At 46.2% G+C, this 123184-nt stretch overlaps 4 protein-coding genes across 6 annotated transcripts in view; 3 read left to right on the top strand and 1 right to left on the bottom strand.

Annotated features, from left to right (window-relative positions):
• Positions 1-16655: 16655 nt before the first annotated feature.
• TIMM17B (translocase of inner mitochondrial membrane 17B) lies at positions 16656-63258 on the bottom strand. The gene is made up of 6 exons (XM_029611271.1): positions 63123-63258; positions 61729-61828; positions 49252-49315; positions 28878-29006; positions 20226-20336; positions 16656-19269 (listed from the first exon to the last, which is right to left on the bottom strand). Exons 1-6 carry the CDS (start codon positions 63146-63148, stop codon positions 19184-19186), a joined length of 516 nt encoding a protein of 171 aa, XP_029467131.1. The 5' UTR covers positions 63149-63258; the 3' UTR covers positions 16656-19183.
• A 119-nt stretch (positions 63259-63377) lies between these two features.
• PQBP1 (polyglutamine binding protein 1) lies at positions 63378-89772 on the top strand. Of its 3 annotated transcripts, XM_029611249.1 has the most exons (8): positions 63461-63531; positions 72922-72999; positions 81738-81816; positions 82201-82312; positions 82648-82748; positions 87467-87892; positions 88037-88097; positions 89491-89772. In XM_029611249.1, the coding sequence occupies exons 3-8, from the start codon at positions 81750-81752 to the stop codon at positions 89645-89647; spliced, it is 924 nt and encodes a 307-aa protein (XP_029467109.1). In that variant the 5' UTR covers positions 63461-63531; positions 72922-72999; positions 81738-81749; the 3' UTR covers positions 89648-89772. The 3 variants fall into 3 exon arrangements, with proteins under 3 accessions (XP_029467100.1, XP_029467109.1, XP_029467118.1); XM_029611240.1 differs by lacking the exon at positions 72922-72999 and having other exon boundaries at positions 63378-63531; XM_029611258.1 differs by lacking the exons at positions 63461-63531; positions 72922-72999 and adding an exon at positions 63761-63810.
• A 1646-nt stretch (positions 89773-91418) lies between these two features.
• Positions 91419-113813, top strand: LOC115096511 (PRA1 family protein 2-like). Its single transcript, XM_029611227.1, has 3 exons — positions 91419-92177; positions 111892-112109; positions 112544-113813. Exons 1-3 carry the CDS (start codon positions 91999-92001, stop codon positions 112675-112677), a joined length of 531 nt encoding a protein of 176 aa, XP_029467087.1. The 5' UTR covers positions 91419-91998; the 3' UTR covers positions 112678-113813.
• A 9345-nt stretch (positions 113814-123158) lies between these two features.
• Positions 123159-123184, top strand: part of LOC115096507 (NADH dehydrogenase [ubiquinone] 1 beta subcomplex subunit 11, mitochondrial-like) — a 33769-nt gene continuing 33743 nt past the window's right edge. The window contains exon 1 of the mRNA XM_029611214.1: positions 123159-123184. This exon is cut by the window's right edge and continues 251 nt beyond it. The gene's annotated coding sequence lies outside the window, so the exon portion shown is untranslated.

Genomic DNA, 123184 nt, shown 5'->3' with positions numbered 1-123184 from the left:
CCACCTGGCTCCTTAATCTGGAGTTTATAACATAATAAATTTTTGAAATACTTTTATCATCTATTGTCGAAATTGACAAAACTTCTATTAGGTATTTTTTCAAAACTTACATAAATTTGTTTTAATATTTACCAAGCGCCAATAAAATATTTCAAAACAGCTGATGAATAAAACATTCAATAATTTAAAAATGTTCTATTTTCCCTCCAAAAATAAAAGATTTCAAAACAGAAAAATCAAATTATATCCAATAATTAAAACTAATAAGGATTAAAAAATCTCCTGCTCTCCATATCTGGGATCTTTTAATTTTCATTCACCCTGAGATGGGAAAGGTAAGGCCACACAAAGTATCTCCTCTCTCTCTCATAATAACACATTCATTTTCTCACACACTCCCTCTCTCACATACCTGCCAATGCTGTCACACACACTCCCTCTCTCCCTCACATACAATTTAGCAGGCCGATCCAATATTTGTGCGTAGAAAGCGGGCGCTCAATGTTGAGTGCCCGTTTTCCTAATGCACGCCCAGCTACCTCTCCTGGGCACACAATGCAATATTTAAATGAGGGGCTCGCACTAAAAAAAGGAGACTCTAGAGAAAATTGTGTGTCCCAAGCGCCTCCTCGGCATCGGGTGCAGAGGAGAGTGCACAGTACGAGCTTCCATTTTCTTCCGCTACAAGATGCACAGCCTGGATATTGGGCCCCCAGACCTTTTTTTTTTTTTTTTACACCTGAATCTGCTTTCATTGTTTCCTTCCTCTTAGTATCACGACAATACTAATAAGAGGAATCACAGAAAGCAGGATTTCTTGTTTTTAATCAATGAGCCCTTGAGTGCAATACACCTCTATACCAGCCCTGGGCTGGCATAAAATTTGCTGCATTGCAATGGGTGCATTGGCCATGCTGGAAATTTTTTAAATCGCGGGTATTAGCTAATAGCCTCATCTACATGGAATTTGCATGAGATGAGTGCTATTTGCTACACGGTGTTTTGGACACGTTAATCCTGTATTGCATCGGGGGGTTATGGATGCCTGACAAAAACACACAGCCAATCGTGTTAAGCTGTGTGCTAGCCTCAGTGCACGGTATTGCATCGGCCTGTGTGTGTGTGTACAAATAGCACACTTCTGTCATACATGCACATCAGAGTCAGACCCTTACCTAAGGGGCTGTCCATAAAGGACATCACACTATTTTGGCATGAAATCAACTCCCACCCCCTTCTTGTCACAAATCTCCATACCCTTTTTTTTTTTTTTAATTAAAACATCATAAAATTAGAACTCCCCCTTATATTACGCTGCAAACAATATTCAGTCTGTTGTTTACTCAAGCAAAATAGCATTCGTACTATACACAGTTTAGACATTCGTCATACACTGCAGTCAGTTTGCATTATAATTAAAGCTGTTTAATGTTGCAAAATCAAATAACTAAGATGCTGAGCTGTTTTGTTGCAAGAACTATTCATACTGCCACAGCGATGAAAAGCGATCTGCCATTGTGCAAATAGGGACATTGCTGCCAGAAACATGAGTTTCTGGAACACAGTCCACCTCCATCTAGTCTTCATCTTGCCACTCCAATGCAATGATCAGCATCAGCTCACGTGGTTGATGGGCAGCCACTCTCAGTGGTTTGAGTTTTAGTTGGAACTGCCTGCTGTTTGTGCATTGCTGTGTGGCTTCGCGGCATCACCAGAAAAGCAAAATATTGATGACATCTTGCAAATCCTATCACTAATGCCGACTAGACTGACACCCAGTAGACGTTATATGGGATACAATGGAATGACAGTTGGGGGCCCTGTAAAATTGGTGGCAGGGAGAAAGGGAGGTGTACAACTGTATTGGCCCTGGGCACCGGATACCCTCGCTACGCCACTGCTGTCGTGATAGCAAAATAATCTTACAACTTTGTGACATCAGTATTTTCAATTCCCCCATCCCCAGTCACAAAAGTGGTAAACCTCTCTCTCCCCATCACAGCATGACATTTATGGAGGGCCCCTAACACAGAGTAAGGGCCTACAAATTAGAAACAGAAACATACAGGCAAAGCTGGAATGGAAATCTAGAGAAACCAGACTCTGTGAACTCTGGAAAACTGAAGAAAAAGCAAAATACAAATATATAAGAAATGCACGTTCCCATAGATGGCATATTCCAATTGCTGAAAGGTAAAATATATATATATTTTTTTATTACTTTTATCATCAGATCTTATTTTTCTAATCAGTTGGGCCCAGTCTCTTTTTTCCCCTTGTCTGTCTTTTCCTTATTCCTTTTTCAGGGTCTTTTATTATTTCTTCTTCCCTTCCTCCATCATACATGTACGCAGGCTCTCTCACACCCAAGTTTTATCTCCTATAGGAGCCCACTCTTGCATGCTCTCTCACATACACTTAGGCTCCCACTATCATGCTGGCTCACACATGCAGATTCCCACTCCTATATAAGTACTCGCACAGGCTGCCACTCTCACATGCAGGTTGCTGTTGCGGTCTCTACCACTTCCCCCCGCTTAGGGCTCAACCCTGCCTACCTCCGCTTCAGGAATCGCCGTGTTCCGCCCGCTCTGGACCCCAAGGGCTTCTCTCACTCCACGTGGCGGCCGCCATTACGTGCCTGCTTCTCCTCCGTCTCGCGCGTGAGGACGCCTGTCTTGAGCGCTCAACTCCCGAAAGCCTGGCCCCGCCCGTGCTGCTGACGTCATGCCCAAGTCTCGATATAACCGGTGCTCAAACTCGCTCTCATTGCCTTGCAACGAGGTTCACAACTGCATAGTTGTTCTTAGTTGCGTTCCTGGTGATCTCCACGTTTCCTGCTTCTGACTCCGGTTTGCTTTCGACTCCGCTTCAGCCTGCTGCCTGCCTCTGACCCCGGTTTGCTTCCGACTCCGCTTCAGCCTGCTGCCTGCCTCCGACTCCGCTTCAGCCTGCAGCCAGCCCCTGACCACGGCCTGCTTCCGCTTCAGCTTACAGCCTGCTTCAGCTCCGGTTTGCTACAGACTCCGCTTCAGCCTACAGCCTAGCCTGCTTCAGCTCCGGTTTGCTACAGATTCCGCTGCCGCCCGCTGCCCTGTCTTCAGCTGGCCCTCGGCCCTGTACAGCCGGTTCCCTGCTTCCCGGGCACCTTGGACTTCCTATCCTTCCTGTTTACTCTGGTCTCGGCCTAAGCCCATCTCTGCCTCTGGACTCTCTGCCTCTACTCCAAGTCCCGAGGTCCCAGTGCCCTACGGGCTCCTCCCGGGGGGTTCCTGGTTCCCAGGTGAACACCTCCTGCCTGTGGCTCCGCCTCCCGGCCTACCCCATCACCCTAGGTAGGCCGGCCCAAGGGTCCACTACCTCACCAGCAGTGTCCGACTGCAACAGGCTGCCACTTTCTCACACACACAGGCTCTCACTTGCAAGCTCCCATTTTCCCCCACAGACACACACAGGCTCAACCTTTTACATGCCATTTCCCAGCTTCATATTCCCACACCCACAGACTCTCACATGCAGTCTCTCACTCCCATACATACAGCAACTCATTCTCTCATGCAGGCTGCCACTATCACACAAATACACACCCCCACCCAGGCAGGCCCCCATTCACACATCCCAGGTAGGATATCATTATTTCTCTCTCAAACATAGCCACACAAGGACAAAGACACAGGCAGGCTCCCCATCGGTAAGCAGAAAGAGGAGCCTATGCTGCTGCTCCTCACAAGATAAACAGAGCACCTACTGCCCTCATATAGTTTGAATGCTATAGGGCAGGCACACTTAGAAGAGCAGGATAACGGGCTCTTTCCTCTTCTTGGCAGATGGCGCTTCACTGGCAACTTTGCAGGCCTCTTCTTCTTTGTCACCACTCACCTGAGGTGCATGCTGTGGCCCTGAGACCGAGCTTCTTCTCTTAGGGTGCCAAGCAGTTGGTGATGCACGGCCCATCCCATTTTAAAGTTGGTGGTGCCTGTGCACAATGGAGACTATGCCCATTATATAAACTGATATTTGGAAACCACTATCAAAGTATTATTAAGTAGTGAAAAATGTTATTTCCTGAACATACCCAGATCAGTCCAGATAAGCGGGTTTTATTCATCCCTACCAGCAGATGGAGGTAGAGAACAAAACTTTGGGCACTGCCACATATACGAGTACCACCTGCAGTCCCTCAGTATTTCTCTACCTCCAGCAGATGGTAGAGGTGCTAACCCTGCAGTACTGACTGACTGGATATTTTAAGGAAAATTGCTCCCCGAGGTGACAGACTGCTGCAGAAGGGTCATCGCTCGAGTTGAGCCAGGCGAACGGGGAGTTGGATGGCCCTGGCCAGCTTCAGTCCGCAACCCTGGGACCCTTGGCAGCCAGTGGTCTGGTTCCCTCAGTGAGCCCAAAGCCCCTCCGCCTGCCCAGGACAGGGAAGTACCCTTACTTTTATTTTTGTGCTTTCCTGTGTGTCTGGGCGTTTAAATCTTTTTGTTGTAAAAAAAAAAAAAGTCACCAGCAGCTGTCTGCTTTTGCAACAGCAGAAGCATGAGGCAGGCTGTGCGGCCTAGCAGGCTGAAATCCTCGGTGAGATAGTCAGGTACAAACCAGGCAGTAAGTGGGGGGGGGGGGATTGGGGGATCATTCGGAGGAGGGTGGTCCCGGATGGGGCAGATTCACTCCAGTGGGGGCTGGCTGTACTCCCAAACGAGCCGCATGGTTTTCATTCGTGGCAACGGCCTGTTCACCATGCCGGCGGGAAATTCTTAGGGCAGTGCGCCCTCTTCAGGGTTTGACAGCTGCCGTGGGGTGTGCCCCTCCCCCTTGTAAGCTGGGCCACGGAAAAGTGCAGCAAGCATAGGATTGCCTGTTTGGATTTTTATTTTGCCTTGCTTTATTTCTTGGTGCTTGTTATGGCAGACAAGCAGCTCAGAGAGACCTGCAGGGCCTGTGGTAGCCCGGTCAGCCTGAATGTCCTCCTCCTCTGCACAGAGTGTGCTGGAGAGGGGGTCTGAAAGGCAAGCAAAGCCGCGGACCGCGGCGGTGGTGCTGGGATCACAGGAGGAAGGCTGCAGAAGCGGGGCTGGATAGGAGGGGACCCGATTGAGGGTCCCCCTCTGGATCCAGGGGACTCTAAAACTGAACAAGGGACCTTGGAGGGTCCGGAGGCTGAAGGCAATGATCCGCAGGTGATCTGGCTTTTCAAGAGAGGAGCTTCGCCTGCTTATAACTCAGGTGTTGGAGGAGCTGGGGATTGAGCTCACCCTGGAGGATTCAGATGCTGAAGCGCTTTCCCAATTCCGAAGAAAATGCAGAAATTGATCAACAGAGAGTGGGATTCCCCAGACTCGGATCTGCGAGTTGGGAGAGCGATGTCCAAGCTTTATCCGCTTCTGCAAGACCATCTGGATGTTCTCAAGGTCCCGAAGATGGATGCAGCAGTTTCAGCAGTCACTAAGAAGACACTATTCTGGTGGCTGGAGCTTCCATCCTGAAGGATGTTCAGGATCGGAAGTTGGAAGTGCATCTTAAGCGAGCTTTTGAGGCCCTGGGGCTCAGCCTGCGGACGGCGAGTCTGATGCAGCAGGCCTATTTATGTTGGATCCAGAAACCGCAGGAACAGTCTGCCTCCAGGACTCTTTCCCCAGTCCAGGCGGCCCACCTGGAGACAAGGTTGCCTATGGCAGGGATGCCTTATATGACCTGGTGAGAAGCACGGCCTGTGCTATGGTGTCTGTGGTGGCATCCAGATGACACTTGTGGCTACGCAACTGGTCAGTGGATCTGTCATCAAAATCGCAGCTCTGTAATCTGCCCTTTCAGGGGAAACTGCTGTTTGGTGAGGACCTCTATTGTCTGATGAAGTCGCTGGGAGAGACAAAGGGCAATAGGCTGCCAGAGTATCGAAAGTCTGGCTGGAAACCTCTCTCTTCTCGGCCTCACTTTCGGGAGTCCAGACATTTTCGTTAGATGAGGTCGTCAGCAGCCTCGGCCCCAAGACAGTCCTCGTATAGGCAACAGTCCTTTCGAGGGGCTGGAAGGTCATCTACAGGTGGATCCACCCAGGGTCTGGGTGACAATAAGTCACCACAATGAGATCTGGCAGGTCCACTCCTCGCCTTTGGTAATCGGGGGCAGGCTGGCCCGCTTTTACGGGGAGTGGACCAAGATCACTTCCGACCAGTGGGTGTTTGAGCGTGGTGAGAAACGGCTACGCCTTAGAATTTTCTCGCCCACTGCGGTCGGTCTTTCTGGAATCACATTGTCTTTCCCGAAGCAAGTGGGCAGCGGTCCAGGAAACGCTTCAGCGGTTGTTAAGTCTGGAGGCAGTTGAATTGGTGCCAGTGTCTGAACAGGGACAAGGCAGATATTCTATCTATTTCGTGGTGCCCAAGAAGGAAGGCACATTCCGACCTATCCTAGACCTGAAGAAAGTAAACCAGAGTTTGAAGGTACCACGTTTTCGGATGGAGACGTGCACCGTAATTGCGACAGTACGGGAAGGAGAGTTTTTGGTGTCTCTGGATCTCACCGAGGCTTATCTGCATATCCCCATCCATCAGGAGCACCAGACGTTTCTCAGAGTCATGGTTCTGGGACAGCACTATCAGTTTCAAGTGCTGCCTTTTGGGCTGGCTACCACCCCGTGGACCTTTACAAAGGTGATGGTCGTAGTGGTGGCGCTGCGACAGGAGGTATTGCTGGTGCACCCGTACTTGGGCAATTGGCTGATATGGGCGAAGTCACTAGAGGAATGTGTGCGGTCTGTGGACAGAGTTCAGCCGCTCCTGGAATCTCTAGGCTGGGTTATCAATGTGCAGAAGAGGCATCTGATCCCCTTCCATTCCCTCGAATACTTGGGAGCCCATTTTGACACCCAGTGGAGCAGACTGTTTCTTACAGATGACAGGGTGAATAAAATTCAGAGGCAGATCGCACATCTGCTTCGTCTACAGGTGCCGAAGGTCTGGGATTACTTACAGGTTCTGGGCTCGATGGCCACATTGGAACTGGTGCCCTGGGCATTTGCCCAATTGATGCCTCTGCAGAGAGTCTTGTTGTCCCGTTGGAATCCTCTGTCCCAAAAATATTTCCTGCTCTGATGGAGTCGGCCAGTCTGGCCTGGTGGATGACGCGGAACAATCTGGAAATGGGGATGCCTTTCAAGGTCCCAGAGTGGGTGGTGGTCACCACAGATGCAAGTCTTTGGGGCTGGGGGACAGTTTGTCTGGGTAGGTCTGCTCAGGGTCTTTGGTCGATGTCGGAATAGATATGGTCCATCAATTGCCTGTAGACTAGAGTGGTGCACGTAGCTCTGGAGCAGTTTCTACCCTTGGTCCGCGATCGGATGGTGCGAGTTTTCTCAGACAATTTGACCACGGTGACTTACATCAAGCACCAGGGGGGAACCAAGTGTCTCACGGTAGCACAGGTGGGTTTATCCAAAGGACTAGTCCATAGTTCCCTTCGGGTGCAGGTTTCCGCTTTGGGGTGTCTCAGAGGGAGAGTCCAGGGGAAGGCCTTGGCATCCCATCCGGATGTGATGCGTTTTCTACGAGGAGTCACATCTCCGTCCACCTCTGCATCGCATTTGTCCGGAATGGAATCTTAATCTCGTGCTACGGGTCCTTTGCGAGGAGCCCTTCGAGCCTCTGAATAGAGTATCTTTGAAGATCCTGACTCTGAAGACAGTCTTTTTGGTAGCTATCTGTTTGGCTAGAAGGATTTCAGAATTGCAGGCACTTTCGTGCCATGATCTGTTGCTCCGGATATCACCGATATGGTGTCCTTGCGAACAGTACCTTCGTTTCTTTCTAAGGTGGTATCTGTTTTTCATGTAAACCAATCAGTGGAGATGCCTGGGTTTCTGGATTGGGCTCGGGATCTCTCGATGGGATGAGAACGTCACCTTTGGATGTGAGACGGATGGTATTACACTACTTGAAAGTCACTAACACTTTTTGTCGTTCTGATCATTTGTTCATCCTGTTCGGGGGAGCAAAAAAAAAAGGGGGGGGGGGAAGGCATCTAAGGCTTCTTTGTCTCGTTAGTTCAAAGAGACTATCTCTGCAGCTTAATGTATCAAAAGGAAGAGCGGTTCCAGGGGTCTTCGAGCACATTCGACTCAAGCTCAGGCGCCATCCTGGGCTGAGTGTCAAGCTGGTGTCTCCCCAAGAGATCTGTAGAGCTGCGGTGTGGTCTTCATTGCACACTTTTATCAAGCATTACCATTTGGATGTGCGGGCCCCGGAGGGAGCCCCCTTTTGGAGAGAGTATTCGAGAGGGTCTTTCGGGTTCCCACCCAGTGTAAGAGGGCTTTGGTACATCCCACTTATCTGGACTGATCTGGGTATGTTCAGGAAAAGAAAATTGGTTCTTACCTGTTAATTTTCGTTCATGTAATACCACAGATCAATCCAGAGACCTGCCCTGAGAATCTCTGCCAAAAGACTGTTTGGTCTACTGCGTATTTATTTGCAAAGCAGATTTGACATTTTTTGGCATCAATTTCTAGGTTTAGTGTTTTCTGCATGGTTATAGGAAAATTAGTTCTTACCTGATAATTTTTGTTCCTGTAGTACCAAGGATCAGTCCAGACTGCTAGGTTATGCCTCCCTTCCAGCAGATGGAGTCAGAGAGAAACTGAAAAGGCACCTCCTATATACCCTGGTGCACCACCTGCGATCCCTCAGTATAATCAATATCAAAGCAGAATGATAAAAACTTAGGGTAACAACCCATGACTAGATCAAGTCAAACCTGAACTTTGGAAAACGAGGAAACCAGGCAAAAAATGCCATCGGACATAACTATAAGCCACTTATCCAAGTGTTCTCGAAAACTGGAATAAAAAAGAAACAGAAATACCAGAATACTTGCGGGACTCATATTGCTATGGGTGGGCGTCTGGACTGATCCTTGGTACTACAGGAATGAAAATTAAATTTTCCTTTCCCTGTACGTACCAGGATCAGTCCAGACTGCTGGGAAGTACCCAAGCTGCCCTAACTGCGGTGGGACCTGGAGAGTCCCGCTCGAAGCACACTGCTGCCAAACGTATCCACAGCCGGATCTCGAACATCCAATCGGTAATGTCTGGCAAATGTGTGTAAAGATTTCCAAGTAGCCGCCCGGCAAATTTCTTGAAGTGAGACAAAACTACTCTCTGCCCAAGAAGCCGCTTGAGATCGAAGAGACTGTGCCTTAAGTCCCTCCGGAATAGCACGTCCCTGACAAATGTAAGTCGAAGCAATCGCATCCTTTAACCATCGGGCTATAGTAGTCTTCGAAGCCTTAGTCCCCTTCTTAGGACCACTCCACAAAACAAAGAGATGGTCGGATAACCGAAAAGGATTGGTAATTTCCAAGTACTGTAAGAGCGTCCTTCGAACATCCAACCGCCAAAGCTCCTTGTCCCGAGGAGTGTTAGTGTCGCCCACGGAGAAGGCTGGCAATTCAACCGTCTGAATGACATGAAAAGCCGAAACTACCTTCGGTAAGAAGGAAGGAACGGTGCGAAGAGAGACTCCCGAATCAGAAATATGGAGAAAAGGTTCCCTACAGGACAACGCTTGAAGCTCTGAAATTCGTCTAGCTGAACAAATAGCCACGAGAAAAACCGTTTTACGAGTTAAATCCTTGAGGGTAGCTCTCCGTAGCGGCTCAAAAGGAGAAGTACAGAGATCATGAAGAACCAAATTCAGACTCCAAGAGGGACAGATAGCTCTTACCAGCGGACGCAAATGTTTGACTCCCTTCAAAAATCTGGCTACGTCAGGATGCATGGCATTGGAAATACCATCAATCTTGCTGCGATAACAGCCTAAAGCTGCTATCTGCCCTCAGAGAGAATTATAGGATAACCCTTTCTTCAGGCCCTCCTGCAAGAAAGTCAAAATATGAGCCACCGTAGCCTGCCATGGAGACATGCTCACCCCACGGCACCAAGAATCAAACACTTTCCATACTCGCACATAGGTAATTGAAGTGGAGGGTTTCCGAGCGTGAAGAAGAGTAGTAATGACAGAGTCTGAATACCCCTTGTTCCTCAATTGCTGCCTCTCATAAGCCAAGCCGCTAGACAAAAGCGATTGGCCTGGTCAAAAAACACTGGGCCCTGCCGCAGAAGGCGAGGCAGGTGACCGAGATGCAAGGGGCCCTTCCACCGCTAGGTTGACCAGGTCAGCGAACCACGGCCTCCTTGGCCACTCTGGAGCCACGAGAATCACCTGTCCCCTGTGGGACTCGATCCAATGCAATATCTTCCCTACCAGCGGCCACAGGGGAAACACATAAAGAAGAACATGTGTGGGCCATGGAAGAACCAACGTGTCCACACCTTCCAACCCGTGTTCTCTTCTGCGACTGAAGAAGCGCGCTGCCTTTGCATTCAAATGAGTCGCCATGAGGTCTAATCGAGGAGTCCCCCACCTTTGAATGATGGGCTTTAGTGCCTCCTGCGACAGCTCCCATTCCCCCGGATCTAGCTGCTGGCGGCTGAGATAGTCCGCCTGAATGTTGTCGACTCCGGCTATGTGTGTCGCTGCTATGCGAAGCAGATGCTTCTCCGCCCAATCCATCAATCTGCTTGCTTCGGTAGCTACCAGCTGACTCCTGGTACCCCCTTGGCGATTTATATAAGCCACCATAGTCGCATTGTCGGACAAAATCCGAACTGCTCGATGCTGTACCAAGGGGAGAAAACGCTGTAACGCCAGGCGAACCGCCCTGGTTTCCAGATGATTGATGGACCACTTGGTCTGTGGGAGCGTCCAAAGCCCCTGGGCGGACTGAGACTGACAGACTGCTCCCCAATCCGTCATGACGATGATTCACTGAGGGGGCTCCAAATCCATGCCTTGGAGCAAGTGAGCCGGCACCAACCACCAATGTAGACTGGACCTGGCCAGGTCTAGAAGCGGTAAAGGCAACCGGAACTCTTCCGATTTGGGATCCCACCGTGAAAGGAGTGCTCTCTGTAAAGGTCGCATATGCGCAAAAGCCCAAGGAACCAACTCCAGAGTGGACGCCATATACCCAAGAACCTGCAAATAATCCCATGCCACCGGCAAGGGAAGAGCTAATAGACGACGAACCTGTGGCATCAGATGCTCCATCCTCGCCTGTGGCAGGAAAACCTTGCCCAAACTGGTGTCGAAAAGGGCTTCCAGAAACTCCAAACTCTGGGAAGGAATCAGCTTGCTCTTGGACTGGTTGACCACCCAGCCGAGGGAACTCAGACGGTGCAGGACCGCCCTTACTGCCTCCTCACAGAGGATCCGTGATTTTACCCGAATGAGCCAGTCGTCCAAGCACGGGTGTACCAAGATGCTTTCCCTCCGAAGGCTCACTGCTACCACCACCATCACCTTGGTGAAGACTCTTGGGGCTGTCGCTAGACCGAACGGCAGGGCACAGAATTGGTAGTGGGATCCCATGATCATGAACCGTAGAAACCGCTGATGAAACTCCTGGATCCCTATGTGTAGGTAAGCCTCTGTTAGATCTAAGGAAGCCAAAAATTCACCTTTGTGGACAGCCGCAATGACGGAGCGCAAGGTCTCCATCCGGAACCGCGGTACTTGTAATGCCCCGTTGCTTGCTTTAAATCCAGTATTGGCCGAAAAGTGCCCTCCTTCTTGGGAACGATGAAGTAAATCGAGTAACGACCTGTTCGTTGCTCGGCTATTGGCACTGGAACTAAAGCCCCCAGCGCCTGTAGCCGCGCTAGTGTCTCGAAATCACCTGCTGTTTTGCCGGAGACCCACTGGGAGAAATGAGGAACAGATCGCGTAGGAGTCGTGCAAAATCCAAAGCGTAGCTGTGGTTTATAATGTCGAGAACCCACTGATCGGAAGTAATCCTGGCCCATTCCTCCCGAAAGTGAGAGTCGTCCCCCAACTTCTGGAACAGAGGGATGGACCAGCGTCCCCTCATTGTGTTGTCTTACTGTTGTGTTGTGTTGTCTTATTGTTGGTGAAGGCGTGAGACGCTCCAGCGCGTGATGGCCGTCTGCCCCAAAAGGAATGTATCCATGCTTGCTATCGCGTGGGCGGTTGCCTCGGAGCATATGACGATGAGCTCCTCCCGGGGCGAAACTGGCGTTGACCTTGAAAAAACGGCCACGGAAAGCGCCTGTGGAACGAAAGGATTTGGGCTTGTCCTCCGGTAACTTGAACACCTTGTTCTCCCCCAGCGAACGAATAAGTTGCTCCAACTCGTCCCCAAATAAAAGTTTACCTCGAAACAGAAAGGAACCTAACTGCGCCTTGGATGAGGCATCTGCCGCCCAGTGACACAGCCATAGTAGCCGTCGTGCCAATACTGCCGAAGCCATGGAACGGGCCGAGGTGCGTAAGAGGTCATACGAGGCATCTGCAGTATAAGCCACCGCCGACTCCATGCAGTTCGCTTGCTGAGCTTCCTCCGCAGGTAAATCTTGAGCCGTTAATAGCTGTTGTACCCAGCGGAGGGTAGCCCTCTGCACATGCAGCTGCAAGCTGCCGCCCACACTCCCAAAGCTGAAACCTCAAAAATCCGCTTAAGTAACACTTCCAATTTCCTTAAGAGCCATGCCCCCTGTCACTGGGATGGTGGTATGCTTAGCAATGGCCGTGACCGCCAAATCCACCTTAGGCACCTTAAGGAGCTCCAAGGAATCAAGAGGGAGCGGATAACGTTTATCCATAGCCCAGCTGACTCTCAAAGTAGCCTCTGGGGCATCCCATTCCCAGGATACAATCTGAGAAAGCTTATGATGAAAAGGAAATGTATGTGACGGCGCACGGAGCCCGGACAACTCTAAGTCCCCTGGCAAAGAATCCAAGTCTGCCTGAGGTACCGGAATCCCCAGCTCCTGAAGGACATGCGTTATTAAAGGATCCAGATCCTCCTTGCAGAACAACTGGAGTACCTGCGGATCATCCCCCTCTACTGAGTCCGCACCACCCACGTCAACTCCTGTATCCAGAGTGCACAGGTCCTGGGATAAAGGATCCGCAGCTGCGGTGTGAGCAGGTCTAGGAGCTGGGACCGGACCAGAACTCCCCAATTCCAGGCCATCCTGACCTAGAGAATGTTTACCACGCTTATCAGGGACAGGAACCCCCTGCTCCCATTCAGCTTCGGCTTCCATGTAAGCCTTATGTAGCAAGAGCACAAACTGCGATGAAAAGGGATGTGGTCTCTTCAAGGGACCTCCCTTTGTGCCCAATGGAGGTAAATCAATATTCCCTTGCAAATCGCAGGGTCGGTGGGGGCTAAGGTCCGGAGGAGACAGAGGAGGGATATCCCCTCCTTCCCCTATTGAATCGGCATCGCTATCGGGCTGTTCTAAAATGGCTGCAGTCTGCTCAGAAGAGGGCAAGATGGCCACCGCCCCCCCAATATCGGGAGCGAGCCATGCCGCTGCCTACCCGACGCTTTCTGCCGCGGCAGGAGAGTTTTCCTGGCCGGGGCCACTCTCCGCAAAGGCCCCTCGTCCCCGGGGACGCATCGGGAGCAGAGGCCTTCGCGCGAGAGCCATAGCCCCGGTTCCCCACACGTGGTGCAGACAGTCCCTCTAGGCATCCTCTAACGGCACGAAACGGGACTGGGTGGCAGGCCACCCCTTCCGGAGACCCAAGTGAGTGAAGCAGGCACAGGGAAAACAAAATAAAATACCTCTTTTTTTTTTTTTTTGTTTATTTTTTTTCAATCGCTGCCCTTGGCAGCTGGTTGTATCATTTCTTTCTTTCTTTCAATTTATTTATTTATTTTTTTAAAAACTTTATTTGAAAACTTTAGAGCCTGCAGAGGGTTTTAGCCCACTCCCTTGGTTGGGTCGTCAATCATCCCAAGAGCCATCTGATTCCTTCCCAGGTCCTGGACTTCTTGGGTGCACGATTCAATACACGAGTCAGCAAAGTATTCCTCAGGCACGAACGGATAGTCAAGCTAATGTCTCAAGTTCAACATCTGTTTTCACTGCCAGTACCCAGGGTCTGGGATTATTTGCAGGTTCTTGGCTCTATGGCATCCTCTCTGGAGTTGCTCCCCTGGGCCTTTATTCATATGCGGGCTTTGCAGAGAGCCTTGCTTTCCCGCTGGGATCCAATGGCAGAAGAATTCCAGGTTTCTTTACCACTCCCAGAGTCCGTCAGATCAGGCCTTGGTTGGTGGCTGGTCATTGACCACTTGGAGCAAGGGATGGACCTGGAGGTTCCTCAGTCAGTTATTGTAACCACAGATGCCAGCCTCTCCGGTTGGGGAGCCATGTGCCAGTATCAGTCAGCCCAGGGCCAGTAGTTGCGACAGAAAGCACAATGGTCCATCAATTGCCTAGAAACAAGAGCGGTGCGCTTTGCATTGCAGAAGTTCCTTCCTCTCGTCTGCCATCGGGCGGTACGGGTCTTGTCCGACAATGTGACAACGGTGACCTACATCAATCAAGAGGGAACAAAGTTGTCCAGTAGCATTGGAAGCAGACCAGTTGATGGCCTGGGTGGAGCGCCATTTGGCTCTGTTGGCAGCCTCTCACATAGCCAGGGTTGACAATGTACAAGCGGACTTCTTGAGCTGTCAGCGCCTGGACCCCGGAGAGTGGAAGTTATCTGAGAAAGCAATGACCCTCCTCTCTGGACAGTGGGGCACTCCTCATTTGGACTTAGAAAAATGAAAAGGCCCCATGCTGCTTCAGTCGCAGAAGGGAACATGGGGCGGAAGGGTAGATGCCCTAGTCCTTCCTTGGCCTTGCGATGTTCTGCTCTACGTGTTTCCCCCATGGCCTCTCGTAGGCAAGATTCTAAGAAGAATACAAACTCACCCAGGAAGGGTTATCCTCGTGGCTCCGGAGACCATGGTTTACAGATCTCGTCAACCTGGCTGTGGACGGTCCACTGAGCCTGAGTCATCTTCCCATCCTGCTGTGTCAGGGTCTGGTATTTTTAGATCAAGCAGATCGCTTTTCTTTAGCGGCTTGGCTTATAAGCAGAGGCAATTGAGAGAAAGAAAGGGTATCCAGAGGATGTCATATCCACTCTTTTAAGGCAAGAAAGTCCTCTAATTCTCTTACATATGTCCTGGTGTGGAAAGTGTTCGATTCTTGGTGTGGTGAGCAGGGGGTCCTCCCTCATACAGCTTTCATACCACTAATCCTTGCCTTTTTACAGAAGGGTTTCAGTAAGGGATTATCCTTTAGTTCCCTCCAGGTGCAAGTTGCAGCCTTGAGCTGTCTTTGAGGCAAGGTTGAAGGGGCGTCTCTGGCAGCACACCCTAATGTGAACAGTTTCCTGAAAGGTGCGAAGCACTTAACCTGCCGGTACGGTCCACTTGTCCTTCTTGGACTCTTAACTTGGTGCTCTGGGTATTGTGTGAATCTCCTTTTGAGCTCAGGAAAGCTACCTTGAAGGATTTAACCCTCAAGACTGTGTTTTTGGTGGCTATCTGCTCCACTAGGAGGGTTTCTGAGATTCAAGCCTTCTCCTGTCAGGAACCATTCTTACGGTTTTTGGATTCCAGGGTATCGCTAAGAATGACTCTATCCTCTCCCAAAGGTGGTCTCTGCTTTTCATGGTCAGTGGAACTTCCAGTTTTAGAGCGAGATTCCCCTCATGCTAGAGAATTGCAATGTCTGGATGTTAAACTGGTTCTCGTGTTACTTTGAGGTCACTAATGCTTTTCAGGTTTCAGATCATCTTTTTGTTCTGTGGAGTGGTCCTAAGAAGGGACACAAGGCGACTAAAGCTACCAAAGCCCGTTGGTTGAAAGAGGCTATCGCTTTTGCTTACATTTGCCGCAGACGACCGGTTCTGGACGGCCTAAAAGCTCATTCGATACGGTCACAAACTGCTTCCTGTGCGGACACCCCGTTCGTGTTGCCGCAGGAAATCTGTAGGGCGGTGACTTGGAAGTCTCTGCCCACTTTTCCCAGACATCATCATTTGGACATCCAGGTACCAGACGTCGGCGGTTTTGGGAGCAGTGTCATTCGAGAGGGACTCCAGGTCCCACCCCAGTTAAGAAAGCTTAGGTACATCCCAGCTGTCTAGACTGATCCAAGTATGTACAGGGAAAGGAAAATTGGTTCTTACCTGCTAATTTTTGTTCCTGTAGTACCATGGATCAGTCTAGATGCCCACCCATTGTGGGGGGGGGGGGGGGGGGGGGTGTATTCAGGATTGAGAGTCTGCTCGATTTTTTTTTCTATTCAAAGCAAAATTTTCTGTTTAGGTTAAATGTACGATTATGTCAGAAGATAATACTCCAATATTACTCCTTACCTGTACATAGTTTACTATTGTTATTGTCCTTGCTTGATCTAACCTTTGGCTTTGAATCTGTTGTTCTGCTTTGGTAATGTTTATACTGAAGGGACGCAGGTACCACACCACACTAAGAGGGGGGTGCTCTTCAAGTTTTTCTCTGTCTCCATCTGCTGGAAGGGAGGCAAAACCCAGCAGTCTGGACTGATCTGTGGTACTACAGGAATGAAAATTAGCAGGCAAGAATCAATTTTCCTTTGCTTGCTCTATCTACTAGCCACTGCAACTATAATTTTGGCTCAGACTTGGTTAAAAATGGTTACTTGGAATTGGAAACTCCTTAGCATGCTTCAGCTGTGGTTAATAGCAGGAAAGTGTTTCAAACAATGGGGTTGCCGTATCCAAACTACATTCTTACAGGGGCTCACATGTCAAATATAAAGTATATTTTTAAATGCCTGTTTTTTTTTTTTAAGAATGAAAAAGGCATATGGGCCTAGAAATCATGCACTTCAGAGGATGAGCCAAAGCCCTGTCCAAAACCAGGGACTAGCAGATCTCCCTCTGGGAATGGCTAGGAAAATTTTGATAAAATGTGGGCTTTAGTCCCCACTCTTTCATGCACTGCTTTATCTCAAATCTACTGCAGGAAGTAGTAACCACTACGTAACATATAAACACGGTTTGGTGGCCTCTCTGTATTACCCTCATACTGGCAGGACAGCCTGGGTGAGGGAAGCTTGTTCTGCTGCTGCCTGTGGACAAACAGAAGACCAGGAACTCACAAGTGTTATGACTATAGCATATACCTCTTATTGCAACAGACTCTCTAGAAAAGCTAAAATAAATATAAAGCAATAAATACATAGCAAGGGTCATTATGAGCAAGAAAGATCTTAAGTTTCATAGTTGGGGGTGATGAAATTTGAGAGGCCCCCCTCCATAAAAAATCTTTACAGAAGCTGACAGACCGGGACTGTGTTTGGGACAATGAAAGCTTTCTTCAAGGGACCTATTTAAAACATTCAAAGATAGATAAACCTGAACACGTCAAAATGCACAAAAATATCCTAACAGTTTTTTTTAATTGATCATTGGTTTAAAAAACAAAAAAAACCACCCCCTTCTTCAAAATGAATAAAAAGACATGTGTTATTGTAATTATACAACTGTTTAGGATTTGTGTGTTCATCAGCACTTGCATTTAGTTTTGATGACTGTTTTGAATAGTTCCCTAGATAGGATTTTAGAGAGTACAGGGGAGCCGGCTGGAGCAGTCAAAAAAAAGGGGGCGGGAGAGTGCTCCAGGCTAAGTTTATACTTCTAGGTAGCGCAGAGGCTGCATTCACAGTAATGCTCCTTGTGCAATGCACAGGCCCTCAGAGACAGGCTGAGCTCCAGCATCTCACTGCATAAAGGAGACAACGGTGCAGGAAAAAAAGGGAGTTTAGATTCATTTGGGAACTGAAGAAAAAACTATTCTGACAAGATGAGCTCCATCTTGCTCCGAATGTAATCCAGCTCCTGCCACCAACAGAAAAGGAGAACTTAACCATGGGGTAAAGCTGACAGCTGCACAAAGAACACAGCATCAAGGATATTGTTAAAAACAGATAAGAGCATCCTGACAGAGAAGAGTTGGAAGAATGACTTTACGCCAACTAGAATATTAGGAATTATTCAAAAAAGAAAACAAAAAACCCTGCAACTATCATGCTTCTGTATGAATGGATGGTGCAACCAACATAGCTTAGGTACTGTGTGCTAGTGTGGTCATTCCATAACACAAAAAATAGAGTGGAACTAGAAGTTCAGAAAAAAGCTGTAAGATGTGCAGTAGCTCCTTTATGAAAGGCTACACGGATTAGGGCTAATCAGCTTGGAGAAAAGATGGCGGTGAGGGAATAGGACAAAAGGTTTATAAAATCATGAAGGGGCTGGAATGGCAACATTCACGCTCTCAGCTAGTATTAGGAAACACTGATGCTATTTAAGATTTAAAACATTTTAACTTTTTGTTCACAGTCAATGCACAACTAAACTGAGGAAATTTAGTGCTGGGAGACAGTTAAGGTTTAGAGCATAGCTGGGTTTTAAAAAAGGTCTGGACAAGGTTCAGAAGGACAAATCGATTAATTATTAGCTAGACTGGGCATCTTCCCACTTCCCTAGTGAAGGATCCCCTCGCATTAGGATATCCTCAGATTGGCCGGTCTTGGGAAAATAGGACACTGCACCCCACAGACCACTAGCCCGACACTTCTGGTCTTCACCCTTGCTTGCCCTATCATTAAGGGCTCTGTGTCTATCTCAAGCATAGCGAAATGCCACAGAGTAGGTTCCCACCACCTCTGCTAAAAGTCTATTTTAAGTATTCCCATTCTCACAGTGACAAATTCGCTCAGGTTCCTTCTGAGTAAGCATGGCAGGCTGGGGGCTCTGCATAGGAGGAAAAATGTAAATAGTAGCTTCCTTTGAATAACCTTGGCTAGGTGCACCCCTTACAGTCTGCTGCTCCACCATCTGGTATGGAAAGGCTTCTCTCTCCTATCCATGATGGGTGAGATTCCCAGAGACTGCTATTCCAATAGTAAGATACTTTCCATCACCCCCACATCCAACTCTGTGAATGCACCTAACACTAGACAAAGGTTTAATTCTTGCAGGTCCCACAAGCCATTACCTTTTAAATTCCTTACTCTTCTCTATCCCACAAACTCCCAAATCTCTTCTTTTGCCCCAAACACTAGTTATAAAAAGAACGTCTTTTTTATTATAAGAAAATATGCTCAAAAGTCAATTTTTGAAGGTGGATAGTAGGGATTTCTCTCATCTGCAAGGCTGGAAAGTCCCCAAGCCGAGGTTTTTAAACAGATTTGAAGAGCAGAATCCCATAGGGCCTGGAGCCCCTGAGCCTCCAATTCTTCTCCATTCATGCAAGTGCCACTTCACTGGTACTGTCTGTAACTGCTGTAGCCAGGTGGTGGAGAGCCATCCTGTGGGGCAAGCTGGCTAGGATCCTCAAAGGGACTCGCTAGAAAGGGAGAAAGGAGAGGTTAGGTAGTCCAAGTGGTTTTGGCAAAGGATTTTGAGCAGTATTCCATCAGAGGTACCAGAACCTACCACATCTGTGCTATTCCCTGAAATTGCCAGTCTGCAACCTTCTATGTTCTTATAGATCACCAATACTCAGCCCCTTTTCCCTGTCCTCGCTGCTTGCTCTTATGCCCTTTTCCTCCAGTATCACTGCCTTGCTCCTCTTTCCCTGCTAAGACAGATTCATCATCTCTCATCTTGCTATAAATTAGGTTAACAGCAGCAGGGCTAGAAAAATACCAGTCACCTGGGCACTTTGGCGATTAAAATTTGGTGCATGGCACCCAACCCTTCTCAAATTTTCAGCAGCTCGGGCACTGCAGCGTGGAGCTGCAGTCCAGGACTGGCCCCTGCAACCATAGTGAATGGGGAAGAAGAGTGAGGTGAAGGCTAACTGCCCTGAGCCCCATGTGACCCCCAACTTCTACTCCTCCTTACCTGCTACTAGAAGTTTCCTCATCTCCTCCTTCCTGCAAGAGAGCAGCAGAACTTCTTCCCTCCTCTGCTAGCTCTATCTGAACTTTGAACTGTGCAAGGCCCCACAGCTTCTTGGCACCTGCCGGTCTTGAGTGTTCAAATTTCAAGTGAAGTCAACTGAATAGGAGGCAGCAGATGGAGGGAAGAAGCATTGCTTCTGTGGGCCAGAGGGACAAAAAAAAAAAAAAAAATACCCGCCAAGAGCTTATTCACCTGAGACCCTCATCTCCTTAAGAGCAGGCCCCTGCTACTGGGCCTCAAAAGAGCTGAAACTCCATGCTCATAAGAATTAGATATGGTGCATAAGTTTTCAAAACATTTTTCCAGACTAGAACAGAAACCCCTCAGTGTCCACTTGTTATGCACCCCCTGCTCGCCTCTTTTGCCCCTGCCCCACCACCTCTCCTTGCCACTTACGGTTCTGAAACTGCTGTGCCGTATATCTGGTCAGGAGGATGCCCACACCTTCGATCAGCGCCAGGAGAATCCCTCCCATCATTGCTGAGCCCACCATGGCAAGGGGCCCACCTAAAAGAGAGAAGCAGAGGAAGATCATGGATTACTTTGGTTCTCTATGGTGAAGAGGTATTGTAAAAGGGGCTTCTCAGATAGAGCTTCCCAGTGCCTTGCTTTTCTTAGGAAAGTCAGAGCTACAAGTCCACATGAATAATGGGAGCAAAATCAGGACTGGATGAGACCATACTGAGAAAAAAAAAAAAAAAAAAAAAAATAAAAATATATATATATATATATATATATCGAGCTGGCTGTTTAGCTTCAAGTGCAGTTCAGTTCCGGCAGCCAGACTCTTTGGGATACTGGTAGGCGGCACCAGGGATTATGCCCCAAGCTGACAGGGAAAAAAAAACCTGTATAGTGATTTTGGCACTGTAACTTCGCTGACTTTTCAACATGGCTAAAATGGAAGCATTCCTTTTTAAAAAAAGCATAGGGGAGCACTGTTCAGAGTGTCTACAAGGCAGCCGTATACTGGTCCATGAACTGATTTGATTAAGAATTATGGCTTTTAAAGGAAAATTGGTTCTTACTTGCTAATTTTTGTTCCTGTAGTACTACAGATTGGTCCAAACTCCTGGGTTTTGCCTCCCTTCCAGCACATGGAGACAGAGAAAGTTTTACTGACACTTAACCTGGTGTGCCACCTGCAGTCCGTCAGTATTGACCTGTACCCAATCCAAGATGGAAAAGTATTCCAAAACTCAACATAACCTATTTCATATCTTCTGCCAAACAAGCAGGAGAAGGAACCACTAAATCTGATCGACCTTTATAACCATATAAAAGTCAGAATGTACAACTATCACCTGAGCCAGAAAAAAAGCCAATTGAAAATCCTCCAGCTTATATACAAAAAAAAACAAACCACAGATCAACTGGACTCTCCAAACCTGGGCGGGACTCTGGACTGATCTGTGGTACTACAGGAATGAAAATTAGCAGGTAAGAACCAAGTTTTCCTTTCCCTGCACGTACCCAGATCAGTCCAGACTCCTGGGATGTACCAAAGCTTCCCTAATCTGGGTGGGACTGCGAGAATCCTGCTCGAAGTACGCTTTCCCCAAAGCCCATGGTATCTGAAGCCTGAATGTCCAGACAATAATGCCTGAAGAAAGTGTGCAATGACTTCCAAGTAGCCACCCTACAAATCTCTTGAGAAGACACAGACACTCTGCCCAGGATGCTGCTTGCGATAGAGTCGAGTGAGCTCTTAGACCCTGAGGCACTGATCATCCCCTGCAAATGAACGCTGAAACTATGACCACTTTCAGCCACCGTGCTATGGTTGCTTTTGAAGCTTTCTGCCCTCTTTGCTCCATTCAGGAGAACGAAAAGATGATCTGACACACTAAAGCTATTAGTGAGCTCCAGATACCGTAACAGTGCTCGCTTCACATTTATTTATACAGTTTTTATATACCGTTGCACAGAACAAGTTCCATCTCTACGGTTTACAATGATTCATATTATAAAAACATGATAAAAGGAATACAATGAAACAATATAATTTCAGTTAAGATCAAATTAAAATAGGAATTAAATATTAAAAAAGATAGGAACAGATTAAAAACACGAAGATACTCATACAAAAGACCCAGATTAAACATGACTGTCCAATTTCAAAAGTTTGTCTAAAAAGCCATGTTTTCAGATCTTTCCTCTTCAGATTTTCTTGCAACCGTATTTCTGAGGGCAATTTATTCCAGAGAGTCGGCCCAGCGATAGAGATTGCTCGCGCTCTGACTTCGCTTAAGTGTGCAGATCAGACCGTCTGAATTGTCAAAAGCGCTTTATTTAACGACCTCAGATTGTGTTGAGGGATATGTAGTTTTAATGTGGAGTTTAACCAAGCAGACTTGTCACTATATAAAATTTTATGGATAATACATAACGCTTTATAAGTGATCCTACTTTCAACTGGTAACCAGTGTAAATCCTTTAAGACTGGTGTGATATGGTCCATTCTTCTAGTATTCGAAAGGATGCGGGCCGCTGTATTTTGAAGAACCTGTAGGGGGCGAAGTGTTGCTTTTGGAATTCCTAACAGGGTAGAATTACAATAATCCAATCCAGTTAATAATAGAGTCTGAAGTATTGTTCTAAAGTTTTCCCTAGTGAGGTACGGTTTTAACCGTTTTAGCATCATCAGCTTGCTATAACCCTCTTTAACTTTCTTCGAAATATGTGCCTTAAAATTCAATTCATAGTCAAAGATAACTCCTAGATTCCTAGTTGACTCAACTAATTTATAACTAGTTATATCATTCAGGGTAACAGTTTTCATTTCTGTGTTCACATTCTTTTGGTCTAAAGCCATAAAAACAGATTTCTCTAGGTTTAAAATCAGTTTCCTTTGAGTTAAAAGCTGTTTAATAATATTAAGATACATGTCCATTAGTTTAAAAGTAGCCTCAATACCATTTTATTTATTTAAACATTTTTATATACCGGCATTCTTGTGGACATCATGTCAGTTTACAGTAAACAGGTTAAGTTTGGAAAATTACATTTTAACAGGGAAGTCAAAACTGGGAGAGGGGATAACGAAAGGCAGCTAAGAAAAGACAGGGTAAACAAAACAAGGTTCCTCGAGGTGAGGAGATGGAGTATAACAAAACATAGTTCCTCAATATGAGAAAAAGGGAGTAGACGTATTGTGGTCTACTTTGGCACGGATTGGTGACTTTTTATTCTGCCAGCAGAAAAATGACTTTTAAAGTAAAATCCTTCAAAGTTGTCCTGTGTAGCAGCTCAAAGGTGCTCCACACGCTTTGAGAACCAAAGTTCAGGCGCATCTGAGGACATACTTTCTGCACCAGGGGACGCAAATGCTTGACACCTCGCAGAAAACGTACCACATCCGGATGCGCAGCCAGAGGCACCCCGTGCCTCTAAGACGCTCAAGGCGGCCACCTGGAGTTGATAGCCAAACCTTTTACCAGACCTTGCTGCATAAAAGACAAAATGTGGGCCACAGAAGCTCGAATCAGATCCACACTCTACTCTTTGCATCAAACCTCAAACACCTTCTGCACCTGCACAAATGCCAAGGAGGTGGACTTTTCTTGCTTGTAGTAAAGTGGTATCATCTTCTGGATACCCCCTTTTCTCTCAGGCACCTCCTCTCAAAAGCCAAGCCGTGAGAGAGAAACTATCTGCCTGATCCAAAAATATAGGACCTTAGTGCAGTAGGTTGGGAAGATGAGCCAGATGTAGCAGGCTTTCCACTGTGAGACTGACTAGATCTGTGAACCACAGCCAATGGGGCCATTCTGGTGCCACCAGAACTACTTGCCTTGGATGAACCTCTATTCTTGCAAGACCTTGCCCACCAGTGGCCACGGCAGAAATACATACAGAATTCCTTGTGAACACGGAATGACTAAGGCATCGAATCCTTCTGTCCCATGCTCTCTTCAACTGAAGAACCTCAGAGCCTCGGCATTCTTTCGCGTTGCCATGAGATCCATGCAAGGGACTCCCCACCTGCAACAAATCAGGAGCATGGCTTCCTCTGACAACTCCCACTTCCCGGGATCCAGCTGTCAGCAACTGAGAAAATCCACCTAGACGTTGTCCAACCCCGCTATGCTGGAAAACTGCCAGCATCTCTAGATGGTGCTCTTCCCAGTGGACTAACTCTTGGGCCTCCTGCACCACTGCCCAACTCTTGGTACCACCCTGCCAGGTGATGTAAGCCACAGTCGCATTGTCCGACAAAACTCTCATTGGTCTGCCCTGAACAAGAGGCAAGGCGGCCTGCAACGCTAGACGCATCACTCTTGTCTCTAGATGTTTGATGGACAATATCATCTCCTCCAGAAACCAGCGTCTCTGCGCCACTTGAGCCAGACAGCCCCCACAACCAGAAAGGGCCACTCCACAGAACAAAAGATGATCAGACAAGCGGAAACTGTTTGTCACTTCTAAGTGACGCAAGAGAGCCCTCTTCACATCCAACTTCTGCAACTCTTTGGACTGAGGAGTAGAAGGGACCAAGTCCAAAAAGGATGGCAGTTCCACCAAATGATTTAAATGAAGACACAATACCACCTTAGACAGAAAGGAGGGGACAGTTCTCAAGGACTCTCCCAAGTCCGTAATTCGCAAAAAGGAGCCCCTACAGGATAAGGCCTGAAGATCAGACACCCATCTGGCAGAAGATATAGCCACCAGGAAGATCACCTTCAAAGGCTCAAAAAGAGACGTACACAAAGCTTTCAGGATGACATTAAGGCTCTAGGAAGGACAAGGATTCCGAACTAGAGGCCACAAATGTTTCACTCCCCGGAGAAAAAACACACTTTGTCACGAAAACAGCCTAGAGCCGCCACCTGAACTCTCAGGGAATTAAAGGATAAACCCTTAACGGAGTTCGTCCTGCAAAAAGGACAAGACATCCCACACAAAGCCCTGAAGCAGATCCACTTTGTTCTTAAGGCACCAAGACTCAAAAATCCCCCACATTCTGGCATGCGCCAACGAAGTGGACTGCAGTAGGGTAGCTATCACACATCCGAATAACTCTTATTCCTCAAACACTCCCTCTCAAAAGCCAAGCCGCCAGACAAAAGCGATCTACCTGATTGAAACAAATGGGGCCTTGATGCAAGAGATTGAACAGGTGCCCCAACCTCAGGGGACCATCCACTGCTAGGTTGATCAGATTCGCAAACCATGGACATCTCGGCCACTTCAGAACTACGAGAACCACCTTGCCCTGATGGATTTCTATGCGGCGCACGACCTTGCCTATTAATGGCTATGGCGGGAAGACATACAGGAGAACATGTACCAGCCAGGACAGAACTAGAGCATCCACCCCTTCTGCGCCCATCTCCCTCAGTCTGCTGAAAAACAGAGGAGCCTTGGCATTGTGAAATGTCGCCATCAGGTCCACATGAGGAGTAGACCACTTGAGGCGAAACACTTCAACCGACAACTCCCACTCCCCAGGATCCAGCTGAAGACTGCTCAAAAAATCTGCCTGCGAATTGTCAACACCGGAGATGTAGGACGCTGTCAATCTCTCCAGATGAAGCTCAGCCCAGGTGACCAACTCCTGGGCTACTGCCTGGCTCTTGGTCCCATCTTGATGACTGATGTAAGCCACCGTGGTTGCATTGTCTGATAACACCCTCACTGGCCTTCCCCTGACCAGGCGCACCACCTGGTCTCCAACCGGTTGATCGACCACGAGGTCTCCTCTGGAGACCACTGGCCCTGCACTGATCTCTGACAGACCTCTCCCCAACCAGAGAGATCGGCATCAGTAGTAACAATTGTCCAAGACAGGATATCCAGGTCTACTCCCCTCCACAACTTATCCGGCTGAAGCTACCACTGCACGCTGGTCCTTGCCGATTCCAGGAGGGGGAGAGGCAAATGAAAGCACTTGGACATCGGATCCCACAGGATAGTAAGGGGGACTGTAGAGGCCTCATATGCACCAACTCCAAGGTTGAAGCCACAGATCCAAGCACTTGCAAGTAGTCCCATACTCAGGGCAACGTCTAGTCCAACAGCGATCGAACCTGAGCTTGCAATTTGACAATCCTTTCCTCTGTGAGGAAGATCTTCCCCATGCTCGTGTCAAACTGTGCCCCTAGGAACTCCAACATCTGGGATTGAATCAAGTGACTTTTGGCCAGGTTGACTATCTAACTCAATGCCTCCTTGACACGAGGATTAAGACTTTGCTCGAATCAGCCAGTCATCCAAAGTAGGGGTGGACCAGGATCCCTTCCTTGCAGAGAGCTGCCGCTACCACGATTATGACCTTGGTAAAGGTCCTGGGAGCCGTTGCCAATCCAAAAGGCAGGGCGCAAAACTGGTAATGCTCTCCCAGAACCATGAACCTCAAATATTTCTGGTGATTGCACTGTATACCGATTTGCAGATATGCTGTCAGGTCCAAAGAGGCGAGATACTCCCCTCTGTGTACCAATGCAATGACAGACCGCAGAGTCTCCATATGGAAGTGGGGGATTCTGAGAGTCTTGTTTATTTTCTTCAAATCCAGAATGGGACAGAAGGTACCTTCCTTTTTCAGTACCACAAAATAGATGGAGTAAAGACACTGCCTTCGCTCTTCCAGAGGCACCAGCACGATGGCTCCCATCTCTCTGAGGTGGAGGATTGTGTCTCGAACCGCCATCCTCTTCTGCTTGTAACAGCACATGGAAACCAAAAAAACAATCTCTTAAAGGTTGAGCAAATTCTAAAGCAGAGCCTTTTTCTATGACACTTAAGACCCATTGATCAGACGTGATCTTGACCCACTCCTCATAGAAAAGAGCCAACCGGCCCCCTATCGCTGGCACCGAGGAGTGAGCTGGCCTCGCCTCATTGGGGGGGGGGGGGGGGGGGAGGAATTTAACTCCACCCTGCCCCTGGGAGGGGCCATCTTGCCCAGGCCTGCATCCATGAAAGGACAGATTCCACGACTGCTGCCTGCCGGTGCCTTGACATGAAGAAGACCCTGAAGATCTGGAAGACCTGATTAGTCGATTTCCATGAAATGGAGAGCAATAGGGAAAAGCATTTCTAGCCTTCGGTTTTGTCCTCTGGCAGCTTATGCACCTTATTCTCCCTGAGGGACTTGATCATTTCTTCTAAGTCCTTCCTGAAGAGTAACTTTCCTTTAAAAGGCAGCGAACCAAGCTGTGTCTTGGAAGAAATATCTGCCGCTGAAATCCTCAGAGGAGTCTCAGATTACACTGCCGCCACCAGGGATCTTGAAGAAGCACAGAGAAGGTCAGAGCACATCCGCACTATAGGCCACAACATCTTCCAGCCGCTCGGCCTGCATGGACTCCGCGGGTGACAAGGTCCTGTCCATCTGTAACTGCTGAACCCAGTGCAGACCTGCTCTCAACATAAAACTGCTACACATAGCAGCCCGGGCTCCCAGCGCCAACACCTCAAAAATCTTTTTGAGTTGACCTTCCAGCTTCCGATCCTGAAGATCCTTGAGTACTACAGCGCCTGTGACCAGAATGATCGTTTTCTTAGTGACCGCTGAGACCAAAGCATCCACCTTAGGAATCCTCCGAAGGTCCAGCACTTCCTCCAGTAGTGGATACAACTTGTCCATGGCTCGCATGACCTTCAGCCCCATGTCTGGAGTATCCTACTGCCAGAAAAGCAAGGCAGTCAGACTGATGGAATGGAAAAGTCCTGGTGGGACCCCGAAGCTCCACCATAACCAGGTCCACTGCTCCCAACTCCAAGCTCTCAGGAGCATCAATACCCAGCTCCTCCAATACTGCGGGTATTTTCCCTGCAGAACAGCCGGACCACTTTGGGATCATCACCCTCAATGGTAGATGCCTGTGAAGAGTCGTGGTCTGGTCCCTGAGAATCCAGCCTAGGGTCTACCCAGAGGGTCCTGCCCCTGCAGATTATTCTGTTGCAAACCCTCTGAAGAGGTGTCCACCACTGGTGGGAATGGGGAAGACCTCAGCAGCCGCTTGGCCTTTGGGTTCCTGAGCTGGCTGGGGCTCCAACCCGCTTAGCAGCCTTGCCCCAGTGCCGCTTGACTGACCTGCCTTAAACACCTTCTGCAACAGCCGCACAAAATCCAAGGTGAAAGAGGAGGAAGAGGAGGAGTCGGGGACATCTTCGGGTTACCCTTCATGTGGCTCAGCAGCTTCCCGAGCGGCACAGCCCCCACCAGAGGCCTCAGCTTGTGGCGATAATGGAGGCGGGAAATCCCCCACAAAATGGCTCTGTTCCCGTGCTCACGGGGAAGAGACTTGCCGGAGGCTGCTGCGATGCTGAAAGCCTCCCAGGCTCCTTCACCTTTTCTCCTGCAGCAGCGCTCTAAGAGCCTTCCCCCCGGGGAGGCAACGAGCACATAACCCATCACGCAAAAGCCGCAGGCCCTGCATGCAGTCCCACATGGCATAATGGTGGCAGAAGGGCGATTGGCAGCCAGGCAGACGAATGCAGCTCCAGAAAGAAACACACACCGAGGGAGGAGGGATATTGGAGAGCTGCTGCAGCAAGCTCGAGCAGTGCCTGAAAGCGCTGGTCAGCGCTAAAAGAAAAAAAAAACCACTACCCTTCTCTCTCTTTTTTTTTTATTTTTTAAAACTTCCCTAAGAAGGCAGCAGGCTCAAGTGGATCCCCGGTGTCATCCTGAATGGCAGCTAGGCTCCAGGAGCTGAACAGGAATATCTGACCAACAGCTCTCCTGCCTCACATACCAGGGAGATGGTACCACCAGGACCTAACTACCCCCTGGGAGGCTGTTTGAAGAAAACTTCATTCTCTTTTTCCTGTACTTTTCTATCTTCTGGGTTTTTTGTTGGTTTGTTTTTTTTTGAAGTCTTAGACTGCAGGACTTTGCACCTCTACCAGATGCAGTACACAGAAATACTGGCAGACTGCAGGTGGCACCTTGGGTTAAGTGGCAGAGTTAGTCAAAATTTCTCTGTCTCCATCTGCTGGATGGGAGGCAAAATCCAGCTGTCTGGACTGATCCGGGTATGTACAGGGAACGGTTTTTACTTTTTAGCCTGAACGCCTTTCTCAGCCAATACTTACTCCTGGAGGCTAGGACTGCTCCGGTGAGTGCACCGCTGGAGATAGAGTTCCAGGGGTCCTCCTTCCCACGCAGCTTCACCAGGCCACAGTCGATTGTGGAGAAGAGGCCTCCCCACACTGCAAAGCTGCCTGTTAGGAAGAAATAGGAGATTTGAGAAAAGAAACAAGGTTCCAGATCCTCCCCTCACCAATGCAAAGGGATCCCTGCAGACAAAGAAAAAACAAGCTAGAAACTATGATCAAAAGGCAGCGTGTGGAACCAATTAGTACTACCAGAAAATTATAGCCATTCCACCACAGAACTATGAAACATAGATCCAAGGTTACCTACCACGAGTTACACTGTGTGACCTTTTGCAAGTCACTCATTGACTGTTTCTCTCAGACCTTTTCTTCCTGGATTGGCAGTGTGGCCTAGAATATAAAAGCTGTGCATTCCTGGCTGAAGTCTTCTGAGGATGCTGTGGAGGGAGTACTCATAGTTCCTTGGGCCCTGGGGGGGGGGGGGGGGGGGGGGGGGGGGGGGAGGGGGGAGGCGTCAACCATCCAATGAGATACCTAGTGGCTTCATTGAGGGCTCAAGATGGCAAAGTTTCTGGAAGGAGTCCCAGTGTATGGCTCCCGGCTGAGAACAGTGACTGCAATAACTGGACTGAGTGAGGTGGGAAGGACTCCTTGGCGGTTTTGTATGAATGGCTCGTAGTGCCAGATCCCAGTACAGATTCCAACCAAACTGGAAACCCAGAGGAGCCAAAAGGAAACTAATGGGTCAAAAAAAAAAAGTCTGAGAGAAACTAGAAGGCCCAGGTTCCAATCCCATTCTCCCTCCCATGATGTTCTGCAAGTCACTCAGCAGCACTCTTCTCTGTCTCACTCTCATAGTAATAAAATATAGTAACAGTTTATAATGGCAGACAAAAACTGCTCAGTTCTGGACTAAGGCTAAATACCTGCTATGGAAGCCGGACTGCTTACAGGGTAACACTCCTTATCCAAGTCAGTTTTTGTCATCTTTGGTTCTCTGACATGCCAGGTAGATGAGCATTCAAGATCCCATAGCCACCTTCCTCCTTCCCAACCCATGCTGTCATTGTTTCTTCCAGGACTGACAGCATGTCTTAGAGGTTTCAGCAATACACTAGCTTGAGCGACCATTCCATGCAGATTCTAAATCACTATAAGTCACTCTGTCAATCACCCCAGTTCTCTAATTTTCTAGAACAGCAGTTCTCAACCGGTGTGTTGAGACACACCAGTGTGTCTCCAAGCACAGGCACGTGTGTGTCACCACACTTCGCGGTCCCCCCGCTGACCCAGCTGCTCCCCCTGCCTCAGCGAAATAAGCCTGGGCAGAGGATGACTTCCTAAAATGCTGATAGCCCAGGCAGAATGCAGCAAGAGAGCTGGAGTCAGCAGCACCAGCATGGTCTCTTCTTCCCGCCCTCCGGAAGAGGAAGTGGTGTGCAGAGGCCGCACGTGCGGGAAGAGACCATGCTAGTGTGTGCATCATTGGTCCGAAGAAGAGGCGCGGCCTGAAGAAAAGCAGTACGGTGTGGAGCAAAAGAGGAGCGATGTCAGCCCCCACGGCAGATGAGAGTCCTTTCTCGAGGCCAAGAGAGCTGGAAGTGGAGGAGGCTGCTGCTGCTGCCACTAAGCAGGAAATGGAGGAGACTGCTGCTGTCACTAGTTCAGTGGGGAGAGAGTAAGTAAGTATATGTTTGAGATCATGGGTGTGTGTGTCAGCATGTATGTGTGATTGAGAGCCTGTGTGTGACTGAGACAGCAATAATGTAAGTGTATGACTGAACCTGTGTGTAAATGAGAGAGATCATGTGTATGTATGATTAAGAGCCTGTGTGTATAAGAGAGCATGTGTATCTGGCTGTGATTGAGAGCCAGTGTAGGTGAGAGAGCATGTGAGTATGTGATTGAGGGCCTGTGTGTGAGGGAAAGACAGCATGTATGCAAGTGTGAAGACAGACAGCATGTGTATAAATGTGTTAAGAGCCTATATAAGTGAGAGAAAAAGCATGTGTATGTGTGTGATTGAGAGCCTATGTAAGTGAGTAACTGAGAGCCAGTGTGAGGAGACAGCTTGTGTGGGACAGAGAGGAGAAAGTTACAAACAAACCATCTCTCCTCCTTGAATTCAAAACACTCTCAGGGCACCTGGATATCAAACATTCCCAAGTATGCAGAGCAAAGCATTTTTTTATCCTTATTTTTCATTATTGGGTCTGTGTGTCTATTTTAAAATATTTTATTGGTATCTGGAACTTTTTGATATGAGTTTTTAATTATTGGATATTCCATTCATCAGCTAATTTTGAAATCTGTTATTTTTGTTAGTAAGCTTTTATATTTCTTGATTTGTTTTGAGGATTGCTGAAATTTCTCTTTTTTCCTTTGTAACACTGCATACAGTCTCTCTGGCTTGTTGTGGTTTCCAGTTCAGTTTTTGTCTGCATATTTTTAGTTATGCTTTATGGTCTCTATTTTTTGTTAGGTGAGGATCAGCACATGAGATTCAGGTGAGGTTTTCTGCTGGTGTGTAGTTTCTGTTTAGGGCTCTATAGCAGCCTAACTTAGTCTGTTTTCCTAATAGGAGATGTATTGGTGTCTTAAGGCCTGGTGTAATATTTTCAGTGTTGCCTTTTCTTAGGTAAGGTGGTTACTGTTTTAAAGTACTGGAAATTGGTGTTTTGGTATGGGATGTTTACTATTTATGCAATTTCTGTTCAGAGTACTTATCTTTCCTTTGTGTCATTCTTAATAAAAAAAAATACTGGACCTTTATTTTATTTCTGCTGTGAATTGTAATGAGCAGTGTGTCACACACAAGCGTTGTCTGTCAGGTGTGTCACGATGGGAAAAAGAGGTTGAAATCCACTGTTCTAGAACATGAGAGACCACGAGGCTGGAGCAGACCAATGATCCACTGAGCCAAGCTGCCTGCCCCCAAGAGTGACCAATCTGGGTCACTTGGAAGAACCCAGTAGATTCTAATAGGAAGTGCATTCTCTATTGCTCAGCCCCAGAAGTATGAAGCAGACAGACCCATGTCTGCCTGCCTATTAATCTTTAATGGCCAGCAACTTCTCCAAACTTTGTTTTTTTAAAACAAAGCTCAGCTATACTACCAGCCTTGACCACATTCTCTGGTAACTCACAGGTTAATTGCTCATTGACCAAAAAAAAAAAATCCCTCACACCTTCAAAATTTGATTTAAAATTTGCTACCAAGTAGTTTCATGGAATGTCCTCTAATCCTAATAGTTTGATACAGTAAATACCACTCATGATTTTATAATCCTCTATCATATCCACTCTCAGTTACCTCTTTCTCCAAGTTGAAGAGCCCTAAATCGTTCAGCCTCTTCTTGTAAGGGAATCATTCCAACACCTTTATTATTTGCTCCCTTCTCGGCCATTTCTTTTTTCAGATGTGGTGACCAGAACTGCATATTACACTCCAAGTGCACATACATCATACATCTATCTATACAGGCATTAGAATACAAAATAAAACTGGGACTATTCCTTTCCTATAATGTTCTATTCGCTTTTCTGATTGTTACAATAAGCCAATGATATTAATGTATTTTCCACAAGGATTCCAAGATCCTTTTCCTAAAGTGGCAACATCTATTGTGGAACCCAGCATATAGGAAAATTGGTTCTTACCTGCTAATTTTTATTCCTGAAATACCACAGATCAATCCAGACAAGAAGGTTTTGCATCCCTACCAGCAGATGGAAGTAGAGAATAAAAACTTTTCAGGCACTGCTACATAACAGAGATTGCCACATGTAGTCCTTCAATATTGATCTGTACCCAAGCCAAGATACAGTGAAACAAACTCATATCAACTTCCCCCTCCAGGGTGAACAGAGAACAAAGGGGGTTGGAGCCCCTTGAACTGGAGCCCTCCCATCTAACAAAGGGACTGAATACCTTCAATCCCATAGGCTTGACAGATACACATAGTAAATCCTGCATTATAAACAAATGAAGCAACCACAGTCTTTCGTAATCAAAGGGGACAAGTTTCTGGACTGATCTGTGGTATTCCAGGAACGAAAATTAGTAGGTATGAACCAAGTTTCCCTTTCCTGTTCATACTCCAGATGGGTCCAGATAAATAGGATGTACCCAAGATCCCCTACAAGAGCAAGAACCCGAAAGACTCGCTTGTAACACTCTCCTCAAACACAGCCTCCTCTGACACCCAAAACATCCAATCGTTAATGGCTGGTAAAGCATGAAGATCATGTTGCTGCTCTACAGCTTTCCTGTGTGACACCAGCTGACACTCAGCCTAAGAGGCCACTTGCGCCCTACTAGAGCGTGCACACAAACCTTCTGGAATCGACAGACCTTCACAGAGACGGGCAGAAAAAATATAGTTTTCTTCAACCAACCATGGCTTTAGATGCCTTACTTCCTTTCTTTGCTCCACTGAACAAGACAAGACAAACAGATGATCCTAACAGAGAACTGTTAAGTGACCTTAAGGTACCATGCCAGATTATGACGAACATCCAATAGATGAAGCTCCCTCACATATGGCACATTCGAAAACATTGGAATTGAGATGAAAAGAAGAAACAACCTTCAGTATAAATGAAGGCACCGTATGCAACACCCCATCTGTTATCTACAGGAAAGGATCTCTATAGGACAAAGCTTGAAGCTCTGAAATCTGCCTGGCCGAACAAACTGCTACCAGAAAGACTGACTTGAAGATGAGGTCCTTCAAAGACGTTCGTCACAAAGGCTCAAAACAGAGGACCACAAAGCACCCACAGAACCAAGTTAAGACTCCATGACAAACACATCCTATGAACCAGAGGGCACAAATATTTCGCCCCCTTGAGAAAACATATGATGTCCAGATGAGAGGTCAATAGTCTTCCATGCAGCTTACCTCACATATATTCTAAGGCTGCCACCAGTACCCGAAGTGAATTGTAGGCCAGCCCTTTTGCTAAGCCCTGTTGCAAAAAGGCCAAAATCTGCACAATGTCCACCTACGTAGGCTCCAGACCTTCCTTCAAATACCAGGACTCAAACATTCTCCATACCTAGACATAGGCAAGAGAAGGCTATGTCCACCTAGCCTGAAGGAAAGTAGCAATAACCGGCTAAGAGTACTCTTTCAATCGTAAGCGCCTCCTTTCAAAAGTCAAGCAGCGAGACAAAAGAGATCCACCTAATCTGAAAATATGGGCCCTTGAAGAAGTAAATCCAGCCAAAAGAACAGCGAGCATACGCTGCACTTCAACAAATACTATCCAACAAAAAGTGCAGACAAACCAGGTCAAGTCCCAATCGAGAATGAATTCCAAATAAAAGTTTGATATGTTGTTTTTAGTTCAGCAACTCCACTGACAAATTACAAGCATCTTTTTACAAAAGTCCTGACACGGTCCTGTGTTTCGCCAGAGACTGCATCGGGAGGGACCAAAGACTTCACAGGCAAATCTATAAATAAAGCATATAAATGATCAGGACAAAAATGGACTTAATGCCAACCCACAAGAGTAATACATGTCACATTCAACAGGTTACCATACCTGGATGCAGAAACTTCTAACATGGCAGGGAGTGCATTGAACCTCAATACAAGCAGGTATTTAAACCTAACGGAGTCAGGCACGAAACTCAGGTGAAACTATCGCATTACTCCAGGGAGCCAATCAGCGGCTCTCCTGAACCTGAGGCGCCAATGGCAGTCAAGTGAACAGGTGCCATTCAAGTTCTCGATTCAAACCATTAGGTGTTACAGTATCTAGGGTAAAGATCCACCTTTGCTCCTTACAACCTAAATGTTCAGCATAATCACCTCCCCGAGATGGACGAGGAACCACTTCAATGACAAAAAAGAAAAGGCCAGAGAGAGTGTGAGCACCGGACCCAGTGTTCAACCAGGGGTTCATTTTCTCGGGAGTTTCTAATATTAGAACAGTGTTCAATGATACGCGTTTTAACCATCCTAGATGTTTTTCCAACATACAATAAAGGACATGGGCATTTGATGATATACACTACCCCTTGTGTGGTGCAGTCAGATACAGATCTCAAATAGAAAGTTTTATGGTTGCTCGGGTGTGTGAATGACAAGGTGTTCGTGTGACAGCACATTGAACAATTACCACATGGTTTATGAGTGTGCCAGATTTTGTGGAATACGCATCAGCCCGAGTAGAGTCCGCATGAATTAATCTGTCCCTTAAATTCCTCCCCCTTCGATAGGTGAAGTGTAAAGGCCCCTGAAAAAGCTGATGTAATGATAAAGCCTGCCAATATTTCCAAACAATGTTCGTGACCGCCCAACTAAGGGTAGAGAATGGTAAAATGCAATTATTAGTGACTTCAGATGAGCGAGTCTGGGGAAGAAATAGCAGATCACGATTTACATATAAAGCCCGCTTGAAGGCATTCTTAATCACCTTCGTGGGATAACCTCTTACAATAAAACGTGCTGACATTAGTTTAGCCTGATCTAAGAACTCTGCACGGGTAGGGCAAAGTCTCCGGAGCCTCAAAAATTGACCTGTAGGTATACTGTTCCTTAGTGTACGCGGGTGACAGCTATCAAATGATAATAAAGTGTTCCTGTCAGTCTCTTTTCTGAACAGCATAGTCTGAAACTTATCACCATCAGCAGATATCAAGATGTCTAAGAATGCTATCCGTGAGGGGTGTATACTGAAATTAAACTGTAAATTGGGATTAAGCGAGTTCAACCAGTCTACAAACATAAAAAACTGTACATCTGTCCCTTGCCAGATAATGAACACGTCATCAACAAATCGCAGCCATAAAAAGATAGAATTAAACCATTCAAATGGATAAATGAATAATTCTTCAAATCTAGCCACAAAGAGACACTGTTGAATGTGACATGTAACTACTCTTGGGGGTTGGCATTAAGTCCATTTTTGTCCTGATCTTTTATATGCTTTATTTATAGATTTGCCTGTGAAGTCTTTGGTCCCTCCCGATGCAGCCTCTGGCGAAACACGGGACCGTGTCGGGGGACTTTTGTAAAAAGATGCTTGTAATTTAAGTCAGTGGAGTTGCTGAACTAAAAACAACAATATATCAATAAACTTTTATTTGGAATTCATTCTCGATTGGTACTTGACCTGGTTTGTCTGCACTTTTTGTTGGATAGCCCTTGAAGAAGTAACCCATGCGGATGAATCAGATCCGCAAATCACGGGCACTGCAGCCACTTTGGTGCTACCAGAACCACCTTTCCTGGATGTCTCCCTATGCACTGCACCATGCAGCCGACAAGGGGCCATGGGGGAAACATGTAAAGCAGGATTTCTGTTGGCCAAGGAAGAACCAGAGTGTCGATCCCCTCTGGTCTGTGACTGAAGAACCGAGTCGCCTTGGCTTGAGACACCATCAAATCCAGTTGGAGGCTGCTCCACCTGGCACAAATGAGGCTAAGGTCTCTATGGACAAGAACATAAGAACTTGCCATGCTGGGTCAGACTAAAGGTCCATCAAGCCCAGCATCCTGTTTCCAACAGTGGCCAATCCAGGCTACAAGTACTTGGCAAGTAACCAAACACTAAGTAGATCCCATGCTACTGATGCCAGTAATAGCAGTGACTATTCCCTAAGTCAACTTGATTAATAGCAGTTGATGGACTTCTCCTCCAAGAACTTATCCAAACTTTTTTTTAAATTCAGCTACACCAATTGAACTAACCACATCCTCTTGCAACAAATTCCAGAGCTTAACTGTACACGTTGAGTGAAAGAATTTTCTCCAATTAGTTTTAATGTGCTACTTGCTAACTTCATGGGGAGTGCCCCCCTAGTCCCATTATCCAAAGGAGTAAATAACCAATTCACATTTACCCATTCTAAACTGCTCATGATCTTATAGACCTCTATCATATCCCCTCTCAGCTGTCTCTTCTCCAAGCTGAACAGCCCTAACCTCTTTAGCCTTTCCTTATAAGGGAGCAATTACATCCCCTTTATCAATTTAGTTATCCTTCTTACAATTATTAGTTGTTATTATTATTAGTTATTCAATCTTACAATTCAAGCTACTACTCCATATCACAAAATTGAAACTGGCCTTTTCAAATCTAAAGAACTACAAATCTGCCTGATCTACTCCCCCCCTAGCATACTTGAAAACAACCCATCCTGCCTTACAGAATTCATTACCAAAAACATGGATTTACATCTCCCAACAATAATACTCGGGGATTTTAACTTACATTTTGATCGGCTCCCACTAACCCCTGCCTGCGAAGCATTACTGACTTCTATGAACGCTCTAGGCTTTCAACAAACTGTGACCAACCCCACTCATAAAGCTGGTCATACTCTTGATGTCATTTTTACTAACTCCCTGATTGAAACAAAACACCCCCGCTGCACTCCTATTCCTTGGTCTGACCACTTTCGGATTGATACGTCCTGCACAATCAAGCATTCTCCAAATAATGTTCCTAGCAAAAAAACTATCTACTTTCGAAAACAAGGTCAAACAGAGGAAATTAATAATTTGATTTCAGAAGATCTTAAAAATTTAGATCTCACTGATGCAGAAACAGCAATCTCATCTTGGTTTAAAATTACCAGTAACATAGCAGAGAATCTCTGTCCTATACAATCCAAAGAAATCAATACTGAAAAGATAATTAAAAAAAAAAACCTTGGTATACTCCTGAACTAAAAGCTATGAAAACAGAGCTTCGAAAAACAGAAAAAGTATGGCGCAGAAACCAAAATTCTACTACTCTATTAAAATTTAAGTACTTACTACATAAATATCGCCAAAACACCGATAAAACAAAGAAGGATTTCTACACGGCCAGAATCCATCAATATCAATTCAACCCCCAAGCACTCTTCCAATATGTCAAAAGCCTTATTACTGCACCAGCTCTTTCTATCACAATCAATGACGAGGAATCAAAATGTGAGGAACTAGCTACGTATTTTTATAACAAAATACATTCAATTATAATGCGATGTAAGTCACAAATTACAATGAATTCTAAATCTAATATTAACTCCTCCTACATTAACAATCCTATTGATCATACCGCTTCTACATACTCTAATCAAACTACATCAGCCACTCAAAATAAAGCTGAAACAAAGCTTACCAATCTAGAAATTACTACTGGTATTGAAGTCGAATCAATTCTAAAGAAAATAAAACCAGCTTTCCACCCCACAGACATCATGCCTACTAAGATTCTCCTTGCAATACGTACAACTATAGCTAAACCCATTGCAATGATTCTTAACAAATCCATCACCTCAGGCATTGTTCCTTCTTTACTAAAACATGCTATAATAACGCCTACATTAAAAAAAGCAAACCTAGACTCATCTGATCCAGCAAACTTTCGCCCAGTTTCTAACCTACCTTTCCTTTCAAAAGTAATGGAAAGAATCATCAACAAACAACTAACTGATTATCTTGATGAGCATCATCTTCTCTTCCCATCCCAATATGGGTTTAGAAAGTATCACAGCACTGAAACACTTTTAATTTCTCTCTCAGAGATTTACTAAAAGCTTTTGATACTGGAAAATCATATCTCATCGCTCTTCTTGATATTTCAGCTGCATTCGACACAGTAAATCACAACACCCTTATAAACCGCCTTTCTGAAATAGGCATTTCTGGCGCAGCACTACTATGGTTCCAATCTTTTCTGAGCAACAGAACTTACAGTGTTAAATGTGGACAAAGTGAATCCAAACCAAGAAATCTCTCTCAAGGAGTCCCACAAGGATCCTCTCTTTCATCTACTTTATTTAATGTTTACCTCTCTCCACTATGCCGGCTACTCTCTAAACTGGGTCTTCAATATTTTATATATGCGGATGACGTACAGATTATTATTCCTATTACCAGCTCAATTACAAATGCCCTGAGCTTTTGGAATGCAGCATTATCAGAAATTAAATCAATTCTTACGGACAACCAATTAGCTATTAACACCAATAAAACTGAGCTTATGATTATATCACCCCCAAATAATACTTTACTGAACAACTCCAACCTCTCACAACACATCTCTACAATGTCTCAGCAAGTACGTAGCCTTGGCGTTATTATTGATAACAATCTTACTTTCAAAAAATTCATCGCTGATACAATTAAAAATGGATTCTTTAAGCTACACACACTAAAACGCATTAAACCCCTTTTATACCAGTATGATTTCCGTACAGTCTTGCAAGCAACGATTCTATCAAAAATTGATTACTGCAATGCATTGCTATTAGGACTACCTAAAACAACAATCCAGCCTTTGCAAATGTTACAAAATGCAGCTGCCCGCATCATCACTGACACGAGACGCCATGAGCACCTAACTCCAGCACTTCAGTCATTGCACTGGCTTCCTGTGGCTTCAAGGATAGTATATAAATCCATGACTCTTATACATAAAGCCGTTCACAACAGAGAAATGCAATGGTTCAATGATCAATTACAATTCAAAACATCAATCCGACCTACCATATTCCAACATCTTGCGAAACTGAAGATCCCTGCGCCTAATTTGACCAAACTTTCGACTACAAAAGAACGTTCTTTCATCATTGCTGGATCCACAATATGGAATACTATGCCCTCTGAATTACGCCAGGAACTTTGCCACAAAAAATTTAAACAAAACTTAAAAACCTGGCTATTCAAAAAAGCCTTCTATCAATAAACTGAGTTCTATTATATACCTTTCTGAATATTTCTACAGACACTCAATTTTTTTTTTTTTTTTTTACAAAGTTATAATTAGTCTTATATTCATACAGTTATTATGTTATATTGTAAAGCTCTTTGCTGAATTAATGTTTGAATGTAAACCGAGGTGATGTTTCTTACGGACCCCGGTATATAAAAATCCTTAAATAAATAAATAAATAAATCAATTTAGTTATCCTTCCCTGTATTTTCTCTAGTGCAACTATATCTTTGATATATAGCAACCAGAATTGTACACAGTATTCAAGGTGCGGTCTCACCATGGAGCGATACAGAGGCATTATGACATTTTCCAATTTATTCACCATTCCCTTCCTAATAATCCTTAACATTGTTTTCTTTTTTTGACTGCCTCAGCACACTGAGCTGATGATTTCAATGTATTATCCACTATAACACCTAAATCTTTTTCCTTGGTGGTAACTCCTAATATGGAACCTAACATCATGCAACTACAGCCTGAGTTTTTTTTCCCCCTATGTGCAACACCTTGCACTTATCCACATTAAATTTCATCTGCCATTTGGATGCCCAATCTTCCAGCCTCACAAGGTCCTCCTGCAATTTATCACAATCTGCTTGTGATTTAACTACTCTGAATAATTTTGTATCTGCAAATTTGATTACCTCATTTGTCATATTCCTTTCCAAATCATTTATAAATATATTGAAAAGCACCAGTCCAAGTACAGATCCCTGAGGCATTCCACTGTTCACCCTTTTCCATTGAGAAAATTGACCATTTATTCCTACTCTACACTACATCTACCAGTCCGCCTTTATCCACATGTTTATTAATCCCTTTCAAAAAAAAAAAGTAGATTTGTGATGCAAGACTTCCCTTGGGAAACCCATGCTGTGTTCCAATAAACCAGTGGTTCCCAACTCTGTCCTGGGGACTCCCCAGCCAGTTGGGTTTTCAGGATATCCAGAATGAATATGCATGAGAGAAAATTTGCATGTTATGGAGGCAATGCATGCAAATTCTCTCTCATGCATATTCATTGTGCATATCCTGAAAACCCGACTGGTTGGGGGGGGGGGGGGCGCCCAGGACAGGGTTGGGAACCACTGCATTAAAACATGTCTTTCTATATGTTCTGTGATTTTGATCTTTAGAATAGTTCTCACTATTTTTCCTGGCACTGAAGTCAGACTTGCTAGTCTCGTTTCCTGGATCACCCCTGTAGCCCTTTTTAAATATTGGGGTTAAAACGGGCCACCCTCTAGTCTTCAGGTACAATGGATGATTTTACTGATAGATCATCAATTTTAACTAATAGATCTGACATTTTTTTTAGTTCCTTCAGAACCCTAGGATGCATACCATCTGGGCAAGGTGATTTGCTACTCTTCAGTTTTTCAATCTGGCTTATTACATCTTCCAGGTTCACAGTGATTTCGTTCAGTTCTTCTGACTCATCACCCTTGAAAGCCATCTCCGGAACCAGTATCTCCCAAACATCCTCATTAGTAAACACGGAGACAAAGAATTCATTTAGTCTTTTTGCAATGGCCTTATCTTCCCTAAGAGCCCCTTTAATCCCTCAGTCATTTAACAGTCCAACCGACTTCCTTGCAGGTTTCCTGCTTCGGATATATTTTAAAAAGAGTTCTTATAAATTTTTGCCTTTCTGGCCAACTTCATTTCAAATTCCCTCTTAGCCTGTCTCAATGTTTTACACTTAACTTGATAATGCTTATGCTTTTTCCTATTTTCTTCAGATGGATCCTTTTTCCAATTTTTGAAGAATGTTTGTGTGTCTAAAATAGCCTTACACACCTCACTTTTTAACCATGCCAGTAATCATTTTGCCTTCCTTCCACCTTTAATGCATGGAATATATCTGGACTGTGCTTCTAAAATTATATTTTTAAACAATGTCCACGCCCATTGTACACATAACCTTTGCAGCTGCACCTTTCAGTTTTTTTCTATTTTCCTCCTTTAATCAAGTTTCCCTTTTGAAAATTTAGTGTTAGAGCTGTAGATTTACATATTGTCCCCCTTTCAATCATTAGCTCAAATTTGATCATGTTATGATCACTATTGCCAACTGGACCTACCACAGTTACCTCTCTCACCAAATCCTGCTTCCACTAAGAATTAGATCTAAAATAGCTCCCTCTCCCATTGGTTTCTGAACCAATTGCTCCATGAAGCAGTCGTTTTCCATCCAGGAACTGTATGCCTCTAGCATGTCCATTCCCCCCCAAATCCAATTGCTGCCTGCTAAGATAATCCTCCTGCATACTGTCCCCTCCAGCCACATGACGCCACTATCCCCGCCAGATACTGCTGCTCCACCCAAACAGTTCCTGGGCCTCCTGAACTGCAAAGCGACTTTTCGTCCCACCCCTGACAATCTATATACACTACTTGACTTCTCTCATTCTCTATTTTTCCTTCTTTTTTTTTTTTAATTAATAGTGCCTTCTAGACCAGTTTTTCCACCCTGGCTCTGGAATGATCTGGTGGTCTCAAAGAAAGGAAATTAACAGAATCTAATTTTACCTGCCTTGGCATCCTGTTATGCCACATATCTTGACTGGTCTATACCAAAAGCAGCATCTATCACGGCTGGAAGGAAGCCAATGCTGCTTCAAGAACACTTGTTCCCAAAACTGTCTTTTCTTTTGCCCACAGACCTAAGAAAGGAGGCCCATGTTGCAGTCCAGCAGATGTCCCCTGGCAAAGCCAGCCTGCAAGCCTGTGCTCTAGTGGAGTGTTCTCTCCTGCTTTCTAGGATTGATTTCCCTTTCATCACAATATAAAGCCAGTTATTGCCTCCTGAATTTACTGGCAATGGACGCTTATGACGGTGCCTCTCCTTTCTGGAGTCCATTAAAAAGAACGAACCACCTATCCAATTTTTGGCATGACTTCGTGACTTTCAGATAATGTAGTAATGCTCAGACATCTAAAATGTATGGATTCTCTCTCTTCCCCTGCTCTCCAGTACTAGAAGCTAACTGAAGGTCGACATTTGGTTGGCAATTGTTTGAATAGTTAATGAAAAAGTTTTAATTCACGCTGGTCATACAAAAACAAAGAAAAATCAAGTTGGTTGATGGATTATAAAAAAAAAAAAGAGTACATTACTGGATGGTAGTAACAAAAACAATGTGGTATGAAACCTCTCTCTCCCTCCAAAATAATTTTTCTTTTTGATTAAAAAAAAATTAGTTTTTTGGTTTAATTTATAAAAAAAAAAAAAAAAATTTAAAAAAAGGAGGTAATCACCAACTTGTATGGGTGGTCAAATATGAAAAACGTATAAAACAAAATTATAAAAGTGGTAATCATAATTTGCATATGTTTGAGTAGCACTATAGAAATGATACCCTAAGAGAGGAAATTTGATGGCATCATCTTTCATGCCTAAAGTAGTAAGTGGATTCTGTTTTGAAAATACATAGTAGGGATCTCTGCAGAATAAAGCCTGAAGTTCTTAAATTGTTCCTGTTGGCTATCTGTTCAGCCAGAAGAGTCTTCAAGGTGAGATTTTTCAGGGATGCTCTCTTCACAGGCTCACACAGAGTTGTTGCCAAAACTGAGAACTTCAGGATCAGAAGTCGCACTGGAGGGCGAACTACATCTGGTTGAGAAGCTATAGAGCTGTCACTAACCTGCCCCCTATAGTAGGATATGGCTGCCACTTATATGCTCAGTGAATTCAAGGCTTTGTCCAGACTGTCTTGAAGGAACTCAAGCCTGAGGACAATTGTGCTTTAAAAGGCAAAATACCTCTTTCAATACCAACCCTCAAGGATTTTCTATACCCTGACATAAGCCAGAGACATGGATACCTTTCTTCTTTAAGCAGCATCAATATCACACCTGAGTAGCCTCGCTTATGCAATCTTGCCACTCAAGAGCTAGGCCGTAAGACAGAAAGGAACAGGGTCCTCCAGGACCCCTGAACCCCTGGTGCAGTAGCTCTGACATGGGTGAACCCAAGTGGCTCCTCTCTCTGGAGCCTAATCCACAGCTTCCAAGCCCAATCTGGGGCCACTAGATCGATTCTCTGGAATACCAAGGGGCAGAGGGGGAATATGTACAAGAGGCTGTCTTGTGGCATGACTGCGTTAGTGCATTCCTTCCCCTGCAACTGGCTCCTCTCCTGCAACTGTAGAATTTTTTTGCTTTCACATTTCCACGCGTTGCCAAATTCCATTGAGGATGTCCCCCCCTGCTCACAATCTGCACACATTTCCTTGACAGTTCCCACTTTCCTGGATCCAGGGTCTCTTGGCTCAAAAAAAGTCCATTGTGGCTCCCATGATATATGTTGCCGACAGGTCCTTGAGATGCATTTCCACCCAAGTCATGAAAAGGTCTGCTTCCCTTACCACCTCCTTGTATGTTCACATAGGCTATTTCCATGGCATTGTCTGACAATACACTGACTGTATTTCTTTTATCAATGGCAATAGGCTGATTAAGGCTAGCCTGATCATCCTGGTCTCCAGTCAGTTTATCGGCCATACCGCTTCCATGGCTGATTAGAAACCCTGCAACACCTGTCCCCTGCAAATGACATTGATAAGACAGGCTAAGAGAGAATTTGAAAAGAAGTTGGCCGTAGAGGCAAAAACTCAGAGTAAAAAAAACTTAAAAAAAATATATCTGAAGCAGAAAGCCTGCAAGGGAGTCAGTTGGACTGTTAGATGATCGAGGAGTTAAAGGGGCACTTAGAGAAGATAAGGCCATCGCGGAAAGATTAAAATGATTTCTTTGCTTCGGTGTTTACTGAAGAGGATATTGGAGAGATAACCGTTCCGGAGAAGGTTTTTATGGGTAATGATTCAGATGGACTGAACCAAATCACGGTGAATCTAGAAGATAATCGACAAACTGAAGAGTAGTAAGTCACCTGGACCAGATGGTATATACCCCAGGGTTCTGAAGAACTCAAAAATGAAATTTCAGATCTATTACTAAAAATCTGTAACCTATCATTAAAATCATCCACTGTACCTGAAGACTAGAGGATGGCTAATTTAACCCCAGATTTAAAAAGGGCTCCAGGGGCAATCCGGGAAACTACATACCAGTTAGCCTGACTTCAGTGCAAGGAAAAATAGTGGAAAGTGTTCTAAATATCAAAATCACAGAACAGAGAGACATGGTTTAATGGAACAAAGTCAGCATGGCTTTACCCAAGGGCAAGTCTTGCCTCACAAATCTGCTTCACTTTTTTGAAGGAGTTAATAAACATGTGGATAAAGGGTGAACCGGTAGATGTAGTGTATTTGGATTTCCGAAGGCATTTGACAAAGTTTCTCATGAGAGTCTTCTAGGAAAAGTAAAAACTCATGGGATAGGTGGTGATGTCCTTTCGTGGATTACAAACTGTCTAAAAGACAGGAAACAGAGAGTAGGATTAAATGGACAATTTTCTCAGCGGAGGGGAGTGGGCAGTGGAGTACCTCAGGGAGCTGTACTGGGACCCGTGCTTTTCAATGTATTTATAAATGATCTAGAAAGGAATACGATGAGTGAGGTAATCAAATTTGCAGATGATACAAAATTGTTCAGAGTAGTTAAATCACAAGCAGATTGTGATAAATTGCAGGAAGACCTTGTGAGACTGGAAAATTGGGCATCCAAATGGCAGATGAAATTGGAAAATTGGGCATCCAAATGGCAGATGAAATTTAAATGTGGATAAGTGCAAGGTGATGCATATAGGGAAAAATAACCCATGCTATAGTAACACAATGTTAGGTTCCATATTAGGAGCTACCACCCAGGAAAGATCTAGGCGTTACAGTGGATAACACATTGAAATTGTCGGTTCAGTGTGCGGCGGCAGTCAAAAAAGCAAAACAGAATGTTGGGAATTATTAGAAAGGGAATGGTTAATAAAACAGAAAGTGCCATACTGCCTCTGTATCGTTCCATGGCGAGACCACACCTTGAATACTGTGTACAAATTCTGGTTGCCGCATCTCAAAAAAGATATACTTGCGATGGAGAAGGTACAGAGAAGGGCGACCAAAATGATAAGGGGAATGGAACAGCTCCCCTATGAGGAAAGACTAAAAAGAGGTTAGGACTGTTCAGCTTGGAGAAGAGACAGCTGAGGGGGGATATGTTAGAGGTGTTTAAAATCATGATAAGTCTACAACAGGTAAATGTGAATCGGTTATTTACTTTCGGATAATAAGAGGACTAGGGGGCATTCTATGAAGTTAGCATGTAGCACATTTAAGACTAATCGGAGACAATTTTTTCACTCAACGCACAATTAAATGCTGGAATTTGCTGCCAGGGGATGTGATTATTGCAATTAGTGTAGTTGGGTTCAAAAAAGGTTTGGATAAGTTCTTGGAGGAGAAGTCCATTACCTGCTATTAAGTTGACTTAGGGAATAGCCACTGCTATTAATTGCATCAGTAGCATGGGATCTTCTTAGTGTTTGGGTAATTGCCAGGTTCTTGTGGCCTGGTTTTGGCCTCTGTTGGAAAACAGGATGCTGGGCTTGATGGATCCTTGGTCTGACCCAGCTTGGCAATTTCTTATGTTCTTAAGGTGCTTTATCCATTACAGCAAGAGGAAAGAGAATCTAGCCACAGAGAGGGGGAAAAACAACCATCCAAGAGGAAAGGGGTTCAGTGCTAAAAAGCTTTCAAGATTGTTTAAAAAGTTATTATGCATGAGTGAAAAACTTTAGAATATTTTTATATCAAATTATTGCAAGCACTTACCAACATTAAAAATTACTTACTAATCTGTATTATTTATATTTATTGCATTTTATAAATGCACAAAACTATCACATAAAAAGCAGAGAACACAAACATCAGATCCAATCATGTCAAAACAAATATCAATGTATTCTTTCATGAATCCTCTTTCCAGAAAGGAGAAATTGCCACGACAATAAAATAGCAGTAATCATAAGAACAGGTGCAGAGCAAAAGTACGACAGTTCACACTGCAACCCAACATGAAAAAAAACTATAGTCAAATTTTGGTATCACTTCAAGTAAAAAAACGTTGTGTAGAACCATGCCATGCCATACAATCACAGCACCGACTCAGGACTCAAACAGCAACCTTATGAAAAAGCAGCAATATAAATACTACACCAGGCCCTAGAACATTAATACACCACCTACTTGGCTAACAGAACAAGCCAGGCTGCAACAAATCCTTGCAGAGAAACTACACGCAAGCAGAAATACTGCACCTCAGTTACTCACAGGCAGAGCACAGACCAACCCTTGCCTAATACAGAAATAAGGGACTACAAATTAGAAATAAAAACTTGCAAAGAAAACCGAAACAGAAAGCCTGAGAAACCAGTCTGTGAACAGTGAAACTCTAAAGAGCAAAATACAGTATATGAAATGCACATCCAAAAATGGCATCAAAACTCAAATTTTTTTTTTAATCTTTGTCTGATCTTTTTAATTTTTCTAATCAGTTGGTTCCGGTCCTTTTTCCCCCCCAATTTCCCCTTGTCAGTCTTTTCTAATTCTTACTCCAGGGTCACTTTTCTCTATCTTTTTCCCTCCCACACCCACCCGGGCTCCCATTCTCACACACACGCACCAGGCCTCACCGCCACCGCGGAGACAGGTTCTTGCAGCAGCCTTGCTTCATCTGGGCTTTTTTATTTTGCCGTGGGGACAGGCTCTCATGGCAGCCTTGTTTCAGTGGGTTCTCTCCTTCAGCCACCACAATGGAGTCAGCGGTGGCCATTCTTCAGGCCACCCCAACTGGGGGGGGGGTGGGGCTTCAGCCATAAGTGGGTGGGCTGTGGCCCACCCATGGCTACACTACTGATCCCCAAATGCAGAGTATCCCACTCGGCCCTAATCATACCCTGGACAGCTAGGTGGTAGGGGAAAAGTTTTTGCCAACTTTTTGGTTCCTGCTAGGATTGGATCTCCTGAGTCAGGATCCTCCACCTACAGCAGGGACTGCGAAACCTTCGCAGCGAGCACCCCCAGTTCTTCCTTCCAAAATAATCTTACTAATATGTCTTCTCCCATGGAGGAGGTCAATTCTTCTTCCTCCTGCTCTTCTGGAGACAGAGCCCTCTTTTGCTGCACCCAGGAGGGAAATTACTTCTTGTACCAAATGCAACCCACCCTAAGTCTAGCCAGGGTTGCTTTACCAAGTGGTTTTGAAACCTAGGAGGGAAATCTGTAATTCTCCCTTGTTTCACAATATGCTTTGCACATAACCATGACAAATTCTGCTGACAAGCCCTGTTCCTCAGCACGATGACAGCTCCTGACTAGCCTATGAGCTGCCCAGGAGGAATCTGAGCCTGAAGAAGAATGGCATGATCAAGCCACGGCAGTCCCCTGAACATTCATCAGCGCCAAAAACATGGCTGCAGTTCCTTCAAACTGCTCTGCTTTTTCTGCCTCCCCCATCGTGGTGGCCTCCGTTTCAGCACACGCCAACAAAAGGAGCAGACAATGCTGCATTGCTAACAGGCTTCACAGCAGCCACATTTCCTCTCTCATTCAAATCATACCTGGTGCTTTTGGGATGGGGTGAGGGGAGGGTCTGCTCTGTAGACACAGCCTGCTTGCTTCCCTTTTTTTTTTCCCCTGATCAGCTTTATTGATGCATTGGGAGCAAATTAAGATCTCTCTCCAGTCTGGGCCTGCTGCTGGCTCAGGTTTATGGAGCCCAAAGGAATCTTAACCCTAGAGAAGGAAGAGCAGCCACCTGTCATCTCTAGTCCCTCGATTCACCAGATCTTTATTAGGGAAGTCAGCCTGGCAGGCTGTTGCCCTAGGAGTTCAATTTCTGCACGTGCTTCAGCCAAGACTTCCTCATCTGCTGGAGGTACAGAACTGATGGTTTCCCCTGCTGCGCCAGGCTGCATAAAGAGTAAAAGTGTTTTGCTTTCTGCTGCCATCTGCTGGTACAGGGAACATATTCCACACATCTAGACTGGGCTGACAGGATGCTAAGGAACTCCCATCCAATTCTGATTTTTTTTTTTGTAAGTTTCAGAGAAGTTTAGAAAAGGTTTTAGAAGCTCTCCTTGGCCGAGCCACTTCTACTGTTATGAATCCGAATACATCAGAGGACACGGCTATGCTAATCACAGAGGTTTAGATGACATTTTCAGCACTTTAAATATCGTGTTGCCCCACTACTATATTTAATAAAATACAATAGAATGGAAATGAGATCTGAAAATGGGGCTAAGCTGCAACATCAGGTTTTCTGAACGATAACTGTGGAGAATGCACCTCCTACACTGGAGAGGCCAGGATTGAAAGTATTTTTTTTCAGCTAATGCACAATTAAACTATGAAACTCATTGCCAGAAAATATGGTCAAGGTTAGTGGTATAATAGAATTCAAAAAAGGTTTGGAAACGTTTCTGACAGACAGAGCCATAAAATTATTAGCCAGAAAGACGTGGGTGCCTTCACTTCTTAATTCTTGCAGAGAGCAACTGAAAGACATTCATATTGGAATTTCCCAAGTACTTTCAGGCGACATGAACCAGCACATTTCAGAGACAATATGCTGGCTTTGATGGACTATTTGTTTCACCCAGCATGGCACTTCTGTTCTTAACCTGCTGGCACTGGGTGCAAAGAGAGGGTTCTAGATCACTCACCTCCAATCTGTGGTGCTCGAATTCGGACTGCATTCATACTACCTCGAAACCGATGTCGGACACCCTAGAAAGTACAGAACAATAGCCTGCATGAGATGGATGCTTTCTCCCCTACAGTACTAAGACTCCCCCCCCCCCCCCCCCAACAGCTCTGCCAATGTCCCTCACTCCTGCCCTGCAGCATTCCCTGCTATTCCACTACCGAGATCCCCTCTCTATCCCCCAGATCTGCTAATGCACCTCAGTCCCGCCCCACAGCACTCAAAACTACCAAGGGGGGAGTAATTTTGGAAGGGGAGATTTTCACCACATAAACCTCCCAGAGGGAGTGGAGGAGTAGCTTAGTGCTTAAAGTCAGCTGCACACCAGGGAAACCAAGGTTCAAATCCCAGTGCCACTCCTTGTGAACTTAATCAAGTCACTTCACAGTCTATTGCCTCGGACACACACTTAGATTGTGAGCCCTCTGGGAACAGAAATACCTATAGTACCTGAATATAACTCGCTTTGAAGTGCCTGCAAAAGCGGAATATAAATCAAATGAATACATTTGAGAAAAATTACCTAAGAAAATGCCATACTGGGTCAGACCAAGGGTCCATCAAGCCCTACCTCATTTATATACAGTTTAGATGTAGTTCAAGGTGGGTTTATAATAAAAACCAGACAAAATTAATGACACGACACCCCCCTTCCTCCCAGCAACTCACACAAGCACACAGCTTCCCATCTTCTCCCCCTCCTCAGCAACTCACTCATATACCTCCTGGAGCAACTGTCTTCTTTCTCCCCAGCAACTCCCATATCGTTCTCAAGCACCCCCTGCCCTGGCCCTCTCTCACCCAGTCCTCTCATGTCAGCTGGAAAATAAATGGCACCGCAGACTTCAGGGAAGAAAGACAACCCATGTTTGCATTGCCGACTTCAGGGAGATCACGGTTGAGATGGAATTCACCCCTTCTCCTGCTCCCCCCCCCCCCCCCCCCAGCATTCATCCTTCACCTCCCCAACCAGGAATTCAACCCTCCTCACTTCTCCCAACATTAACCCCCCCCCCCCCCCCCCCTTTATCTCACTCTTTCTGCATTTACCACCTATCCCCCACCAATCACTTAATTCTCTGACTGGTATTCCAGGGTGTGTCTCTTTTCTCTTCCCCTACTTTGCCCTCAGCTTGTCCTGGGATCCTAGACAGCTGCTCCAGCCCCTCCCCTCTGCCTGTTAAAGGAAAAGGGGGGGAGCAAGACTAAAGCAGATATAGCAAAGCAGAACATAATAATTGCTCTGCTTCCTTATCTAGTCCCTCCCCTTCAGTTTATACACACAGGATTTTATATTCCACCCTTCAGGCACTTCAAAGCAGACTGCATTGGAGTATAGTGGGTATTTCCCTGTTCCTTCAGGACTTACAAACTAGCAGGGTCATTTATCAAAATGCATTAGGACGTTGTCGCTGGCGTTAGGGCCCCAACGCCCGCGATAAATACCGCATCGCGAAATGCATGGGCAAATTTCAAATTAGTAATCAAGTGGGAGGAGTAAATGGAAATGAGGGTCAGTAAACGTGGCATGCACAGAATCATGGGATTTAATGCCGGAAATAACTACACCTTTTTTCTGTGCCTTATGCCTGCATTAGCTGAAACGGTATTTATCGTAAATGCCAGTTTGAGAAGGGAAAGGGGGCCTCTGTGGAGGCTCACATATTTGAATTTTTCATACCACTGTAAGAGGGGAGCAGTTTTACATGAACAGTCATACGTACGAACAGCACATTACTATCAGTGTAGATATAATGTGATTCGGAGTGATGAAAGGTGAAAAAGGAAAATTGGGTTCTTACCTGCTCATTTTCGTTCCTGTAGTACCAAGGATCAGTCCAGATCGCTGGGTTAGGCCTCCCTTCCAGCAGATGGAGTCAGAGAAAAGCTGAAAAGCACCCCCAGATAACCCGGTGTGCCACCTGCAATCCTTCAGTATAATCAATATCAAAGCAGAATGAATTTAAATAACCAATGGCTAGATCAAGAGAATTTAGCTGAACAATAACCTGTGAAAACTATGTACAGGACAAGAGTACGGATTGAAATGCTTCCATGTATAAGCTTGCTTAAAAATCTTCAGATTAGTCTAAAAACTGCAGAGAGGGAAAAAAAAAAAAACCACCCCCCCCCCCCACAAACAAAACCAACCGAGTGGACTCTCCTGAACACTATACCCCTGGGCGGGCGTATGGACTGATCCTTGGTACTACAGGAACGAAAATTAGCAGGTAAGAACCCAATTTTCCTTTCCCTGTACGTACCAGGATCAGTCCAGACTGCTGGGATGTAGCCAAGCTGCGGAGAGTCCCGCTCGAAGCACACTACTGCTAAAAGAATCAACATCCGGAGCCCGGACGTCCAAACGGTAGTGCTTAGCAAACGTGTGCAAAGATTTCCAAGTAGCTGCCCTGCAAATCTCTTGTGGCAAAACACATTGACTCCCTGCCCAAGATGCCGCTTGAGATCTGATCAAATGAGCCTTAAGACCTTCTGGCACTTGCCGCCCGTGACATATGTATGCCAAAGCAATAGCATCCTTCAACCATCGGGCAATAGTAGTCTTTGAAGCCTTACACGCTTTCTTAGGACCGCCCATTAAGACAAAAAGATGATCTGATAATCAAAAATCAATAGTCACTTCCAAGTATCGCAGATGTATCCTGTGGACGTCCAGTCTACTCAAATCCTGAGGCCTGAGGAGAATTCCTATCCAAATCTGGAAAAGCTGGTAACTCAACTGACCGATTTACGTGAAACACCAATACAACCTTTGGCAGAAAAGAAGGCACCGTCCACCCAGAGTCCGAGACTCCCCAGAACGGTTCTCTGCAGGACAATGCTTGAATCTCTTATATTCGTCTGGCCGAACAGATAGCCACAAGGAACAATCGCCTTGAGTGTTAAATCTTTCAACGTACCCACTTGATAGGCTCAAAGGGAGGACCGCAGAGCCCACAGAGAACCAAATTTAAACTCCACGAAGGACACACTGCACACACCGGCAGGTGTAAATGTTTGCTCCCTTCAAAAAACGTGCCACATCCGGATGTCCTGCAATGGATGTACCATCAACCTTACCTCTTAAACAGCCTAACGCCGCTACCTGAACCCGGAGCAAGCTATATGCCAGTCCTTTCTTTAAGCCTTCCTGCAAGAACGCAAGAATGTGCACAATAATGGCCTGGAGCAGGGACACCTTCAACCCACTGCACCAGGAATCGAAAACCTTCCACACCCGAATGTAGGTGAGAGAAGTAGAGGTCGTGCGTGAGGTAGAGTGGTAATCACCTTATCCAGATAGCCCTTCTTTCTCAACTGTCTCCTCTCATAAGCCAAGCCACTAGACAAAAGCGAGCCGCCTGATCAAAAAATACTGAACCCTGACGGAGAAAATTCGGTAGGTGACCGAGATGCAAGGGACAGTCTACTGCCAAGTTAATCAGGTCTGCGAACCACGGCCTCCGTGGCCACTCCAGAGCTATGAGAATAACCGGCCCCCGGTTGGACTCTATTCGCCTTAAGACCTTCCCCACAAATGGGGAAGGAGGAAACACAGAGGAGCGTGTCAAGAGGCCATGGAAGGACCAGGGCATCCACCCCTTCCGACCCGTGCTCCCTTCTGCGACTGAAGAAACGAGCCACTTTCGGGATGGCATAGAGTCCAACAGGATAAACATCCTGCATGAGACTAAATACAAAATTGAATCTTTATGGGTAGAAATCCCTTGTGTATCAGGGAAGACTACAGTGATAGGGGTATACTACCGTCCACCTGGTCAAGATGGTGAGATGGACAGTGAAATGCTAAGAGAAATTAGGGAAGCTAACCAAATTGGTAGTGCAGTAATAATGGGAGACTTCAATTACCCCAATATAGACTGGGTAAATGTATCATCGGGTCACGCTAGAGAGATAACGTTCCTGGATGGAATAAATGATAGCTTTATGGAGCAATTGGTTCAGGAACCGACGAGAGAGGGAGCAATTTTAGATCTAATTCTCAGTGGAGCACAGGACTTGGTGAGAGAGGTAACGGTGGTGGGGCCACTTGGCAATAGTGATCATAATATGATCAAATTTGATTTAATGACTGGAAAAGGAACAGTGTGCAAATCCAAGGCTCTCGTACTAAACTTTCAAAAGGGAAACTTTGATAAAATGAGAAAAATTGTTAGAAAAAAACTGAAAGGAGCAGCTACAAAAGTAAAAAATGTCCAAGAGGCGTGGTCATTGTTAAAAAATACCATTCTAGAAGCACAGTCCAGATGTATTCCACACATTAAGAAAGGTGGAAAGAAGGCAAAACGATTACCGGCATGGTTAAAAGGGGAGGTGAAAGAAGCTATTTTAGCCAAAAGATCTTCATTCAAAAATTGGAAGAAGGATCCAACAGAAGAAAATAGGATAAAGCATAAACATTGGCAAGTTAAATGTAAGACATTGATAAGACAGGCTAAGAGAGAATTTGAAAAGAAGTTGGCTGTAGAGGCAAAAACTCACAGTAAAAACTTTTTTTAAATATATCCGAAGCAGAAAGCCTGTGAGGGAGTCAGTTGGACCGTTAGATGATCGAGGGGTTAAAGGGGCACTTAGAGAAGATAAGGCCATCGCGGAAAGATTAAATGATTTCTTTGCTTCGGTGTTTACTGAAGAGGATGTTGGGGAGGTACCCGTAATGGAGAAGGTTTTCATGGGTAATGATTCAGATGGACTGAATCAAATCACGGTGAACCTAGAAGATGTGGTAGGCCTGATTGACAAACTGAAAAGTAGTAAATCACCTGGACCGGATGGTATACACCCCAGAGTTCTGAAGGAACTAAAAAATGAAATTTCAGACCTATTAGTAAAAATTTGTAACTTATCATTAAAATCATCCATTGTACCTGAAGACTGGAGGATAGCAAATGTAACCCCAATATTTAAAAAGGGCTCCAGGGGCGATCCGGGAAACTACAGACCGGTTAGCCTGACTTCAGTGCCAGGAAAAATAGTGGAAAGTGTTATAAACATCAAAATCACAGAACATATAGAAAGACATGGTTTAATGGAACAAAGTCAGCATGGCTTTACCCAGGGCAAGTCTTGCCTCACAAATCTGCTTCACTTTTTTGAAGGAGTTAATAAACATGTGGATAAAGGTGAACCGGTAGATATAGTATACTTGGATTTTCAGAAGGCGTTTGACAAAGTTCCTCATGAGAGGCTTCTAGGAAAAGTAAAAAGTCATGGGATAGGTGGCGATGTCCTTTTGTGGATTGCAAACTGGTTAAAAGACAGGAAACAGAGAGTAGGATTAAATGGGCAATTTTCTCAGTGGAAGGGAGTGGACAGTGGAGTACCTCAGGGTTCTGTGTTGGGACCCTTACTGTTCAATATATTTATAAATGATCTGGAAAGAAATACGACGAGTGAGATAATCAAATTTGCAGATGACACAAAATTGTGCAGAGTAGTTAAATCACAAGCAGATTGTGATAAATTGCAGGAAGACCTTGTGAGACTGGAAAATTGGGCATCCAAATGGCAGATGAAATTTAATGTGGATAAGTGCAAGGTGATGCATATAGGGAAAAATAACCCATGCTATAATTACACGATGTTGGGTTCCATATTAGGTGCTACAACCCAAGAAAGAGATCTAGGTGTCATAGTGGATAACACATTGAAATCGTCGGTTCAGTGTGCTGCGGCAGTCAAAAAAGCAAACAGAATGTTGGGAATTATTAGAAAAGGAATGATGAATAAAACGGAAAATGTCATAATGCCTCTGTATCGCTCCATGGTGAGACCGCACCTTGAATACTGTGGACAATTCTGGTCGCCGCATCTCAAAAAAGATATAATTGCGATGGAGAAGGTACAGAGAAGGGCTACCAAAATGATAAGGGGAATGGAACAACTCCCCTATGAGGAAAGACTAAAGAGGTTAGGACTTTTCAGCTTGGAGAAGAGACGACTGAGGGGGGATATGATAGAGGTGTTTAAAATCATGAGAGGTCTAGAACGGGTAGATGTGAATCGGTTATTTACTCTTTCGGATAGTAGAAGGACTAGGGGACACTCCATGAAGTTAGCATGGGGCACATTTGAAACTAATCGGAGAAAGTTCTTTTTTACTCAACGCACAATTAAACTCTGGAATTTGTTGCCAGAGAATGTGGTTCGTGCAGTTAGTATAGCTGTGTTTAAAAAAGGATTGGATAAGTTCTTGGAGGAGAAGTCCATTACCTGCTATTAAGTTCACTTAGAGAATAGCCACTGCCATTAGCAATGGTTACATGGAATAGACTTAGTTTTTGGGTACTTGCCAGGTTCTTATGGCCTGGATTGGCCACTGTTGGAAACAGGATGCTGGGCTTGATGGACCCTTGGTCTGACCCAGTATGGCATTTTCTTATGTTCTTATGTTCTTAAATCCACCGGAGGGCTCCCCATCGGCGAGTCAAGAGCTGCATCGCCTCCTCGGACAGTTCCCATTCGCCGGGATCTAGCCTTTGTCGACTGAGAAAACCTGCCTGGATGTTGTCCACTTCGGCTATGTGCAACGCCACCAACTGGAGCAGATTGCATTCCGCCCAGACCATCAACTTGTCCGCCTCTGCGGCCACCAGCCGACTCTGTTCCCCCTTGATGATTTATGTAAGCCACGGTTGTCGCATTGTCGGATAGGATCCTTACTGAACGATGCTGGATTAGCGGGAGAAAACGGCGCAACACTAGATAAACCGCCCTTGTCTCCAACCGATTTATGGACCACTTGAACTCCTGCGTTGTCCATTGACCTTGTGCTGATCGTGACTGACAGACTACCCCCCAACCAGAAAGGCTGGCATCCGTTGTCACGATCATTCATTGTGGATTCTCTAGATACATTTCCTTCTGTAAGTGATCAGGGATCAGCCACCATTCTAGACTGGCTCTGGCTGGATCCAGAAGGGGCAAGGGCAAGTGGAACTCCTCGGACTTGAGGTCCCAACAGGAAAGCAATGCCCTCTGCAAAGGCATCATATGAGTAAACGCCCAGGGAACCAACTCCAGAGTAGACGCCATAGAACCAAGAACTTGCAAATAGTCCCAGCAACGGAAGGGCCAAAAGACGTTGAACCTGAGACAGTTTGCCCATCCTATCCCGAGGCAGCAAAACCTTGCCCACAGACGTATCGAACCGTGCTCCCAGAAATTCCAACACCTGGGACAGTACCAATCGGCTCTTGGAGAAATTGACAACCCATCCGAGCGACTGGAGGCAATGCAAAATCAACTGCACCGCCACCTTGCAGAGCTCCTCCGATTTCGCCCGAATGAGCTAGCCATCCAGATAGGAATGAACTAGGATCCCCTCCTGCCGCAGACACGCTGCCACTACCACCATCACCTCGGTGAAGATGCGAAGAGCTGTCACTAAACCGAACGGCAGCACATGAAACTGGTAATGCTCGCCCAAGACCATGAACCACAGAAGCCTTAGATGATGCTCTCGGATTCCTATGTGAAGGTAAGCCTCCATCAGATCCAAAGAAGCCAAAAATTCGCCTTGGTGGACAGCCGCAATGACTGACCTCAACATCTCCATTCAAAAACGAGAGACCCGTACTGCTCTGTTGACCTTTTTTTTTTAAGTCCAATATCGGCCGGAAGGAGCCCTCCTTCTTGGGGACTACGAAATAAATGGAGTACCTGCCGGTCTGACATTTGTTCGGTGGCACCGGGACAACCGCTCCCAGAGCCTTGAGCCAAGACAGGGTTTGGAATATGACCTGTTGCTTTGCCTGAGACCTGCAAGGAAACACAAGGAACAGATCCCGAAGTGGGCGAGCAAAATCCAAAGCGTAACAGTGTTCTATGATATATAGAACCCACTGGTCCTAAGTAATCTTGACCCATTCCTCGCGAAACAGGGAGAGACGACCCCCGATCTCAGGAACGGAGGACTGGGCCAGCGCAACTTAATTGGGAAGCCTTGTTGGAAGAAAATCCTTGAGAGGATCCGTCGCCCTGAGGCCGTCTACCACGAAAGGAATGAGACCTTGCCGACGACTGCTGAGGGGCAAAAGACGGGCCCCTAACCATACAAAAATGGCGCTGACCCCGAAAACAACACCGGGTCGCACCAGAAGGGCAAGACGGCCTGGGCTTGTCCTCTGGGAGCTTCTAAACCTTATTGTCCCCCTAAGGACTTAACCAGTTGTTCCAGATCATCTCCAAATAATAACTTTCCTCTAAATGGAAAGGCACCCTGCTGAGACATCAGTTGACCAATTGCGGAGCAAAAGAAGCCTCCTTGCTGAGGCCATTGTGCGTGCAGAAGTATGAAGAAGATCGTACAAAGCGTCCACTATATAAGCAACCACCGCTTCCATGCAGGCCTGCTCTGTCTTCGCTGGAGGGAGCTCTTGAGTTGTGAGTAATTGCTGAACCCATCTAAGGGTAGCTCTCTGCATGAGACTACTACAGCCAGCCACCCTAACTCAGAGGACAGATACTTCAAAAATCCGCTTGAGTAGAACCTCCAGCTTTCTATCCTGGAGGTCCTTGAGAGTTACTCCTCCTGTTACCGGAACTGTGGTGCGCTTGGCGATGGCCGACTCTGCCACGTCCACCTTAGGGATATCTTGAGAAGATCCAAGAACTCGTCCGGCAGCGGGTAAGGTTTTTCCATGACCCTACTAACCCTTAGGGTGGCTTCAGGTGCATCCCATTCCCGGGTCATAAGCTGTAAAAGCATCAGGTGGAAAGGAAAAGTTCTAGGAGTGGCCCGCAGGCCTGACAAAACAGGATCCCCTGAAGAAGGATCCGTCACCGGCTGCGGAGCCTGAATATCTAGTTGCTGTAGCACATGAGGAATCAAAGGGTCTAGCTCCTCCTTACGAAATAACCGGAGCACCCGCGGATCATCCCCCTCCATCAGAGCGGCATAGTCAACATCATCGCTCATATCCATCGGGGAAGGGTCTGGAAGCACGGACTCCAGAGGAGTGGAAGGCTCTGGTAACAGCGTCAGGAGCAGGATGGGAAGGCCGGGTCCTAGGAGCCCCTTGATCCTCCACAGGCCTGGGGATCTTAGCAGAAGCAGGCAGTGGAGAGTACATTGGCAAGGCTCTTCAGTCTGAGAGCTGTGGAGGAGGAATAGCCTAGTGGTTAGAGCAGTGGACTATGAACCACGAGACCAGGGTTCGAGTTCGGATGTCGCTCCTTGTGACCTTGCGCAAGTCAGTTTACCCTTCATTGCCTCAGGTACAAGCTTAGATTGTAAACCCTCTGGGGATAGGGAAAAACCTACAGCACCTGAATGTAAACCGATGTGATCTCTCGGATCAAATGTCGGTAAATAATAAATAAATAATATTGCCCATCCAAGTCTGCCTCAGCCTCCATATAAGCTTTGTGAAGCAGTAAAATAAACTGAGAAGAAAATGGGTGCTGTCTCTTTAAGCCCCCCCCCCCTCCCCAGAGGCACGGCAGGAGAAGAATCATGTCCCAAATCATGGGGGCTTAAGGTAGGCAGAAATTGGTGGGAAATCCCCTGAGCATCTGAGCCCAGGTGGCCCGAACCGGGCAAAATGGCCACCGTTCCCATACTTGCCGGGGACGGGGTAGGCCTCTCCTTGAGAACTGTGATTGCGGTCTAAGCCGCATGATAATGGCAACGCTGACCTTTTCCCTGCAATTGGCAGCTGCGAAGGCCCCGGGGGATACAGCGGGGTCAGAGGCCTTCGCGAGAGAGCCGCGCTGCCGGCTCTCCACACGCTGCACATCTCGATCCTTGCTGCAAGGCAATCTAAGTCGTAAGTAGAAAATCAGTTGAGTGAAGCAATTCACCCCCTCTGGAGCCCCAGGAGATTTCAGCAGGCTCGCTCTGTTTAAAAGGCTTATCCTTTGTCTTTTATTTATGTATTTATTTTTTCTTTTTCAGAGCTACTCAACCAGGGGAATGTAAGGCCCTGGGCTTAATATACAATTTGTAGCTCCCACCAGAGGAATTAAGATGTCTCTGGCACTGTATTGGGGGGGGGGGGGGGGGGGGGGGGGGGGGAGAGACCGGCCCACCAGTAAATCCCCCCCCCCCAACTCACCAGGCTGTGACAATATTCTCTGGGTATTAAGGCCAAGGGCAGGAGCCCAGCCTTGCCTGCTATTACAAAGTGATCTCATTCTTCCCTTTTTTTTTTTTTTTTTTTTACTACTTACTACAAGTTGATCTAGTCAAAGGTACTAAGGTTAGGATACCCCCTTCACTTATTAATCAGTCAAATAAAGAATTTTGCAAAGGATCAGGACTGCAGGTTAAGCCATCCTTCATCTGCTGGAGTCAGAAATACTGAAGGATCACAGGTGGCACACCGGGTTATCTGGGGGTGCTTTTCAGCTTTTCTCAGACTCCATCTGCTGGAAGGGAGGCATAACCCAGCGGTCTGGAATGATCCTGGTAAGTACAGGGAAAAGTAGATTTATACAATATTCTCGCTACCTAGCTTGATGCACTCTCTAAGAACATAAGAAATACTAGGTCAAATCAAGGGTCTATCAAGCCCAGTATCTTGTTTCTAACAGTGGCCAAATCAAGTCACAAGTACCTGGCAAGCACCCTGACATTCGACAGATCACAAGCTACTATTGCTTATTAATTACCATAATAGAAGTTTATGGATTTAACTTCTAGGAACTTATCCAAACCTTTTTTTAAACCCAGTAACACTAACTGCTGAAACCATATCCCCTGGCAATGAATTACAGAGTTTTACTATGCGCTGAGTGCAAAAAATGTTTTTCAATTTGTTTTAAATGAGCTACTTGCTAACTTCATGGAGTGCCCCCGGTCCTTATCTGAGAGAACAAATAACTGATTTACATTAACTTGTTTAAGACCTTTCATGATTTTGTAGACTATCATATCCCCCCTCAGTCATCTCTTCTCCACATTTAACAACCCTAACTTTAGCCTTTCCTCATATGGTAGCAGTTCCATGTCCCTTAATCATTTTGGTCACCCTACTCTGCACTTTCTCCAGGGGAGCTATATCCTTTTTGAGATGCGGTGACCAGATTTGCACACAGTATTCAAGGTGCGGTCTCACCATGGAGTGATACAGAGGCATTATGACATCCTCCATTTTATTTTCCATTCCCTTCCTTGATCACCATAGCACACTGGGCTGACTATTTCAATGTATTATCCACTATGACACCTAGATCTCTTTCCTAGGTGGTAACTCCTATGATAGAACCTAACATTGTGTAACTACAGCAAGGGTTATTTTTCCCTATATGCATCACTTTGCACTTGTCCACGTTAAACTTCATCTGCCACAAGTTCCTCCTGCAATTCATCACAATCCGCTTGAGATTTAACTACTCTGCATAATTTTGTGTCATCCACAAATTTGTTCACTTCACTTGTACCCCTTTCCAGATCATTTATAAATATATTAAAAAGCACCGGTCTCAGTACAGATCCCCGAGTCACTCCACTGTTTACCTTTTTCCACTATGAAAACAGACCATTTAATCCTGTTTTTTAACCAACTTGCAATCCACAAAAGGACATCGCCTCCTATCCCATGACTTTTTAGTTTTCTTAGAAGCCTCTCATGCAGGACTTTGTTGAATGCCTTCTGAAAATCCAAATATACCACATCTACCAGTTCATCTTTGACCACATTTATTCACCTTTTCAAAAAAATGCAATCAAGCTAGGTAGAGAGTAAACTACTCTTCTTTCACCTTTAATCACTCTGAATCATATTAAATATTCACTGGATGGTAACTGTGCTGTTCATACGTATGATTGTCCATGTAAAACTGCCCAAAACCCAACTCACCCCGAGTTTCTAGTGGCCCCTCCCTCTTAAGAGTGGTATAAATAGTAACTTTTTTGTGAGCCTCTATAAGAGTCTCTCTCTCAAAGCCCAAACTGCTAATTATGCAATGTAGTACCAGGAAAATTAGCCTAGCCATGCCCTTCTTTTTTTTTTTTTTTTAAATTGCAGGCACTAGTTATATTTATAGCAAAATGATGAATGTGGGTCCAAGTTGGTACCCAAGGCAATGGAAGGTGAAGCAACTTGCCCAAAGTCAGAAGCAGCAGTGGGATTTTAACCCTGGCTTCTTTGGTTCGCTACTTGCTTCTCCCAACATGCCGCCTGTTGACAATGGGACAGAGAGGAGGGGAGATGTTGAGACTAAATGCAGATGCTGCACAGCAGAAAACAATTGCTTTGCTCCATCCATCTTTCCTGTGGACTGCAAAGGTAAAAAAAAAAAAAAGCTGTTTTCTGCTGCCTGTGATGCAATAGATTCTTGTTGGGCAATTTAGGCAGTCCCTGCAGAAGAGCAGAGATGAAGTGCCAAAGTGAGAGTCTCCTGCTAACTATGGGAAGCAAATCAAAATCAACTATTAAGCACAGTAAAGAATAAGAAATGCTTCACTTACAACAGGTGCATTCCTGAAGCCCTTGACAGCTTGAAAGACGCTCCCCCCAATGATCCCCATCGTGAAAGCCCCCCCACAGTCATCCACTATCCGCCAAGGACTGCAAGAGAGAAAACCAGAATGCAGCACTTAAGGATTTATACATTCAAGCCTTGAAGTCATCGAATAATGTCTCAGCCCTGATTATTCATGTTTTATTGCAATGTATTCTAGAATATGTAGTCCAACCACCCTTTACTGTTACTCAGAATTAAAAGATGTACACTTTTTCTTAAAGTATTCCCCCACTGTTAAAGCTCACCTTCAATTGAGGATACTCCTTGCCTTGCTGACACACTAAGTCCAGGCACATCACAGACACACTAGAGCAGGCCCTGCAGGGCCGGAGCTAAGGAACAGCACAGTAACACCTTCCATCTATCTGCATAAAGATTAAGGGGCCAAGCACACTGTATAACCCGCAGTCCAACGCGGGCTGAATAGGCGTTAATCAATCCCCTAATGCAATAAGAGGAATAGCACATATTCAACGTGTGTCGTACGCGGACTGAATCTAATAGCGGTCATCACATACAAATACATGTGAATGAAGCTATTAGGCATTCATTCCCGATGCGGAAAAAAAATGTGCGTCTTGCCACGCACATTTAACTGTTATCTATTAACGCCTGCCTGGTGCAGGCATTAATAGCTGAGCGCATCTAAAACAACTGCTTTTCTGTACTGCCTCCTGAACCCTCAGTGTCTGTTTTCCTTACCAGCCGACGGCCGAGTCAGGAAACCGACACAGAGTCTGTCGGCGTGGGTTTTCACGACTCGGCCGTCGGTTTTCCTTGCCGTACGGCCAAGTCACAAAAATCAATTGGGTTCTCGTTAGCAAGGAGGAGCTGGGCTCGTGACTGTGCAGCACCCACTTTCTACGCTAATTTATCGCATCGGCCCCCAAGTTAGATGGAGCTTCTAGAAAGCAAAAGCAGCTCAGCACAGGCCGAAGATCCCTACGAAGAAAGCCTGACCATCACAGCCAAGGGACCCGGCAGGAGGGAGGAAAGACCAGAGGAACTATAAGCTGCACAATGTCAAGGGGGAAGGGGGGGGGGGGGAAGGAAGTCAACTTAATTCGGAGATAGGCTAGTACTGCAGTTTGTGATCCCGATTCATAAGGGAGTGACGGGGTCAGGGAGATTCAACTTCACTCTGGGATAGACTAGCGCCGCGGTTTCTCATCCAGATTTATAATGGAGAAATTGAGCTGGCACTGCTCAACCCCCAACTCATGACCCTGACCCTTAGAGACACATCAGAGGCCCCTATCAACGTCTGATTTACACTAATTGTACTCGCGAAGCAATCTCTCCGTCGCCCTAATGAGTTAGGGCTGCGCCCAGCATTACCAAGGCTCCCTGGCATATTCTTCCATATCCTCGTCCGCCTCCAGCCAGCTACGGCCCGAGCACTTCACCCCTCACTGCCGTTACTATCCCCCACCACGTGAACGAGGCGAGCCAATCAGCGGCCACTCACCTTGGGGGCGGAGAGAGAGGGAGGAAGCGGGGCGAATACGCCGTCACGTGAACAGGGTAAAGCCAATCATCAGCAACTAAAGTCAAACTGGGACGGAAAGTTGGGGGAGGAAATGAACGTCACGTGAGCACGGGGAGCGAATGAACGTCTATTGGGAAAGTTCCAACTTCCGTTCTGGGGGAGGGGATTTTGGTGGCGGTCTCGTAGGGCGGGGGGAGAAGCATATCCGCGTCTCCCTCCGGAAGTGAGATCAGTGGGACTGGGACAGAAGAAGCGCAGGTGAGAAAGCGATGCGCCAAGTCGTTTCCTTTTGCTATTAGCACGTAGTAGTCACCAAGGTTACTAATTCGCCTCAGCTCAAGTCAACGAGGCTGAGCCAATGTTTACATGAACCAAAATTTCAAGTGCATGTCGGGGGATGTAGTATGTTAAGTAGTAGTAATTATGTGTCTAAAAACTGGGACTACAACCCCCAGCATGCAATAAGGAGAAGGATAAAAACCAGAAGTAGTTGAGCCTGCTGTTGATAACCTGGAGCGACCTGGTGACTTCAACTTGGTGATGATCTGTCCATGTGCATTGAATATGTATAAGATGAATTTATACACATATGGGTTAAGAAAAAAAGGTTAATGTATGTACATTTATTCTAATTAACCAAGATGGAGTTGGGTCTAGTTGGAGCTCCACTGCCCTCTATTTCATGTAACCCAGTGGGAGCAGATTTAAGTAGGGGATGGGAGGGAGAGTTTATCATCCTTAATGTTTCTGATCAAACTGCAGAAAATTAACACTAAAAAAAAGGAACAGAATACGAGTTGGAAATCCGGCTGCTGGCTTTGAGTCTTATGGTAGCTGGATTTGACACCTATGAGGTTTTTAAAGCAGGGCTTCTCAAATCTGTTTTAGCGACCCCCATATCTAGTTGGAATATCAGGCTATCCACGATGAATATATACACATACATGTGCACATGTACGCATACATTAGAGAAACCAGTATATGCAAAATTATCTTATCCATATTCATCGTAAATAGCCTGAAAACCTGGCTGGCTGTGGGATCACCAGGTCAGGGTTGGGAAGCCCTTTTCAAAAGTTGTTTCAAATCTGCATTGTATAAGCCTATGGTTCTCCACCTTTGGGACATCCCCCCCCCCCCCCCCTCCCCCAGCAACACTGCTTTTCAGGACGTACACAACGAATAAGCATAAGGTAAAAGCTAGCAGTCACTAAGGAATGCATAGGTCAGAATGAAGTATCTCCAAAAGATACTGTTAAGACAGGATAAATAGAGCATCCTGTTAGAGAGAATATGTAAGAAGCTAGGGAAATTCAATTGGCTTTAAATGCAAAGCAGGCAAATGTGAATGATACAGTTGAATCAACTGCTTAAAAATAATCAGGTTGTCAATAAGAATAAAATGTGGTAGGAATAGGAATAGAGTATAATGGTAAATGGATCCTAATCTGAGGAGACTGGTATGAAATGGAATCCCTCAAGGATCAGTATGGGGACCAGCTGTTCGATATCTTCGTGAGCAACATTGTGGAAGGGATGGAAGGTAAAGCTTGTCGTTTTGTGGATGATACTAAGATCTGCAACAGAGTGGACACACTTGAAGGAGTAGAGAGAATGAAAAGTGATTTAGAAAGCTTGAAGAGTGGTCAAAGATTTGTCAGCTGGGATTCAATGCTAAGAAATACAGAGTCATACATCTGGAGTGTGGTAATCCAAGACAGCTGTATGCAATGAGGAGGCAAAAGATTAATGTGCATAAACTGGGAGAGGTAGTTTGGGGAAATAGTGTCTTGTGATTTTAAAGGCAGCAAACAATGTGATAAGGCAATAGCTAAAGCCAAAAGGATGGTGGGCTCTATATAGAGAGATATCGAGTAAGAAAAAGGAGGTGATGATGCCCTTGCACTGTTCCTTGGTGAGGCCTCATCTGGACTACTCTGTTCAGTTCTGGAGCCCATATCTCAAAAGAGATGGAGACATGATAGAAGTGAAAAAGGCAACCAACATGGCGTGAGGGTCTGTGTCAGAAGGAGAGGCTGAAGGATCTAAATAGGCATACCGTGGAAGAGAGGAGGTGAATGGGAGATATGATATAGACCTTCAGATACCTAAAAGGTATTAATGAAACACAAACTTCAAACCTTTTCTTTTGGAAAGGAAACTGTAGAACTAGGGATCATGAAATGAAACTCCAGGGGTGATGACTCAGAAACAACATCAGGAAATATTTCTTCAAGGAAAGGGTGGTGGATGCCTGGAATGCCCTCTCAGAAGAAATGGTAAGGAAGAAAACTGTAAATGACGTCAAAAGGGCATGGGATAGATAATGTGGATCCCTAAATACTAGATGCTGGAAATGAAAAAAGGGGAGCATGGAGGTAACCTGCATGGAGAGGCAGTTACTATCCTTTCCAGAAGGCACGGAGTAAGCTGAATGGAGTGACAATTATTACCATGAGCAACTTGCTGGACAGACTGGACCATTTGGTCTTTATCTGCTGTGTTTACTATGTTACTATATTAAAAAAAAATGGGGTAAATATTGAAAACTGGCCAGTTAAGTAACTTAGCCGGTTAGAACTTATCCAGCTAAGTTACAATGTATATTCAGTGGCACGGCTCTGAAACTGAATATATGTATATAACTGTGTGCTTAGCCAGGATAAGTCTAACTGGCTAAGGTTAAACCTGCACTATGGCACGTCTAGCTTAGCCATACAACTTATGCAACTAAGTCCGAATATCGTCAGTTAGCTGTATAAATTGTACGGCTAACTCACTCTGCCCCGATCCGCTCACAACTTATGCGGCCAACGTTTTAGCTGTATAAGGGACTATACAGCTAAGCGGTGGATGCTGAAAGTGAGTGCGTATTCAGTGGCTGCTCCTTAGCCGCATAATTCCCGCTTATCCGGCTTAATAGCATTGAATGAATTTTGAATATTGACCTGAAGATATTTAGGAGTCTATATGCAAATTCTAGAAGTTTAAAAAAAAAAATCCGGATAGTTAGAGTGTATGTCACTAAATGAAGATATGGACATAAAAGGCATCTCAGAGACCTGCTGGAAAGAGGATAACCAATGGGACACTGCGATACCAGGGCTTAAATTATATCAATATGACAGAACAGATTGAATTGTGGAGGGGGAGGCACAGAGTCAAGTAAGATAAGTGATGCAGGAAACAAACTGTATTTTGCTATCTCTCATGATAGAAATTCCATGCATGACTTAAGAGTATAGCAGTGGGTGTTTTACCAACATTCACTCGATTAGAATGGTGAGACAGAGTGGGAAATGTTATCAGAAATTGAAAAGGTCAATAAAACAAGGAACACCATTTTATTATACTAGTATCAACTGAGTGAGTATCTCCTCAGGACATGCATGAGAGGTTAAGTTTCTAGCTGTTTATAAATTCCCCTTCTCTGTTTACAATCTTGGATATCACAAGATGTTCTTCATAGAATAATTTATGTTATTATAAGGAACTTGCTAGCTATGGGAATATGTTACAGCAAATGTGATAGGCAGTTCTAATTACAAAGCACAGTAAGAGAGAGCTGGAAAAGCAAGCTGCAAACCTTTTCTGAGTTCCATGTTCTGAAGGAGATGGATCACAAGTTTCCATAAAATCTGCTCATTATTGTAAGTACACTTTTAACTGCACTTGTAACTGCACTTGTAACTGCACTTTAATATAATATAATATAACTTTAATATAACTTGCCTTATATTACACACCACGTAATTTTGTATATAATGCTTACCATGTAAACACTCACGTTTCTGCTTATTTGCTTTGTTCTCCAGTTAGAAATTGTTTAACCTATCCTTTTCTCTAACAACCAAGTTCCACATTCCCTGTTATAATGTAATTTCTTGCTTCCATTGTTAACTGGTTTTTTCCCCCTAGTTCATTGTAAACCGGTACGATAAGACCTGGTCTTGAGCATCGGTATATTAAAAGAATTTAAATAAATAAATAATAAAATAAATAAAGTTTCTATAGACTGTTAAAAGCTAGCTTGTTAGCTACACTCATATCTGGTGTCATCAATACTTTGATCTGATATTGATTCTGAGATGGGTAAACATCATCTCAGAATTATCTTATTTTCAGTGCCACCTAGCCATATGAATACTTACAGTTCCTGAATTTAATCTGCTTTCAAGTGTCTGAAAGGTGGAATATAAATTAAATAATTAAAAAAAAACTTGCAGAAGTAAAATAATTACAGTATTCTTCCATAACCGTTTACCTAGATCTAGTTTTATTAATAATACAATAGTTATTCCATTTTATTACTTATTTGTCTCTTGTTAGTTCCCATGGCTTTATAGTAATAAGCTAAATCAGTGTTTTGTGTTTCTCATGGCTTTATTACTCCCAGCACATGTGTCCCCCCCCCCTCCCCCACTGCTCTTATCTCTAGAATCCAAGGCCTAACCAAAGTTTTGCAGATTTGCAATTCTGCCCTGTTAAAAGTTGTAGTGGCTGGGGTTCTTTGCAAGCTCTCTACAGAGAACAAGCCTGAAAAACACAGATCCATCCATTTTTCCACATTAACAAATTTTTAAATACCGGTAGTTCCCTCTCTTAGTTCCAGGACCATTGCTCCATGAAAGTCATTTATGGCATTATAAAGAAATGCAGCCTGATTCCTCTAAACATTACTGGGGCTCAAAAAGACTCCAGAAATCGATTCTTACTGGAGCACAGGATCTCGTGCAAAGGGCAATAGTGGTGAAACTGTTTAACAGCAGTAATCATGATGCAGTCAAATTTGATATAATTACTAGAGGGAGAATGATAAATAAAACTACCACAATAACATTTAACTGTAAAAAGGGAGACTATGATAAAATGGGGAAATTGGTATGCATAGCCCCAAAAGTTTTTATTTTGGGTTTTTTTTGTTTTGTTTTGGGTTTTTTTTGAGGGGGGGGAGCGGTTGTTTGTTTTTACTTGGTTCATTTGCCAACTGGAAAACAAAAAAAAAACACCAAGGAAAAAACCTCCAAAATAAACACAAATAAAATGGACTGCAAAAAAAAAAAAAAAAAGGCTTCTGGGGCCCTGGATGGCCTTCATGGGCCAAAAAACTACCCTGAGCTGGGCCCTAAGGCCTAGTGCCAAGGCCCATCACTGAGGCCTGCTCAGACACTATTATGTTCTGACCATTAACAAGATTAAACCATCTGTACCAAAAATCCCCTTCAAATTGTAGTTCCTATATATTTTCAGGAAGTCTGAATCGCATCTCCGTGCAACTTTGGGCTGACCTGGATGTGTTTGGGTTTGGTGACTATAGCAAAGAGATGATGAACTTTGTCCTTGAATGCCACAAACAGCTCTGGCTTTCAGGTTTTGCATAATGAATATTCATGATATAGTTACACAATGTGATCAAAAAACCAGATTAATTTGCATAGTGTGGATGTCTTGCTTTTCCAGTGGGATACTGTTCCACAGATCTGCCACTCTTTCCATAAGAAATATTTCCTCAAATTTCTCTTAAATTTTTCACCTTTGACCTGTGACCTCTCATTCTTGAGCTTCCCTTAATTTGAAACAGGTCTGCCTCCTGTGTATTAATTCTTTGGAGGTACTTGAAAATTTCCATCATATCCATCCCCCCCACCCCCTTCCAGGGTATACAAGTTTAAGATCCTAAGTCTCTCCCCATTACTTTTTGTAGTGAAGACGATTGATTATTTAAAAGCTTTCCTCAGGACTAGTCTCCATTTTATGTATATCCTTTGTAGGTGTGAGCTCCAGAACTGAATGTAGTGCTCTAAATGAGGTCTCACAAGATACTTTCACTTCTTTTATTTTTATGTCCCCAAGCATCCTTCTGGCTTTTTGCTGCTGCATTCTCACACTGTTTGGCCATCTTTAGATCATCTGATGTGATAACCACCAGATCCTCTCACATCAGAACATCTTTTTCTGATGTGAAAAAACCCATCTTCAACCACCCTCCTCACTTACAAATCATGCCTTAACTCTTACAGAAACAACATCAACACAACAAAGAGACTATTCTTCTCCAAAAAAATCCACCACCTCATTTTTGATTCAAGAGCTCTTTTCTCCTATGTATCAACCCTCACAAAACCCCCGGCACCCATCATTCCAGACGATCAAGCACTCAATAAAGCAAACGAACTGGCAGATTTCTTCGACAACAAAATCACCTCACTCCTAGCCCCCCTCAAGGGACCATCTACACATCCAAAACACGTAATCAACCTAACCCCTCAATCTTCAAGTTCACCCGCTCAACAAACACCACTCTCAACAACTCAACAACCACCACTCCCAACAGATCAACAACCATCGCACCCAAATGTCAATCAACACAACACTTCACTAACAGTGCTCAACACTTTTGAGCTCACATCCACTCTAGAAATAGAGAACATTCTCAAGAAGATAAAACCATCCTCCCATCCATCAGACCATATTCCATCCAACAAACTGAGTCTTATCACCAACACCATAGCCAAACCTTTAGCAGACATTATTAACTGCTCTTTCAACCAAGGACATGTCCCGAACCAACTCAAGTTAGCCATGCTCAAGCCGCTCCTCAAAAAACCCAACTTACCCACCTCAGACCCAGCTAACTTTAGACCCATAGCAAACCTCCCTTTGATTGCCAAAGTTATGGAGAAAGTTGTTAACAAACAACTTACAGAATATCTTGACGAAAACAATATCCTCACCTCAAACCAATTTGGCTTTCGTAAGACTATGAATACCGAATCATTATTAACATCATTATCAGACACTATCATTTTCAACCTAGAAAAGGGCCAACCTTGCCTCCTCGCTCTCCTGGATCTCTCATCAGCGTTTGATACTGTTAACCACTCATGCCTCTTGCAACGCCTAATAGACATCGGTATTACAGGAGTAGCTTTTAACTGGTTCAAATCGTTTTTGGAGAACAGATCATACAAGGTCAAGATAAATAACAAAGAGTCCCACACCATCGAATCCAAAAGGGGGGTACCACAAGGATCATCCCTCTCCCCGACCCTTTTCAATATTTATCTGCTCCCACTCTGTCAACTTCTTACTAACCTTAAGCTAAGACATTACCTATACGCGGATGATATTCAAATCCTCATCCCTATAGAAGATTCCCTACACAAAGCCATATCTTTCTGGAATAAATGTCTGTTAGCTATCAACAATCTACTCACCAGCATCAACTTGGTTCTAAACAAAAACAAAACTGAAATCCTCATCATAGCACCGGAAAACTATACCCCCTCCCCACTTTCTACCACTAACCAACATCCGGACACCGCAGGGCTCTCCACCACGCAACAAGTTAGAGACCTGGGAGTCATCTTAGACAGCAAACTCTGCCTCAACAAATTTGTCAACAACACAACAAAAGAATGTTTCTTTAAACTTCAAACATTAAAGAAACTCAAACCTCTCCTCCTTTACAGAGACTTCCGCATGGTCTTACAAGCCATCATACTCCCAAAGCTGGATTACTGTAACTCCCTCCTCCTAGGCCTACCAGCATGCACCATCAAACCACTTCAGATGGTCCTGAACGCCTCTGCAAGAATTCTATCAAATGCCAAAAAAAGAGATCATATCACCCCAATTCTCCACCATCTCCACTGGCTTCCGATTAAATACAGGATCCAGTTCAAATCTTTAATGATGATACATAAGGCCTTACACAACATTGCACCTCTCAACCTAACATTTCAAATTCAATTACACACATCCGTGAAACCAACCAGAAGCGCCTATCAAAACAGACTAATCACACAACCGGCGAAATCCATTTTGAGGAAACGTGCATTATCCACAGCTGGCCCATCACTTTGGAACTCGCTCCCTCCAGACCTTCGTTTGGAAACATGCCACTCTACATTTAAAAAGAAACTTAAGACTTGGCTGTTCAAACAAGCTTTCCCCTAGAGCCAAGAACACGAAGAAAAGTCTTTTCAAGCCCACAACGATTTATTCAGATCTATTATTTTATTCCTTTCAATCAGAAATTTACACATGCTGACTTCATACATTCTACATACATTTACTCATATTGACTTCATATTTTTCCATGTTATTCATTGATTTATTAACTGCTTGTTTATTAACGGTTAAATATCATACACTATTTGCTTACTTCAATTAATTTATGCAATGTAAAAACTTGCTTACTTAGATTTGTTCAATGTAAAAACTTCTTTTTTATGTTCTATGTTCTATGTAAACCGCTATTTTTTAGCGATAGTTACTGTTCTTTGTAAACCGGGGTGATATGTATACTATACAGGAACCTCCGGTATATAAATTATTTAAATAAATAAATAAATCAGAACATCTTTTTCTATTTTGTACTACTCTTTTAGAATTTTGCTACTCAAATTCAAGATTTTTGTTAATTATTTGTTTTTCTAGATTGTCATTCCAATTTTAGCTTAAAATGGTTAACAGTATTTATTGCGCGAAGAAACAAAGGGTGATCGGTGCAAAACAGCCTTTATTAGAAAGAGCCCGATTCTGGCCAAATTTCGCTCCGAAATGGAGCTGCCTCAGGGGCTATCGCTGTGGATTGTCTTCAATTGTGATTAAACACTGTACTTTCAGAAAACATGTACAGTCCAGGCTGTGCAACTTGGCGTGTTAGTCTTCAGCGTTTGTTGATTGCATTTATAAAATGGTATAGCGACATTACTCAAAGTATAAACCAGTATGGATGCACTCCTCTTAGAGCCGTGTTCAGAAACACATTTTGAAATTCTATCAGGTCACTGTTCCGTGCATCGCTTAGCGCTTCTCCAGGAAACCTTTCATGACTACTATACCCCTTTCAAGTCTTTGAGATGTCTCATGTACCCCCTGGTTTGCAAAAATTTATTTTTCTTTTTTCTCTGTCTTAATTCTAAATGGTTTTCCCCTCTGTTTCTTCTCTGCTTTTGTCTTCTTCATCTTCTAACTTTTGTTTCTTGGTGGTTCTTTCCATTTTCTGTTCCCTTCTGTGGGTAAGGAATGGCGTGAGCCCTTAGTTCTGCGATATAGTTGACGCTGCCTCATGGACAATTTTACAAGGCCTATGCCGGCAGCTGGAGAATGTGCTTTGAAGCCAGGCTGGAGCTTCACCAGTACCAGCCGCCTCCCCTGCAGCTTAAGCCCTTGCGATTTGGTGGTCAGCTGGACTTAAGTAGCCCAAGGGATCTAAGACAAGAGTCCAGAGACAGTCCAAGAGTCAAGGCTGGCAGCAGACAGGACATCATCAAAATTGAAGGCTAAGGTCAGGTCCAGGTGGCAAGCAAGGGGATGTCAAGATCCGAGGCTGAGGTCAGAACCAGAAAATCAGACCAAGACAGACAAGACATGGAGGAGCCAGATGGGACAAGGACAAAGCAAGGCAAGATGAGACTACGAAAACAAAGGCTAGACCATAGAGTCAGAGCAGAACAAGAACAGGACATGGGAGGGTGAAATGAGGCTTGGACAAGGCTGGATGAGGCGAGGCCCTCTGCAGGCTAGGCAGGTGACCTGTTGCTGAGGTGCCGGCTGGAAGCTCAGCTGGGGTTTAAATCCTCAGTGCTGATGTAATCTCCCGGCACCTTTTTTGCTTAAACACAGTGGGGCCTTTTTCAGCAGGTGCACGTTGTGCGCGCACGTAGGAGAACTGACAGCAAGAAGACATGACAGCACCCAGCCACGTGGCTGAAGAGGGTGAGTACTGCTGGTCGCGACCTAATGCCGCAACCAGCAAACGTAACGCTGTACTTGTCTTCTTTCATCCATCTCTCTCTCATCTGTGTCTCAAATATTTCTTTAATTTTGTTATTCTCAGCTTTCTTCTCCAACTTTCTATACTTTACCTCTCTTGTCTCTCTCTACTTCCCATTTCTTACTCTCCATCTCTTCATTTTCTACTCTTTCACTTCCCTTTCTTTTGCCCTATTGACCCCTCTGAGTCCTCCGTCTCTTTTTTGTTGACTGTCAGCTTTCCCTCCCTATCTCTTGCTCTCTCTCTCTCTTTCCTTATACCTCCTATCTTCCTCTCTGGCTTTTTCTCACACATATCTTCCACCTGAAGGAATATCATGTGTAGATATATACAATTGATTAAAATAATTTAATCTGATAACTTCATGATACGCATTCATTAGTTTTAAGGGAGCAGCTAATTACTATTTTTGTGAGGTAATCAGTTTTATTGTAGCAGCATAAAGGTACAGATGTTTCTTTGTTTTGGTTTTAATTTGTTAGTTTCACAGCATAAACCACTGTAATGAAATATAAAAGAAAATTGGTTCTTACCTGATAATTTTCGTTCCTGTAGTACCACGGATCAGTCCAGACTCCTGGGTTTTGCCCCTTTCCCCCCCCCCCCCCCCCCCCCCCAGCAGATGGAGACAGAAGTTTATCAAAGAAAACTCTGCCTTATATAGGATAGTGCCACCTACAGTCTGGCAGTATTACTTAATGTCAAAGCAGCCCAAAACAGAAAAACACCCCCATGAACTATATACAGTAATCTAACAACCGCAGACCGGCTCATCAATCCCCAAATGGATACAAAACCCGTGCTCAATCAAGAAACAAACAAAGCAACAGATTTGACAATAAAGAATAATAGCAGTGCGGACTCTCCATTCCCTTCAAGGACAAATGGGTGGGACTCTGGACTGATCCGTGGTACTACAGGAACGAAAATTATCAGGTAAGAACGAATTTTCTTTTCCCTGTACATACCTGGATCAGTTCAGACTCCTGGGATGTACCAGAGCTAACCTTACTTGGGATGGGATCTGGAGAGGCCCGCTCTGAGCACACCTTCTCCAAATCCACCATTCCCCGGAGCCCTAACATCCAACCGATAATGCCTGGCGAAAGTATGCAAGGACTTCCATGTAGCTGCCCTGCAAATTTCTTCTGGGGAAATCTGCAGACATTCAGCCCAGGATGTGGCCTGTGAACGAGTCGAATGCGCCCAAATACCCAATGGAAGGGACTTCCCTGTCAACAAATAGGCAGAATTTATGGCCTCCTTTAGCCACCGAGCTTTGGTAATCTTTGAAGCCAAATTACCCTTCCTGGGACCATTCCAGAGAACAAACAGGTGATCAGAAACTCGGAATCCGTTGGGAAGCTCTAGGTATTGTAACAATGCCCTACGAACATCCAGCTTTTTCAATTCCTTATAAAAAGGGTCTGACCTATCCAGGTCCGAAAAAGCTGGCAATTCTACTGATTGATTCAAATGGAAAGACGATACCACCTTAGGCAGGAAGGAGGGTACTGTGCGAAGAGACACCCCTGAATCTGAGATTCTTAGAAAGGGCTCTCTACACGATAGAGCCTGAAGTTCCGATAGCCGGCGTGCTGACGCAATAGCCACCAAAAACACCACCTTCAAGGTAAAAGTGAACAAAGCCATGGGGCCTGATGGGATTCATCCAAGGATACTGAGGGAGCTCAGAGATGTGCTGGCAGGTCCGCTGTGTGACCTATTCAATAGATCCCTAGAAACGGGAGTGGTGCCGAGTGATTGGAGAAGAGCGGTGGTGGTCCCGCTTCACAAGAGTGGGAACAGAGAGGAGGCTGGTAACTACAGACCAGTTAGCCTCACTTCGGTGGTGGGAAAAGTAATGGAGTCACTGTTGAAAGAGAGAATAGTGAACTGTCTACAGTCCGGAGAATTGATGGACCAGAGGCAGCATGGATTCACCAGGGGAAGATCCTGTCAGACAAATCTGATTGACTTTTTTGACTGGGTAACCAAGGAATTGGATCAAGGAAGAGCGCTCGATGTCATCTACTTGGATTTCAGCAAAGCTTTTGATACGGTTCCGCACAGGAGACTGGTGAATTAAACGAGAAGCTTAGGAGTGAGTGCCGAGGTGGTGACCTGGATTGCAAACTGGTTGACGGACAGAAGACAATGTGTGATGGTAAATGGAACTTTCTCTGAAGAGAGAGCGGTTTTAAGTGGTGTACCGCAAGGATCGGTGTTGGGACCGGTCCTGTTCAATATCTTTGTGAGCGACATTGTGGACGGGATAGAAGGTAAGGTTTGTCTTTTTGCGGATGACACTAAGATCTGCAACAGAGTGGACACGCTGGAAGGAGTGGAGAGAATGAGACGGGATTTAAGGAAACTGGAAGAGTGGTCGAAGATATGGCAGCTGAGATTCAATGCCAAGAAGTGCAAAGTCATGCATATGGGGAGTGGAAATCCGAATGAACTGTATTCGATTGGGGGGGGGGGGGGAAGGCTGATGTGCACGGAGCAGGAGAGAGACCTTGGGGTGATAGTGTCTAATGATATGAAGTCTGCGAAACAATGAGACAAGGCGATAGTAAAAGCCAGAAGAATGCTGGGCTGCATAGAGAGAGGAATATCGAGTAAGAAAAGGGAAGTGATTATCCCCTTGTACAGGTCCTTGGTGAGGCCTCACCTGGAGTACTGTGTTCAGTTCTGGAGACCGTAACTACAAAGAGACAAAGACAAGATGGAAGCGGTACAGAGAAGGGCGACTAGGAAGGTGGAGGGTCTTCATCGGATGACATACGAGGAGAGATTGAAGAATCTAAATATGTACTCCCTGGAGGAAAGGAGGAGCAGGGGTGATATGATTCAGACTTTCAGATACTTGAAAAACTTTAATGATCCAAAGACAACGACAAACCTTTTCAGTCAGAAAAAAATCAGCAGAACCAGAGGTCACGAGCTGAGGCTCCAGGGAGGAAGACGAAGAATCAATGTCAGGAAGTATTTCTTCACGGAAAGGGTGGTGGATGCCTGGAATCCCCTTCCGGAGGAAGTGGTGAAGTCTAAAACTGTGAAGGACTTCAAAGGGGCGTGGGTAAACACTGTGGATCCATCACGTCTAGAGGACGTGAATAAAGAGGAGGAAGCAAAACACTGCACGGAGCAGCATTAGCCACAGAGGCATTCACGGAGCGGGATGCCAGTGGTTGGTGTTCCACCTTCACGGAGCGGAAGGATGGAGGTCTGCCATCTCCAAAAAAAACAGGGGTGGGTAAGAGTATGGGGCAGGGGTGTGGCCTGCTTGTTTGCAGCGGTTGCTACCCCTAATTGAGCTGGATGTTCACTTGGATGCAGATCCGGCGCTGCTCTCTACATTGGTGGTGGGGTGGAGGGGAATTAGGGCTGGAGGGTACTGGAAGCCAATAGTAACAGGTGGGAGAGAGAAAAAGAAAAAAAAAAGGATAAAGTGCGTAGCTTGCTGGGCAGACTGGATGGGCCGTTTGGTCTTCTTCTGCCGTCATTTCTATGTTTCTATGTAAGATCTTTCAACGTCGCTCTGCGTAACGGTTCAAAAGGTGCCCCACACAAAACCTTCAGAACCAAATTCAGATTCCAGGAGGGACAAGGCTGTCTCACTGGCGGACGCAAATGCTTCGCCCCTCACAGAAAACGAGAGACATCAGGATGACTTGCCAAGGACACACCTTGAATAGTGCCACGTAAAGAACCTAGCGCTGCCACCTGCACACGCAAAGAACTACACGATAATCCCTTCGACATACCATCCTGAAGAAAACTCAAGATTTCTGGCATGGACGCTTGTGTGGAAACAACCCCCTTGTCGAGACACCAGGCTTCAAAAACCTTCCAAACGCGCACGTACAAAATGGAATTGGAAACCTTACAAGATTGCAAGAGGGTAGTTACCACAGCATCGGAGTATTCCCGGGAACTCAGCCTTTTCCTCTCAAAAGCCATGCTGCTAGACAAAAGTGCTTGACCTGGTTGAAATAGACGGGTCCCTGATGAAGCAGATTCAGAATGTCCGGGAACCGTAAAGGAGTCGCTATGGCTAGGTTCACTAGATCCACAAACCAAGGAAGTCGCGGCCACTTGGGAGCTATCAGAACTACCTCTGATGGATGCAGCTCTATTCTGCGAAGAATTCGGCGATGAGAGGCCAAGGCGGAAATACATAAAGCAGAACGTCTGTTGGCCATGGAAGAACCAGCGCGTCCACGCCCTCTGCTCCCGAGCAAAGGGCAAAGAACCGAGGAGCCTTCGCATTCTTGAACATTGCCATGAGATCCATAGCGGGCGTGCCCCACTGGGCACAAATGATCTGAAAGGCGCCGTCTGCTAACGCCCATTCGCCGGGGTCTAGATGATGGCGACTGAGGAAGTCCGCCTGGACATTCTCTACTCCGGCAATGTGAGAAGCCGCTATGCAGGCCAAATGCTATTCCGCCCATGAAATCAAGGGACGAGCTTCCATTGCTACTGGTTGACTCTTGGTTCCCCCCTGATGATTGATATAGGCCACCGTGGTCGCATTGTCAGATAACACTCTGACCGATTTGCCCCGGAGAAGCAGGAGGAATGCCTGCAGAGCCAGTCTCACTGCTCTGGTCTCCAGATGGTTGATGGACCAGCAAGCTTCCTCCTGGGACCACTGCCCCTGCACCGACTTCCGCAGACATACCGCCCCCCAACCAGATAAGCTGGCATCCGTAGTGACTACCGTCCAGGTCAGGACCACCAACGGAACTCTGCGTTGCAAGTTGACCGGGGATAACCACCAATCCAGACTGCACCGAGCCGACTCCGGTGGGGGCAAAGGGAGATAAAACTGCTCCGAGACCGGATTCCATCAGGAAAGCAATGCGGACTGTAAGGGTCGCATATGAGCGAAGGCCCAGGGAACCAATTCCAACGTCGAAGTCATGGAACCTAGCACCTGCAGGTAATCCCAAACCATCGGGACTGGCTTGGATAACAAGGCTCGAACCTGACCTTGAAGCTTTAACATACATTCCTCTGTGAGGGACACTGTTCCTTGTCAGGTATCGAACAAAGCTCCCAAAAACTCCAGTTCCTGGGAAGGTACCAGTCGGCTCTTGGATTCGTTGACTATCCACCCCAGCGATCTCAACAACTGGAGAACGCGATGTATCGCCTCCTGGCAGAGCAATGCCGACTTTGCGCGAATCAGCCAATTGTCCAGGTACAGATGGACTAAAAATCCTTCCCGGCGTAACTGAGCTGCCACCACCACCATGATCATGGTGAACGTCCTGGGAGCAGTGGCAAGCCCAAAGGGCAGAGCCTGAAACTGATAATGCTGACCCAGCACCGCGAATCTGAGAAACCGCTGATGATCGGGCCGTATCCCGATGTGTAGATATGCTTCCGTGAAATCTAAAGACGCCAGAAACTCCCCCGACGAACCGACGCAATAACGGACCGCTATGTCTCCGTGCAGAACCGAGGGATCCAGAGGCACCTGTTGACTCTTTTCAAATCGAGAATGGGTCGGAAGGTTCCTTCTTTTTTTGGTACCACGAAATAAATGGAATACCGACCCCTCTGAAGCTCCTCGGGAGGAACCGGAACAATGGCACCGAGGTCGAGTAGCCGTTGCACCGTGTCCTTTATTGCTTGGCGTTTGGTCTCAATACCACATGGCGAGAAATATACTCATGCTTTTTCTCTCTCACTTATATAGGCTCTTAATTACACATTTACACACATGCTATCTTTTCACGCTTACACACACAGGCTTTCAATCACACACATACATGCTGTCTTTTTCTCTCACACACAGACTCTCATTCACATCTTACAAGCATGCTCTCTCTCTTTCTCTCATTTACACATAGGCTCTCATTCACATACTCACATGCTCCCTCACCTAAACCAGCTCTCAATCACACACAGACACAAATGCTCTCTATCTTTCTCTCATTTACACAGAGGCTCTCAATCACACACACACATACTCTTTCACATACACAGGCTTTCAATCATTCACATACATGCTATCTCACTCACACACACAGGATCTCAAATACACATGCTTGCTCATTTATTCACTCTTCCCCTCCCTCCCCCCTCCCCCACAAACTAGCGGCGGCAGCAGCCTCCTCCCAACCCTAAAGGCAGCAGCAACTTCCTTCATTTTCAGTCCTCGTAGAGAAAGGAGTCCCATCGGCGGCGAGGGTTGATGTTGTTCCTCATTTTACACCGAGCTGCGCTGCTCATCCTTCAGGCCGCGCCTCTCTTCTTTTCTTCGGGCCAATGCTGCCCGCACTAGCATGGTTTCTTCTTCCCGCGCACGCAGCTGCTGCTCACCACTTCCTCTTCTGGGACGTGGGAAGAAGAGAGCATGCTGGTGCCGCTGACTCCAGCGGTCCTGCCGTGTTCCGCCTGGGCTATCAGCATTTTAAGCCCTGGCAGAGGACCTATTTCGCTGGGTCAGCGGGAGACTGGGAAGTGTGGTGACACACCTGCGTGTTCTTGGCGACACACTGGTGTGTCGCAACACACCGGTTGAGAACCGCTGGGCTAGCAGGTCTTCAAATTACAAACAAGACTCATCTAGTTAGGGCCATGACTGCATCAATTGCTTATCTATGAGCCGTACTACGTGAAGACATCTGTAAAGCTGCAACAGGGTTGTCAATACAAATCTTTGCATCCCATTACTGTTTGGACGATCTCTCAAGAGTGACAGTACATTTAGATAAGCAGTTTTATGTAGCCTGTTCAACCAGTAGTCCACTCTCCATGGTGAGGTCTGCTGCAACCCTCAGCTTGGGACTTTCTACATGTAATGGCTAATTCAACCCTGCTTATTGATAGAAAAAGCAAGTTTGCTTACCATAAATGGTGGGTTTCATAAATAGGATGAATAAGCCATATTAAATACCCCTCCCCTCCAACATGGAGAGTCGACTATTTAGCTAGCTCTAAAATTGAATGAGGGGTGCACAAGACAATGCCCGAGCAGGAATTCTGGCGCATGCTCAGTAGAACAAAAGCTTTACTAGCTAAGAGAGAGAGAGATCTATCCAGTACTGCCAGATGATGTCACTTACATGAAATGGCCAATTCATTCTGCTGTCTATGAAAAACACTGTTTATGGTAAGCAAATTTGCTTTCTCCTCCCTTAATTAATCTCATCACCACCAACTAGTCTTTTTATCCTTTATCTTCATCTGTCTTCCCATGTCACCCTGTTGGCTCTCCACAACACAGCCCTCTATCTCCATTCTTTGCTCGCCTCACCTCTCTGCTTTCCATCTTCCTAGTCTCAGTCTGCCTCTTATAACAAATAGAGAGCCGCAACAAAGCAACGACCACTAGCACAGGGGTAGTGGGACTCAGGAGAAGCAACAGGTACCTATCCATATATAAGCTTAATTTCCAATCAGGAAGGCCATTCAATAGGAAGATTTATTTATTTATTTATTTAACATTTTTTTATATACCGAGGTTCTGGTAACAATGTTACTAATCACTTCGGTTTACATATAACATTGAAAAGACATAACCCGTGTGTCTTACAGAGAACCAGGAAATGAGGAACTTGGGAATAATTAAATAACACATTTTGAAATACATAATTTTTAAATAACAGAGATCTAACAAACTAGCGATTAGGATCAAACATGTGACAGAAGATGGGGAAGAGGAGACAGCTGTGGTGATGGGAAGCTTAGATCCACAGCTAATTGTTTCTCCTGATCTTCTTGTGCTAGCGATGAGAGGTTTGAGCGATACTGCATATCTCCAGTTTATTCTCCAGGTTAGAACATGGCAGCTGATGGAGAGCCCGGGATCTCCCATTTAAGGTTACAACTTTGTGTGTCAAAGCTGGATGATTGCTTTCCTCAGTTTAGGCTCCCTTCTCCTGTGTGGTGCTGGTCTGATTGTGTTCTCCTTGACAGGCTTCCAAGTACCTCTAGTTGAGAACTACTGCTGTAGACCATTCCCCTAGATTTGTTAAATTTATTCTATGCTTTCTAGGATGTTCACGCTGTTGTAGATTTTAGTATCATCTGAAAAAAGACAAATCATTTCCAATAGCCCTTCTTCAATATTGCCTCTATAAATGGTGAACAAAACTGGATCCAGAATCAGTATCTGTGGCACTCCACCAGTAACCCCCCCCCCCCTTTCTTCAAACTGAACCATAACTCTGTGTTGCTTTCCTCCCAGTTTCTAACACAGTCAAGAAGTTGCACCAAAAACTAAAGGGCCTACTTTTCAGGATATGCAAGAATACCAAACACAATTAGGGACCAACACACAGCAATCTTGTAAGCTTTCTTTTTTTTTTTTTTTCTTTGGAAAGTAAGCTAAAAAATTCTTTCCTCATCTCCACACATATTTTCTGGTTGGGTATTAGAATTTCATATATAGTAACTATTTTGTCAATGATGGAGACGGGGACTCAAATTTCAGCTTAGGTCAGTGGACATAGTTAGTTTTCTGGAGTCTTTGCAGCCTAAAAGGTTTTAACTGGAAACTTTTTCTCTCTCAAATCAAAAACTTGGGCAGGAGCCACAAAGAAGCCATAACCGGACCATCAAGATATCCTTTGAATGTCATTTGATAACTTTGGGCAGTTTTGCTGTTTGGACAGTGTAGTAACCCTTCATTCTGGATCTTTTCTGTTCTGTCTTGTAGAATCCGCTCACCATGCCCCTTCCACTGGCTCTCCAAGCCCGCCTGGCCAAGAGAGGGATCCTCAAACATGTGGAAGCTGGTAGGTCTCCATGTGTAGAGAGTGGGAGTCTGGATAGTACGTGATGGGCTGTAATGCAGCAAGTGATGTGTTATGTTGCAGTATTGAGGAGTGTAGGTGCTGTGTTATGTTTTGTTGTGTTGGGATGTGTAGGTGCTGTTGCAGTGAGGCATACTGCAGCTTTATATTCCAATGTGTATATCATAGTGTGGCATGTTGGGGTGCAAAGCAGTGCACTGTGTTGAACTGTGATGATTTTGTGGAATGGCAGTGCAAGGCACTGCAGTGTGTTCAGCTGAGGTGTGTATTGCTGTGTTGGATTGTAGCACAGTTCTGTTGTGTTGTACTTTCTTCCATGGCCTGACTGTGTTATGGGGATTTTCTCCCTTGGTGTGGGGTCTTCAGAGCCCGAGGAAGAGATCATAGCCGAAGACTACGATGACAACCATATAGATTATGAGGGCACCCGCATTGAGAATCTGCCCCCAAACTGGTACAAGGTCTTCGACCCCATCTGGTAAGATGCTTTTTGGTATTGACCTGATACTGCTCTACGCAGTTTCTGACAAAACACTTGCAGTTTTGTGTGATTCTCAGCTTCATGGACCTTTCCTTTCACTCACCCATTTCAGCGTTCATTTTCTTATTAAAAGAGTGCCACAGAAGAGATGGTGCTTCCTGTGGCTTATAACTATCTCCCCTCCTGTGGTCTCAGTCTTTAGCCGTTTATGCTCTGTTCATATTTTGGTTGTCTTGCAGACTTTGACTACCGTGCAAAGAGAGAATCTCAGGGGAGATTGCAGTTATTGAACTTTATTAGTAACCCCCGTGGCTATCTTCTCTGTTCTGCAGTGGGCTTCCTTATTACTGGAATGTGGAAACTGAGCTGGTCTCTTGGCTATCCCCTAATGACCCCAATGCAATTATCACCAAAGCAGCAAAGAAATTAAAAGGTGAGTTTGGGATGTCAGGGAATGGTGGAGGCTAAGGTATTTGGGGGTGGGAGGTGAGTTGGGTCTGTGGGAGGGGATGGGTGGAGAATGGAGTGTGGGATCAGAAGGTGAGGTATTTGTGAAGCTGTGGAGGGTGAGCTGTTTGTGAGCGGAATTGGGGGGTGGAGGTTAGAGGGTGAGGTGTACACTTGGATAGCATTGGGGCTTGGTGGGTTTGGGGGTTGAGGGTGAGGTGTGTGTGATATTTATATTTCTTAATTGCCTGCCCCATTGCTTCAGGTGATGAACAATTAATCAAAAAAAAGTATAATAAGACAAATTATGAAGTTATACGTCATAAATGTTATAACTTTGTAAGAATGTGAACCCTGGGCCAAGGTGAGAGATGTCTCCACCCACAGGGAGGAGCCCTGTGAGCCTCACCGTCGGTAGGCGTGGTCTTAGTCATATCAGAAACAGCTGTGGAATAGAGTCTTTATTAATAAAGAAGAAAGGCACAGCCCGCGGAGCAGGGGGTGCAGGCGTTCAGTTCAGAGCAGAGGGGGATACCCCTGTGATGATACCTCCGATGAGAAGATCTGGTAGTGGCCCGCAGAGCAGGGTAAGCCAGGAAGTCTCTCTGAAGTGAAGCTGTAGCTCGTACGTGTAGTTCCGGTAGAGGCCCACAGAGTGGGGTACGCCGAAGAGATGTCTCAGTAGTAATGAAGAGATGGTAGTCTGAGGTGCAGGAACCCCGAGAGGATCCTGTAGCGTTGATGTAGTAAAGGCCTGCAGTGCAGGGTATACCGGAGTGACTCCTACTGGGGATGAAGCGGTAGTGGCCCGAGACACGAGGTACACCGAAGAGGATCCCACAAGGAGGTCAGGTATAAATGAAGTTCGTAGCAGTAACATACTCACAGTAGACAGTTCCAGGAGAGATCCAGGGGAGCGGAATCTAAGACGTCCAAGGCAGAAGGCCCTCCGAGGAGCGGATGGCCGGAGACTAGGAAGCGCCCCAGAGGAACGGGTACCCTGAGCGTCTCACACCAAGTGTACAGTCTGGAACTGGAAGTCCAAGAATGGAGCGGAATTCAGCAACGAGGAAACTCCTTGCTAACTCGTTGAAGCGTAGGGCCAGCCAGCTTAAGTACCACAGGTAGATGACGTCATCCAGAGGGGACACCCCTGAGGTTACCGCCATGACATGTACAAAGGTGGCCCATGCGTGCGCGCGACTAGGTAACTCCTGATTCAAGATGGCAGTCAGCAGCACCCACACCGTCCCGGGAATGCCAGGGTGGTCGGCGGTGGTTGACGGAGGTCGCCGCTCTTCCAGGAAATGAAAAGGCAGAAAAGAAAGAGGTGAGCATTAGTGGTCGCAGCTGTCTGCGACCGACGGGCATAACAATAAAACAATACATCAATTATGTAAAATAACTCCTAAAACAAATAAGAGTGAAACTGTTATTTTTCTGCCCTTATGTCATGCTTTACTTGAATCCCAAAAATGAAACCTATCAATGTCAAATAAAGTAAGCCAGCTACTGCATTTTTTAGAGCTGTCTTAACTTCAAATATTGTTTTTCTATTCTGAAGTCTTTGATAGGGAGTTCCAGAGAACCGAGACCAATACTTTCTTATGGAGGGTGCATATTAAAAACCTTATGTTTCTGACCTTAAATGCCTGCCAGGAATATATCTGTGCACTTTTTCAGAGAGATAGTTAGGGACCTACCCTGACCCTCAACATATGATGTGAAACCTAGATCTAAAAGAAGCTGGAAGCCAATGGACCCTCAAGTGAATTGGCGACACATGGTCCCTCATCCCACATTCAGAAATCGGCTGCATTCTGAACCATCTGCTTTCCTCTAAGGCTACTCAGAGACAGCCCTACAAACAAGGGCTTGCATAGTCCACTGCAGTTAATACCAATGACTGGACCACAGTTTGCAATTGTTGACTAGCCAGTAATAGTTTCAAAGAAGGAACAAGTCTGAGCAATATGACTCTCAAAATTTAAGCTAATAATCCAAAATGACCCCAGAACTTTGCCTCCGGTATCAATGGCAAGACCTTTCCATCTAAAACTATCTGAAGATTCAGTGAGATACCACTAGCCTTAATAATTACCAAGATTTCTATTTTAGAGGCATTCAATGATAAGCAGTTTTGATGAAGTTACCCAATAGCACATTTAAAATACATTGGAGAAAATATTTTTTCACTCGGTGCACAGTTAAGCTCTGGAATACCAGAGAATGTGGTAAAGGCAGCTAGCGTGTCAGTTTAAAAAAAGTTTTGGGGAAACAAGAGATTGGGGGGGGGGGGGGGGGGGGTAGAAGGTTAAGAGTGGTTGTTTTATATGTTAATGAATGTTCATATTGTCTTGGAACATGATTATTTGTATGTAGGTGGCAGGGAGTAGCAGAAACCATATTCATTGTCACTATTAATTTTGCAAGTTAACTTTTCTTGTTAATTCTAAGATATGGCTTTGTAAATGTTATTATATTTTGAATTTCAATAAACAGATTTAAATATAAAAAAAAAGGTTTGGAGAGGTTTATGGAGGAAGCATCTGTACACTGTTATTGACCAGATATACTTGGGGAAAGCTACTCCTTATTCCTGGGCATAAGCACATGGGATCTATAGCATCTACTGTTTGGGATCTTGCCAGGTACTTGTGACCTGGATTAGCCACTGTGGGAAACAGGATCCTGGGCTTGATGACCCAGTATAGCAATTCTTATAAGTCATGCAGGTTTGAAATTCTCCCAGACAGGCATTTATGGTTCACACAGAATCAGTCCTGATCTTGTCAAAAGAACAATCTATATAAATAAAAATGTTAAATAGTTTGGACAAAATCGCTAATCTCAGAAACCACTGAACCGATTGCTTTCAAATTTGGACACAACCTTCATTTCGCATACAGGAAGGTTCTTCTGTACTTACATTACAGATATGTCACACCTGTGACAGGTAAAATAGGTTTAAAGATTTTTTCGAGAAAACAGCAACATCTGCTGGACGTAAGCGCCATCTGTTACACCTTACACTAACACACGCTACACTAATCATTTCGCTAGTCCAGGTCCACGTTTCACTTCCATTTTAACACATTTGCGCACTTTTTTCGCCGGAAGATAACTATTTCCTTTACAGATAAAATACACTCACCACCCTCCTCACACCCCCCACACACATGCCAAATTGATTTACTTCCCACAGCCTCCCAAGACACACAAAACCACCCTCCTCACCCCCCCTCCCCCCACACACACACATGCCAAATTTATTTACTTCCCAGGCCCTCACAACACACACAAAACCTGACAGAAGTCCGGGAGGCTCCAGCGGGGGGCCAGAACCGGTCCGGGATGCATCTCCTGCACTACGGCCGTCGGCTGCCAGCAATCAACATGGCGCCGACGGCCCTTTCCCTTACTATGCCACTCGGGGACACCAATGGTGGCAGTAGCCCATGTGACATAGTAAGGGTGAGGGCCCCTCGGCGCCATTTTCAGGACTGGCAGCCGGCGGCCCTTTGCCCTTACTATGTCAGAGGACCTACCGCTGCCATTGCTCCACCCCACTGACATAGTAAGGGTAAAGGGCCATCTGAACCCATTTCAGTGCTCGCAGCCGACGGACCAACGCTAATACATCGCTCCCGGACCGCTCCTGAACGCCCGCTCCACCGACTGACATTTTTATCAGGTCTCGGGGGGTCTGGAGGGTGGGGGGGGTGGTAATGAATTTATTGCGAACATCTTGGGGAGGGGTCACGAGGGGGGCAGGTTTCATTCATTCGGCAACTCTGGGGGGGCAGGGGGGGGGGCTACTGTTTTTCACATGGCTGGGGGAGGGGGGGCAGGAGAGTGTGGGGTGGTTAGTTTAAGAGAACGTTTCTCATAGGGTTGTTTTTTGGGGGAAGGGGGAGGTTCACACATACACTAAACTTGCACGATCTCGGGAACGCAACAAAATAGCCCTCCCCAGACTACAAAACAAATTTGGGAGTGCAAATTTGGTTAGGCACTCCCCTATTTGGCTACATAACTTGCACAGACGCCCAGGGACAGACCACATGTAGCACCAACAATTTTAATTTCCCAGGTCTTGGGTGGGGGGTTATTATTTGATTTAAAGGGTTGGGATTGGGTTGGTTTGTTTTTTTTTGGGTGGGGGGGTTCCCACAGAAATAGAAAGACAAAAGTTTTCTGATCTGAAGGGTAGGCAGTAGGCGGGGGGAGGTGACAGTGAGGGGAGGGAGAATGAAGGGGGGGTGAGTGTCAGGGGAGGGAGAATGAGGGGAAAGGTGAGTGTGAGGGGAGAGAGTTGGAGTGGGGACAGGGGAGGGAAGGGGGGGGGTGAGTGACCAAGGGGGAGGAGGATGAGTGACTGAGGGAAATGGGGAAGGGGGAGGGAGGGAAAAGAACCTGACTCTGCCACTGCAACGCGTGGTGGGGTACCGCTAGTGTATCTATAAATCATCTGCATAGCATAATGCCTGGAAGCCAAATCCCAATGTTGGTCCTCCGATAGTGGAAGGATTCGGGGTAGGCCTATTTGTGTGTGGGTGGAAGGGATGTCAAACTAAGGATGGGGATTTGGCATGTTTAAGTCCCAAGTGGTTTCCCACTATGTAAAACAGAGGGACTAGGACTGTAGGAGTGGATCTTCTGTGATACTCTAGAGATGACACTTGCTACTTCTGTCTTTGGCAGAGTTCGAGGAGAGGCCAGAGCGACCGGAGAGGCCTGAACGACCAGAGCGACCGGAGAGGCCTGAACGACCAGAGCGACCGGAGAGGCCTGAGCGACCGGAGCGACCAGAGAGGCCTGAGCGACCAGAGAGGCCTGAGCGACCGGAGAGGCCTGAACGACCGGAGCGACCAGAGAGGCTGGAGCGGCCGGAGCGACCAGAGAGGCTGGAGCGGCCGGAGCGGCCCGAGCGACCAGAAAGGCTTGAGAGATTCGAGAGACTGGAGCGATTGGAGCGACCGGAAAGGCCTGAAAGACTCGAGAGACTGGAGCGACCGGAGAGGCCTGAGAGACTGGAGCGGTCCTATGAGAAGCCACAGCGAGAGGAAGTAAGAGAGAGGCGCATCCATCGGCGGGAGGAAGCAGCACCATATCCAAAGGGGAAGAAAGGTACGTGTCGGTGGAAAACAGTGTGAGCAAGCTAGGAGAGTCAGTAACTTGTTGGGCTGAGCTAGAGGCATTGCAGGCTGGGAATGTTAATATTGGGGGTGAAAGTGAAATTAAAATATTTTCTTTAAAAAATATTGCTTGCAGGGAGCAGAAAAGATGAAGAACTGGATCCCATGGACCCGAGTGCTTATTCAGATGCTCCACGGTATGTCTCTCACTTGATTGTCATGATGTGTATGCATAATTTATTGCCCAGGGATACAGAGCCTTTTACCTCAAGGTCACTGGTTTCAGGGGACTGGATGGGCTTAGGGGATTGGCACAGAGATATAGAGCCTGTCACCTCTAGGTCACTGGTTTCAGGGGCCTGGTACAAGGATACAGAGCTTGTCACTCTTACTGAAATGCTTCATTCAGTGAGCAACTGTTGTGTGTCCTCTTAGAAGCATTTTGCTAGTGTGAGAGTGCCTATTGACTGTCTATCCATCTGTCCATTTATATGCATGCTTGGGCTGAAAACAGGTTTGGAGGAAATTCAGCACTAAAAGTTTAAGGTAATTGTGATATTAATTCAGATTGGTCCCACATTACAACAGTTTTTCATGTAGATCCATGGTGCCGAATTGGGTGCTCCTAAATCCCTGCAGAAAGAGGAGGGATCAATCAGGTCAGCCCTGCACTCACCAAGAATTCCAATCTCTCTTAACCTGTCCCCCGGCAACCCAATGGATTAAAAAAAAAAGCTGCTGGCACCCGCAGACATCTGCCTCCTACCCTGGTAGCCCAAGAGAGGAAAGAAATGGCCACAGTCATCCTTCTCCCACTCAGACCACCACTTCCCTGCAGCCTATGCTGTGCTCAGCCAGCAGATGGGGTTATGCTCTTACTGCCTGCTTTCTCCAAAGCATCCTTATCACTGCTGCTGCCTGTAGTGAGTGCTAGTTTACAGCCAAAGAATGGACCGGTTTGTTTCTGAATGGGAATTGGTCCATTCTTTTGAAGGTGAAGTGCAGAGCAGTGGAAATGGGGCTTTGGACTAGGAAGGAGGTAAGAGCATATCTGCATCTGCTGGCTAAATACTATGGCATTCTGAATAGACTCTGGGAAGGGGGAAGCAGTGATCAGAGTGGGAGTAGGGAATGTGGGTATCTTTTTTTCTTTTTTTCCTTTGATCTGATTGAGATAAATGGGGTCAAGAGGGGCAGGAAGCTGTGACTTGTACCAGGTATGATGCGAGGGTAGGGGATTGCAGTGTCTTATTGTGCTGACTGTTGAAGAGGAGACTGGAGCTGAGCAGCTGACAGAGCCTTTCCCACCAGCCACCAAAGACGAGTTGGGAGTGTGGTGGCTGCTGGAGTCCATCCTGCATTCTCCCAGGCCACCGAAGTGTGGGAGTGTGGTTGCTGTAAGGGGAGGCTGGAAACCCAAGTATTGAAGGTTGAAGAGTACGGATGGAGGCGGGGAAGGAGTAGAGGTCAAAGGGAAGGAAGGGTTTGATGGTGGGGAAGAAATGAAAGGGGAGGGATGGGGAGAAGTGGTAAATGTACCTTTGTGCCATGGCATGTCCTAACTTGTCTTTTATTTTGTCCTTTTATCAGGGGCACATGGTCCACAGGGCTACCAAAGAGAAATGAGGCCAAGACTGGCGCAGACACCACAGCTGCTGGTCCCCTGTTTCAGCAACGGCCATATCCAAGCCCTGGGGCCGTCCTCCGTGCCAATGCCGAAGCTTCGAGGGCCAAGCAGCAAGAGTGACAGCTCCACGTGCCCCACTCCTCAATATTATGTTGTGTTGTGGTTTTGTTTTTATTCTTGTAGGTATTTTTACACTATTTGGTATTCCTGAATTGGAATAAAAATGTGTTGAAAGTACTATCCTAGCTTTCTTGTCCTTGGATTTGTTTCTTAAATAAAGACTTAAATATATATATATATTTTTTTTTTTTAGTACTGTGCAGCCTTCTTAGAAAATAACTCTATTGTGTCTGCTGCACCAAAGGCGCTAGGTGAAGAACTACATCAGCACTGGCTGCTTCTGGCTATAAGGTTGCGGGCTGGTGGCTAGAGCATGGCAACCCACGGGGAAGCAGTTTCCTGCAGGCCATTCATTGGCATACTTGAGAAGTCTCCAGATTTAGCCTGGAATTCTAAAGCAATTGCCAGGTCTCCAGGCCAATACCAGAAGATTCTGGGTAGGCTGCAGAAGTGGCAGGGCTGGATTTAAGATGACGGTGCCCATAAGCAGAGGATTTAAGGCAAAGGGTTCCCTTATTCCCTACCCCTTAAAAAGCAGAGAGCAGCCAAGGGGAGTCCCAGGTTTTGAGCACTTTCATAAATTTGATGCCCAAGGCATGTGCCTACGTCGCTTATTCCTAAATCCAGCCCTGGGAAGTGGGCCTGTGCGGCCCTGGAAGAAGTCACCTGAGCTGTGCGGCCAGGAGAAGGGTCTGGCTGCACATCGTAATAAGAGGCAATAATAGCATCTGCCAGTGCAGCTAGAAGAAGAAGGAGGTCTCCTGTTGGTTGCGTGGACCTGGAGTAGGCTGCTGTCCCAAAGAAGAAGGCGGAAACTGCTGATGCCCTGCAGGCTCAGAGGAGAAAGAGGCTGCTCTTCCTGGTGGGTTCAGGGTGCGGATAGGGTTGCCAACTTTCAACTGTCAAATTTCTGAACATTTGGAGATAGTTTAGTATCTTTGCTGATGGAGTTTTGCAGATATACTTCTCAAAGATACTCATTAGAAAAACACAAACATAAAATATACAGTAATAGCATATAAGCCTGCCCAGTTTACTTGCTGCTCAGTGCCAAGGATCCCAATTGTTCTCTTAATTTCTCCTCACTTCTTTGTAATTACTGATTCTCTGTACTTGTCCCTTGCTTTCTTGAATTGTTATTGTTTCTGCCTGTATTGGTTCCACTGGGAGGCTGCTCCATGCATCCATCACCCTTTCTGGGAAGAAATATTTTCCCATGTTACTTCTGAGCCTACCCCTTTGGAACCTAATATTCTGACCACTAGCTGTCAAACTTAACTCCAAAAAAGGTTTGCTTTTACCAGTCCAGGAGCCAAACTACTGTTTTGCTAATTTTTTTAGGCTTTTGATTAAATCATGGGCTGGTCACTAAGCAAGTGACACAAAATAAATGTATTCAACGCATATCGAATAGAGCGCAGCTACCAAAGCATACACTGTATTGTACAATCACGGGGTGATTCAGATGGTAGCCTGCAGCTGGAGGGCTAAAATCGGGACATTTCAAAACATTTTAGCTTTCCCTTTGTTAGTACAGTAGCCTAAAAAATCTCTATAGTCCAGAAAAAAATCATGACAGTTGGCAACCCTAGGTGGGGAGAGAACGAGTGCATGTGTATGTGGGAGACAGATGTGAGTGGACGGTTATGTGTGTGGGGAGAGAGAAAAGTGAGTGAGCATAAGTGTGGGAGAAGAAGAGGAATTGAGAATGAGCATGTTAGTATGTCATAGAGTATATGCGTAAGTGAAGTTCTGTGCACATACCACCACCAACCCACAATCTCGGGATGAAGGACATTTTTTGATTGCCAAGTTATGAATATTGGGCTGGGTTAAAGGATGGAGGAAAGAAAAAAACAAAAAACTACAGTTAGCAGCATCCCTTAAGCGAAAGCTGTGAGGAGATAGGGTACGGCAGCTGGAAACTAAAGCTCACACCATGCTTGAAAAACCAGCGTTGAAGAGAAAAGGATTCAGAATTACAGCGTCCAGCATGCCTAGTTGTGGCGAATACTCAGAAGCCTGAAGAGAGAATTAAAAGTACCGTTCCCAGCATTCCCTGATAAGAGTTGAGCGGTGTGAAAAGCGATAAAAACGATCCCGGCAATCCCCGAGAAAAGAGCCACGATAAATGATTCCAAACTACATTTCCCGGCATACCAATGGAAACGGCATTGAACGGGAAAGGCTCTACTAGCAACTACATTTTCCAGCATGCTTGTCCAACCACTGCCTTGGAGTGTATAACGCAGAACCCCGCTGCCTGCCGGGACTTGTAGTATTTAAAAGAAATCCAAAAAGATGTTTTTCTCCATCATTCCCAACATTCCTTCGCGATTCCACACTAAAAGATGCCGGTCGTGAGGCTGCCCCCAGTACGGTTATTGGACGATTTTCTGTTAAATTTGGCCCGATTCTCCCTTCCCGTAATGGCAGACCTGCAACGTTGGAACAACCGCGTGATCAACAACCTGCTCTATTACCAGAGCAACTACGCCTTGGTGCTGTTCGTGCTGCTTATGTTAGGGGGGTGAGCGGAACGGCTTTCCATTTAGAGGAGGAGTTGACAAAGAGGGAGGGGAACTGGTCTACCAGAGGAGGAGGAGGAGCTATGAGAGAAGGAGGGGAGCCATTCTACCTGAAGAGGAGGGTCTAAGAGGGGGAGGGAGGGGCTGAAACATGGAGGGGAATATTTCTCTTTTGGGGAGGTGGTCATGGAAATAGGTGTAGGGGAGCTGCTTTCTTTTGGGAGGTAGAGAGTGACAGAAGGAGGGAGGGGATTAGCAGGAAGTGATGAAGGATTTGGAGAGAATATTTAAGGTTTACCAATTCTTCAGGAATTAAAGAGTAACCTCCAAGACATAGCTGCAAGCAACCTGCAGAAAATCACAGACAATAATACAAACTGCTTGGATATGATATTCTTGCAGATTATAATTCAGCTAGTACTTGCAAAATCAGGATTTAAGGAGAAAGACAATCAGGCCGATACAGAAAACTTCACGATCCAGTAAATAAATTTATGTAAATGAGGGCCCGCGATAAAAGGAGGCGCTAGGGACACTAGCACGTCCCTAGCGCCTCCTTTTTGACAGAAACGACGGCTGTCAGCGGGTTTGACAGACAACGCTCAATTTTACCGGCGTCGGTTCTCAAACCCGCTGACAGCCACGGGTTCGGAAAACGGATGCTGGCTAAATTTGAACATCCGTCTTCCAACCCGCGAGCCGCAGGTAGATTTTTAATTTTTGATTTTTTAAAATTTTGGGGCCTCCGACTTAATATCGCTATGATATTAAGTCGGAGGGTGTACAGAAAAGCAATTTTTTTCTGCTTTTCTGTACACTTCCCCGGTGACAACCGAAATTAATGCCAGCCTTTGGCAGGCGTTAATTTCTGAAATGTGCAGGCACTATTAGTTTTGGGGGGTTGGCCGCGCGGCCAAACGCGGGCTAACAGTGCGCTCCTCTGGAGCGTATTTTACTATATCGGCCCGATATGAGCAAAGGCACTCAGCTATAGACTTAACTTTTATAATGTGTATGCTACAATATTTATGCATTCCACAAAATCACAGATGGGCCATGGCCAAGGGTAGCAACTGGATGGGTGCACTTAATTGGATGTATAGCTCTTCCTCTCTGTGCTAATCAGTTGGCGGTAGGAGAGTGGCGGTTCCTTGGGCCACATCCATCTTTGCCACCTGGGGCCAACTGAAGTTTTAACCATTTACCCCCACACAGTTCAAACTATGAGGTATACCCCAGATGGCAGGAAAGGAGGATGTGGTCTGAGGCCAATGTGCTCTTTACTTGCATACCAGCTTGGACTCTCGCCAAGAAGATTGGCAAGGAAAAGAGGGTGGGTGTGAATCGGCGGGCAGAGATTGAGAAGTGGTGAATTGGTGGAGGGGAACAGTTAGGTGTGAGAGAAGGAATAGCTGAGGTGCATGCGGAAGAGGGGTCTGGTGGCAGGGATAGTTGAGAGGGAATTTTCGGCAAGTATGGTGGATGTTTGTGAGAAAGGAGATAGGGAGTGGGATGGGTTTATGTATGTGAAAGAGAGGATGGAGTAGGTTTACAAATGTTTGGGGAGTGTGTGTCTGTGAGAGAGGGAATCTGCACCAGGTGGGCAGGGGAAATGAGGAAGGTCCCTTCCTCCATCTCCTTTCTCTTCTCTGCTCTGGGTCCATATCCCTCATCCCAAATCACCATGTCCCCCATCTCCTTTCCTCCCGATCTCGATCTTTCTCTCCCTCTTCCACTCCTCTGTCTTCCTGATATTCCTAATTTCCCACTCCATTGCTGGTCCTCCTCCCATCCTTTCTTGCAGAGATCACTAGGATCCTTTTTCCCCCAGCCAAATAAAAAAAAAAAAAAATTCCTAGACACATAAGAGGTCAGAAAAAGACTTTCATTTTTGTAAAGCAAAATAATAATTTACATTCAATATGCAAATTTATGTTAATTTGCCACAGAATTGCTGCAGAATCTACTCCTGAGCTTTTTTTTTTTTTTTAGAAAAATTGAATGGACGTAACTAATACACACAAATTAAAAAAAAACATTAAAAACTAAATTAAACTCTTAACACTTTTGAAACTCTGATTTTCCCGTCGATAGCAGGGCTGTCTGTCAGGCCCGGGAAGGTGGAGCTTTCCAAAGCAGTTACACAGAGTTCAACTCTATGTGGCTGCACGTGAGTTCCCGCTCAGAAAAAACAGATTCTCCTCACTCTGTGTTTTCCGCACGCAGAGCTTCTCATCTCCTCAGAAAAGTTCAAGAAACAGATCACAATCTCATGGGATGAAGGAAGGTAAAGTGCCCAGGCCATCAGGGTTCAAAGCCTGTGCCTGTGGCAAAATCATGTCGCTTACAGATGGCCCCTCTGCTTGTTACGTGTGCCTGGGCCCAGACCATGATCAGGCTATTTGCACGATCAGGCTATTTGTGCAAAATGTCGCCCAGGGCAAGTCGCCAAAGGGCAGACAAGAAAGAAAATTTAAGAAGAGCCCGAAGCTCCTAATGCTCCCCCTCGGAATCGCACTCTTCGCCGGGATCGGAGAAGCAGTTGAGGCCGATTCAAAAGAGGGCAGCCTTCCTAGGCCCTTCCTCCTCAGGCATGGGTGAGAGAGTAAAACGCCAGGAGCAGGCACACAAGCAGGGCCCTTCGCCAGAAAAAGCATCCGCACCTCAATCGACGCAGCCTCCGTGAGCGTCGGGTGCGGCGCACGACTCAAAATCCAGGGTCAGGTTCATGGATCCTTTGCAGAATCCTTTGCAAGATCATACTGGAGTGGGCGGCTCTTCATTCAATTCACCTCCAAGCGACTTACCTACCAGGAATTGTCAACACACGAGCGGACAGGTTGAGTCGTATTTTTCACCCACACGAATGGTCACTGCACCAACAGGCGGCAAACAAGATTTTCCGCCACTGGGGTGTGCCAGTCATAGACCTGTTCGCCGTAGACCAGAACAAGAAGGTAAGCAAGTTTTGCTCACTGCGACACAGTCCTCACAGAATTGCACAGGATGCCTTTCTGATTCCTTGGAAAGGAGGGCTAATGCATGCCTTTCCATGATTCCTCTTCTCACTCGCACTATTCAGAAGTGCATACAGGACAAGGCAGACTTCATCATGATAGCACCAGCGTGGCCCAGGCAACCTTGGTACGCCTACCTACTCAATTTTTCCATAGACTACCCAATTCCACTCGAGGATCGCAGCGATCTACTGTCACAGGATCAGGGCTCTCTGCTATACCCTATGCACAAGACATTACACCCGACTGCATGGAGATTGAGCGGTCATTACTAGCAGAGATGGGGTTATCCCACACTGTACAAGATGTCATACTATCAGCCAAAAAGCCATCCACACGACGTAATTACCAGTTCAAATGAAAAAGATACACTATGGGGCGGATTTTCATACTCCGCGAATAGGCCTACTTTTGTTTGCGCTCCAGGTGCAAACAAAAGTACGCTGGATTTTAGTAGATACGCGCGGAGCCGCGCGTATCTGCTAAAAACCTGGATCGGCGCGCGCAAGGCTATCGATTTTGTATAGCCGGCGCGCGCCGAGCCGCGCAGCCTACCCCCGTTCCCTCCGAGGCCGCTCCGAAATTGGAGCGGCCTCGGAGGGAACTTCCTTTTGCCCTCCCCTCACCTTCCCCTCCCTTCCCCTACCTAACCCATCCACCCGGCCCTGTCTAAGCCCCCACCTTACCTTTGTCGGGGGATTTACGCCTCCCAGAGGGAGGCGTAAATCCCCGCGCGCCAGCGGGCCTCTTGTGCGCCGGGCCGCGACCTGGGGGCGGGTACGGAGGGTGCGGCCACGCCCCCGGACCGCCCCGGGCCGTAGCCACGCCCCCGTACCCGCCCCCAAAACGCTGCCGACACGCCCCGAAAACGCCGCGACGACCGGGACCGCCCCCGACACGCCCCCCTCGGAGAACCCCGGGACTTATGCGAGTCCCGGGGCTCTGCGCGCGCCGGTAGGCCTATATAAAATAGGCTTACCGGCGCGCAGGGCCCTGCTCGCCTAAATCCGCCCGGATTTGGGCGGATTTAGGCGAGCAGGGCTCTTAAAATCCGCCCCTATGTGTTGTACACAGCACCGCTTTGACCTACGGCACTGCCCACCTGAAGACCTGTTAGAATACCTACACACACTCTATGCAGCGGGACTTGCAACAGCTTCCGTGTGAGTTCATTTGAGTGCTATTGCGACCTTGCATGTCCTCCATAATGGTCAATCGATTTCCACGCACCCAATAGTTTCTCGATTCATGACGGGCCTAGCCCACCTTCGACCTCCAGTTACGAAGCCAACAATTCCATGGGACTTGAACATCGTACTTGAACAGCTCATGTTATCTCCATTTGAACCTATGGACTCTTCACACATAAAATACCTTACGTGGAAAGTAGTCTTCTTTATAGCAGTTACTTCTGCATGGAGAGTCAGTGAAATTCAAGCATTAGTTCACTACAGTCCATATCTGGTATTCTACCACCATAAGTTGATTCTTCAAACGCACCCATCTTTCCTTCCGAAAGTGGTTTCGGCTTTCCACCTCAACCAATCTATTGAACTTCCAACATTTTTTCCAAGACCACATAGAAATGATAGAGAAAGATTGCTACACAAAGAGCTCTAGCTTACTACCAAAGCAGAACAAAAATTGATTCCAGACCCTCTCAACTTTTTCTCACATTTAACCCAAATGCTCCAGGTCAACCTGTAGCCAAGAGAACTATCTCCAGCTGGATTGTTCAGTGCATAAAAGTTTGATACGAAAAGAGAGGTTTACGACTCTCTTCCACACCAAACGCCCATCAGGTACGGGCGGTATCCACTTCAACTGCCCATCTAAGTCATGTTCCGCCAATCAACATATGGAAGGCGGCAACATGGTCCTCTCTACATACCTTTACAGCACATTACTGCCTGGACCAGCAATCAACAGAAGATGCCAAAGTGGGCAGGGCAGTACTCAATACCCTACAGAAATAAACTTCAACACCGGCTGTCCACAATCCAATGTCACGCTACTAATAAAAACAAAGAACAACACTTCCACAGCATGACCATTCAGCTTGGGACTCCCAAGACAGCATGGCTGATTCAGCCCTGCTATCGACGGGAAAAAGCAAGTTTGCTTACTGTAAACGGTGTTTCCATAGATAGCAGGATGAATCAGTCATGCTGACCCGCCCACCTCCCTGGACAGCCAGGCACAGGAACATTAAATTAAGCTACTGCTATGTCACAGACTGAGGATAATCTGTTTTTCCTGCATGGGAACTCACACGCAGCCGCACAGAGTTGAACTCTGTGTAACAGCTTTGGAAAGCTCCGCCTTCCTGGGCCTGACAGACAGCCCAAGACAGCATGGCTGATTCATCCTGCTATCTACGGAAACAATGTTTACGTTAAGCAAACTTGCTTTTATAGAATTGCCAGTGGTTTTCAATATTGTTTTGTTTATACAATATTCTCAAACTTCTGGCCTGATGTACTAAAGGATATTTTCTATTTTGAGTACACAAGAAAAATGCTCCATAGTAATGATGGCAGATAAAGACCAAATGGTCCCTCCAGTCTGCCCAGTAAGCTTCTTATAGTTGTAACTGCTGCTCCGTACAGGTTACGCCTATGCATTCCTTTCTTCATTACCATCCACGAACCTCTAGGGATCCACAGTGTTTATCCCATGCCCTGTTGTGGAGCGCTAGGAGAGCGGTCTCACTTACCAAGAGGTGTGTGTTCTTGGGCCACGGCTCGACCTTAGAGAAACTCCGAAGAGGTGCCGCGGTAGGTGAGGCATGCCCGAGCATGGGCTGGACGGGAGCGAGGCTGGACTGAAGACTGGATATACTGATCCTCCTCCGGACCTGCACGCTTCGGAAGACCAACAACGCAATGATGGTCTTATGAACAGTCCTCCGACTGTTCCAAGCCCTATCGGACCTGCCGCAGGGTACGGCAAGAAGTGGCAGGCCGGATGGAGGCCAGGGCAGCGAAGACCGGAACATGGAGACTCAGGGACGAGGTACTTGAATACACAGACGTAGACTTCAGGAACGAAGTACTAGGATGCACAGACGTAGACTCAGGAATAGACGTAGACTCAGGAACGAGGTACTTGGATGCACAGACGTAGACTCAATAACAGACATAGACTCAGGAACGAGGTACTAGGCTTTCAGAAGACTCAGAACGAGGTACAAGGCTTTCAGAAGACTCAGGAACGAGGTACAAGGCTTGCATCATGAAGCACCCTATTCAGCCCGCCCGTGGGACTGGTCGTGGACCAATACATGGCTTGCCGCGGGGTACCAGGCTTTCAGAAGACTCAGGAACAAGGTACAAGGCTTTCAGAAGACTCAGAAATGAGGTACATGGCTTGCATCATGAAGCGCCCTACTCAGCCTGCCCGTGAGGCTGGTCGCGGACAACAACATAGCTTGCTGCGGGGTACCAGACTTTCAGAAGACTCAGGAACAAGGTACAAGGCTTTCAGAAGACTCAGGAACGAGGTACATGGCTTGCATCATGAAGCGCCCTACTCAGCCCGCCCGTGGGGCTGGTTGCAGACCACGACATGGCTTGCCGAGGGGTACCAGGCTTTCAGAAGATTCAGGAACGAGGTACAAGGCTTTCAGAAGACTTAGGAACGAGGTACATGGCTTGCATCATGAAGCGCCCTACTCAGCCCGCCCGTGGGGCTGGTTGCGGACCACGACATGGCTTGCCAGGGGTTTAGGACAACTGAAGAGGAACACGGATAACAGGATCAGGAGAAACAACATCTGGACTGGAACATGGATACTGGATCAGGAGACAGACCTTAGACTTGTAACACGAACAACAGGCGGACATCTGGACTGGAATGTAGCTTACAGGAACAGCAGGTGGACATCTGGACAAAACAAGGAGCTCCAATGAAGAACAGGAAACACAGGACCTTGAAGAAGTGCTGGAACAAGGACGACTCTTGGAGCGAAGGACAGCAGGATCCCAGGAGTGACCAACTCCTTGCAAAGGCAAAGCTGAAATGGACGCTGAGCCCTTTTGTAGGGCTGAAGAGGACAACGCCCAGGGAGGGGTCAGCAGAGGGCCACACCTGGCTGGCCCTTGAAAAGCAGGAGAGGGGCGCGCGCCCGCGCCTAAGGAGAGCTGGATGAAGAGAGCTGGAAGCTGGTGGCGTCCTCAGCCATGTGGAAGGCCCGAGGAATCCAGGCAGGCAGTCGTGCAGCCCTGCTCCGAAGCTGGAGAGATGGCAGGCTGCAGGAGCGGCTCCCAGCCGTGAAGACTGAAGCAGGAAAGCAGGAGAGAAGAAGGGCTGGCTGCAGTCAGAGCAGAGACTGCAGGCACCGACAGGGACGGCCTCCCTGCCGGTCAAGGACCCAGGCTAACGCAGGCACCGGCAGGGACGGCCTCCCTGCCGGCTGAAGACCCCGGGAGAGTTGCAGCACCTCGGGGGAGAGCCGGAGCGGCAGCGGAGGTTCCAGCCTCACTGAAGAGCTCCTGGCAGCCCGACCCTGCCGCACAGGACCGGAGGCAGCCGGGGAGGAGCCTGGCGACGGCGGCAGGCCCACCGCGAAGAAGAAGACGTAGGCGGCCCGACTGACCGCGTAAGGTGAGGAGCCTGCCCGCGTCCGCAACATGCCCTTTGAATTCATTTACTGTTTTTGTCCTCACTATCTTCCAGGAGGACATTCCAGGCATCCACTTCCCTCTCTGTGAAGAAATATTTCCTGATGTTGATTCTGAGTTATCCCTCTGTGGAGTTTCATTTCATAATCTCTAATTCTACAGTTTTCTTTCCAACAGAAAAGATTTGAAGTTCATGCATCATTAATACAGTTCAGGTATCTGAATCTCTGTATCATATCTCTTCTCTTCCAGGGTATATATATATATATATATATATATATATTAGATATGTGAATCGTGTCATCGATCGTCTTAATGATCGATTTCGGCTGGGAGGGGGAGGGAATCGTATCGTCGCCGTTTGGGTTTTTAAAATATCGTGAAAATCGTGAACCGGCACACTAAAACATCCCTAAAACCCACCCCGACCCTTTAAAATAAATCCCCCACCCTCCCGAACCCCCCCAAAATGCCTTAAATTACCTGGGGTCCAGCGGGGGTCCGGAACGACCTCCTGCAGTCGAATCGTGTTGTCTTCAGCCGGCGCCATTTTGCGCCGCCATGTTGCAAAATGGCGGCGCAAAATGGCGCCAGCTGAAGACAACACGATTCGACTGCAGGAGGTCGTTCCGGACCCCCGCTGGACCCCAGGTAATTTAAGGCATTTTGGGGGGGTTCGGGAGGGTGGGGGATTTATTTTAAAGGGTCGGGGTGGGTTTTAGGGTGTTTTAGTGTGCCGGTTTTCCCGCCCTCTCCCTTCCCCTCCCCCTTCCCCCGATTTATGATTTTTTGACAATAAATCGGGGGAATTGTTATTGTATCGCGGCTCTAACGATTTTTGACGATTTAAAATATATCGGACGATATTTTAAATCGTCAAAAAACGATTCACATCCCTAATATATATATGTAACTGCTGGGAGGGACAGATCCTTTACTTGGCACCCAGGGGCACATAGAAATCTGTAGAGAAAAATTCTTTCTGCACAACTCCTCTCAGCCTCTATTCTTCTCCTTACCGGAGAGCTTTAACCTGAGGCCTTGAGTTCCAATTTATGGGGACAAACAACAGCTCTTATACCCTCCTCCTTTGCAATTTAACCTAGTTTCTGTCCTTAGTGTACAGCATCCATAATTATATAGTCTTGGCATCCAATAAACATGCAGCAGAGGATTGGTGGTTCCCAATGTCTTTACTGATAGTTTGTTCAGATGATTTAATTATATTTACACTTTTCACATTCAATTGATTAGCAGCAATAAATAATAAGACAGCAGATAGAATAAACTTTCCTAGCGTGTAGACAAATGGACTCAGGACCAGTAGGTTTATGCTCCCCTGCCAGCAGATGGAGACGAGCAAGCTGACTTCACAGTATATATAATCCTGCAGTGAACCCAGCCTGCTAGTGTTTTCCGTCTCCAGCAGATGGTGGATGTGCATCTCCCAATGGGGATTGCTGTGAGCTTTTTGAAAGGAGAAATTTGAAATTCTAAATTTAGAAAAAAAAAGCCCTGCTCTCCTGCAGTGATACCTAAAGGTCCCTCCCCCAGTTGAGAATTCCTGAGGTGATTTCCGTGGTCCCTCAGAGGTGTGCCTTGGCCTGGGAGCTGGGTTTCCCGGCGTGGACTTAGCTGCTAGTTCAGTTAAGGCAGCGGGTGCAGGAGGCCAAGCATGGCAGTGACGGCAGATGCCCTCTCCCCCCGCAGCCGGAGAATGTCTCTGTACTCAGCTGGTAAAGCTGGCTCAGGTAAGGTTTAAAAAAAAGGAGAAAGTTTTACCTGAATCAGAGACAGAGGGGTTTCAGGACTTCCTCAGGTCTCCATTCTTGGCGTGCCATGCCAACGTTCATTCTTGCTTCCGTTGGGGTTGGGGAACTGGGCAGCCTGGTAGGTTGAATGGCCCCCAGTAGGCTAGGCCCCGCACTTAGGCTTTTTTCTTGCACGCCGCGTGGTAGGCCGCATCGGTCGTTTTCACACGCTTTTGTGCGTGTTCTGCTGCCTTCTATAAGCCGTTGGTGTGTGCAATGTGACGGCTATGTGCGCACATTGTGCACTCTGTTTTTGGGCACGCTTTTTACGCGCACAAACCTTTTTATATGCTTAACTTGGCACACAGGTTCTGTGTGTGCCTTACCGCGCTTCTAGGCGCTTATTTTTCTGGCGCATTTCATTTCTGAGCACGAGCCATTCCAATGCCTGTCATATTAGGGCTTCTCAGCCTGACCCGATTTCTAACCTGTCATCGCTGCTCAGACACTCATGGAGAGTTGTTTTCCTCTGATTTTGCTAAGCCTGGCTCTTCCCATTCTGATGATGGGTTGGTCATGGCCTTGACTGGAGGGACGCCAGATCTTGGTTCTCCCTTGACTGGCTTCTCTGCTGGTGAGGGCAGTTCTGTGGGATTAGTTCCAGTTCCTCTGGGCTTGGTCTAGACCCAGCTGCTTTTTCTTGGGTGGAATTTTTGTTGCGCTGCTGGTGGACCCTTGGCCCGAGGTGGGGTTGACACTACCCATAGGGCAAGCCCTATGGGTCCCCACCATCAGGAGGCGGAGCTGTCTAGGAAACGGAGGCCAACTGGAGCTTTGCCAATACCAGCCCTCGTTCCCCGCAGGTTGAGCCCTTGGGTGCCGGGGCCAGCTAATCTTAGGCAGGCCTCCGTGTGACGACTCCCAGTAGATGTGAAGCAAGGATTCACCAGGGACCAGCTGAGGTATCGGAGGACCAGTGTCGATCCGGATGAGGCAGGGATCCAGAGACCCGGCTGCCGACAGGAACAGGGCAAGACAGGAGGCGCCCAGGGAGCAAGAGGCCAAAGCCTGAAAGGCCAAGCCCGGGGGATACTGTAGACAAGATCAAGGCAAGCTGGAATCAGGGCAGGCAGCTGAGCTAGCAAGGTACCAGGAAGCAGAGCAAGGGTCAAAGCCAGAGGATCAATCCAAGCATAGTCCAACGAAGCAGGGGTCAAAGCCAGAGGATCAATCCAAGCATAGTCCAACGAAGCAGGGGTCAAAGCCAGAGGATCAGTCCAAGCATAGTCCAACGAAGTAGGGGTCAAAGCCAGAATATCAGTCCAAGCATAGTCCAGTGAAGCAGGGGTCAAAGCCAGAAGATCAGTCCAAGCGTAGGAAGGGACTGAGGAACAATCAGGGACAGGAGCCAGAAACAGGAGCAGGAACCAGGAACGATGGGCAACGAGCACATGAGCAATCATGGAGACCTATTGCCAAGGCAGGGAACAAGTGGCTGGGCAATGCCTTATATACTAAGGCCTAGTGATGTCATCAACTGGGGCCGCGGGCTATTTTCCCACCGCGGCCCCTTTAAGAGTACGGGAGTCATGTGTGCGCCTAAGCCAGGGCCCAGAGGAGGCAGGATGGCAATGTCTCTCTGTGGCCCACGCGGAGAGACCTGCTGGGTGCAGGGAGGAACCGTGGAAGAGTCAGAAGCGGCAAAGGAGGCTGCAGGGCTCGGGAAAGGAGGCAGCTGCCCTCTGCCATGATCAAAGGTGAACCGGGGCTGACAGCTGGGTTCCTGGGATGAGTAGGCCCAGACGCAGGCCTACCGCGGCCGGGATGCGTAACAATTTTTTCATGGCTTACAAACCTTCCTTCAGGTGCAGTCCTCCGCTTCCCCCTTTTCTGTCTGGTCGGACCCTCAGCCAGCGGCTCCTCTTTCTTCGTCCTATGCTTAAGCACTGGGGCTCGCCTCAGCTCCCTACAGGTGTTCCCGACAGGAATCTGGATGGCACTGATGGCGAGATTGATCCTGATTCTAATGAAACCGCTATCTGATGGGAGGAGCAATCAGATAGGAGTTAAAATCTGATGTGTTCTCCATGAGTAGTTAGTAATCTGTAGTATTTAGGAGAGTTGTGGGTGGATCCTTGGACCAGTGGCAGCACCTCGGGGAAGACCCCCGGGGAAGACCCCGAGAGGGACCACCGGTCAGGCTCAGAGTATGGAGACAGACACACACTAGTTCTTTTATTAGACAATATACTGAACCACCAGAGGTGGCAGTAGTGAGCTGAAATGCCTGGCTGGGCTGTAATCCCTCAGAAGCTGGAACAGCGATCCCTGGAGGCTGAGCTGTAGAGAAACTGAAATATAGTGAGTAGGCAGGATCAGCAGAGTTCATGTACTGAACCTGATGGTAAGACTCACACAATGTCTCATAGAAGCCCAGGAGCTGGAATGTATAGGCCCTCAAGGAGCGAGTACCTGGTTCCAGGGAAAGCTCTGAGAGAGTGATGGTAACTCACAGATGTAGTAGGCAGCGATGCCTTCCAGGCAGAAGTGAATTCGAAGAAGTCCGGGAACGAGGGCCCTCAAGGAGCGAGTACCGGTTCCAGTCTGCAATCTATAAAGTAAGAGAGAGAGCGAGGCGCCCGAGGAGTGGGTACCCCTGGTTAGTCCGAGGAGGCAGAGTAGCTTAGATAGAACGAATCCAAATCCGTTGTCAATCCTTATCCTTGCTAACTTGATGTGTTAGCAAATTCTAAGACCTTAAATATCCGTCGCGGGTGACGTCATCTTCGGGGGACGCCCCGAGGTTCGCACCATTGCTGGTACTTCAATCGGGGCCGCGCCGTGTGCGCGCCCCTAGGCCTCCAGGAAACATGGCGGTTAGTAGCATGGAGCCGGTCCGGGGATGCCGGAGGACCACGGCAGGAAGACGCCGCAGCAGCCAATCTTCCTGCGGACGAAGAGGGAGGCGCCAAAGAGGTGAGGAGGGCGGAAAGAGGGTGTCGGGAACCGACAGACACAACACTGATTCCCTGGAAGATGGGGAAATTCCTCCAGGGCTGGAACCGTATTGAACCATGTTGTGGTTCGTTCATAGAGATGAACTGCCAGCCCTGATTTCCCAGACCATGAAACAGCTGGGTGTTCCTGGTTCGGATGCTATGTCAGAGCTGAGGAAGAATCCCATTTTGGTTTCCTTACGTAAAGCCTCTTGGTTTTTTCTTGGTGATGGATACCATCCAGGAATTGATTAATCTGGGATGGGATGCCCCAGAGGTAAATTTTAAAGGGGGTTGGACATCGGAAGGCCTGTACCCTCTGGATCCAGCTTTGAGAGAGCGTTTGCATTTTCTTAAATAAGATGCTCTAGTATGTGCCGTGTCTAAGCAGACGACTATCCCCGTAGAGGGAAGAGCGGCTTTGAAGGATGTGCATGATAGAAGGATTGAGGCTATTCTTAAGCAAACCTTTGAGGCAGTGGTGATGGATTTACAGATTGCCTCCTGTTGTGCCCTAGTGGTGAGATCTTGTCTGTTTCTCTCTCAGGAGGTTGATGAGTCTGGAGGGAATTCCAGAGCGGTTATAGAGTCTGCTGCTGCCTTTTTAGCAGACGCAGGCTGTGATTTGGTCTGGACCTCAGCCAGAGGTGTGGCTTCGGTGATAGCGGCCAGGAGTCAACTCTGGTTGCGAAATTGGTCAGCTGACACAGCTTCCAAAGCCAGTCTTATCAAGGTGCCCTTTAAAGGCTCGCTCATTTTTGGGAGCGAGTTGGAGAAACTGGCCAGTAAGAGGGGGGAGTCTCTGGTGCATGAGTTACCAGAGGATAAAAAACAGTTACATCACCCCTTTGGTATGTGGGGTCATTTTCGGGGTTCCAGGCATTTTTGTCCCTACAGAGGGACGAACTTTCAGTGGACTGGGCCTTTCAGTAGGTCTCAGTCTTTTCATCCCCAGCAGCCCAAAATAGGAGCGGGCTCAGGTGAAGACCTTCCCGAGCTTCCCAATGAAGGTTTGCTGACCCACCTTCCAGAACAGGAAATAGGGGGACATTTATCTCTCTTTTATCAGAGGTGGGTCGAGATCACATTGGACCAGTGGGTCTTGGAGGTATTATGCGAAGAGTATGCACTGGAATTTCGTAGTATTCCTCGGGACGGGTTCATGGTGTCCCCTTGCCACTCCCCACAGAAGAAGCAGGCAGTGGATTTCACACTTCAAAGGCTCCTCTGACTGTGGTTTCGGTGCCCACATCTCAAGAAAGTATTGGGCGATATTCCCTTTATTTTGTTGTGCTCAAGAAGGAAGGCTCCTTTTGTCCCATCTTGGATCTCAAAAGGGTCAACAGTCACTTGAAGGTGACTCATTTTCGAATGGAAACCATACGCTCTGTAATAATGGCAGTACAATCGGGGGAATTTCTAACCTCCTTGGATCTGTCAGAGGCTTACCTTCATATTCCCATCCAAGTTGGGGTGCCATTATCACTTTCGGGTGCTGCCTTTTGGTCTAGCCACCACTCCCTGAGCAATTTCCAAGATTATGGTTGTGGTAACGGCAGCCTTGCAAAAAGAAGGAATCCCGGTGCACTGTATTTGGACGACTGACTGATTTGAGCCAAGTCTCAGGAAGAGAGCTGCCTGGTGACACACAAGGTGATCTCCTTATTGCAGGAGCTCGATTGAATGGTGACCTGACCAAGAGCAATCTTCAACCATCCCAGTCAATGTATCTGGGGGTCCAGTTCGACATGGGACAGGACAGAGTTTTCCTACCGGAAGTTCGGATCCAGAGATGTCTCAAGTGCATCAGTGATGAACACAATACGCCCGATGGTGTGGTCCTACCTACATGTACTTGGCTTGATGACAGCTACCCTGGAAGTGGTGCCATGGGCAAGGGCACATATGCGTCCTCTTCAGAGCTCTCTGCTATCTTATTGGAACCTGCAGTCTCAGGATTATGTGGTTCGGCTTCACTTGCCAATAGAAATCTGCTCCCGCCTCCAATGGTGGTTGCAGGAGAATCATCTGAGAAAGGGAGTTCCGTTATCCTCTCCGGCCAGATTGGTACTCCCGACAGATGTGAGTCTCCATGGTTGAGGGCTCACTGTTTGGAGTTAACGGCCCAGGGGCACTCGAATGCCAAAGATTCCTGCTGGAACATCAATCACCTGGAGGCCTGGGCAGTATGGCTGGCATGCTTGCAGTTCAGCCACAGCTGCAGAATCAAGTGGTTCGCGTACTGTCGGACAACACGACGATTGTGGCCTATATTAATCGCCAGGGAGGAACCAAGAGCCAGCAAGTGTCACAGGAAACAGACCAGCTGATGGAATGGGCAGAAGGTCATCTGCAAATTATCTCGGCCTCTCACATTGCAGGAAAAGTCAACGTAAGAGAGGACTTTCTCAGCAGGGAGAGTCTGGACTCAGGAGATAGGGTTTTGTCAGCCAAGGCGTTTCAGCTGATTGTGGATTACTGGGGCCTTCAGTTCCTAGACTTGCTGGTGACTTCTTGAAATGCAAAGGCTCCTTGCTTCTACAGTCGCAGGAGAGATCTGTGGTCACTGGGAATAAACGCTTTTGTACAGGTCTGGCCGGAAGACAGATTGCTTTATGTCTTTCCTCCATGGCCCTTGCTGGGCAGGATAATTCACAAAATCGAAGGCCATAGGGGACTAGTACTTCTGGTGGCACTGGACTGGCCCAAGCTTCTTGATATGCAGATTTGCGATGACTCCTGGTGGAGACCCCCCTTCGTAGTACATCACACATGGATCTGCTTCAGCAGGGACCAGTTCTTTATGAGGATCTGACTCGATTCTGTCTTACAGTTTGGCCCTTGAGAGGGCTCACCTGTTTAAGCATGGTTATTCCTCTGTGGTGATTGCCACTTTACTCCGCACTCGCAAGTTCTCCTCTTCCTTAGCTTATGTGCGGATATGGAGAGTTTTTGAGGCCTGGAGTGAGGTGTTTTTCCTTATTCAGTTAAGATCACTCTCATTCTGAATTTTTAGCAGGATGGATTGCATAAAGGCTTGGCCCTTAATTCCTTGAAGGACCAGATTATGACTCTTGCTTGTTTCAGAGGCCTGGTGAATGGTGTTTCCTTGTCGTCTTATCCTGATGTGGCCCGTTTTTTGAAGGGAGTGAAGCACCTTAGGCCTCCCTTAAGGTTACAGTTCCATTGTGGAGTCTTAATTTGGTGCTGGACTTTCTGGCGGACCATACGTTCTGACCACTGCATAGCCTTTCTTTACGGTTGTTGACTTTGAAGACTGTGTTCCTGGTGGCTATATGTTCTGCACATCGGATTTCTGAGCTACAGGCCTTGTCTTGCCAGGAGCCATTCTTTTGGGTGACTCTGGGGACATTACAGCTGCTAGAGTTCCATTCTTCTTGCCCAAGGTAGTCTTGGACTTTCTTTTGAATCAGTCCATCTCCTTGCCATCCTTGGATAAGGAGAGAGATGTGGAGGAATATTGCCTGTCAAGAGACAATATTGTGCGGTATCTGGAGGTTACTAAACCTTTCTGAAAGACAGATTGCCTCTTTGTCCTTCATGGTGGCAGGAAACAGGGTGATTCAGCTTTGTGGGCTACAATAGTTCGCTGGATTAAGAAGGAAGTCACTGTTGCATATATGGATGCGAAAAAACTGTTGCCTATTCAGGTAATGGCGCATTCCACAAGGGATCAGGCAGTGTCATGGGCAGAGGTTAGATTGTTGTCTCCCGTCGACATTTGCCGAGCTGCGAGGTTGTCCTCCTTATACACTTTTTCCAGGTTTTATCATCTGAATGTGCAGGCCCGGAAGGACGCAGCCTTTGCATGTGTGTGGTGTTGACTGGACCATGGGCAGCCTCCCACCCTATTCAGGAGTAGCTTTGGTAAATCCCACTGGTCCTGAGTCCATCTGTCTACATGCTAGGAAAGGAGAAATTACTACTTACCTGATAATTTCATTTTCCTTAGTGTAGACAGATGGAATCAGCTCCCTGCCCTTGGCTGCTGAATGTTTGTGTCAGTGGTCCTCCTGTGGGGCTACGTGTTTCAGAGGATTACTGGTAAGTGTTTATCCAGTCCCTTGATTGGGGTATGTGCATTCATTGCTTGAGTTCAGTGTTCTTGTTGGTTTTGAAGAGAATACTGGCAGGCTAGTATCATTGCAGGCGTTTATATACTGTGACATCAGCTTGCTCCGGCTCCCTCTGCTGGAAGGAGAGCATAACCCACTGGTCCTGAGTCCATCTGTCTACACTAAGGAAAATGAAATTATCGGGTAAGCAGTAATTTCTCCTTAGAGCATTCCACTTAACACCTTTCTGTCTTCAGAGTAGGTTCAATTTACTATTACACTCAGTCAACCAGGTCGTAATCTATTCCACTACTTTGGCATCCACCCCCAAGCTTCTCATTTTATTCATGAGCCTTCTGTGCAGGACCTTATCAAAAGCTTTGCTGAAATCCAAGTAAATCACATCAAGCGTTCTTTCTTGATCCAGTTCACTAGTCACCCAATTGCAAAAATCTATCAGATTTGTCTGACAGGACATTTCTGTGGTGAATCCCTGCTGCCTTGGGTCAAGCAACCCACCGGATTGTAGACAGTTCACTATCCTTTCTTTCAGTAGAGTTTCCAGTAATTTTCCCAGCACTGAGGTGAGGCTAACCGGCCTGTAGTTTCCAGCCTCCTCTCTGCTACTGTTCTTGTAAAGCGAGACCACAATTTCTCTTCTCCAATCTTATGGCACCACTCCTGTTTCCAGGGATCTACTGAATAGGTCTTTTAGTGGATCCACCAGTACATCTTGGAGCTCTCCTGGGATGTACTTCATCTGGCCCCTTGGCCTTGTCCACTTTCAGTTTTTCTAGCTTGTCCTCCCATGCATTCTATTCTGTAAACAGAGTTTTATCTACCTCATCTACAGTCTTCTCAAAAAGCAACACAGGGTCATCTTTAGTGAATACCAAACTGAAGTATTTATTTAATATTTCTGCTATTTCTTCACCTTTCTCTACACATTGTTCTTTGTCACCTTACAATTTCATTATATCACCTTGGGCTTTTCTCCTTTTTGCAATATATCTGAAAAATGTTTTGTCACCTCGCTTTATCTCTTTGGTGTTCCTTTCTTCTGCTTTACTGATTTCTTTCCTCATCTCCCTCAGCTTCACCTGGTATTCTTCCCTGTGGTTCTCTTTTTGGGATCCTTTGTACTTCTTGAATGCCTTTATTTTTTCAGCCACCTCTTTTGAGAACCAAAGCAGTTTCTTTTTCCTTTTGCTTACTTTTCTAACATAGATCTGTTGCCTTTGTAATAGTTCCTTTCAATTTGGCCCACTGTTGTTCCACCTCACTCATTTTCTCCCAGTCTTCTAGTTCTTCCTCCAAGTATGTCCCCATTTTGACAAAGACTGTATATTTTTAATTCAAAATTTGGATCTTTGTGTGATACCTCTCCATCCTGGCTGTGATATCAAACCATACCATTTGATAATCACTGATGCTTAGGTGAGCACCTACCTGGACATTAGAGATATTATCCATATTTGTGAGCATAGGTCACTTATCACTCCCTCCATCATAGGTTCCATTATCATTTGTTTGAGCAAAGACCCTTAAGGGCAGCCCTATCTCTCTACTTCTTGCAGATTCTAACAAGTTCCTAGAGGAAAAATCCATAAATGATTATTAAGGTGGACTTGGGGAAATCCACTGCTTATCTTTGAGATAAGCAGCATGGAATCTATCTACCCTTTGGGATCCTGTTAGGTATTTGTGACCTGGATTGACCACTGTTGGAAACAGGATACTTGGCTTGATGGATGTTTGGTCTGACCCATTATGGCAGATCTTGTGTTTTATGGCCATATTCCAATAATGAGACTCACTGAACCAAGCCTCTGTAATAATAATAATGTCATAGGAACATAAGATGCCATACTACTTGTCAGTTTGTCAATCTGGCCTATTACATCTTCCAGGCTCACCGTGATTTGGTTCAGTTCGTCTCGTCCTTGTCCAAGTCTGCCTCCTCCATTAGGACCTGCAGATTTGGAATTTTGTTGCCCAGACTACAAACATTTGTGGTCATAGCTTTCCAACTTGTCTCCCATGCTTTGCTTCTCTTCCTCATCACCTTTTCTGCTCCTTTGCTTTTCTTCTCACTTTCTGTATTCTTGGGAGTGACATTCCAATTTCATTGGCCTCCTTCTGCTACCTCCTATCCTTTAGTTTAAATGTCTGATGATGTATGATTTGAATTTCTTGCTTAGGATATTCTTTCCTGCCACTGACAAATGTAAGCCATCCTTACAGCATAGTCTTTTACTGCTCCATACACAGCTCCAGCCTTCAATGTATCTAAATCCACTTTCTTCACATCATGTTTTGAACCATGTACTTACATTTTCTATCTAGCTTATCCTTTCCATGGTAATATTTCAGAAAAGGAAATCCACAGATGTCTAATCTTTTCCCCCCAGATTCTGGAAATCATTCTGTATTGCTTGGATACTGTTTCTAGCAAGGTCATTGGTCCCCAAATGGATGATAGCACCGATATTAAAGTCCTTACTTTCTTGTATAATTGTGTTGACTACCTGGTTTTGCATTTCTACCAGCTAAGCATTTAACTATTGTGTCCCCCCTCAAAATGAGTCCCTCCCTTCTAATGACTGAGTCTCCCAGAAGAAGGAGCTTGCTTTTCTGAGATTTGATAAGAGTTAAAAGGTTTTCTGGTATATTGGGTGTCTTCTTCCTTTTCAGATGCTGCTTTATTTTCTGTTGCAGGAGCAGCTTCATTTTTCAATGTAGAAAAGGCATTATGTAAGGGTATCATTGGGGAGAGTGGATGTCTCTTCGTGTCTTTACATTAACAAGTTCCAGTAATATCAGACCATAAAGCCACTGTGTCATATGATGAAACCTCCATAAATAGGTCTGACCAAAGTTGACTACCCTAGTGATGGAGGAAGGAGGAGGAGACCACGTCTCCCTGAGAGGGTTGAGTGATGGATAGAGAGGGGAGGGAATCAGTGAATAATGATCTCCCTGGAGATGGGAGGCAGTGAAGGAGCAGCCCTCCCTAGTAGAGTCCAACTCACCCAGCTCTCATCAAAGAGGCCGTTCTAGTCCTGGTTTGGTAAGTCCATGTATGCAGAGGGTTAAAATCATGTTTGGATCAGTCTTTTTGGATTGGTTTGGATGACTTGTCACCCTGCTGCTGCTTCTGATTTCCTTTAGGATGGGATGAGTGATGGATGGAAGGGAAGCAGCTCTCCTTGTGTTTTTTTTTAAATCCTTGTTCTCTCTCTCCTTCTTTCTAGGTATTTCTACCTCATGAAGACTCTTCTATGTGCTTTTGTGCTTTCTGCCACCTTCTCTTCCTTCGTTTGGATGGCAGACCATCAAGTTCTGGTGCGCTGCTTCCGTCGGAAGCACCCAAACTTCTACCTCCTCGGTATCCTCCTCACCAGCTCCTGGATCTTGTTCCTTGCTGAGAGCGTGACTGTTTTCCTCTGGGTGTACATTTTCCCTTTCCTTTGTGAGTACAGAACACTGGCTTCCAGGGGCAAGCCCTTGACATCAAAGGCTATATCTCTATGCTGAGGGATTGGGTCTCTGAAAATGTATTAAGAAACAAGAGAAACTAGTTTTTAGCTGCAGCCTTTTAAAAGAAGGCTTTGACTGTGCAGCCTTAGCTGTGTATGTCCTTGCTCCCCTGCAGGATCATTGTTACACAGGGACTTTATAGCCATTAGAAGAACACTAATACTAGCAAGAATGCTGTCTGAGCTGCCTCCTTCCATTACCATTCTGTAGTGATATGTAACCAGTAAACTGAGGCAGATCAGAGCAGGGAGTCACAGCTTAGAGATATATGCAAGCAATACATGAAGGAATCATTTTATGCAGAGGCTATGGTGCTTTAGAGCATAGGCTAGTGTGATTGACTGATATGTGTCTCTTCTTCCCCAGTGATGGTTATCCATGCTTCCCTGCGCCGGCGGGACTCAAAGAACAAGGCCAAGCTGTCAAGCATCGGGTTGAAGCGGACGCCCATGGGAATACTGCTGGAGGCACTAGGGCAGGAACAGGAGGCAGGATCCTGAGATAGCAAGATGTGGGGGCATGGGGTTCACCCCCAGGCAGCCAGTAGCACCATGCTTCTGTGTAGACTGCCCCCTCTATATAAGGCTGTTGCAGTCACAGATTTCTCTAAAAGCCATGTGCCTCCCCACTTACAGACTCAGAACCCAAAGTCTTACCCAGCAGTCACAGAACTCTACTTGGGACAAACAGCCATAGTCAAAGTGTTATCTAACACTCATAACTGAGTTATAGGCTTTCTGAACGTTACAAGTGCCCATCACAGACTTTTCTAACAATTACAGTCATGCTGTTTTCTAATAGTTACAGCTCCTCATTCATGGACTTCTGTAAAATCCTTTCCTTCCTCAACAGAAAAGGATTCTTAGGATGTTAAGGTGCAGTATCAGTTTCTTACATCAGTATTATCTGCTTCAGCACCTGATATTTTCTAATTTTCTCTTGCCCGTTTCTTGCGCAAGGCTCGGGGTGAGTTATAGGGAATGAAAGGAGACATTTCTCCATGATATCTGGGCTTTCCTCCAAGCCCGTGTTAAAGATCTTAGCATATCTCTCAAGCTTTCTGAAAGTCATTTGCCAGTCCTTTTTTCTTGCTTAGGATTCTATGGAAGATAATTTTTTTTCCAGACAACTAACAACTGCACAATGGCTTTGTCAGGCCTAGTGTGAGTAGCGAGGAGGAGAGGTTTTGTTAATTCTCTATCACAAAACTGGAAAAATGATAGAAATGAACCAGAACATGACTTCTTTCAGAGATTTCCAGTCTCGTCTTGGTGACCGCAAGGCCACTTGGGTATTCAGGATCTCCACATGAATATGTGTGAGATAGGTTTGCATACACTGACGACCCAGTGTGTTCAGCTTTGTTTCATGCATATTCATTGTTCATATCCTGAAAATGCAACTGGTCATGGAGTCAACAAGATGGGCTTGGAAATCACTGCCAATATTAACCTAGTTAATATAATCCACCTTCTAAAACCACCACCATTGCTTCTGAAAAGATTAGATAATAGTGTATAGCAAAGATACTTCATACTGGATCCAAATATGTTTCCGGTGTATGTGTGACTGGGGAAACAATAACACTTGTTTTGGCTGGCTTTCTGGAGTTTGTAATAAATCTCTGCCTTTGTTTATATCTTGGGCTTTTTCTTGGTTTAATGCCTTCAGCCAACTTTTTAAAGAAGAAAAAATGTAGCCTCTTCTCCCACAAGCTGGCAAAAGGATGCAAACCTCTATGAAGATGCTATGCAAAGGAAAATCCTTACTTGCTAATTTTCGTTCCTGTAGTACCACGGATCAGTCCAGACTCCTGGGTTGTGTGTCCCCTCCAGGAGATGGAGACAGAAGTTTGAACGGACTCTGCCCTATACCCTGAGGTGCCACCTAGAGTCTGTCAGTATTACACTGTACCCAAGCAGAAAGGTTAAACCATAATTTTCATTATAACAACTTCCCCCGAAGAGCAGAGGGAATGAAACCTGTAATGTTACTAACGAAAACCTGCCCATACTCACACCCTGTAAGGGGGGGCATACACTATAAGAAACATGTTATAAATCTACAGAATATGAAATAACTAATGACCGAGCGGACTCTCCATGTTCCCCAAACTCTGAAATGGGCAGGACTCTGGACTGATCCTTGGTACTACAGGAATGAAAATTAACAGGTAAGGACCAATTTTCCTTTCCCTGTACGTACCCGGATCAGTCCAGACTCCTGGGATGTACCAAAGCTTCCCTAACTGGGGTGGGTACTGAGAGAGTCCCGCTCGGAGCACAATAGCCCCAAAGGAACCGGGCTCTGGGGCCTGGACAGGCGATAGTGTCTGGCAAAAGTGTGTAGATTTCCAAGTAGCCGCCTGACAAATTTCCTGCGGCGACACCTGTTGACATTCTGCCCACGAAGCTGCTTGCGACTGAGTAGAATGAGCCCGAAGACCAACCAGGATTGGAAGGCCCTGAGCTAGGTAAGTCGAGACAATAGCTTCCTTTAGCCAATGCGCAATAGTGGCCCTTGAAGCTTTTTGACCCTTCCTGGGCCACGCCACAGGACGAAAAGATGGTCCGAAAGACGGAAACTATTTGTAACCTCCAAGGGTAACGTAACAGTGCTCATTTCACATCCAACTTCCGCAGCTTCCTAGACTCAGGAGTAGAAGAATCCAGGTCTGCAAAGTCAGGGAGCTCCACCAACTAATTAAAATGAAAGAGGACACCACTTTCGGGAGAAAAGAGGGAATCGTCCGCAAGGAGACTCCTGCCTCTGTAATCCGTAGGAATGGCTCCCTGCAAGATAAGGCCTCTGCAATTAGGGTCCCAGCGTAGTTCTGCTGCAAGAGTCTTGAATTCTATGGCAAATTCAGCCAGTGATCTGTTGCCTTGCTTCAAGTCCACCAAAGCAAAACCAGCAACAGAATTACGAGCAGGGTCATCAAAGACAGATTTAAACAAGTCCATAAATCCTTCTATGTCCTGCAAGATAGGGTCCTTGCGTTCCCACAAGGTAGATGCCCACGACAGGGCTCTTCCATCCAAGTATGACAGGATGTAGGTGGTCTTCGAAAGAGCCATGGGAAATAAAGTTGACTGTAAGGTGAAGTGCTTGCAGAAAGCCCCGAGTCTTCTGGATTTCTCCGTAAAAGCGGATAGGAGCCGCCAGTGGTACAGCAGTCTTTAATTGCTGTACCACTCCTGTAACTGACCTTCTTGATTAGAAGCTGTGCCTTGTATCTTCTGTGTGTGTAGCTGATGAAATGCTGCAGTAAGTTTCTCCAAAGTTTCTTGCTGCTCTGAGATGCTTTGGGCCAGGCCCAGTATAGCCTGCAAAGCAGAGAGATGCACAGGATCCATGAAGTTAACAACATCCCAAAGTTGAAGCCGAATCCACTGGAGTTAACAACATCCCATATTTTAAGCCGGATCCACTGGAGTTAGCAATCTGTTCTGGATTTGCTAGGGAGTTAGCAATCTGTTGTGGGTTAGACTGCGGAGTTAGCAATCTGTTGGAAATCTGATGCTTGATGGGAGGAGCAGTCAGATAGGAGAAGCAATCTGTAGCGAAAGCTCTGTATAGCGGGCTCCTGGAGAGGGAGGAGTCAGCAATCTTGTAGTGTCTCAGATATCATCTTGCTAAGGAGTAGCAATAAATCTGATATAGTTGTGGGTGGATCCCTGGGCCGATGGCAGATGACTACGCCCTCGGGAGGATACCCCAAGAGGGACCACCAATTAGGCTAGAGTATGGAGACAGACACGCATTAGTTTATTTATTTATTTATTTATTTATTTATTTATTTATTTAGCAGTTTTCTATACCGACCTTCATAGTAGATAACCATATCGGATCGGTTTACATTTTAACAAAGGGTAAAACTGAGGTAACAATTCTGGTAAATAATAGATAACAAAGGAAAAGGAATAAGTCAAAGTTACAATCAACAAGGTATGGAAAACTTGGAGGCTTAAAGACAAGCTGGAAGGAAGATAGAGGCAGGTAGAATAAATATAACATGATACGAATAATTTAACGGGTTAGAGCATATGCTTTAACCAGGAAATGCCAGTGTCCATTTAGTTCTTTTATTAAACAGGTTATTAGAAACCACCAGAAGTGGAAGTAGTGAGCTGATATGCCCGACAGGGCTGTAGTCCCTCAGGTACTGGAACAACGATCCCAGGATGGCTGAGCTGTTGAGAAACTGTAGAAAGTGAGTAGGCAGAGCAGGCAGAGTTCATGTACAGAACTAGATGACAAAACTCACGTAAGGTCTCAAGTAAGCTCAGGAGCTGGAAAGGATTAGGCCCTCGAGGAGCGAGTACCTGGTTCCAGGGAAAGCTCTGAGAGAGCGATGGTAACTCACAATTTTTTGTAGCAGTGATAGCTTCCAGGCAGTAGAGAATCTTCAGAGTGTCCAGGAACATGGGCCCTCGAGGAGCGAGTACCGGTTTCAAAGACCTTTAAATATTGGAAGCAGATGACGTCATTTCAGGGGGACGCCCCTGAGGTTCATGCCCTTGCTGGTACAAGAGTCGGAACGCGCGCGCGTGCGCCCTAGGCATCAGAACAAGATGGCAGAGTTGCAGCGTTGAGCCGGAGGGAGGCGGCATGAAGACGCACGGCAGCCAGCCGTCCATCAGACACGGAGGGAGTCGCCACAGAAGTAAAGAGGGTAGAGTGAGGACGTCGAGCAGCAACAGTCGCAACAGTGTCCTCCTGCAAAGTATATCCACCTCAGCCATTAGAGAAACCATTAAGAGACATTGGCACTTTGTAGCATTACATGGAATTTTGGCGGAAGAACCATTAATAGCTACCAAGAGGGGATGGAACATTCGGGACAAAGTAGTGCATGCACAATTGAAAACACAGAAAATGCACAGTGGGGGACAACACAGCAGCAAATGCGGTAAATTTATGGCGTGCAACACCACCATTGAAGGATCCACATGGATCCATCCAGTAACAGGATATACAGTGTATAGGAATAATGATACGGATTGCACCACCAGATCAGTTATATACGTAATTGTATGTTCCTGTGTAAAGGTGTACCTGGGCCGCACTAGTAGGGCTATGAAAGCCCGAATTAGAGAACAAGATTAAATACCGCCACAATAACAGCACCAATTGTTCCACATTGTATAGAGAAAAGTCACACATTCGATCAATTGAGGTGGACAGTGATTGATAGTTTTGAAGATAAGAGAGTGAGCCAAACTTTATTAAACCATTGGGAACAAGCATGGATTTTCAAATTACATACAGAACAACCCTTTGGACTAAACAAACAACTGGATTGGATGTCTTTAACATAAAGCTCTGGGATTGGTAGTGATAGTATTCCATGGGTTCTTTAAAAGGAAACTGGAAGGACACAGCGGATAAGAACCCTTGGATCAGCGTCGGGCGGAGGCTCGTTGAGCACCGAGGAAGGAGAAACAGCGGTTTCACTTTGCAAGACAGTGTTTTGAAAAAAGAGAAAGACATTTCCTGAAGAAGGCATTTTTTTGACGAAACTTGTACAAGTCGGACATTGTAGCCATTTACCATCTGGGACTTTCTAAACGCAAGCTAAGTAACAATTTAACAGTCAAGCAGTAAAAGCAATTGTTTATGTTATACTGACGGTGATAATGATTAGGAGGTGTGCACATACAAATAAAAACATATATAAAAAAGCAAATACTGTTGCCAAACTTAAGTTTTTAAAGATATATTTGATTAAAAATGGAGGCGGGAGTTAATGATTAAAATAAGAGAGGCAACATGGAGAGTACCCAATAAAAAAATATATGAACACACCACCCATCCTCATAACAAATTTAGTAACATATTGGCAAATTATTGAGTACGGCAACAATATTTGTTTGAAAGGAATACAGACCCTAGGACAAGACATGGATCGCAAGGCCTCCACCTGAGCCTACACCTTGGTAATCCACTCCTCGGTAAGGAAAACCTTGCCCAAGATGGTATCGAACCGAGCACCCAAAACCTCCAAGGACTGGGAGGGAACCAGGTGACTCTTGTCCAGATTGACAACCAAGCCCAGCGAGCTCAACAGCTGTAGGACCCACTGTACCGCCTTCTGGCAAAGGTCCTCCGATTTCACTCGAATCAGCCAATCGTCCAAATAAGGATGTACCAGAACACCCTCTCTCTGGGGAGCCGCTGCCACTACCACCATTACTTTGGTGAATACCCTGGGCCCTGTTGCCAGCCCGAAGGGTAGTGCACAAAATTGGAAGTGATGGCCGAACCGCAGATACTTTTGATGATCTGGGTGGATGGCTATGTGCAGATACTCCTCAGTCAGGTCTAGGGACGCCAAGAACTCTCCTCTGTGATTGGACAATATCACAGACTGAAGAGTTTCCATGTGAAATCGAGGCACCCTTAGAACCTGATTGACTCTCTTTAAGTCGAGGATGGGACGAAAAGTGCCTTCCTTTTTGGGTACCATGAAGTAAATGGAGTAATGACCCCGTCTTAGCTCTCCCGCGGAGACTGGAACTATGGCGCCCAAGTCTTGCAGTCGTCTTAGGATGTCACGCACACCTAAATGTTTTTATTCGTAAGAGCACAGGGAAACCAGAAATCACTCCCAGAGTATCCAAGCAAAATCTAAAGCGTTGCCTTGTTCTATTATATTGAGGACCCACTGGTCCGAGGTCAAAGTAGTCCACACCTCTAAGAAAAAGGACAACCTACCCCCTATCTTTAGTGTGGAGGAGTGAACCGGCATCGTTTCATTGGGCAGACTTGAGACCCCCATGTGCTTGTGGTGCTCCATCTCTACCAGGACGTTTGCCTCGAAAGGACTGATTCCAGGAATGTTGCCGGCTAGGATCCTGTCGGGATGGAGATCCGGAGAATCTGGAGCATCGAAAACGGCGATTCCCCCGGAATCTCGATCGCTGGGGAATGGATCCTCTCGTCCTGGGTTTATCCTCCAGTAATTTATGGACCTTGTTTTCTCTCAGAGACTTAATCTATTCTGGAAGAATTAGGCATAGAGGTTCCTCAGGAGGATGTGAGGCTGGGAGCTGTGGATGTGGTGATGGTTGGTCTCAGGGGCCCAACTCATGCTTTTCCTTTTCATATGTCGGTTACTGACCTGTTGTTTTGAGAGTGGGACACTCCAGACTTAGGTTTGAAGGTCAGATGAGATATGGACAAATTATATCCCCTAACGGAAGACGCTCTGGACCTCCTCAAGGTGCCTAAGGTGGATGCGGCGGTCTCTGCAGTGACAAAGAAAACCACTATCCCGGTGACAGGAGCCACGGCCCTTAAGGATTTGCAGGACTGCAAATTGGAATTACAGCTAAAGAAGATTTTTGAAGTGTCAGCTCTGGGGGTCCGTGCCACCATGTGCAGCAATTTTGCGCTGAGAGCCAGCCTCCATTGGGTGCAGCACTTGCAGTCGCTAGCATTCCTTTCGGATGCAGATGCAGTTCAGGCCGGTCGGCTGGAGGCCACGGTCACTTACAGTGCAGATGCGCTGTATGATCTCCTTCGTACTTCAGGCAGGACTATGGTTTCAGCGGTCTTAAAGGGCAAGGATACCAGCTGGGCTTTTGAAGAAACATCCACGGACCAGTTCCTGAGCCATTAGAGCCTGCGAGCAGAAACCGCCGAAACCATAGTCCCACCTGAAGTACAAAGGAGATCATACAGCGCATCTGCAATGTAAGCGACCGCGGCCTCCAGCTGACCGGCCTGAACTGCATCTGCAACCGAAAGGGATGCTAGCGACTGCAAGTGCTGTGTCCTCTGTTGCTCATCTCTTTCTTTACTGCTCTGACTCCCTGGGGAAGACTCACGGCCTCTACCAGTTCCCACCAGCCTGCCACTCCCAGGCCTTCCCGGACGCTGCCGACCGCCATCTTGTCTCAGGAAATCCTTAGGCACGTGCGCGCGCGCACAAAGCTCGGCTTTAACCACGTCATGGTGGGAAACTCAGGGGCATCCTCCTCGGATGATGTCAACTCGCCAGGATACTTAAGCCGGCTGGCCCTGCCTAAGGATGACTTGGCAACGAATTCCTCTTGCTAATTCCGCTCACTACGACTTCCGTTGGGTTCCTGCTCCTTCAGCGAGACACTCTGGGTACCTGTTCCTTGGGGGCCCTACCTTGTCTCTGGCTATCTGCTCCTTGGAGGGCCTTCTGCCTTGGACTGTCTCTTGCCCTGACTCCCAGGACTTCTCTCGGAACCTTCTCTTCAGTGAGTACATAAGAACATAAGAAATTGCCATGCTGGGTCAGACCAAGGGTCCATCAAGCCCAGCATCCTGTTTCCAACAGAGGCCAAAACCAGGTCACAAGAAACTGGCAATTACCCAAACACTAAGAAGATCCCATGCTACTGATGCAATTAATAGCAGTGACTATTCCCTAAGTAAAATTGATTAATAGCTATTAATGGACTTCTCCTCCAAGAACTTATCCAAACCTTTTTTGAACCCAGCTACACTAACTGCACTAACCACATCCTCTGGCAACAAATTCCAGAGCTTTATTGTGCGTTGAGTGAAAAAGAATTTTCTTCGATTAGTCTTAAATGTGCTACTTGCTAACTTCATGGAATGCCCCCTAGTCCTTCTATTATTCGAAAGTGAAAATAACCAAGTCACATCTACTCGTTCAAGACCTCTCATGATCTTAAAGACCTCTATCATATCCCTCCTCAGCCGTCTCTTCTCCAAGCTGAACAGCCCTAACCTCTTCAGCCTTTCCTCATAGGGAAGCTGTTCCATCCCCTTTATCATTTTGGTTGCCCTTCTCTGTACCTTCTCCATCGCAACTATAACTTTTTTGAGATGCGGAACCAGAATTGTACACAGTATTCAAGGTGCGGTCTCACCATGGAGCGATATAGAGGCATTATGACATTTTCCGTTCTATTAACCATTCCCTTCCTAACCATTCCCTTCCTAACCATTCCCTTCCTAATAATTCCCCAATCTGCTTCTACAGTCTACTACCGTATTCTCTCTTGTGTGAAGACTTACATGGCGTACCCTGCGCTGCGGGCCACTACCGTAAGACCTCCTCGGTGAACTCCACACTGCGGACCACTACCATGACATCTTTAGTGAGAAGATCTGATCGACGTACCCCGCGCTGCGGGCCACTACCGTAATATCTCTACAAGGAATCCTCACTGGCGTACCCCGCGCTGCGGGCCACTACCATCTCAGCTCTACGTGTGGAGTCTCCTCAGTATGCCACACTCTGCAGATCTGCTGCATCACCTTCAATGAGGTATCTACTTGGGCATACCCCATCATACTAAAGACTGTACTTCTCTCCTGCACTCCTCATCTCTCGAGCAGTGCCTCTCTGCTATCTAATAAAGACTCTGTTCCACAGCTGTGTCCATCATCCTGAGATGTTGCCTCCTGACAGTGAGGCTCACAGGGCTCCTCCCTGTGGGCGGTACCATCTCTCATCTCAGCCCAAGGGTTCACAAGCTTACAAATCCTAACAATTTCCTGCCTGGTCAGGCTGAGTCGCCAACCCAGTAGCTTTTTGAATTATGACAAATTCACTTCTCATGAATTTGCCACAGTTGAAAGGATCTTGAAAGGTGCTCCATGGTTAAAGCACCACCACCACCATTTTTTTAAAATTTGGGTCAGGACATGGGCACTTCCTGACTGCTACTTATATGAGATTAGTATCCAGGAAGCGCCGGCACCCAGTACGTGAGTTTCAAAAATAGTTCCAATGGAGGGATGGGAATGGGATGGCTGAAGGAGCTCGTTCCATCAGCTGAAGACATCAAGCCATTGCCTGACTGTCCTGCTCTGTGGCAGCTGGCAGAGCTCATTCTGCCAGCTGTCCACCGCTGCAGGAAGGGCAGAAAGGGGAAGCGGGATGAGGAAAAAGAAGGTCTGGGCTGGAGTGGTGGTGTGACAAACGTCCCCCCTGACCCCAATCTGCCACCATGATAGACCCTCACCAAATACAGAATAAGTGGCAACAAGTTAGAGCCAGGAAACCCCAAGAAGCCACACACTGCATGCAGTGTAATATTGGAGAAATAAGATTGTATTTCCTCCTGTACAAAATGAAACGAAAAGAAAGGAGCATTAACAAAAAACACAAAAGAAAAAAATTCCATATAATCCTGAGAGAAACAGAAGAAACAGCAGCAAAATAAATCTATGGTATCCAGCCACCAGGCCAGAAACCTAATCTGACCAGGGACAATATGGACGAGCACCAAAACCAGGACCTATCTTTATTATTCTTTCTGTATTGTGTGATTGTATTTTATTATTGTTACTATTATATATTTGCTCTTCTTCTGTTTTTAGCTATTTTCTGAGTACTTTGGCACAGGTACAATGCCAATAAAGATTCCTAAAACTGAAAAGGTGGTCATACGAACATTAAGATATGCTATACTGGGTCAGACCAAGGGTCCTATCCTGATTCCAACAGTGGCCAATCCAAGTCAAAGTACCTGGCAAGTACCCAAACATGAAGACTAAAGAGACAGGGAAGGGGAGGGGGGAGGGAGAGAAGAGTGAGATAGAGACGGCCAGAAAGAGAAAGAACTACCGTAGACGTAAAGAAAGTGAGGGGAAAATACAATGTTATTTCAAGTTCAGTTTATTGTTTTATGTGATTTTGAGGAACATAAAAATTATTGCATAGGATATATAATTATGTGTGCGCTTCATGACTCCAGGTCATGGACCGTACCAATCCAGGATTTTTTCTTGTTATACTTAGGGATTGAAGGATCAACTTTAAAAATGTAAAGATATTGGAACCACGAATCTCCGTATTGCTTATTTCAGCCGCCAGTGTCACAGGCACTGTACAATAAAGCTTTAAGTAGACAAATGGAAGCAGGTTTGTTTCAAAAGGAGGCTTGACACGCACCCTGGGCGTTCCGTCTAGCTGTGCAGGTTTCTGGTTTCGAGCAACAACCTCTAGTGGCTATGGGAGGGAGGCTCGACTCGCACGGTGACAGTTTCCGGTGT

The sequence above is a fragment of the Rhinatrema bivittatum genome, chromosome 1 (assembly GCF_901001135.1).
Source record: "Rhinatrema bivittatum chromosome 1, aRhiBiv1.1, whole genome shotgun sequence".
Classification (NCBI taxonomy): domain Eukaryota; kingdom Metazoa; phylum Chordata; class Amphibia; order Gymnophiona; family Rhinatrematidae; genus Rhinatrema; species Rhinatrema bivittatum.
This window is presented reverse-complemented; position numbering and strand designations above follow the sequence as displayed.

Excerpts from the sequence above, each read along its gene's own strand:
- TIMM17B (XM_029611271.1), bottom strand. The coding sequence starts at position 63,148 with ATGGAAGAATATGCCAGGGAGCCTTG. Across the intron at positions 61,829-63,122 it reads GAATATGCCAGGGAGCCTTG|TCCTTGGCGGATAGTGGATG; the intron begins GTAATGCTGGGC and ends TCTCTCTTGCAG. Across the intron at positions 49,316-61,728 it reads GCTTCAGGAATGCACCTGTT|GGTGTCCGACATCGGTTTCG; the intron begins GTAAGTGAAGCA and ends TGTACTTTCTAG.
- LOC115096511 (XM_029611227.1), top strand. The coding sequence starts at position 91,999 with ATGCCGGTCGTGAGGCTGCCCCCAGTACGGTTATTGGACGATTTTCTG. Across the intron at positions 92,178-111,891 it reads GTGCTGCTTATGTTAGGGGG|GTATTTCTACCTCATGAAGA; the intron begins GTGAGCGGAACG and ends CCTTCTTTCTAG. Across the intron at positions 112,110-112,543 it reads GTACATTTTCCCTTTCCTTT|TGATGGTTATCCATGCTTCC; the intron begins GTGAGTACAGAA and ends CTTCTTCCCCAG.
- PQBP1 (XM_029611240.1), top strand. The coding sequence starts at position 81,750 with ATGCCCCTTCCACTGGCTCTCCAAGCCCGCCTGGCCAAGAGAGGGATC. Across the intron at positions 82,749-87,466 it reads AGCAGCAAAGAAATTAAAAG|AGTTCGAGGAGAGGCCAGAG; the intron begins GTGAGTTTGGGA and ends TGTCTTTGGCAG. Across the intron at positions 87,893-88,036 it reads ATATCCAAAGGGGAAGAAAG|GGAGCAGAAAAGATGAAGAA; the intron begins GTACGTGTCGGT and ends TATTGCTTGCAG.